Genomic DNA, 144,179 nt, shown 5'->3' with positions numbered 1-144,179 from the left:
TTGTCCTGGGCAAGAGTTATGCCACGTACACACGACCGGACTTTTCGACAGCAAAGGTCAGACGGAACAAATCCGTCGGACAATTCGATCGTTTGTGGGCTCCATCGCACCTTTGCTGTCCAAAAATCTGACGGACTTTAGAAATAGAACATGTTTCAAATTTTTGATATATAATCATATATTTTTTATATACACACACACAATGTCCTCAGGCCGTTTGTGTTGATTGTGCAAAGTGGGGCTCAGGCCCCTGGGCTACTAACTACCCAGTGCCCAACAAATGCAGTCTGATCAGCGCCCATCAAATGCAGCTTTACCAGTGCCCATCAAATGAAGGCTTACCAATGCCCAGCAATGCAGCCTGGTCAGTGCCCAGCAATGCAGCCTGGTCAGTGCCCAGCAATGCAGCCTGGTCAGTGCCCAGCTATGCAGCCTAGTCAGTGCCCCCAACAATGCAATCTGATCAGTGTCCCCATCAATGCAGCCTGATTAGTGTCCCCATCAATGCAGCCTGATCAGTGTCCCCAGCAATACAGCCTGCCTGATCAGTGGACATGGTACAAGAGATGGTCAGAGACTAAAGAGATACTACAGGAGATGGTCTGAGACTGCAGACATGATACAGGAGACAGTCAGAGACTGCAGACATGATGTAGAAAAAATGATCCACACTCAGGTTGTCGCTCTTAAATTCCTTAATTTTTTTGAATAGCCACAGTGAGCAAACGCAGATTAAGTCAGTTGATGCGTTTCAACCTATAAGGCCTATATAAGGCCTATAAGGCCTTAGTCATAACTGCAGACATACTACATGAGATGGTCAGAGACTGCAGACATGATACAAGAGATGGTCAGAGACTGCAGACATGATACAGGAGATAAATGCATCAATAATTAAAGTGATTTCTTAATGCGGTGTTCCGCTTAAAAAAAAAATTTAAAGTCAGCAGCTTCAAATACTGCAGCTGCTGACTTTTAATAATCGGACACTTATCTGTCCCAGGGTCCAGCGATGTGGGGGATCGAAGCCCTGCTCACCTCAGCGCCGGCATTTTAACTGTGGGTGCCTTCACAGCCGGGCACCCACTGCGCATGCGTGAGCCATGATCGGCCGCGCAATCATCTGGGACCTGTCATGTGTCCCAGATGATTGACAAGAGGGAGGGGGAGAGCTGATCTCCCTTCCTACGCTGAGGGAAGTGACGTCAGGAACCCAGGCGTCGAAGGAGGCAGACTACGAGGGACCGCCTAGCAACAGGCATTTAGAGAAGAGTAAAAAAAAAAATGTTCTCCAAACCTTTTTTTAATTTTTTTTAAGCACATTAATATATATATTTTTTTGGGGTGGAACTCCACTTTAACAAAACAAAGGATGGAGACATAGGTGGACAGGCAGGTTTGCTGTGAATATTAAAAATTAATTAAATTGTGTTTTTAGTTTGTGGTGCTCAGCTATGGTTTAATTCCGCTTTAACTTTAAAAATACCTTCTATTGCTCTCAGACCCATCCAGATCTCCAAATTCTTCTATTTTTTGGCTAGCTGCCATAACCCCGGCATCCTCTTCTCTGGCCGGTGGTCCGCTTTCCAATAAGAGTGGTCACATTTATCAGCAGTGGGAGAGGGCCCCCCCCAGGGCCGGATTAACATAGGGGCTATTGGAGCTGCAGCTCCAGGCCCCTTTCTCAAGATAGGCCCATATGCCCAAAAAAAAAAAAAAAATCAAAAAAAGATCGACTTCGAGGATTGTAGCTCGGCAATCAGGTGTCACAGAGACCCCATATTTGGGGGGTAGGTAGCTAAATACCCACTTCAACACTGGTTAAAATATGGGGCTGCTATCATCTATGGTTCCGGAGATACGGGGCTCCTTGCGCTGCCTGTCAGAAGCTACATACAGAGCGACAGTATAAATACAAGCTGGAACACTCTGCAGCAGACTGAGAGGATGAACTCACAGAGCTTATAATAATTATTTGTATATTACTTATGATAATTAAGCCCTTGCCACCCGGGCCATTCTGAGACTTCTCTCCTACATGTAAAAATCATCATTTTTTTATGCTAGAAAATTACTCAGAACCCCCAAGCATTATATATTGTTTTAGCAGACACCCTATGGAATAAAATGGTGGTCTTTGCAACTTTTTATGTTACACGATATTTGCGCAGCAATTTTTCAAACTTTTTTTTGGAAAGAAACTGTTTCATTCATAAAAAAAACACTAAAGTTAGCATGATTTTTTGTTGTGTACTAAGCGATGCTTTACATTTTTTTACAGGTTACATGTTTAGAGTTACAGAGGAGGTCTAGTGCTAGAATTATTGCTCTCGCTCTAACGATCATAGCGTATGTAACCTGTGTGTATCTGGCTCTGATACTAACCAGTGCCTACCCAGGGACTGACTAGTATCTCTCCCCAGCCTGTCCCCACACACCCACACACCCTCTCACCTGCTGACCTGTGAATGGGGCAATCACTTCCGCAGTGTTATTGTGTTCTGCCAGTGAATACAATGATTAGTGTTGCTAACTATAGCTGGCAGCACTGATTGTTTTGGGGAAAACCTGACAGGCTGGTTGTACTCAAGTCAGTTAATAGGTTGACTTGTGTAAAACCAGCTAGCCCATACATAGATCGACTATGGCTGGTCTCTGCTTAATTGGTGTAATTTCAATCCATGTATGGACCGCTTAACCACTACACAGCCCCTAAACATCCTTCCACAAACCTTTTCCTTCCCAGATTACTTCATCATCCTCTCCTATACAAGTGCCCACTGTCATACTCTCCACACTTCTCTCCTATATATAGTGCCCACTGTCATACCCTTCACACTCCTCTCCTATACATAGTGCCCACTGTCATACCTCCAACACTTCTCTCCTATACATAATGCCCGCTGTCATACCCTCCACACTCCTCTCCTGTACATACTACTCACTGTCATACCCTCCACAATCCTCTCCTATACATAGTGCCCACTGTCATACCTCCAACACTTCTCTCCTATACATAGTGCCCACTGTCATACCCTCCACACTCCTCTCCTGTACATACTACTCACTGTCATACCCTCCACACTCCTCTCCTATACATAGTGCCCAATGTCATACCCTCTACACTCCTCTGCTGTGCATACTGCCCACTGTCATACCCCTCACACTCCTCTCCTGTACATAGTGCCTTCTGCCATACCCTCCACACTCCTCTCCTGTACATAGTGCCCACTGTTAGACCCTCTACATTCCTCTCCCTCACCTGCACATACTTCCCACTTTTATACCATCCATACTCCTCCCCTATGCCTCTTACCCACAAAAACTGTTCTTTAAAATTATGCTGAATATCCTCAATGTTACCAGCTCTAGAATGGGCACACTTTTGTCAGTTCAACTAAAGGAAATATCACAGTCCTCATATTTGTTCTGCCCCATTATTAGTACTTATTTAATTTTGTAATTACTATTGTGATGTATAGAGGAACATAGGGGATGTCAGCTACTCTAAATATAGCACCTGTAGAAAAAAAGTGTCCCTGAAATTATTTTTAAAATGTTGACAACTATGCACTTAGGCACTGCCCAAGGGCCACAGGGTAAGTAGGGGCCCCATGATAGGCTCCTGTGATATTAAAGCAGTAGTAAACTTTTCTAAAATTACTACTTTTTAGAGGCCCTGGGGTAGGTTATGCCATGATGTACAAGTATGCCCAGCATATTAGCACATTAACGTACACTTAAATTGTCAGATTGAGCCCTCCAGTGCTGTGCTGTGATCAATCCGGCGGCACTTCCATCTTCACCCGGTCTTCCTTCTGGGTTCTGTGCCTTCGGTCACTTGCCTTGGCCAGGCTGTGTTGATGTCACTCCCACACATGCTCATGTGCATCCTCTTTCTCTCACCCCCCCTTTCTCTCTCATCCTCCCTTACCCCTCACACCTCTTTCACCCCCTTTCTCTCTATCTGTCTTTCTCTCGCTCTCTCATCCTCCCTCTCTCTCTTTAATTGAATTTGTTATAACAAAAAATAGTTAGCATTTTTACTTATTTATTGTTTATAAAAGGCCCCACCAAAATCCTCAGCACCAGGCCCATGATGTTCTTAATCTGGCACTGGCCCCCCCTCCCGCAGCGCTCCTTTAAGCTGCGGAGGCAATCAGATCTTTACCCTGCTGGGCAAGGAGACAAGTGAGGAGAAAATGGCCCCCACCGTTTATTTATTTTTTTATTATTTTTTTAAATGACAATTTTTTTTATTATTGTATTTTAGTGTAAATATGAGATCTGAGGTCTTTTTGACCCCAGATCTCATATTTAAGAGGTCCTGTCATGCGTTTTTCTATTACAAGGGATGTTTACGTTCCTTGTAATAGGAATAAAAGTGACACAATTTTTATCTTTTTTTTTTAAACTGTGTAAAAATGAAAGTTAATACCTACACTGGGCCCCTTATATTTTGGGAGCCATACTGCTATTGCTGTATGCCTGTACTATTACTTTTGTCATACGACCACGAAAAATAAATACCGTATATACTCGAGTATAGGCCGACCCGAATATAAGCCGAGGCCCCCAATTTACCCCCAAAAAAACTGGCAAACTTATTGACTCGTGTATAAGCCGAGGGTGAGACATGCCTGTCCATCCCTGTGTGTGTGTCCGTCCATCCCTGTGTGTCCGTCCATCCCTGTGTGTCCGTCCATCCCTGTGTGTCCGTCCATCCATCCCTGTGTGTGTGTGTGTCCATCCATCCATCCATCCCTGTGTGTGTGTGTGTCCATCCATCCATCCATCCCTGTGTGTGTGTGTGTCCATCCATCCATCCATCCCTGTGTGTGTGTGTGTCCATCCATCCATCCATCCCTGTGTGTGTGTGTGTCCATCCATCCATCCATCCCTGTGTGTGTGTGTCTCCATCCATCCATCCATCCCTGTGTGTGTGTGTCTCCATCCATCCATCCCTGTGTGTGTGTGTCTCCATCCATCCATCCATCCCTGTGTGTGTGTGTCCATGTGTGTGTGTGTGTGTGTGTGTGTGTGTGTGTGTGTGTGTCCAGCCTACCTGTGTCCCGAGCCCGTGCCTTGCCTCCGTCCCGTGCCGTGCCTTGCCTCCTTGCCTCCGTCCCGTGCCGTGCCTTGCCTCCGTCCCGTGTCGTGCCTTGCCTCCGTCCCGTGCCTTGCCAGGATCGCCGCTCTTCGTCGGCGCCTCGGCGGCCATTCTATCCTTCAAACGCCGCGCCTCCGCCTCCGCCTTCGCCTGTGATAGGCGGAACACTGAATTTCCCAGCAGCCTGTGTTCCGCCTATCACGGACATCGTCTCATCCTCGTCCGTAGTACGAGGATGAGACGATGTCCGTGATAGGCGGAACACAGGCTGCTGGGAAATTCAGTGTTCCGCCTATCACAGGCGAAGGCGGAGGCGGAGGCGCGGCGTTTGAAGGATAGAATGTCCGCTGTCTGTCTGCTCGACACGCTGATCGAGCAGGCAGACAGCGATGACTCGAGTATAAGCCGAGGGGGGCACTTTCAGCCTCAAAAAAGAGGCTGAAAATCTCGGCTTATACTCGAGTATATACGGTAAACTGTTATTTGGAAAAAAAAATGAAAGTTAAAATAAATAAGAATTTTTCTTTTTTAACCACTTGCTTACTGGGCACTTAAACCCCCCTCAGTCCCAGACCAATTTTCAGCTTTCAGCGCTGATGCACTTTGAATGACAATTGCGTGGCCATACAACACTGTACCCAAATGAAATTTTTTATCATTTTTTTCCCACAAATAGAGCTTTCTTTTGGTGGTATTTAATTACAGCTGGGAGTTTTATTTTTTGCTAAACATAAAAAAAAAAAAAAAAAAAAATCATGTTAATAGTTTGTTATAAAATTTTGCAAACAGGTCATTTTTCTCCTTCATTGAAATGCGCTGATGAGGCAGCACTGGTGGGCACTGATGGGCGGCACTGGTGGGCACTAATAGGCACAGTTAAGGCGACACTAATAGGCACAGATAAGGTGGCACCGATAGGCACAGATAAGGCAGTACTGATGGGCACAGATAAGGCGACACTGATGGGCACGGATGGGTGGCACGGATGGGTGGCACGGATGGGTGGCACGGATGGGTGGCACTAAGGGGCACTGATAGGTACCACTGATAGATGGGACTGATGGGCACTGATAGGTGGCTCTGATAGGTGGCTCTGCTAAGCACTGATGGGCGGCACTGATGGGCACTGGTAGATGACACTGATGGGCACGGATATGTGGCACTGAGGTGCAGCAATGTTGTTGAGGCAGATTGTGGGCACTGATAGGTGGCACTGTGGGTACTGATGTATGGCACTGTGGGTACTGATGTATGGCACTGCGGGCACTGATTATGGCACTGTGGGCACTGATGTATGGCACTGTTGGGTGGCATTATGGGCACTGATGGGGGGCACTGCTGGGTGGCACTTTATTAAGGCTCTGGGGGTTACTGGCAGGGGGCAGGTGGGTCCTGATACACTGGCTGTGATCGGGACTGATGTCCCGATCACGGCCGCCGGTGATCGGCTTTTTTTTATAGATAGCCGATTACCGACTCTGTTTTGGCACATGATCAGCTGTCATTGGCTGACAGCTGATCACGTGGTAAGGGGTCGGGATCGACCCCTTGCTCGGATCGGTGATCAGGCGAGTCTCATTGACTCGTCGATCACAGAGCGCGCCGCACGCGCCCCTCAGGGGGCGCAGGCCGCTCGTGCACGGGACGATATCAATAGACGTAGTCCCGGCAAAGGAGGTCCGCGCTGTAGCCGTCATTCGGCTATAACGTGGATCTCAAGAGGTTAAATGCGTGCCGTCCCACAGAGCTCACGTGCAGAAGTGAACGCATACGTGAGTAGTGCCTGCATATGAAAACAGTGTTCGAACCACACATGTGAAGCATCGCCGTGATCGGTAGAGCAAGAGCAATAATTCTACCCCTAGACCTCCTCTGTAACTTAAAACTTGCAACCTGTAGAATTTTTTAAACATCGCCTATGGAGATTTTAAGGGTAAAAGCTTGTCTCCATTGCACGAGTGGGCGCAATTTTGAAGCGTAACATGTTGGGTATCAATTTACTCGGCGTAACATTATCTTTCACAATATAAAAAAAAATTGGGCTAACTGTTGTCTTATTTTCTAATTCAAAAAAGTGTACTTGTAAGACCACCGCGCAAATACGATGTGACAGAAAGTATTGCAACGACTGCCATTTTATTTTAAGGCGTTAGGAAAAAACTGTATAATGTGGGGGGGTTCTAAGTAATTTTCTAGCAAAAAAAACTGTTTTTAACTTGTAAACAACACATCTCAAAAAGAGGCTCGGTCCTTAAGTGGTTAAGTAGTAAATGAGTTTGGATTATTTTTGAAAAATAAAGATATTGTTTAGTGTCGCTTTAACTATTATTTGTTGCCAGTTGAAAGCAATGTTCTTTCTGGTCCATTACCTAATGACATTCCACTGTATGGTGAGCTGGAAGGACAAGTAGAACTGATATTTTCAGCTGGAGCCACTAGATGGCGTCTTTGGTTGTTTTTCTTCTTATTACTGCAAAGATTGTTCTCCTGTGTTTTTTTCAAGTGCTTTAAAAGTAAACCTAAAACAATAACACAATTCAAAATAATGACTTGCATAAACCAAACTGATAGTGTAGACTTAGCAACATAGAATAAATTCTCTGTACCATATGGGAGTTCTTAAAATGAATCAGGATGGTTCAGTGATTTAGTTAGTAAAATTAAAGGAAAAGTCCAGGGATAAAGTTACTATTTAAAATGTGCTGGATTACAAGGGGTAAATCCAACAAGGTGTTTGGCCTTTCACAAGGGGAAGATTCGGTTCCGATCAGCAGGCGATCAGCTCACGAGTCCCCCTCTGATCAGAGCAGGCTGATGATAGGTCCGTGTTCGCTCAGTGGACACAGAAAAAACTTGCTGTGCCCGCTGAGCCCGCTGAGCCCGCTGTGTTCAATGGGTGCCCGGGTGTAAATGGGCTGTCTGTCCACGCATAAATACCCTTCGCTCCGCGGAGTCCTCCTCTGTTTTTTTATAGCGGACTTGAGAGCACCCAGAGGTAGTTGCATGTAAAAAGACACAAGTCTCTTTACACCTGCCGGTCCATAGGGATGAATGAACCCTCTGATCACACACACCTGAAACACCGATAGGTGGACCTGCTTGGTAAAAAAGTGTGAAAGGGGCCTAAGAGGGCTTTCACACCTAGCCGCCCTGGGCGTCGGGGGTAAAGCGGTGCTATTTTTAGCGCTGTTTTACCATCATTTAGCGGCGCTATTAAAACCAACCCACTAGAGGCCAAAAAGGGGTCAATCCACCTACAAAACGCCTCCGAAGCGGCATTTTGCTGGCGGTATCGCAGCGCTGCCCCATTGATTTCAATGGGAAGCAGCAGTGGAGGAGCGGTGAGTTCACTGCTCCTTCACCGGTCAAAAGACTGCTGGCAGGACTTTTCCTGACGCCCTGCCAGTGCACCGCTTCAGAGTGAAAGCCTTTGGGTTTTTACACTGGAGTGAATGGAGCTGTTTTTTTCAGGCGCTATTTTTAGCACTGTAGCGCCTGAAAAACGCTGGCAGTGTGAAAGGGGTCTAAAGGGGCCTTAGTATGCTTCTTTTGCCAATTGTCAAAAGGAGCATACTAATGGTAAGATTTTAGGTCAACACACACGGTATGATTGTTGGCAGGGGATTGTCTGTTGACAGAGTGTTATCCTAAAATCTGACTGTTGGTACGCTCCTTTTGACAATTGTTGTCCAACTTTCAGCCAACAAATGTTGCATGGCAGGCTAGTAAATTTTCAGCGGACATCGGTTTGACGTCAGATTTTTGTATGCTCAGTACACAAATCCGTTACACAAAAGTTGAAAGTACAAACGTGCATGCTCAGAATCAATGCTCACCAAACACAAAATGAGCAGAAGGGGCTGAAAGGGTGGCTCAAAAGGTGGCGCTTAAGAGCTGAAATTCCTCGTAGTGCGTCACTACGTTCATGTTTGTGGCACGACAATTGTGTACCGTTAGTATGCAAGACAAGATCCTGGCACACGCCCTTTTGACAAAAATCCGGCACTCGGTTGGTCAACATTCGTACCGTATGTACAAGGCTTAAGGCCGCATACACATTATTAGATTTTCTGCAGATTTTTGTCTTCAGATTTACCAAAATCATGCAGTGCAAGGCCCTGCCTAATTGCATACAAATTGAAACTCTTAAGGTTTGAACTCATATTATATGGTTTTGGTGATTTTCAGGCTAGCAAATTTTCGGTGGACAACTGTCAGATTTTCGTATCATCTGTACACAAGTCTGTCAAATAAAAGCATGCTCAGAATCAATGCTCACCAAACACAACAGTAGCAGAAGGTGCCCAAAAGGTGGCGCTCAAGAGCTGAAATTCCATGTTGTACATCACTATGTTCGCGTTTGTTGGCTGACAATTGTGTGCCATTAGTATGCAAGACAAGGTCCAGGCACACACCCTTTTGGCAAAAGTCTGACGCTCTGTTGGCCAACAATCTGATCATGTGTACCAGGCTTAAGGCCTGATTCACGCCTATGCATTTTTAACGCTTTATTCATTTTACAGATTTGCACTACAGTCCATTAAACATGGTTCCCTATGGAACACACTGTGTAGTGTAAATCTGCAAAATGCACTAAAAATGCATAGGTGTGAATCAGGCCTTCCAGTCAGCAATATTTCAGAGAAATTGTCAGTTTTCACCTGCAACCATCATTACCTCAGGGAGAGGATGGCAGCCATCTATAACAATCAAAAAAGTTGTCAGTTTCACTTCAGGCCACTATTACCTTAGAGAGGAGAGTAGCAGTATTTAACCACTTCAGCCCAGGAAGATTTTCCCCCTTAATGACCAAGCCATTTTGTGCGATACGGCTCTGTGTTGCTTTAACTGACAATTGCACTGTCACGCGACATTGTTCCCAAACAAAAATGACGTCCTTTTTTTCCCATAAATAGAGCTTTCTTTTGGTGGTATTTGATCACCTCTGTGATTTTTATTTTGTGCGCTATAAAACAAACAAAAAACAACAATTTTGAAACAAAAACTATATTTTTTACTTTTTGCTATAATAAATATCCCCAAAAAAAAACGTCTTCATCGGTTTAGGCCAATATGTATTCTTCTACATATTTTTGGTAAAAAAAATCGCAGTCAGCGTATGTTGATTGTTTTTTGCAAAAGTAATAGCGTCTACAAAATAGGGGATAGATTTATGGCATTTTTATTCTACTTTTTTTTTTTTAAATGGTGGTGATCAGCAATTTTTAGCAGGACTGTGACATTGTGGCGGACAGATTGGACACTTTTTTGGGACCAGTGACCTTCATACAGCGATCAGTGCTATAAAAAGGCACTGATTACAATATAAATTACACTGGCAGGGAAAGGGTTAACACTAGGGGGCGATCAAGGACTTAACTGTGTTCCCTGGGAGGTGTCTCTAACTGTGGGGGGAGGAGACTGACTGGGAGTACAGAGAGATCGATGTTTCTGAGCACTGGGAACAGACGAACACTCTGTACTTCCTCGTCAGAACGGGGATCTGTTTGTTTACATTGTCAGATCCCCGTTCTGGCTCTCTGTGGAGCGATCGTGGGTGGCCAGCGGACGTCTCGGCCACCGGCCACGCGCACAAGCTTCCCCACCATGCAGAGGCACACCTGCTATATCTGTTAAAGGGACTGACATACAGCTACAGGGGATTTGAGGGAATGAGCTGACTTGCCACAGTATAATAACGGTGGCTGGTAGGCAAGCGGTTAACAGCCAGCAATATTTCAGAGAAACTGTTCGTTTTCACCTGCAGCCACCATTACCTCTGGAAGAAGGCGGACGTCATCTTTAATAATCAAAAAGTCTGTCAGTTTCACTTCCAGCCGCCATCATCTCAGAGTGAGGGCAGTATCCATCTTTAACAGTCAGGATTATTTCAGAGAAACTATCAGTTTTCACCTACAGCCACCATTGCCTCAGGGAGAGGATGGTAGTCACCTTTAACAATCAACAAAGCTGTCAGTTTCACTTAATGCCACCATTACCTCAGAAAAACAGAAAAGAACTTCAGCCAGCTTGAATAGTCAGCAACAACCCCAGGGTGAATTATCAGCTTTACTCGCAGATACTATTACAATGCGGTGTGGCAGTGATCATTTTTTGAAGGGAGTTAGATACAGTAGTACCTGTATATATGTATATGTATGTGTGTGTGTGTGTGTGTGTGTGTAATTTAAGACTCCAGACAATTATTGTGACTTCTCAGTGTGTCAAGGCAAATCTTGCCAAACATCACTTACAGCCTATACATCTTAGTACAGACCTGGTAGTCCCTCATCATATCTCATACATCAGGGCAGTCTATCTGGAGTTCACGCTATAAAGCTGAAAAGGGTCCCTCAGCCATTAAGACCAGCAAACAAGGATTGGTGAGAGATGGTTGTCATACCCATTTTACGCATATTACAGAAACAAGCAGATATTGCTATATCACATGTCCTCAGACATCCAATAGAAATAGAATTCTTTCTACTCTCGCCTCCCCATGGAGCTTGTTTCAAATTATCTATACCTATCAGTGTTTCGGTTTCTTTTCTAAAGTATCACCTTACAAACACCTTTATGCCGCGTACACACGTAGCAGACTATCCAGCGGACTTAGTCTGGCGGACTGTCCGCCGGACTTTCCGAATGAGTTACCTGCCCGTACTAAATCCGCCTTACTTTTGAAATGAACGGACTCGCCCACACACACAGAGGAAAGTCCGCTCATTTTGAGCATGGCTCCAGGTAGCTGGGACCAGCGAAGTAAGCATCGCTGGCCCCGTCACCTGGTATGGACTTAAAGGGGAATCCCTACGCACAAAAATCCCTCAACATGGGGGGTGCCTTGGGGATGGGGGGGGGCGCGCGCGGAAGAAGACCCCCAGAGCTGTGCAATAAACTATTTTAACCCTTGTGTGTTGTTGTTTTTTTTTACTTTTTTTCACAGGTGAATGGGTAGGGGTACATTGTACCCCATACTCATTCACATAGGGTGGGGGGTCGGGATCCGGGGCCCCCTTATTAAAGGGGGCTCACGGATTCCGGTAAGCCCCCCGCCCGCAGACCCCGACAACCAACGGCCAGGGTTGTCAGGAAGAGGCCCTTGTCCTCATCAACATGGGGACAAGGTGCTTTGGGGTGGGGGGGCCCACGCGGCCCCCCTTCCCCAAGGCACCCCCATGTTGAGGGCACGCAGCCTGGTACGGCTCAGGAGGGGGGGGGGGGGCGCTCGCTCGTCCCCACCCCCTTTCCTGGCCGGCCGGGTAGCGTGCTCGGATAAGGATCTGATATGGACCTGGGGGACCCCCACGCCAATTTTTCAGCGTGGGGATTCCCCTTTAAGTCCATACCAGATGACGGGGCCAGCGACGCCTCCTTCGCTGACCCCGGCTACCTGGAGCCGCGCTCAAAATGAGCTGACTTTTCTCTCTTTTTTTTGCACTTTTTTCACACGTTGTTATCGCACGTTCTCTGCATGCAAAAATGTGCAGCAAAATGCACATTAGCTTCCCATGTTTGAAGTGCCATTAAAGCTGTAGTAAACTTCTAAATAAAATTAAAAATGTTCTTCCTGCAAGGTAATATCATAATGAGCTAGTATGCATCGCTTACTAGCCCATTATGAAAGTGTAAACCTGTAAACAAAGCCCTCCAGCGGCACGCTGTCACGGCTGACAGGACACATGTGCCAGTGACGTCACCGGCTGCCAGGCAAGCAAATATCACATGGTCCTGAAACACGCAGGTGTGAACGGAGCCTTCGGCCCAAAAAGGGGAAGCTCTGCTTGTCTGCCTCCTCCCCCCCTTCGGTGACACATTTGGCACCTTGTGGGGGGGAGGGGGGAGCGGGTACCTGGTTTTGACAGATACCCGCTCCCACTTCCTGCTGGCTTCGCTGTGACAAACTCATCCGGAGGTTCGGCCCGCGCCGCAGCCAGCCCATTGAGAAAGCGCCACGCGATTTGTGCATGCGCTTCACAGCTAGTTTCCCTTACCCAAGATGGCGGTGCCAGCACCCCAGAGCTGAGAATTGGCTTGAGTGAGGACACTGCACAATCCCTGGACAGATAAGTGTCCTAATATTAAAAGTCAGCAGCTACAGTATTTGTTCTGTCCAAAATGGGAAGCTTCACTTTGCCACTGCAAAGTCATCTGAAAGTTTGGCTACACTCCTCCTTCCCTCCTGTTGGACCATTTACAAAGCACAACCCGCTTCACGCAGTATGGAATTGGCTGTGAAGCTGCAAGTCTTCACTGCCAGTTTCCCTTACCTGAAATGGTGGTAGGAGCACCTGAGAGGCGACTGAAAAATTGGTTCGGGGAGGACACCGCTGGATTCGGGGACAGGTAAGTGTCCTTATATTAAAAGTCAGCAGCTACAGTATTTGTAGCTGTTGACTTTTTATTTTTTTCTGACAGAGCCTGGAGTACTGCTTTAAACTCTTCTATACTGTTATAATATGCAATATATATATATATATATATATATATATATATATATATATATATGTATATATCTATATATCATTTTCTGTGTAATTAGTATATAATATAATATGATCTAAATATAGATATGATTACTATAATTGTGCATTGTGCTTCATAATACTCTTCAAGTTGTAAAATCCACCAACTCCTGCTTCCTTTGAATAAACTTTTATTTAAAAGAACATATACACATACCAGGAGTGGGGTTCGAACCCACGCGGACATATGTCCATTGGATCTTAAGTCCAACGCCTTAACCACTCGGCCATCCTGGTGAGTGTATACGCTGCAGCACCCCACGGCTTGTATCGAGTATACAAAACGGTATATTGTATCAGACTATCATTTATTTGGATTGTTTGCTCTCTTTTATTCGAATAGATTGCCAGTACTGTAATATAAATACAATAAAAGATATCCAGGAAGTAGGCGGCTGCTAGTAAACACATTCCTGCCTGTAATAGGGAGAGCTGACTTTGTGTCGTCGGTGTGAGACTCCGCCTAGCATGATGTCATGAATTCGCTGGTCGCTCCATGCAGTGCTCATTGTACTCAGTGAAATAGTTCCTGTATAACGTATATTATAGGGAGGTCACACACAGGTGAGGAGAGTGCGGAGGAGTTCCCATATGTGTGTATGTGCTGGGAGTAGAGACGAGTTATAGCTGATCCTCCTCCTCCTCCTCGGTATTGTAGGCTCTCTGAAGGTGACCTCCACACATTGCAGGGAATTCCACTACACATGATTAGGACAATTTTTAATAATTACATTTGAATTATTTTTCACTGTCATTTTAAATCTGCATTTTTTTTGCTAGAAAAATACTTGGAAACCCCCAGACAGCTCCATAGTTTCTTGAAAGCAGATTTCCTATAAAATAAAATGGTGGCTGCTGCAATTTTTGTTTATCAAATGCAGATTTTCAGGGCAACAAACAAGCTCAAAAATAATTTGGGTAAATAGATACCAAACATGCCAATACTCAAAATGCTGTGCTTCGTGTGTGTGTGTGTATGCTTCCGTGTGTGTGTATGCTTTAGTGTGTGTGTGCTTCTGTGTGTGTGTGCTTCCGAGTGTCTGTTTCCGTGTGTGTGGTTCTGTGAGTGTGTGCATGCGTGCTTCGGTGTGTGTGCTTCCGTGCGTGTGTTTGCTTCTGTGTGTGTTCTTCTGTATGTGTGCTTCCGAGTGTGTGCACTTCCGTGTGTGTGCTTCTGTGTGTGTGTGTTTGCTTCCGAGTGTGTGCTTCGGTGTGTGTGCTTCCATGTGTGTGTATGCGTGCTTTGGTGTGTGTGCTTCCGTGCGTGTGTTTGCTTCCGTGTTTGTTCTTCTGTATGTGTGCTTCCGAGTGTGTGCTTCCGTGTGTGTGTGCTTCTGAGTGTGTGCTTCGGTGTGTGTGCTTCCGAGTGTGTGTTTCCATGTGTGTGCTTCCGTGTGTGCATGCATGCTTCGGTGTGTGTGCTTCCAAGTGTGTGCTTCCGATGCGTGTGTTTGCTTCAGTGTGTGTTCTTCTGCATGTGTGCTTCCGTGTGTGTGTGTGCTTCAGTGTGTTTGCTTCCGAGTGTGTGCTTCGGTGTGTGTGCTTCCATGTGTGTGCTTCCATGTGTGTGTATGCGTGCTTCAGTGTGTGTGTGCTTCCGAGTGTGTGTTTGCTTCTGTGTGTGTTTGCTTCCGTGTGTGTGCTTCTGTGTGTGTGCTTCTGAGTGTGTGCTTCAGAATGTGTGCTTCCGTGTGTGTGCTTCTGAGTGTGAGATTCGGTGTGTGTGTATGCTTCCGTGTGTGTGTATACTTCAGTGTGTGTGTGTGTTTCGGTGTGTGTGCTTCAGTGTGTGTGCTTCGGTGTGTGTGCGCTTCCATGTGTGTTCTTCCGTGTATCTGCTTCCGTGTGTGTGCTTCCAAGTGTGTGCTTCCGTGTGTGCTTCCGTGTGTGTGTGCTTCCATGTGTGTGCTTCCGAGTGTGTGCTTTTGTGTGTTTGCTTCCGGGTGTGTTCTTCTGTATGTGTGCTTCCAAGTGTGTGCTTTGGTGTGTGTGTGTTTCCATGTGTGTGCTTTGGTGTGAGTGCATTCGAGGGTGTGCTTCTTAGTGTGCGATTCGGTTTGTGTGCTTCCGAGTGTGTGCTTCGGTGTGTGTGCTTCTGAGTGTGTGCTTCGGTGTGTATGCTTCTATGTGTGTGTTTCCGTGTGTGTGCTTTTGTGTGTTTGCTTCCATGTGTGTTCTTCTGTATGTGTGCTTCCAAGTGTGTGCTTTGGTGTGTGTGTTTTCGTGTGTGTGTGTTTCCGTGTGTGTGCTTCGGTGTGAGTGCATTCGAGTGTGTGCTTCTGAGTGTGCGATTCGGTTTGTGTGCTTTGGTGTGTGTGCTTTGGTGTGTGTGCTTTGGTGTCTGTGCTTCGGTGTGTGTGCTTCTGAGTGTGTGCTTCGGTGTGTGTGCTTCTATGTGTGTGCTTCCAAGTGTGTGCTTCCCAGTGTGTGCCTCCGAGTGTGTGCTTCCGAGTTTGTGCTTCCGAGTGTGTGCTTCCAAGTGTGTGCTTCCGTGTGTGTGTATACGTCAGTGTGTGTTCTTCTGTATGTGTGCTTCCGAGTGTGTGCTTCAGTGTGTGTGCTTCCATGTGCGTGCTTTGGTGTGAGTGCTTTCGAGTGTGTGCTTCTGAGTGTGTGCTTTGGTTTGTGTGCTGTCAAGTGTGTGCTTCGGTGTGTGTGCTTCCAAGTGTGTGCTTTGGTGTGTGCGCTTCCGTGCGTGTGTTTGCTTCCGTGTGTGTTCTTCTGTATGTGTGCTTCTGAGTGTGTGCACTTCCGTGTGTGTGCTTCCGTGCGTGTGTGCTTCAGTGTGTTTGCTTCCGAGTGTGTGCTTCGGTGTGTGTGCTTCGGTGTGTGTGCTTCCGTGTGTGTGTATGCGTGCTTAGGTGTGTGTGCTTCCTAGTGTGTGTTTGCTTTTGTGTGTGTTTGCTTCCGTGTGTGCTTCTGTGTGTGTGCTTCTGAGTATGTGCTTCTGTGTGTGTGCTTCTGAGTGTGAGCTTCGGTGTGTGTGTGTATGCTTCAGTGTGTGTGTATACTTCAGTGTGTGTGTGTATGTGTGTGTGTGCTTCTGTGTGTGTGCTTCCGTGTGTGTGTGCTTCCGTGTGTGTGTACTTTCATGTGTGTGCTTCCATGTGTGTGCTTCCGTGTATCTGCTTCGGTGTGTGTGTGCTTCGGTGTGTGTGCTTCCGTGTGTTTGCTTCCGTGTGTGTGTGTGCTTCTGTGTGTGTGCTTCCGAGTGTGTGGTTTTGTGTGTTTGCTTCCGTGTGTGCTCTTCTGTGTGTGTGCTTTGGTGTGTGTTTCCATGTGTGTGTGTTTCCGTGTGTGTGCTTCGGTGTGAGTGCATTCGAGTGTGTGCTTCGGTGTGTGCGATTCGGTGTGTGTGCTTCGGTGTGTGTGCTTCTGAGTGTGTGCTTCTGAGTGTGTGCTTCCCTGTGTGTGCTTCTGAGTGTGTGCTTCTGAGTGTGTGCTTCCCTGTGTGTGCTTCTGAGTTTGTGCTTTGGTGTGTGTGCTTGCTAATGTGTGCTTCCGTGTGTGTGCTTCCGAGTGTGAGCTTCCGTGTGTGAACTTCCGAGTGTGTGCTTCCAGGTGTGTGCTTTGGTGTGTGTGCTTCCGAGTGTGTTCTTCAGTGTGTGTGCTTCCGAGTGTGAGCTTCGGTGTGTGTGATTCCGAGTGTGTTCTTTGGTGTGTGTGCTTCCGAGTGTGTTATTTGGTGTGTGTGCTTCCGAGTGTGAGCTTCGGTGTGTGTGCTTCCGAGTGTGTTCTTTGGTGTGTGAGCTTCCAAGTGTGTGCTTCCAAGTGTGTGCTTCTGAGTGTGTGCTTCCCTGTGTGTGCTTCTGAGTTTGTGCTTTGGTGTGTGTGCTTGCTAATGTGTGCTTCCGTGTGTGTGCTTCCGAGTGTGAGCTTCAGTGTGTGTACTTCCGTGTGTGAACTTCCGAGTGTGTGCTTCCAGGTGTGTGCTTTGGTGTGTGTGCTTTCGAGTGTGTTCTTCGGTGTGTGTGCTTCCGAGTGTGTTCTTCAGTGTGTGTGCTTCCGAGTGTGAGCTTCGGTGTGTGTGATTCCGAGTGTGAGCTTCGGTGTGTGTGTGTGCTTCCGAGTGTGTGCTTTGGTGTGTGTGCTTCCAAGTGTGAGCTTCGGTGTGTGTGCTTCCGAGTGTGAGCTTCGGTGTGTGTGCTTCCGAGTGTGAGCTTCGGTGTGTGTGCTTCCGAGTGTGTGTGGGCTCTCATGCGGCACAGATGTGAACCTAACCTTAAAGAATGAACTGTGGCTGAATGTAAAAACTGATACCAAGCTCATGGTTGCAGCCATTGGTTTGTTTTAACCATTTGAAGTCCAGGGTCTTTTAAAACAGCCGAATGGTAAAATCATCTAATAGGCACCCTTTCCTATACACATCTGTATTTAGTCTATATGGCAATGAACATGAAATTAGCACTGAAAAAAAATGAATGATCTATAGTGAACTCCTCATTGTGATATCTACTATAGTACAACTCCTCTAGGCAAGGTGTGTACTAAATCTGGCCATATCATGAATAAACTTTGTCAGGTTCCGGATAAACCAGCTTCAATTTGCTTCATGATTGGCCCTGAGGGCACCACCCTACCTGACAACCTTCAGGCAGGAGCCAGGCAGAAAATTGTTGGCCAAACAGCATCTGCATCCAAAGAGATATAACGGATGTTTTAGTATTTGGTACCGGTCACAAAATCATGTACCTGTAGGAAACAGGTACTGTACAATACCTTTTCGCATAGTGAGGGTCATGATTGAAACCAGAGTGTCCATACTGAGCAATCAATCCTTAGTGTATGCTCAGCTCCTTGGCTGCAACATGTCCCTGATTGTTAGGACACTGTCAGCTGCACAGCATCATTGGTTGCTAAGATTCTGTTGGCTGTGCAGCTGACATAGTCATAGCGGCCAATGACGCACCCCCAGCCCCAGGAGATTCCCACCATTGATCACATATGGCCATTGCCATATTTAGATAATGACAGAAGCCAGCATACCTGGCCTCTTTGTTTACATTCAGCTATCACCGGGGAATCATCGGCTGAATGGGGCCAGGGACGGGGCATGGGTTGTTGGTGTCCTAACAATCCTCTAGTCCTAAGCAGGAAGCACTTATTATAACTTCCCAGCACATATACCCCCCACTCTGAGCAGTGCCATCTATCTGTATGCCAGAGAAATGCCAGAGTTGGTCTTACTTTCCTGCAAGTTTCCTAATCTGCAAACTGGTGGTAATTCTCTTTGAATTTGTTGCAGCCATAGTGCACCCTTCCTGCTCAGAGCACTTTTTGCGATTTGGCACTGCATCGCTTTAACTGACAATTGCGCGGTCGTGCGACGTGGCTCCCAAACAAAATTGGCGTCCTTTTTTTCCACAAATAGAGCTTTCTTTTGGTTGTATTTGATCACCCCTGCGGTTTTTATTTTTTGCGCTATAAACAAAAAATTTGCGACAATTTTGAGAAAAAAACGCATTATTTTTAACTTTTTGCTATAATAAATATCCTCCAAAAATATATAAAAAATATTTTTCCCAGTTTAGGCCGATACGTATTCTTTTACATATTTTTGGTAAAAAAAAATCGCAATAAGCGTTTATTGATTGGTTTGCGCAAAAGTTATAACGTCTACAAAATAGGGGATAGTTTTATGGCATTTTTCTAAATGTTTTTATTTTTTGCTAGTAGTGGTGGCGATCAGAGATTTTTATCGTGACTGCGACATTATGGCGGACACATCGGACAATTTTGACAATTTTTGAGACCATTGGCATTAATACAGTAAACAATACTTTAAAATTGCATTGATTACTGTAAAAATGTCACTGGTAGTGAAAGGGTCAACCACTAGGGGGCGGGGAGGGGTTAAGTGCGTCCTAAGGTAGTGTTTTTAACTGACTGGGGGATGGGCTTGTATGACGTGGACATTGATCGCTGCTCCCGATGACATGGAGCAGACGATCAGTGTCCTGTCATTAGGTAGAACGGGGAGATGTTGTTTACATCGGCATCTCCCCATTCTTGAGCTCCGTGACACGATTGCAGGGTCCCGCGGGCACGGTGCTCGTGGCAGGCGCGCGCACGGCGGGAATTTCAAAGTAACGTACGGGTTCTTTACTTTGCCCAGCCGTGCCCTTTTGCCGACGTATATATGCCGACATTGGTCGGCAAGTGGTTAAAGTGTGGTAATGTTATGCCCTTAGCTCAGGAATGTAAATCATTTGTAGCTCGGGAATGTAAATTATTTGTAACAATGCGCTAGAGGGAGATAGTTCTGTAAACAAAGGCACACTACGTATATTGTCATAGTTTCACAAATTTCTGTGCAATTTCATTTACAGAACAGTCTCCCTCGGGTGCAGTGTTAGCCTGTGAAAAATTGCTGTGTGAATGTCTCTCAAGCATGCACCCAGCTGTTGAAAATAATCCATGTAATTTGTGTAAATATGCTTACGTCCTGTGATTATCAACTCCATCTACTGGCCATAATGTGATATTCACCTGGGGTAAGTCAGAAAAAGTCAGAAAAATAGAGCAGGCATAAATTATGAACACAGAAGAGTAGAACCGTGAGAAAAGAGATGGATGAGCCATGAGGGTGTAAACTGGGGCTGGTGTGTTCAATCTGAAGAAAGACTTTTACAGATAGTAACTATAGGCACATAACAAACTGTAGCATGTTCACACTGTTCACAAAGTTGCAATATACACTTAAAAGAGAAGTTCGGGAATAAAAAAAAAAACACCTGCACTCACCTGCTGCATCTGTCCCCAGCCGCTTCTATGACTGAGAACTGAGCGATCAAAGACTGCTGATCACTTCAGGTTTTTGATGGCTCAGTTCTAAAAACTGAAGCGCTCAGGAGGAGAACATGTACTAACAATCCAATGTTAGTACAGCGATCTTTCTCGCTGATCTATTGTGTTTTGACAGGGGAACTGGCCCCCTGCTAGAACACACCAGTCAGCCATTGGCTGAGAGCGCTGATTGGATGCCAATCTGCAAACTTTTTTCGGTCATGCCCCTTCGACAGAAGCTGGGCGTTCAGCTGGCTTCTTTCGGACCGGCTGCCGTATACTCAGGCTGGATGAGAGATGTTTTTTTTTTTCAAACCAGCCGATACCGCCCAATATTCGATCTGTGTGTCTTCAGTTAGCAGATTGTCAGTTACTGGCTCTCTGCTATACCCTTCCAGTGCTCACTGGACTGCTGAGCTGTGGAGGGGGCGGGAGCGGCTGGCTCAGTCACCCAGAGGCTCACTGAGAGGCTGAGCCAGCTGCTGGTACAGGCATTAGGATGGAACTCAACTGTAAAGTTCTGATCTTTCCTGAGCCTGGGCCGGTTGAGTGATGTTAGCTGACAGCAGACTTTAGCAGGAGTTCAGAACGAACTGCACTCCTGTAATCCCTAGGAGGAGTATAGCCAAAAAACCTTTGGCCATACTTCTCCTTTAAGCTGGTCATAGATGGATCGAAATGTGTCCAGTTTAGTGGGGACCAAACAAATTTTGATCCATGTATGGGCAGGCTGGTTGCACTATAGAGAGAAAATCTCCCGCTTTCAGAATACAAAAGCTCCATGGGAGGGAATCTAGCAATTTTCTTTCCTGCAACCCATGGTTGCAGGAAAGAAAATAGCTTAATGTATGGCCCGATTTAGTAAGGCATAGTTTTGCAGGAGTATATAACTCAGTAATGGCACAGTATTGTAGAGTGGCATTGTTCCAGGTCTACCCTATTTACCAGAGAACAGCTTCTGCTGGAGGGGTGGTGAACTGAAGTATAAAATAGCAGCTCTCTATGTTGCTGAAGAGATTTCCCAATTTGCTGCTCTGGGTAATGGAACGTCTGTGGAGAACAAATGGTGTCCTTGTATTGCCCCTGCTTGACCAGGAACCTCTACCTGCACCGTTACTCCCTAACAAGTTGAGTTTCTGTCCCTCACCTGACCACTCGCTCCAGGCAGCCCAATTTATAGAGTGCTACCAAGATGGCTGCCAGGGGTCATCAGAAGTTACAACCTCTGTAACAAATATAGGATCTCTCAAGGAACAATCTTCCTCTAAGGATCCCACTTCATTGGTAAAGTGCCGCCTACTGAATTAAGGCCAAGTTGCACCTGCCTTCAAGGATGTGAAGCTTAACCACTTAAAACTGGGCACTTTCACCCCCTTCCTGCCCAGGCCAATTTTCAGCTTTCAGTGCTGTCACACTTTGAGTGACAATTGCGCAGTCATGCAACACTATGCGGATATGACATTTTTATCATTTTTTTAGACAGATAGAGCTTTCTGTTGTTTGTATTTAATCCCCACTGCGTTTTTATTTTTTCTAAACAGAAAAAAAAAGACAGGATTTTATTTTTTTAGTTTCTGTTATAATATTTTGCAAATGAGTAATATTTCTTCTTCACTGATGTGCGCCGATTAGGATGCATTGATGGGTACTGATGAGGCTGTACTGATGAGGTTGCATTGATGAGGCTGTACTGATGAGGTTGCACTGATGGATACTGATAAGCTGCACTGATGGGCACTGATAGGCAGCACTGATAGGTGGCACTAATGGGCATTGATAGGTGGCACTGATAGGCAGCACTAATAATCAGGACACTGAAGATCAGTGCCCGGATTATCAGTGTAAACTGTATACATAACAGTGTAACCTTGCTGGTTATCAGCACTCCTTTCCTTACACAGACACAGCACGTGGGGAAAGGACTGCAGATAACTAGCAAGTCTGTTTACATGTGATCAGCTGTGATTGGACACAGCTGATCACATGGTAAAGAACTACTGTGATTGGCCCTTTACCCTGATCTGTGATCACCTGTGTCCAAAGGAAACATCACTCACAGAGCACACCTGATGCGCACCACAGTTGGCGAGCAGGGGGTGGGGTTCTGGGAGGGTGCCCATAGACGCTGTAGCTGTCTTTTGGCTATAGCGTGGTACTGAAGTGGTTAAAGTGATACTAATGGTACACATTTTTTTTTAATAACAGCTTGTCATATTTACCTGCTCTGTGCAATGGTTTTCCACAGAGCATTCCCGATCCTCTTCTTCTCATAGCAAGCCACTTAGGGGCACTTGTGCATGCTTGTCCTGAGCTCAGCTCCCTCTTCAACAGCAGCTGGAGCCAATGGCTCCCACTGCTGTGTCTGAGCCAATGAGGAGGGAGAGAGCCGAGAGAGCAGTGCACATTGCTGGATCCAGATCGTGCTCAGGTAAGTATAAGGGAGGCTGGGGGAGGGGACTGCACAAAAGTTTTTTGCCTTCATGCATCTTCGTGCTTTTCTCCAAAGGACAGTAAGGGCCGGTTCATACAGCGGGCGATGCGAGGCGACACGACTCGCCTCGCCTCGCTCCCACAAGTCGCCCCCGTTCTGTACAATGGAACCGTTCTGAGAGGAGCGACTCGAGTCGCTCCGACTCAGAAAAAAGGTTCCTGTACTACTTCTGGGCGACTTCAGGGGCGACTTGCATTGACTTCTATACAGAAGTCCTCTGCAAGTCGCCGCTGAGGTCGCCGCAGGTCGCGGCGAGGCAAGTCGGAGACGCCTCGCCGCGCCTGCAGTGTGAACCGGCCCTTAGGAGAAGACCAGAGAGGAAGTTGGAGCATGCTGAGGATGTAAAGCCGAATTGGTAAAGGAACTCTTCAGTGCTTATAACAAAAAATATGGAATACTCTTCTTTTTATAATATATATCACATATATCTTTCACTTTACTTTTAGGTATGTTGTAAAAGAAAGCTTAACATAATAAATCACCGGGGTACATGGGCAGGGTATACAATTTGAGCATAGTGATACGTGTCTATGTTTTTTGTGCTTTCTCTAATCTCTAAATAACTGTTCTGGTTCCAAATGCATTTCAGTTTTCATCTTGAATGGATTTTTCATGGTAAACATGGAGTTATCGTTGCATAAAAGTACACAGCATGAAGAACACCCTGCTTTATATAGAAATAAGTCGAGCTGAATTTAGGTTACGACGGTTGGAGATCATAAAGATAAAAAAAGTTTCACATGATTTAAAATTGCTGCTAAAAAGGAAAAATATCTTTGTGGTAACAAGACAATTATCTAAAATGGTAACTTTTGCACTGCATCCTTTAGATAAATGAACTGTACATGAGATATTGTGATCTTCACAGTGCAGAAACTAAATATAATGCTGCCAGAAGGAAGACAAAAAAAATTACTTTGTTTCATGTAAGAAATATTTTATTGACAATAGTAAAAAAAAAAAACATTGTGTCCTTACAGTCATATTTAAATAGGCTGAACTAAAATAGTTTTTATAGTAAAACACCTAAAGTGGAACTAAGCCTAAAATTTTATTTAATGCAAGCAATAAAAAGCATTTCTTTATTGCAAAAGAGATATGGACCCAGAAGATTGCTATTACACTGATAGTAGCAGTGACTACTACAATGATTTGCTGCTTGCTCAGGTATGAGATAGGCATACTTACATTGCTTCAAACTGGATTGGTGTATCTATGCAACAAAATTCATACCTAAACTCCAGCTTTGATTTGGACGAGAGGCGTGCAGGAAGTTAGGACATTTTTTTTTTTTAAATGTACAGAAAGTTGCTTTAGCACATATTAAAGCTACACAAAAAGTATTAATACAGCCTCTAAGGCACACTACACAAAAAGTGTTAATCTAGCCTCTAGGGCACCTTTGCCATGCTGCATATCTCAGAGACAGGAATCTACGGATTCCCGCTGCTGGGATTGGCAGGCTGATGGTGGCCTCAGCTATTTGTGCCCAGCAATCACAGCAGGTAATCGAGGCAGGACGCACACAAAGTGTATCATGCAATCCAGGATCTCTGCAAGTGAATAGCTGTGGCTGCCGACAGCCTGTCAGTTCTAGCAGCAGGAATCAGTAGTTTCCTGCCACTGGAACTTGCAGTGTGGCAAAATGCCCATGCAAATGTTACCTTACTGCTTCCATCACACTATTCATTGGCCATCACTGAACTTTCTGATTGGTTTTATTATATAGGGATGTGTTTTTTGTAATATAATTTTATATATAGGGATTGCTTAACTTAAGTCAAGCAAATGCGTGTTGGTGTTCTTGTTTAACAGGTTTGTTTTTACCAGCTTTGTAAAATGGATGTTTTGCATGCAACAAGTTAGCACAAGGATACTACACGTTTAAGGGTGTGGTGGTACTTATAGTTTGCGTTAATAATCTTGGATACATAATTATTTAGGATGCAACAAGCATAATGCTACTACTGGAAGAATAAAGTGCTAGGGTGACACATATTTGTGTATTAGTGACAATAAAAATGGATGGCTTTAGATATGTCAGATTACAAAGTACACATAATGATTGTCTCAAGCATTATGTCATCATTAAAAAAACATTTTGCATATCCATCATATACAGATGTACCTCAAAAAATTAGAATATCATCAAAAAGTTAATTTCAGTAATTCAATTCAAAAAGTGAAACTCATATATTTTATATACCGTAGATGCATTACACACAGAATGATAAATTTCAAGCAGGATTTTTAATACAGAAATGTTGGCTTACTGAAAAGTATGTCCATATACAGTACAGTATGCACTTAATACTTGGTCGGGGCTCCTGTTGCATGAGTTACGGCATCAATGCGGTCTGACGTGGAGGTGATCAGCCTGTGGCACTACTGAGGTGTCATGGAAGCCCAGGTTGCTTTGATAGTGGCCTTCAGCTTGTCTGCATTGTTGGGTCTGGTGTATCTCATCTTGCACTTGACAATACCCCACAGATTCTCTATGGGCCTTTTGGTCAGTGCAGTTTGCCGGCCAATCAAGCACAGTGATACCAGGTATTGGTACTTTTGGGAGTGTGGGCAGGTGCCATGTCCTGCTGGAAAATTAAAGCAGCATCTCCATAAAGCTGGTCAGTAGAAAGAAGTATGAAGTAGGGCTGCGCTGACTTTGGATATGATAAAACACAGTGGACCAACACCAGCAGATGACATGGCTTCCCCCCCAAACATTACACATTACCCTTTACTGTGATCCTTCTATTCTATGTATATTAAAGTGGTTGTAAAGGCACAAGGTTTTTTACCTTCATTCAGTCTATGCATGAAGGAGAAAAACCTCCCAACGCTCCCTAGCCCCCCTAATGCTTACTTGGGCCCCCTTTTTGATCCAGGGATGCTCATGAGAGCCTTGCCTCTCTGGGGACTCACGCTCCTGATTGGCTCTTGGTAGCAGAGGGAGCCATTGGCTCCTGCTGCTGTCAATCACAGCCAATGAGCTAGTCAGGAGATGGAGGGGGTGGGTCGAGCCATGGCTCCGTATGTGAATGGACACACACACACAGAGCCACGGGTTGGGAGTGTGTTGCTGTGGGGGCACCCAGCAGGAGGGAGGAGCCAGGAGCACTGGCATGGGACCTGAGAAGAGGAGGCTCTTGCACAGAGTAGGTAAGTATAACATGTTTGGTATTTAAAAAAGCAAAAAATAAACCAAAACTTTAATATCACTTAAACTGAGAAGTTAAAGTAATATTTAACTGAGAAGTTAAAGTTCAACTTACTGTATCTGCTGAGGTTTTGGTGCCGACATCACGCTCCAGCTCGATTCCGGGTGGACAGTGGCATTCAAATGTGAGTTAGTCTTGTTTTACTGTCCTTTATCTGCTATATGCATTTGGATAATGAATACTACACCATTGGAACCTTTTTTTCTTGCTCTTGGTGAGCTTCATTTATCTGCAGTTGGAGGTTTCATAAGGAGAGGTCCTTGTAGTGCCTATGCTGTTAAATTCTTTGTTGGATCAACACACTGCTTTGGGCGTTTTTGCTGTGGTATTGGCAGCTACTCACTCCCATGAGTTTGAAATTCACTTGGTGGTGGAGGATCACAGAAGCACATTTATGAAGATCTGGTGTTACTGATTGATACCTGTTCACTACTATTGGACATTATATTCAGGGCTGGATTAAGAACATTATGGACCTAGTGTTGAGGATTTTGGTGGGGCTTTTTATAAAAAATAAATAAATGAAAATGAAAACAAGTTTTTGTTATAAAAAATTAAATTAAATAGAGAGAGGGAGGATGAGAGAGAGGGAGAGAGAGAAAGGGAATGAGAGAGGGGTGAGGGCAGGGCAGGACTTAGGGTGGTGGGGGCCCTTGGGCTTGAGTCACTTTCGGGCCCTACCTTCTATACATTATCGTATTTATCGGCGTACAACACGAGCCGGCATATAACACGCACCCCAAGTTTAGGCCGCAATTTTAAGGAGAAAATTTTTTAGGAGGGAAGTTTGAGTAAAACTTACATTTAAATGCCCATCAATGCAGCTTGATCAGCATCCATCTGCAGCCTTGCCCATCCATCTGCAGCCTTGTCAGTGTCATTTGCAGCCTTGTCAGTGTAGCCTTGTCATTTACAGCCTTGCCCCAGTGTCATTTGCAGGTTGTCATTGCATTCTTGAAGTTTAATGGCGCCGCCGAGATACAGAGTCCTGTGAATCTCGGCAGCTCTTGGGTCCTCTCGGCGGCTCTCGGGTCCTCTTGGTGGCTCTCGGGTCCTCTCGCAGTCCCGAGCGGAGCTAAGAGTAGTATACTCGGCTCGGCTCACAGTCACGCCCAGTCCCTGTCCCTGTGTTATGTCCATCATAGGGCGGGACTAGGCGTGACTGTGAGCAGAGCTGAGCCGAGTGCACTCGGCTATGTATCTCGGAGGGGCCCCCTATTGGGCGGGGCCCATGGGCTTGAGCCCAGTCAAGCCCAATGGTAAGTCCTGCCCTGGGTGAGGGGTAAGGGAGGGTGGATGAGTGAGAGAGAGAGCATGAGCTTGAGCATGTGTGGGAGTGACAGCAACTCAGCCTGACCAAGGCAAGTGACCGAAGGCACAGAACCCAGAAGGAAGACCGGGTGAAGATGGAAGCACCCAGGACCTGCCAGATTGATCCCTGCACAGCACTGGAGGGCTCAGTCTGACAGTTAAGTGTACCCTAATGTGCGAATATGCTGTGCATACTAGTATATTATGGCATAACCTACCTCAGGGCCTCTAAAAAGTAGTAATATTAGCAAGTTTACTACCGATTTAATATCACAGGATCCCAGGTGCCTCTCATGGGGCCCCCTACTGACCCAGTGACCCTTGGGCAGTGCCCAAGTGCATAGTTGCCAACATTTTTGGAAATATTTTCAAGGACACTTTTTTTTACCAGTGGTATATTTAGAGTAGCTGACATCCACTATGTTCCTGTAAAGATCATAGTAGTAATCACAAAAGGAAATGAGTACTAATAATGGGCAGAACAAATATGAAGACTGAGAAGATTAGTTGAACTAACAAAAGCGTGCCCATTCTAGAGCCGCTAACATTGAGGACATACATTATCATTTTAAAGAACTGTTTTTGTGGGTAAGAGGCATAGGGGAGGAGTATGGATGATATAAAAGTGGGAAGTATGTGCAGGTGACAGAGAAGAATGTGGAGGGTATAACAGTGGTAACTATGTACAGGAGAGGAGTGTGGAGGGTAGGGCAGTGGGCACTATGTAGAGGAGTGTGGGGGGTATAACAGTGGGCAGTATGCACAACAGAGGAGTGTTGAGGATATGCCAGTGGACAGTATGCACATGAGAGGTGTGTGGAGGGTATGATGGGGGCAGTATGTACAGGAGAGGACTGTGGAAGGTAGTAAGGGGGCAGTATGTACAGGAGAGGAGTGTGGAGAGAAAAACAGTTGGTCGTATGTACAGGAGAGGAGTGTGGAGGGTATGATGGGGGCAGTATATACAGGAGAAGAATGTGGAGGATATGATAGGGGCAGTATGTACAGGAGAGGAGTGTGGAGTGTATGACAGTAGGCAGTATGTACAGGACAGGATTGTGGAGGGTATGATGGGGCAGTGTGTACAGGAGAGAACTGTGGAGGGTATCACAGCAGGCGGTATGTACAGGAGAGGAGTGTGGACGATATGATAGTGGGCAGTATGCACAGGAGACGAGTGTGGAGGGTATGACAGCTGGCACTATGTACAGTAGAGGAGTGTGGAGGGTGAGACAGTGAGCAGTGTGTACAAGAGAGGGAAGTGGAGGGTATGACAGTGGCCAGTATGTACAGTAGAGGAATGTGAAGGGTATGACAGTGAGCAGTATGTACAGGAAAAGAGTGTGGAGGATATGACAGTGGGCACTATGTACAGGAGAGAAATGTATGACAGTGGGCAGTATGTACAGGAGAGGATTGTGGGGGGGGGGGAGGGTATGACAGTGGGCACTATGTATAGGAGAGGAGTATGGAGGGTATGACAGTGAGCACTATGTACAGGAGAGGAGTGTGGAAGGTATGACAGCGGGCACGATGTACAGGTGAGGAGGATGAAAGAATCTGGGAAGGAAAATAAAGGTTTGTGGAAAGTTGTTTAGGGACTGCACACTGGTTAAGCGGGCCCATACATAAATTGAAACTAATCCAGTTAAGCAGAGACCAGCCATAGTCGATCTATGTATGGGCTAGCTGGTTGTACACAAGTCAATCTATTAATTGACTTGAGTCCAACCAGCCTGTCAGGTCTTTCCCAAAACAATCAGTGCTGCCAGCTATAGTTAGCAACACTGATAATGTATTTTGTGGGTAGAGAAGGCTCCCCAGTGGCAGAACACCATAACACTGCGGGAGTGATTCCACCATCCACAGGTCAGTAGGTGAGAGGGTGTGAGGGGACAGGTTGAGGAGAGAGGTCCGCCAGCAGTGGGATGTGAGGTGGTCATGGAGGGATATCAATCAGTGGGTGGGGGGAGTAACTGGGAGTTATATCTTTTGGAGTAGGGTCTGGGAAATGGTCACCTGTGATATAAGTTGAAGGGAGGTGGCCAACATGGGAAGTGGCTGGGGAGTGACCTGGTTGGTGGGGAGTGTGAAATGGATGATGTGTTTGAAGTTTCTTTCACATTTGCGGTAACACTTACTGCCCTCTGAAAAGTGATCTGTGGTGGATTGCTTTTCAACGAGTGGTATAGCAACAGCTGACAGGCGTTCATGAGGTGCTACTGCCGTCTCCTTTGTTTTGCTTACATTGCTGAATGGTAGTTTTACATTGTTGGACTATGCCGTTACTGTGAGCGAGTTTGGCTTGCAGTTGCAGAGCGGCTCCATTGAAATCAATAGGCAAGTTTGACAGGCGGTGCTGCCTGTCAGACTCTGCAGGCTCCAAGCTGTCCATTGAGCTCAGTGCCTCTGACAAGAAGTGAGGAGAGGCACTGTGAACTCATCCTCTCAGTCTGCTGCAAACAGAGTGTTCCAGCTTCTGTTTAAACTGGCCTATCATTTTTTGGAGGCAAATGGGCCTATCTTAAAGGTAAGGGGAATGGAGCGGCAGATTCAATAGCCCCTATGTTAATCTGGCCCTGATTATATTGGACTTTTATTATTTGGACTTTAATTATGTTTTACGTTTTTTTGTTTTATATGAAGCGCTTCACTATTACTTTGCACATTCATTCACTGAAGCACAGTTTTACTGCTTTTTGGTGTAAGTAGCCTTATTAGACACTTTTTCTCACTGAGAGGATATAATTTTTTTGTATTTTTGCATTTTTTACTGCTCCCTTTTTACTGCAGTAAAGAACTCAGTGCAATCCAAGGTTAATTTTCCTTTCTTCTAACCTCAAATCTTATTGTGCGTCTAACTCTGAGACCTTAGGGTAAACAATTTATTTTAATTGTACATTACAGGATACAGACGGCATATTCATGCCACCACCCACACCAGTGGTCACACACTTTAACGGCACTTCTGCCAAGAGCCCCTATAAAGGCACTCAGGCCCTTCCTATCACATTTTTGCCATGAGGATTTGTCTCAGGATAGTCTACGTCTGGGAGACAGGGTATGCGTGTCTGGAAGGAATACACGGTAGCCCAAACTCTACTTTACTGAGTACCCCACAGGGTAATACCCTTATTTGTAGCTATAGCACTAACCAGGTGAAAGGAAGCCAATTCAGAGTCGCAGCTGAATATTCTCTCTGATAAAGGCCCACACAATACTCCTCGGAATGACAATGTGTCCTTTGCACCAGAGCAGAGCAGTTTTAACATTGAGATCCAAGATAAATCTTAAGGTGAGATTCGCCATGAGAGTTCAAGATCTAATAATTGCTTCCCTCGAGGCAGTTTCTTTTGCCCAATATCATTCAAGAACTCTCCAACAGCATGAAAAAAGCAGGCTCTTTCCCTCGACCTAGCCATGGTTTTATTCAGCCAAACATGAACTTCCTTTTCTTAGTGGTACACCAGACCAGTTCAATCAGAAATAAATCCTTCCTTCCAATAAAAAGCCCTTACAAGAGATGCAAGCCTCTTAGGCTGCGGAGAAGTGTTCTAATGCTTGACAGTTCAGAGAACATGGCCAAGAGAGGAAAGCAAACTCCTCATCAACCTCTTGGAGCTCAGAACAGTTAAGTTGTCCCTGCAGCAGTGGAACCCCCTTTTGAAGGGACACCTAATCCGGGTGCAGTCAGACAATGTCATTACAGTGGCATATATCAACCATCAAAGGTGCACAAGGTGCCTGGCTGCCTTGAAAGAAGCAAACCAGATTCTCTCATGGACAGAAACTCACTGTTGAGCGATTTCTACAGTCCACATTACAGGAGCGGACAACTGGCAGGCGAATTATCCGAGCCACTGCCTGGACTAAGGGGAATGGTCTCTTCTTCCAGATGTGTTCAAATCTGATATGCCAGAGATGGGGGATTCAGGATGTGGACATTCTGGCTTCGCAATTAAACAACAAGCTACCTCTGTTGCCAAAATCAGAGATCCTCCAGCCCTGACCTTAAATACCCTCATTATCCTCTGGTCTCAGTTCATTTTAATTTCTGCCTTCCCTCCAGTGTGAATTTGGCCTTCCTTGCTACATAAAATAGAGAAATTACAATGGTGAATCTAATTGAACCAAACTGGTCCAGAACAACCTGGTACACAGACTTCTAGCAGATAACCCATGGCCTCCTTCCAACAAGCCAGACCTGCTAGCTCAAGGCCCGCTATTCCATCCTTCTCCACAGCCTCTGGCTTTGATGGTAGGGCCATTGAAACCCAGGGCTTAAAAGATAGGATGGTCTTGGGTTAAAACCCCTCTATTATCCAAAGCTAGTTTCAGCGTTCAATCTCAACAAGGATATTTCTAAAAATCCAAAATGTCTGGACCTAGTCAGAGCCCTTAAATAATACCTTAACAGCATTATATTAGTGTAGTTATATTCCCTGTACTGTTTGTTTGCCCTATCTTGTAATGATGGGTTCACATGTTGTGGCCTGGCTGAGATTGTAGTGTCATAGCTGATCAATTGCTTTATTTTCATTCATTAATCCTTGTACCTTGTATCCTTTAGACAAATGGATTCCTTCTTTTATGTCCTCTCAAGGGTCATCCTGCTTCAAAATCCACCACTGGATGGTGGATTAGGAACTTGATTGCAAGAGCTTATGCTCTTAAACAAAAACCTTCTCTTGTGGTGTTGCACGCCCACTCCACCATATGTGTGGGAGTTCCTTGAGCATTTTGGCAGAAAACCTATGTAGTCCAACTTTATAGGGCCACCACCTGGCTTCTGTTCTTTTGAGAAAAGTTTTACCAGGTGGACATCCAGTCTTCTGTGGATGCAGCTTTTAGCTGTAAGGTTCTTGCAGTGGCACTTTGGTCATTCGCCCCTATTGGTTTCTGGGCATGTTGGCACAGGTTTGTTCAGTTGTAACCCACCCTTCATATTCATTGCTTGGGGTCATCCCATGGTGTGTGAATACCCTACAGTACAAATAAATAAAAGCAATATTTACTTACCTGTAAATTCCATACTTTGGAGTACCATACAGGACACAGGCCACCATCTTATTTCCTTGGTTTACTCTGCAATGCTTGTTACAATATGAGGTGTAAGTATAATTAGCTGAGGCACCCTAGGTGAGGGTACTTCTCAAAAGCTTTCCAGTGTCCAGTCACTTGAAGGTATGTGCCTATAACCCATGATGCAAGCATATGTTGCCCGTGTCCTATGCTGTACTCCAAGATATAGAATTTATAGGAAAGTCAAATTCTTTTTATTACAATTACTGGAGTAACTGGTATATTTGATTTTGTACATTGTAATCATATTGCCTCTTTTCTAGAGTGAAAAACTGTGCTGTATGTAATCAATTCTCATAGCTGAGGTCCTCCATCTCCTTCTTAATTTTGTTGCCCTTCACTGAACTCAAATTCAACAATGTCTTTCCTGAGGTTTGGCGACCAAATTGAACTGCATATTCAAGATGAGGCCAAACCAGTGTTTTGTAAAGGGGTAGAATTATTGATTTATCTCATGAATACGTGCCTTTTTTAACCGCTTCAGCCCCGGCAGATTTTACCCCCTTCCTGACCAGAGCACTTTTTGCGATTTGGCACTGCGTCGCTTTAACTGACAATTGCGCGGTCGTGCGATGTTGCACCCAAACAAAATTGATGCCCTTTTTTCCCACAAATAGAGCTTTCTGCGTTTTTTTTTGCGCTATAAACAAGAAAGAGTGACAATTTTGAAAAAAACACAGTATTTTTTACTTTTTGCTATAATAAATATCCCCCAAAAATATATAAAAAAATATTTTTTTTCCTCAGTTTAGGCCGATATGTATTCTTCTACATATTTTTGGTCAAAAAAAAAATCGCAATAAGCATATATAGATTGGTTTGCACAAAAGTTATAGCATCTACAAAATAGGGGATAGTTTTATGGCATTTTTATTATGCATAGTAGTCCATTATGCTTTACCTTTGCAGAGAATGAAAGAGGAAGTAAACCCATCAGAGTTTACTTCATCTTTAACTGCAGCTTTGCAATGCATGCTATGGAATTATGACGAATATATGAATGAACATTCCGTTAAAATGTTTACTCAAGAGAGGTCACTAAATAAATGCCGATTGATGGTTACTGCACACTGAAACAGCATCATTGCTAACTGCTCACTGGTTAAGGAAGACAGATAGGTCCACACCCGCAATCTTCTAGTAATGTAGTATTTTGCACACTATAAAAGCACAAAAGAGGAAAGCAGTGTAACACTATTTTTACACATACATACATGGTATGCTTTGTCATCACCTATGTTGACAAAGCACATCCTGTATATGTGATTGTGAAATGGCTGTTAACCAATATTTTTTCTTTGTCAAGCTTTTACAGTATGTTTCAATTCAAAGATTATTCTATGTAGACACCAAGTTGCTGGATTATCTACTTTCAAGAATCACTTTCCTTTTGGCTTTAGGACAAGAAGTGAAGGAAAATCTCCGCAATGGGACATAGATGGCGCATAAAAATCTGACAGGGGTTATGACCCTCCTTTTCTCCCTCCAAAATGGGGGGGGGGGTATTGCCATTAGTTCTAAATTTAGTTCCTCCTTAACAGAGCCTACATTTAGAAAAATTGAAAGTGCTGCCAATCCTGATCCAAGAATACTAGTTGCCTGGCTGACTGGCATCAGTAATATTAGTCACTGAACTGTAACAAATTCCAAAGGTTTGCACACGTCTTCAAGGAAAATGCCTCTGAAAGTATTAAAGCTATTAGATCAGCATGACAACGAAGGAACTGGCATGTTCAGGAGGTGAGGGCAGCAATGTTAGCCTCCAATTTCTGTCAGTGCAGGTTTCCTTTAATGAGAAGGTATTTTTATGTATATCTTTAGCAACCGTTGTCTGACTTTTTCTTTAAACATCTTAAAGCTGATTTAACCCTCAGATTTAAGTTCCCTCCTCTCCTCCCCTCCATTACACACACACACAGCACAATTTTGGTTCATTTACTTTTTTTCCATGTTCCAAAGTTCTGTGTCCCCACCCATGCATGTCGCTCAGCCCCCCCGTGCCTGCTGTGCCTCCTGGGATATGCGGGTCACATAGTCCTTCATTAATTGGAGGGGGCAGACCTAGCAGCATGTCATCATGAGGCCCAGCCGCTGAATCCAGAAGAGCGGGCTGCTGTTACCACTGACAGGACTTCCATCTTCGTACCATCTTCCTTCTGGGTTCATGCACGCACCATGCCAGTTTGAATGGTTGGCCTGCAACAACGTCATTTCTGCGCATGTGCACGGGAGTCACGATTGTGGCGCAGCACTCTGAATGACTCGTATGTGCCGTCTATTCAGAGCGCAGTGCACATGCACCGATGATGTCACCGACTGCTACACATGTGAATATTTAGGAGATTTTCACTGGACCCACAGTTAAGCTTTATTATAAGCTTACCTGTAGGTACAAGTGAAAAAGCTGTTTTTACTACCAAATATGTTCATTATTGTAAAAGGTGAGCTATTAGCTTCCCTTTGAGTAATAGAATGTGTAACCTTCTAGGTCAGTAATTAAAGCTGTACTCCAGATATGAAATTTATTTGAAACTAACATTGGTCCAGTTTGGCACATGTAAGTAAAGCTCATATCTAGAGGTCAGCTTTAAACCTGAACTGCAGGCTAACTACACAGTATAAATAAATAGATACCAAATATCTTTCCTAGCAAAGGATTTTTCCTTACACCTCTGCCAGACATGACACCCAGTAGGGCGACACTACAGGCTGTTGACAGAACAATGAATGAACAGCACCACATGGATGTGGGTAACTCTAGTCTCTCCTAGTCAGTACACATGTGCATGCAAAACTATGCCGCCCCCGACCTATTCCGCCTACCCTGTGTAAAAAATATATACTTTTTTTTTTTTTTAGTCCACTCCCATCATGGGGTTATACAGCTTTAGCCCTCTTGTATCAGTGCACGGCTGCTGGCAAGAAGGGGAGGGGGCGCCAACAACAGCTGGACCATGGGAGCCTATGGATGATGTCACAACTCCCAGAATTCCCAGGCATTATTGAGTGCTAAAAGGTAGCATTAAGGCTGACCACATACTACAACCTGATTACAAAATAGATCATGCAGAGAATGTATATTTACTAGAAGAAGAAAAAGAAGTCACCATATATTAAAAACGGAACAGCACTCAGTCCCAAAAATGTCCAACAAAAACAAAAAATGCATTTGCCCATGGGACTTTAACAAGGTGGTGTTCATTAACAAGTACAAGGCTATATAAAAAGTAAAAACCGTTTCTAGGATTTAACAAAAAAGAAACAAAATACACATAACAGTTCTACATGAGTAGGAAACAGAATAAAAACAAATAATTCACCAATGTACATTCTGAATAACAGCCTAATTAATAGATCATTGTTGAATTGCTGAACCTGTAATCTCTATGCATTTCCCGGGACAAAGCCCACTTCAGCAGAAGACAGCCAAGGTTGGTTTAAGTGTACATATAGCAGTGAAATCATGAATAAAATCTGCCAGAATTGCAGAATTAAAGCCAAAAAAAGAATAAAAAAATCAAAGGCTATGTGGAACAATCTTGTTTGGATCCTAATGCTGAAGATCAATACAAAGGAGGGTTTCCCCCCTGGGAGCTGAGGGTGGGTGGGCATCAAGATTCACATGGAGAGTCCCCCACTGCAGAAATCCTGTGGTTATTATGTCTTCATAGCAAATATGGGGAAAACTACCAGCATAGAGGTGCATGCTGGATCTCCAGAGAATCAGACTGGGCTTTGTCCCACGAAATGCATAGACATTTCAGCTTCAGCAATTCAACAATGATCTATTAACCACTTGCTGACCGCCTCATGCATATATACTGCGCCAGAATGGCACGGGCAGGCAGAGTAATGCATGGCTACATTACTCCCCTCCTGTGGGCAGGGGGCACAATTGGTGCCCGAGGCGGTCTGCATTCTTCCAGGAGCGATCCATCCTGAGGGGGAGGCCACTGATTCATGGCCTCTCCCTCACGATCGCTCCTGGCAAATGAGAAGCTTCCTTTGCTTCTGTAATGTAAACAAAAGCAGAGGAAGTGATGTCATCTCTCCTCGTGCAGCCTTTTCGTTCCAGATTTTGAGGAGAGAAGACATCTACTGTGAGTCTGCATCAACACTACACTGACACTAGCACAAAGAAGGCACATAACAAACCCCCCCCCCCCCCCATCACCCCCTGTCACAGTGACACCAATAGCAGTTTTTATTTTTTACCGATTACTGCATTGGTGTCATTTGTAACTGTTATAAGTGTTAGGGCAGTTAGTGGTAGGCCCCTTTAGGTCTAAGGTGCCCCCTTAACCCCATAATAAAGGTTTAACCCCTTGATCAACCCCAGTTAATCCTTTCATCCCCTGTTGCCAGTGTCATTAATAGATCTTTTTTTTGATCGCCGTTTAAGTGTCACAGGTAGCCAGGTAGGTAATTAGGTTCATCGTAAGCTTTTTATAGTGTCAGGTTTAACCCCCTGATTGCCCCCTAGTTAACCCTTTCACCAGTGATCACCATATAAGTGTTATAGGTGACGCTGGTTATTTTTTTTTTTATACCCGCTGTTTATTACCCAATACGGGTTTAACCCCTGATCGCCCGGCCAGTGATTTCAGTTAGATTTTAGGGTCTGAGTTGCCCCAGGCAGCGTCAGATTGGTGCAAATACCGCTAACACCCACGCACGCAGCATAAACCTCCCTTAGTGGTATAGTATCTGAACGGATCAATATCTGATCTGATCAGATCTATACTAGCGTCCCCAGCAGTTTAGGGTTCCCAAAAACGCAGTGTTAGTGGGATCAGCCCAGGTACCCGCTAGCACCTGCGTTTTGCCCCTCCGCCCAGCCCAGCCAAGTGCAGTATCAATCGATTACTGTCACGTACAAAACACAACACACATAACTGCAGCATTCATAGAGTCAGGCCTGATCCCTTCGATCGCTAACAGTTTTTTTTGTAGCGTTTGAATCTCTAACAGTCAGGTGCTTTTTTTCCTGCGAGTCTCACTAGTGTACCAGTAAATTTAGAGCCCAAAATGGCAAATCGAAGGTACACTAGTGAAGAGACCTACATGTTTCTGGGCATGACGGATAGGGAAGAGGAAGTCACTCATCTGTCAGAATCAAGCTCAGAACACGATCCTGTAGACAACAGTGGCTCCATGACAGATAGCTGTGATGACGGAGTTGTGGTCCCTGCCAAGGTCAGGCGTACCAGATCCCGATCTTCTGCTGTTGAGGTGCAAGAACCGCAAGGCTCTCATATGGAGCAGAGAAGTACTAGTGCCGCTCATCCTTCTGGTGAACTGGCAAGCACCAGCAGCCTAGAAAACCCTGGTCATAGTCAAACCAACACTGCAGTAACACGTGGTGACTTGGCGAGTCCCATAAGTGCAGGTCAAGCTGGTGAGATGGCAAGCACAAGTAGTGTCCCGCTGCCACCAAGAAGACAAGAAGACAAAAACAGGCCTGTCGAGCCAATAGTGCCCTTCCTGCTACATTTGCCAATCCTAATCAGGAACCCACCACTTCTGCAGCAACCATACTTCCCCCATTCACTGGCCAACCCGGCATTTTGGTGGTTTTACGTCACTTGATTTTTATTCGCTGTTTTTCACCGAAGATCTCTATAGATCTATCGTGGACCAAAATATTTTGTATGCTGGTCAATACATCGCCGCTAATACCCAGTCCTCCCTTGCCAGGGATCGGAAACCAATTACGGTTTCTGAATTTAAGAACTTTCTGGGCCTATTCCTCGACATGGGCATAGTTAAAATGAGTATTTTGCGATCATATTGGTCCACTGACCCAATTTACCATATGCCGTGTTCTCTGCCTCCATGACCAGGGCACATTACGAGCAGATCTTGCGGTTCATGCATTTCAACAACAGTGAACTCTGTCGTCCTCGTGGAGACCCTGGATACGATCAGCTCTACAAAATTCGGCCCCTTGTAAACCACTTCAACCAACGTTTTGCAGACTTGTTTACTCTCCATCAAGTTGTCTGCGTTGATGAGTCCCCGATTAAGTTTTCTGGCCGCTTTTCTTTCAAACAATATCTTCCCAGCCAGTGTGCCAGATACGGGGTCAAGCTGTATAAGCTCTGTGAGAGGGCCACAGGCTATACATGTAATTTTATGGTTTACGAGGGAAAAGATAATCACCTAGAGCTGCCGAACTGCCCAGATTACAAAGGGAACGTTGGCAAGACTGTGTGGGACTTGCTTCCAACCTTATTCGGAAAGGGGTACCATTTGTATGTGGACAATTATTACATGAGCGTGCCACTTTTTAGTCACTTGTTTGATCACCAGATTGGAGCATGTGGCACCATGCGGCTTATAGATTCCCGTCGTAGGCTGCTTCAAGTGTAGTAATTTGCTCGCTATGAAGTGGAGGGATAAGAATGTTTTCGTCTTTCCTCTCTTCATGCAGACATGACGGTCCAAATTCCTAAGGCGACTGATGATGTGGAGAAACTCCTCTGTGTTCACGAATATAAAAATATGGGAGGGGTGGACCTCAACGACCAGTTGTTGGCACCGTACCTTGTTGCCTGTAAGACCAGAAGCTGCTACAAAAAGAGTGTCTGCTTATTTCAATTGGCTTTGGTGAATGTGCTATACAGAGCTTCAGGATGCACTGGGTCCTTCCTTAAATTCCAGGAAGAGATCATCAGAGCCCTTCTGTTTCCAGACGGTGCTCCACCTCGCCATCCCAATCCAGATACAGTAAGCCGGCTGCATGAGAGGTACGTTTGTCGTCCCGAGTACCCCTACCCAACGAGCCCCACAAAGATGTCATGTCTGCAGCAAGCACGGATATAGGCGTGACACCCGCTATTATTGTCCCTCCTGTCCTGACAATCCTGGTCTTTGCATTGGTGAATGCTTTGAACGCTACCATACACTAGTTGAGTATTAGCATAGGGTACAGCACTGCACAGACTAGGACACACTTTCAAAGGGTTTCCCAAGATGCCATTGCATTTTGAGAGACCCGAACCTGGAACCGTTATGCCGCGTACAGACGACCGGACTTTCCAGCAGACTAGGTCCGACGGGATCAGTCCATTTAAAAAAAAAAAAAAAAAAAAATCAGACAGACCTAGAAATAGATCATGTTTCAAATCTGTCCGGCAGACTCCATTCCTATCGGAAAACCGTTCATCTGTATGCTGGTCCGGCGGACCAAATACGCCGCAAAGGCAGCTCTTGGCTACTGAACTTCCTTTTTTAGTCCCATCATACGTCATTACTCTCATTACTCTCAAAATGAATGGACTTGCAAACGGACTTAGTCCGTTCATGTGTGGGCAAGTCCGTTCAAGTCCATTCATTTAGGAAGTCCATTGAAAGTCAGACCTAGTCTGCTGGAAAGTCCGGTCACGTGTACGCAGCATTACAGTTACAGCCGTTACAGTTACAAAAAAAAGTGTAAAAAAAAAAAACTAAAAAAAAATAACAAAATAAAAAAATAAAAATAAATAAAATAGTTGTTGTTTTATTGTTCTCTCTCTCTCTTGTTCTGCTCTTTTTTACTGTATCCTATTCTGCAATGTGTTATTGTTATTATGTTTTATCGTTTTTGCTTTTCAGGTATGTCTTTTTTATACTTTACCGTTTACTGTGTTTGATTGTTAACCATTTTTTCAGATTTAGTTAAAAAAATGTTTATTTCTTACTATTTTTTGTCTGTTACATATATATATATATATATATATATATATATATATATATATATATATATATGATTATCTGACTGTCTCATCTGAGAATCTCTTCTCTCATCCTACAGGTATGTGCTAACTGAACAATCTCCACCCAAAATCTGAAACACTGCTATCTGCTTTTCCTGTGTGTCTTTAAAAATGCTGGTATGTTGTTTTTGCTCAACAGTCTGTAGCCCTGTCCACATTACAATGCTTTATTATCTCCCTTGTCTTACCCAAAATTATGGCCCGTCTAACTTTAGCGCCCTCTTGCTAGTCTGTTTCTGAAGTTAGAATTTTGCCCTGTTAACCAGCCAAGCTTTATTACCTTCTGAGTGATCATTGAAATCCACCCACAGCCCACCCCTATCAGTATAAAGATAAGCTTCATTTTGGGGGAAGCTATTGCAGGGGGCACACTTGCAACTGGGGCTCTTTCTCAAAGTGGGGGGATTTCTATAAGTGGAAGCACTTCTGACTCTGCACTTCAGCTAATGCACAAAGCGAAGGTACACAAAATACTTTGAAAAACACCACAAAGACACTAGGTGACCTCATTTTACCCTTTAGCTATTTCTCCTTATAACATGCACTCTCTACCACTCCTCCTGACAGCTCTGTCCTCTATACTAAAATGATCTCAACTCCACCCCTCTTCTCCCCCCCCCCACAGTATATATATATATATATATATATATATATATATATATATATATATATAATCACCCTCACTTCTGTCCTCTCCTTATTACTGCACCCAACTCCTGCTAAATCTAAATCCACACACACTAAAAATCTCCAAGACCCTGGGGCATGTCCCTTCATATAAATCTCACTCCCATATTACCTCCCTCACCCTCCTGCTTCTCCTAACCTCTAGCGATATATCCCCAAACCCTGGGCCTCCATCATTAAACTGTACCCATCACCCTGCACCCTCTGGCAGCAGCCGCAATCAACACAATTTAGTTCCCATTTCTATTCTTCCCAAAACCAGACTGCCTTTCTCTTGTGCCCTTTGGAACTCCTGCTCTGTCTGCAACAAACTCGCCTCTCTCCATGATATCTTTATCGCCAACTCATTTAACCTACTCGCCATCACCGAAACCTGGCTCCACGAATCCGACACTGCATCTTCTGCTGCCCTATCCCATGGTGGTCTTCTTTGGACTCACTCCCCCAGATCCAATGGACGCAAGGGAGGTGTTGGAATCCTTCTAGCCCCACATAGCACCTTTCAGGTACTCCAGCCACCTCCCTCTGTAACTCTCCTCTTTCGAAGCACACTGCATTCGTCTCTTCACTCCAATTTCTCCAAGAATAGCCGTGATCTACAGGCCCCCTGGACCAGTATCAACATTTCTTGATGACTTCTCTGCCTGGTTACCCTACTTTCTTTCTTCTAAAATCCCCACAATCATTCTCGGGGACTTCAACATCCCTATTAATACTAACACTTCTGCCCTTTCCAAACTTCTCAGCCTAACCTCACTCCGAAGGCAATATCCTTGACCTCGTTTTCTCTCACCTTTGCACTTCATGCAACCTCTCCAACTATCCATTCCCTCTCTCTGATCACCACCTTATTAGTTTCACTCTCTCCCTCTCCTTCACCTCCTCTCCCTCCAACCGCATTAAAGTTACCCGCAGAAACCTACGTCATCTCAATCCTTCACTTCTCTACTCTACTCTACTCTACTCTACTCTACTGTCGACAACCTCTACGACAAAATCTTACCCCTATCCTGCACCAACCTAGCCACTTCTGTCTACAACGCTTCACTTCTAGCCTCTCTGGACTCACTGGCCCCCCTCACTACACACAAAATCAAGCCCCAACCCCTTCAACCTTGGCAAATAGATGTCACTAGAAGTCTGAAAAAACATAGTCATGCTCATGAGCGCCTGTGGCGCAAGACCAAGTCTCAGATTTCAACCAATATAAATCTGCCCTCCAAAAATACAATTCCAGCCTCCTCTCTGCCAAGCAGAACTATTTTATCACTCTTATCAGCAACCTATCATCCCGTTCCCGTCAACCCTTCTCTACTTTCAACTCTCTACTTCGGCCTCCACCTGCCAACTCACTCACTGCCCAGGAGATTGCCAATCACTTGAAACAAAAGATTGATTCAATTCGCGCGGAGATCTCTACTGTTCTGATACCCTCCATGCTTTACACATCATGCCCACAGGCACAAACATTACTTCCCTCTTTCAAACCCACCACTATAGACGAAGTTGCTAAACTACTTGGTAATGTCCACCTTACCACCTGCCCTCTGGATCCTGTTCCCTCACAAATGCTACGTTCACCCTCTGGCTCTATGCTATACTCTCTAACTCACATCTTCAATCTCTCTCTCTCTCTTCTGGCATCTTCCCCAACTCTCTAAAACATGCACTTGTCAAACCCATACTTAAAAACCCTCACTGGACCCATCCAATCCTAACAACCTACGCCCCATCTCCTTGCTCCCCTTCTTATCCAAACTCCTCGAACGTCTGGTCTACAACCGACTGAGTGTCCACCTCGCTAATAATAGCCTTCTTGATCCCCTTCAGTCTGGATTTCGTCCTCAACACTCCACAGAAACTGCTCTCCTAAAACTAACAAACTATCTACTAACGGCCAAAACCAATCGACATTATTCTGTTCTCCTCCTCCTGGACCTCTCTGCTGCCTTTGATACGGTTGACCACCCCCTCCTCCTCAAACTCCACACCTTTGGTCTCCGTGACTGTACTCTACAATGGTTCTCTTCCTACTTATCCAACCGCACCTTTAGCGTTTCTTACAACTCTACTTCCTCCTCTCCTCTTCCTTTCTCTGTTGGGGTCCCCCAAGGTTCTGTTTTTGGACCACTCCTATTTTCAATCTATACCTCCTCCCTGGGTCAACTGATAGCCTCCCATGGCTTCCAATACCACCTCTATGCTGACGACACCCAAATCTATTTCTCTACCCCTCAGCTCACTATTTTAATTTACTATCGGATATATCAGTCTGGATGTCACACCACTTCCTCAAACTCAATCTATCCAAAACCGAACTTATAATTTTTCCTCCCCCATATGCCCCTTCCCCTGATCTCGCTGTCAAAAAATCGATGGCACAACCATAAGCCCATCCCCTCATGCCAAGGTTCTAGGTGTAGTCCTGGACTCTGAACTCTCCTTCAAGCAACACATCCAATCACTGTCCAAATCCTGCCGCCTCAACCTCCGCAACATCTCCAATATACGCCCCTTTCTAACCAATGACACAACAAAGCTCTTAATTCACTCGCTGGTCATCTCCCGCCTCGACTACTGCAACTCCCTTCTCTTTGGCTTACCTCTACATAGTCTATCACCTCTTCAATCCATCATGAATGCCGCTGCCAGACTCATCCACCTTACCAATCGCTCTGTGTCTGCTACTCCTCTCCGTCAATCCCTCCACTGGCTTCCGCTCAGCCAAAGAATTAAATTCAAAATACTAACAACTACGTACAAAGCCATCCCCAACTCTGCCCCCAGCTACATCACTAGCTTAGTCTCTAAATACCAACCTACTCGTTCTCTTCGTTCCTCTCAAGACCTCCTGCTCTCTAGCTCCCTTATCACCTCCTCCCATACTCGTCTCCAGGACTTTTCCAAAGCCTCTCCAATCCTATGGAATGCCCTACCCCAATCTGTCCACCTATCTCCTACTTTATTAGCTTTTAGACGATCCCTGAAAACACTTCTCTTCAGAGAAGCCTACCCCACCCACACCTATTTGTATTTTCATTTTCTCCATCAACTTGACCCTCCCTTCTAGATTGTAAGCTCTAACGAGCAGGGCCCTCTGATCCCTCCTGTATTGATTTGTATTGTAAGTGTACTGTCTGCCCTCATTTTGTAAAGAGCTGCGCAAACTGTTGGCGCTATATAAATCCTGAATAATAATAATTTCATGACTTCCGATTTCGCCGGATGCCCGGTTGTAAACCGCACCATTGGGAAATTTGGAAAGTATTTTATCACACTGATCTTGGTATGGTCAGATGCTTTGAGGGCAGAGGAGAGATCTAGGGTCTTACAGACAATTGTTTAAAAAAAAAAAAAAAAAAGGGAGTACCTGTCACTCCCTATTTGCTATCATAGGGGATATTAACATTCCCTGAGATAACAATAAAAAATATATATAATTTATGAAAGGAACAGTTAAAATTAAAAAAAAGAAGCACCCCTGTCCCCCCCTGCTCTTGTGCAAACGCAAGCGTCAGTCGGGCGTCATATGTAAACAGCAATTGCACCATGCATGTGAGGTATCACCGCAAAGGTCAGATCGAGGGCAGTAATTTTAGCAGTACAACTCTTCTGCAAATTAAAAGTGGTAACCTGTAAAGGATTTAAAAAATGCATGTAGTTTGTGGCCGCTGCATGTTTGTGTGCAATTTTAAAGCATGTCGTGTTTGGTATCCATGTACTCAGCCTAAGATCATCTTTTTAAATCAAAAATTTGGACAATATAGTGTGTTTTAGTGCATTAAAATGTGTGTTATTTCCCCAAAAAATGCATTTGAAAAACCGCTGCGCAAGTACTGTGTGAAAAAAAAAATTAAATACCCACCATTTTAATCTGGCCTTTACTTTAAAAAAAATACAAAATAAATTATATATATATATTTATATTAGTGGTTGGGGTTCAAAGTAATTATCTTGCAAAAAATGTTTTTCATGTAAACAAAGTGTCAGAAAGGGCTTTGTCTTCAAGTGGTTAGAACAGTGGGTGATGTGTGACATAAGCTTCTAAATGTTGTGCATAAAATGGGTTGCACTGCCCTGCCATTTTAGCACCTCAAGAAATGAGATAGGCAATCATAAATTAAAAGCTATGTAAAATTTCAGAAAATGTAACCTAGGTTGTAGATGCTATAACTTTTGCGCAAAGCAATAAATATACACTTATTGACTTTTTTTTAACCAAAGACGTGGCTGAATACATTTTGGCCTAAATGTATGACTAAAGTTGAGTTTATTGGATTTTTCTTATAACAAAAAATAGAAAATATCATTTTTGCCCCCAAATATTTACGTTTATATCGCAAAAAAAAAAAAAATTGCTGAGGCAATCAAATACCATCAACAGAAAGCTCTCTTTGTGTTAACAAAAGGACGCACATTTAGTTTGGGTACAGCATTGCATGACTGCGCAGTTACCAGTTAAAGCAGCGCAGTGCCAAACTGTAAAAAGTCCTATGGTCTTTAGGCAGCCAAATAGTTCGGGGCTTAAGTGGTTAAATAAACTGGTGTACAGAATGTACATTGGTGAATAATTGGATTTTATTCTGTTTCCTACTCGTGTGGAAATGTAAATATGTGTTTTTTTTAATTTTTTCGTTAAATCTTAATAAAATTTGTACTTTATATAACCTTCTTGCACTTGTTAATCAACACCACTCTGTCAAAGTCCCATGGGCAAATTTTTTTTCGTATTGTACATTTACCAAAACTATGCAAGCCTAAACTATCTTTTCTTCTTAACAAATTAGAACATATAAGATCATTTTACACTTTTAATAATACAACATTATCACAAAGGACATAACACTAAGCCATTTACTAATGTCTTTTTCTTACATATAACATAAAAATATACTTTAAAACCATTTGCAGTTATTAATGCATGCCTGTTTATGCTAATGTTTCACTAAATACTGAAGTATACCCTAGTTTCAATTACATTTAAAATAGCTGGAACCCTTACGGCCCCTACCACCTTAGAAACATGCAGTTTTCACCTTTTCTATATCTTATGTGTTTAGAAGATGATTAACACCACATCTTCAACTACGGTAAATATTTCACACATTTGGTGACCAATGGAGATCCCCTATAAAAATATTTGGTGATTCTGTTCCATCCATTCTGTTGTTTTTAAATGAGGTCCATAAACATTTGAACATTTTTTTATTCCTTGCAAAAACCAGTCTTTTAACACTGTCATTTGGATTATTTTAGCTTAGTTACAGCAAGGAAAGCAACAACAGAAACATTGACGGCATGGATTCTTCTTTTTATATTCCACAGCTTGTTTGATCTGAGCTTTGGCAACACTAACGTAATCTTTAACATTTTCCACGTTTAACTCAATGACATTCAGAGTCTCAGCCTGCTCCTCAACCAACAAGGCCATCTGTAAGAAGAGGTCATGGACCTCTCTTATACGAGTCTCCAGCTTTAGCAATTCTTTGTGCCGGGTTTCAATTTCATTAAGGGCTGAACGAGCAACTTTAACATCAGAAAGAAGATTTTCAGAGAAGACGTCCCATTTTCCTTGTTCTATCATGTCTTCTATCTGGTTTCCAGATACATCTTTGCCCATGATTTCTAGCTGGCGTTGTATGCGGATCTTGCAGTTTTCTCTCTGAACCATTTCAGCTTCATTGTATTCAACCATGGCTTTCTGGAAGGCTCTTGTAAGAGTAATATACTGTGCTTTAGACACACGTGCAATAACAGAATTTTCCCCATGTACGGTTTGAGCATCTTCACTAAGGTTTTTGAGGCTTTGAAGCTTTCTGTGAATGCCTTCTCCTCGTAGCTTAATGTCTTTAGCAATACTGTTTGAATCTCTTTTGATACTACTAAGGCGACGCATTGAAGTGAGAAAACGCGTGGTTTGCTTCCCCAGACGTTTTACATCAACTTTTAGTAAGTGGTTCTCTGTCCGAATGACCTGTATATCATTGTAGAGGACTTCTAAAGAATGGTCTGTTTCAAACATAGCAAGTTCTTGAGAAAGATCTTCTTCACCATTTTGAACATATTGACTATGAAGTCTTGAATACTCAAGCAGCTCACTCAGACGGTCCTTCATGGTTACTACAAAAGAAGCAAAAAAAAATAAAATATAAGCAAAAAGTGTGGTAAATTGTAAATAAATGGATAGATACAGATAGTTGCCTAACAATTACAGTCAACTCAAAAACCTGCCATTGATGACTACATTGTTTTATTTTCAACAAAAACTCTTTAGTATGGTTTGATTTTGATTCTGGCATCTACCATTGTGTGAAACTGAACCAATGCCTTGGCAGGAAAACACCACACTTCAAAATGTTCTGTGTTCACCAACCACAACATAAGCCTCACACATAGATAGAGATAGAAGAGACACATACACAGAAAGAATTTTGATTGGCGATTACATTTTTCTATTCTAAAATAACGCAAAAGGCAATTACCTTACTTTTGTTATCCACAGTTTACTAAATATGCACATTAAAGTATAAATTAAGGCTTTTTTTAAAGTTTAAGCTTTTATTGCCGTTTATGCCTCCATTAGGGAGATTCACCCTCTCTATTTGTCCGGTTTACAGTAACCAATAGTGAAAGTGAAAAATACCCACATTTTGGGTTGTCACCAGACAGGTAATAGAGGGAACATTTTCCATTAGACCCCTTTCACACCACACCGCCCATAGCGTGGGCGGTAAAACGCTGCTATTTTTAGCGGCCTTTTTACCGCCGGATTTGCGGCGCATTTCGGCCGCTAGCGGGGCGCTTTTACCCCCGCTAGCGGCCGAGAAAGGGTTAAAACCGCCGGCAATACGCCACAATAGCGTATGGGGAGCAACGGTAAAGACACCGCTCCTTCACTGCTTTAAAGAAGCTGCTGGCAGGACTTTTCCCTGACGTCCTGCCAGTGCACCGCTGTAGTGTGAAAGCCCGAGGGATTTCACACTACAGACAATGGTGCAGCTTTTGTAGGGCGGATTGCAGGCGCTATTTCTAACGCTATAGCGCCTGAAAAACGCCCTGGTGTGAAAGGGGTCTTAGGGTCACACGTTCTGGTGACAACCAGCAATTCCCTCATATAGGGGGGATTTCCACTTATTTCCAGTTTTGGTTATGTGACAGAAGTAAAAGGGAAATCTCCTCAATATTACACAGATCAAAAAGAAAAAAACTCTACTCCATCCAAAAAGAAAAAGAAAAATGCCTTTAGTTCTACTATAACCCTCTCCTGATATGTTTTATCCCTCAAACCTTCACCATTTCCTCAGACTTGTCACCGTTTCAGTTAGAATTAGGGTCAATGTATTTTAGGTAAGCAACTTTTTTTTTTCAATTTCGTATCACAAATCTTGGTGTAAAAATGGACTCCCAACTCACTTTTGAAGCCCATATAAATCACCTATGCAAGACCTCTTTCTACCCCTCCGTAACATCTCTAAACTCCGTCCCAGTCTCTCCCTCTCAGATGCCGAAAAGCTGGTTCATGCTTTTGTCTCCTCCAGACCTGACTACTGTAACACACTTCTTATTGGGATCCCTAGAAAGAGTCTGCAGAGGCTTCAGTACATCCAAAACTCTGCAGCAAGAATGCTGATGAGAGTGCGGAAACATGAGCACATTACCCCCATTCTTCACTCAATCCTGGTGGAGACAGGAAGCCAGTGAAGTGAGTACAAGGTTTCTCTCCTCATACACCAATGTATCCATGGACATGCCACCCCCCCCCCCCCCCACCTCAAAGAACTTCTCAAACCATTAAACATGTCCCCTCCATTCCATTCACTCAAACCTTCTTCATATACCCAGAACTAGACTCAGGACAATGGGAGACAGGGCCTTTTACGCAGCTGTCCCGGGTCTGTTGAATGCCCTGCCTGACACTTTGAGGGCTCCTCAATCTACTGACTGTTTTTAAAAGGTCTTAAGACATTTCTTTTTAGCAAAGCTTTTTGCCCTGTTTAGATGTTCGTTTCATTGTATAAACTGCTCATTTTTCTTTTTTCTTTTTAACCTGTAGCACTTTGAGATCTTTTGATGAAACGGGCACTATAAATAAAATGTATTATTATTATTTCTGTAGTGTCAGCAACATTTGTTGCAAATGCACAGTAGAGTTTTTGGGTCCTACTACGGATAAAAACAAAAAACTAACACATATTAGTGGCATCACTGTGATTGTCAGGAGAAAGAATTTATTTTTGGTTGTTCATTGGTGGTAGGTTATGGTAAAAGCAAGATATATACATATATACAGCTACTTTTTTGATATATACGACAGTGCTGGTGCTTGCAGGTTTGTTTAATATCCCTCTTACCAGTTGCAAATACTTACCTTTTCCCAGCTGAAATTAAGAAAACCTTTTAGGGTATAGAGGAGCATGTGACTCACCCCATTTGCTAATTACAAAGCCCTAGAATTGTAATATGTGAATGGAGAGACCCCGGGTCAGCTAGTGTAAGGTAGAAATCTGACTTTAGGTTACACATGGCTTTTTCGCCTTATTGTTCACAGCAAAACAGAGGAACAGGGGACTAAACAGAAGTAAAGTATTTGCTGGTAGGGATGGTGTGAATAAAAAGGGAACCATATGCTTTACCCAGTCTGTTGTTTTGACATATAAACCAATAAAGTTCCACGTCTACTTCCCTACCAAGATCATTTCCATCCTATTTCACTCCCTGGATTCTGTGTACTGTCTACATTCCCATGTTTAAATTTACTAACCACTAGAAGCATGACAGTGTTCACATACTGAACTATCAGCAGGATGCAACTACTTCCACCACTAATTTTAAAGCAGGAGTCATTGGGTGTATTGATATCATGTGAAAAAAAGGAACATAGAAACCATTAAAAAAAAAAATTAAGAGTGTGCCTTTGGTAAATGGATGGCTGTATGGAAGCTTTAAAACAGTTTTTTTTTCTTTATTTGAGTACTTTATTCAAGTTTTTCTTTAAATGGTTATTATTGTTAACAAGCATGTCTAAATATTTTCCCGATTGCACTACAGGAACTTAACCGGATCCCTCATTCGGATTCCTTCATATTACTACCATTTTATGAAGCTGACAGTCCCACTGAGGGAGCAATGAGAGAGCCAAATTATGGGGTGTTTGGCAAGACATCTAAAATGCACATTCATTCATGTTTAGGTGCCCGACTACTAGGCCCCTTTTCACTCGCAGTGGATTCTGCTCCAATGAGCAAGGGATCTGTGAGCAGATCTCCTGCTGGTCAGAGCCGAATGGGATGGAGGTCACATCTGTGTTCATGCAGTTTCTGGCAGACACAGGTGGTCCCCTGTCAGCTCTATGGGTGGCTGGTTGTAAATGGACTCAGCAGTCCGTTTACATCAGGCTATCTGCAGTCTGGCCCACAAAAACATAAAAGGACACAGTCCTTTTCTGTTTTTCTTTTTCAGACCTGGATGGACCCCGGAGGTAGGTGGGTGTAAATGGACACAAGTTTGTTTACATCTCCATAGGGCTCCATGAACCTTCCAAACAGACCTGCTGGAAAAAAACTGACAGGTGGACCTAAATCGGAATTCTGGCATTAAAGGGGCCTTTGTAAAGTGGTTTAATGACTTTGAGATAAAGACCGGTTTACAGGCAAACCTCATTTTTTCATGTTGGATAGAGTATAAGGAGGTTTGTAACCCCTCAAAAGATCTATATCCCATGTTTATTCTTCGAGTCTCTACAAAAGGCATTTACTATTTTTATCTGGGGAAGTCTAAAACTGGGCTCTGCAAAACAATTTTGCAGAGACACTTTCTTTGCCTCATTTCACTGCAGATTTGACCAGAGTGGTCAACTGGTTCCATGGTGGCTCTGCCAAGCAGTGCATCTTTATAGAGCAGGCCATTGCCCAATGCAATCGCAGAGCATGTCCATGGATCTAACCTGCCTTAAGAGGGGCTTAATTCTAACTCCTTTACCTTTGGATAGATACATGGACAGGTTCTACTTGTCTCTTGTGGGGCCTATGACCCCCCTTTTTCAGAACCTAAAGTTTTCACCAACTCTGTCCCACCCAACATTTCCGACCTGCCATAAGTCCAAGTCCCACCGTCTGGTTCATATTCCATGCAATGGGATAGTACCCACTCTCTCTTTCATCCCTATTGGATCTATGTCCATTTCTCATTGGTCGAAATATAGTTAGTGGTTTTCTGCTCCTTACCTTATAAGGAGCTATTGGTTTGGGACTCGACTGCTCCTTCAAAACTCTATGCCTGATCATATATGCTCAGTGATATATAGCATCCTTGTGTGCTGCACTCATTTTAATTATACAGACTGCTGGGCAACAGAACTTGGGGTTTTGATCCCACTGGAAGACTGGGATAAATCCTTCATACTTACTACTTATCCTTAGCCAGTAAGGTCCATGAGACAAGCTTCAATTTACTATCTAGGTGGTACAGGAGCCTGTCCCTTCTTCATTGTCTCTATCCATCTGTGACTGATCTTTGCTGGTGTTGTCAGCAGAGTCAGGGCACCCTGACCCATCTCTGGTGGGCTTGCTCTTGTTCATAGGTTCTAGACCTCAATCTTGAAGGTGTACGCAAAATTCACTGATGCGATTATACCAAACTCTCCCTGAATTTTACTGCTCTCTGTTATCTCTGGTACTCACAAATGTATTAAGAAAGACATATGTATTTTTTAACAGGGGCTCGGGGGATTATCCTGCACCACTGGAAATTGACACAAGCTTCAGCTATTTTGGAATAAGTTTCTCAGATGGACCATATTGAGTGTATGGAGGCTATCAATGCACATGAACTGGGCACTTATGACCAATTTAAACAAATTAGGTTCTCCTGGAAGGTCTTTAGCCTCCTAGGGATTGTAAGACCTCCTCGTAGCAAGCTGAAATGGAATCAATCGCCCTCCTTTTGTATTTTCCTCTGGGTGCCACATTATTTTTTCCCTTTGCTGCCATTTTCTCTCTCCACCCTTTTTTTCTTCCTATTACTTTTAACCCCCTCAGTCTTCTCCTCTAGATTTTTTTTTTTTATGTAGCGCTACACCATAGAAGACGCTGGTGAATGTTAGTTATCTCCCACCCTGCACAGCCGGACACATGAATTTTACATACACTCTAGAGTCAAGAAGCAGTCCTTGCAGCTTTTTTTATTAGGGGGATTTGAACTTGGATGGGGAAGGTTAATACAGATGGCCCACTTGATCAGCAGAACTCTTCAGGGACTCAACCTATATACATCTGGTATATACACACTCCTTTCTTATACCTCCAGAACGCACTTGCTTGTAGAACCACAATTCCCAGGACCAGCTAGCACTTTGGTTCTGATCCAACACTAACTCAGTCAGATCCTTGCAACTGCCCTTTGCAAGAAGGGACAGCGGGGTCGCTTTTAGTGTAGCAAAAAATCGAGAGGTCTTTGGTGCTAACTGTCCTTCTCTTGTGGCTACTGCTCCCTGTACCACCTCTTCAGGCACTGCCAACCCGCCTGGCTGCAGCTTTCTCTAGCCCTCCTGGCTACTTCTCCACAGTCCTCCCAGACTGACTCTGCATCCATCCCAGACTGCTTACACCCAGTCCCTTCAGGCATGCCTCTCAGTCCTCTGACTTTATCACACACCAGCCTACGTGGCTGCTTTTCTCCATTGAAATTTACCCGGCAGTGTCCTCTTGCTGGTCCTCTCCTTGCTCCCATGTCACCTGGTCAGGATCCCTCCGTGTGTCAATAAGAGGGGTCCCTTCGGCACCCAAGCCCGAGTTCACTCCCCAGACTGGGAAGCTCCTCTCAAAGACCACGACAGCCTAACTATTACGCCTGCCACACAACCCCCCCCCCCCCAAAAAAAGTGATAGCCACTATGTGATGCTAGCCTTATAGGGAAATAAACCTTTAGCACATTGATTCTTGGAACAGGATCATTTGCTTGTTCACATGCAAAAAACATCATCTATATACCTGTACCAACAAAACACTTTTAGAGCAGACCAATTGTATACAAATGTAACACAACAGGAAACTATGAATATATTCAGCTCGACAACCAAGGGAACAAAAAAAGTAGAAAATAGAAAGTATTGTCCTATGCACACATCTTCCATTGTCTGTTTAAATGACTGTCCTTACTGTAATACAAGCTTCAATGAAGAACATCTTCATCCTTCTTATAAATTGTGGCAGAATATATTGGCCTCTACAGTGAGAGCTTCATAAGGGAGGAACCTTTAACATGGAGGAACCTTTGCAATAACTTTCCGGTCTCAAGAAATGCCTGCTAGTTATTACAATATCTACAGTCCTCTGATTATTAGTATGATGGTCAGTGGAAAGAATGCTGCATACATTTGTGGTCAGTGGGAAAAAACCCCGTTTACAGATCGCTAAAAAGGTCTAGGGTCAGTGGGAAATTATCTGAGAGGCAGAAGCTGAATGAGACCCCAGGAACCTCTGTAGGAACCCTAGTTTAGAAAGGTTGCTGTAGAGCTTTAGCCTAATATACACAGCCTGGTTCAGACCACAACAGTTGCACCAACACACGCTGGCATATGTAATTTACAACACTGCATTTCTTTTTTAGTTACTGCAGGATTATCTTTTAATGCAATGCGCTTCATTAAGCTTCTTTTTTTTCCCCACAGCGGGAACCAAAAAAGATTTTGTTTAACCTATCGAGTGTGGCAATGAGTTGCACCGCACTACAAGCATGCTAAGCGGTGCAAAAATACAACTTTTCCCAATTTTGTTTTCTTTGCTCATTGGTGTGTCCTGAAACTTTGAAAATAATGCATATTGGCTGCACCAAAATCCATCTTCACTTCCAGTTCCTTGCTTTGTGTAATGATTCTTAGGATGGAGAATCTAGGTTTAATGATTCCTGGGATGATCAGTGTTTCGGTGACACAACAAGGATGTGACATGTATAGTAGATGGCACAAAAAGGGTTTAGAACAAACTTTTTAGTTAAATGGTATGTAAATATTCCATCAGTGAGAAACCTGCCCACTACAGTATCAGAGCAGTTAAGGATAACAAAAGTCGGAGGCTAAAAATTTACCATTATAATAGTATTATATATATATATATATATATATATATACACACATACATACACACACACACACATACATACACACACACACACACACACACACACACACTAAATATTTAAACATTAACTTACATTTAGCAAATACAAACAGCAACTGGCAGTTATTTTCAGCATGCTAAATATATTCTGCCTTTTATGCCATTGGGTCCTCCAAAACTATACTCCTAGCATGGAAGCAACCACAGTGCACAATATATACTGTAGAGTTGTGAAGTGATGCACCAGAGGAGGCAAAAATGTAATTCATACTGAACGATATTTCCAGTAAAATAAATAAAGGAAATAATGCGACACCAACCTGTACACTGCTTCTCGTCACTTGCCAATTCCTCCATTTTGCTCTCCTTCCTAAAATTACCTCCATACACCAGATTAAACAAACATTTAATGTAACATCACGCTTTTGGAGAACTGTTACAGAGAAAGGAAACTGAACTGCCCATCGATTTCTCTAAAAAAAAATAAACGCTGCTAGGCTGTGACCACACGTTAATGGGCTGGCTTATAGGGACAGCTGTATGTGTAACTTCTCAATTTAAAGAAGTTACCAAATGACTCAAGTTACCAAAATGGGAAAGAGGATGTTTAGAAAGATAAAAAATAAATAAAAAAATGACCCTTTTTTTTCCCTTTCTTCAAGATAACCGTTGAGCACAATTACATAGCAATGCAGAAGCGTTCCTGACAGTGGCACATGAAAAGCTGCAGAGCTGGCACAAGAAATGGCTTATTTTATTTGTGTAAAATAGTACAGTTGCTTGACATCAAGACTTTCTTGGCAGATAATGAGCTTCCTTTAAAATCCTTTGTTTTGCAATTTAGATACTCTAAAAAGCACATCTACATACACTATGAATTTATAGCAAAATTAAAGCAAAACTAAACCCACTGATTTAATCATTTTTCAAAACAATTGCATTCAAGGCTGGCCTCTGGTTAGGAGTACGCTAGCAACTGTGAAAGTTATGTTAGCTCTCAACTGAACTTTCTAACCTTCAAATTACCACGTGCAGCACCATGGAAACACCACATTTAAATTGAAGCCAAAATGGCATCTTTCTCTGCTGCAAATGATAGAAAGGTTTGGTTCTGCCTAAATTTTTGAAGCAGGAATAAGGGCGATGCCAATATATTTGAAGGTTTCATGCTCTCATCCATATCCTCCCTTTGCGGCTGACGAGTAATTAACCTGGAACAGACACATATATAACAACAGGTACTGGGCTACCTGATAAGCACATGATATTTCTCAGTATTGATGCAAGGCTGACGAGGACAACCCTGGATCATGTGTGTTCTCCGACAGATTTCTTTTGAAGAACATCCAAGTATAGTAATGTAGCACCCTGGTTTTTAGGCAAGGTTGCTATCAAAATGTATTTGCCAAGTGATAGTTGCCTTGGCTAATTGATAGGAGGTCAATTGATTTCACCCCAATTCTGGAATTGCTGCACTTTGCTCATCCGTCACTAGATGGCCGGGTATCTGGTGGCATTAGATAAGACAAGGGCATTGCAAGGACAGATTAGGAATGGATGGGGTGTTGTCTCAGCCAATGGGCGGGGATTTTCATGGGTCCCTTGACCTGCAGGGAGAGCCTATTTATTTGGATGGAGTCAGGTAATCGGGGTTCTGTACCACCTGGATGGCTGTCTGGGTTGACATGTGTTGTATTGCCCCGGGCTGCTAGGCCATAAGCCTTGGGCCTAGCCCGAAGGACATCTGGCTGCTAGGCTGTCTGAGGGCCTATCTAGAAGCTAGAGGGCAGCATAGGGTTGGGAATGAGCAGTCCAACCAGAAGCAACAGTTCTGCTGGCCTGAGAACCAGTGATGGTCGGAGGTAGAAGGGAAGCTGCCGCCACTAAGGGACCATCCACCTTGTTACCGGAGACCACTGAGTAACTGAAGCAAGTACCTGAGCAGTATTCTCACTAGCGGGGATTGTGAAGAATTGGAAAACTTCAGCAACAAGGTGCCAAGCCAGGGACCCAGCCAACGGAAGGGATGCTTGCTGAGCATTATTGTGCGCCAAGCCAGGGACCAAGCAGGCCGTTGTGGTGATGCTTGAGGAGTATCTGTTAGTGCCAATCAAGGGACCCAGAGACATGAGGGTGACGCTTGAAGAAGATACTGAGTGAGAAAATTGGAAGAGCTCAGAAGATCCAGTGGTGTGAAGTTCCAAATATTGTAGAAGAAGTGAAATAGTTCATTGCAACCTTTGTTAGAAATGGTTACAAGATTGTTGCCATAGAAGACAGCAGCCCTACAATGCAGACGTGGTGTCAAGCTGGATGTCTTTCCCTGCATGGCTGTCTGCCTATAGATGTCTGAGTCTTCCAATTAACATTTCACCTACTGAAGGGTGTCCTGGCCCAAACCCTCTCTCTCTCCAGATGTGTTTAAGAGAAAATAAATCTCTTTGCATTCAAAAAGTGGCCTCAAGAGCCCCAGGAATTTTCTACAGACATATAGGAGATGCCGTTAACATAGGGTTGCCACCTTTTCTTCAAACCAAACCCAAACACTTTAGTGGCATACAGCATTTATTCTTTTGTAGTATACACTTTGCATATATTTTGGGAATAAATGAAATTAAGTGCCAGTAGTATGGTTTCTGGACTGGGGAGCAAAATGGGAGGCAGACACTTTGGTGGTAGGTACTGGAAATGTCTATACCTTATCAGCAAGTATGATCTCTAAATAATGTGTCCGGGTTTCAGGCAGGCTGAAACCCAGACACATGATTCAGAACCTGAACTGCCAGGGTGAATCCTGGACAATCCTGGCACTCCTACGCTAACAGTTTATTCCTAAAAATGTGAAGAATCCAGGGCATCCTGATCTTGCCTTTACCTAATAATAAACTATTGACATGGAACAAGAAGAAAGGACGATAGTTTAGGTTTTTTGTACATCAGTGGATGTATGCTTGTTCCAGTTCAGGTCTGTGACTCACTAAATAATAAAGCAGTATAAGAATGGCAACACTGAACCCTACATCTTTTAACCACTTCAGCCCTGAAAGATTTGGCTGCTCAATGACCAGGCCTCTGCGTCACTTTAACTGACGATTGCATGGTCATGCGATGCTGTACCCAAACAAAATTGACGTCTTTTTTCCCCACAAATAGAGCTTTCTTTTGGTGGCATTTGATCACCTCTGCAGTTTTCATTTTTTGCGATACAGACAAAGGAAGAGTGACAATTTTGAAAAATAAATAAATAAATCGCAATAAGCGTATATTAATTGGTTTACGCAAAATTCATAGTGTCTACAAAATAGGGTATAGCTTTATGACAGCATTTTTATTGTTATTTTTTAACTAGTAATGGCGGTGATCTGCGATTTTTTTGGACACTTTTGAGACCATTGACAATTATACATTGCTAAAATAAATGCACTGATTACTGTATAAATGTCACTGGCAGGGAAGGGGGTTAACGCTAGGGAGCGATCAAGGGGTTAACTGTGTTCCCTAGGTGTGTTCTAACTGTAGGGGGGGATGGGACTGACTAGGGGAGGAGAGAGAGAGAGAGATCATATATTTAGTATGAACACACAATCTCTCTCCTCTCCCCTGAGAGAACCTAAGATTTGTTTGTTTGCACACACAGATCTGGTTCTCACTCTGTCTTGAGTGATATCGCGGGTGCCCCGTGGTCATCATGCCCTCTGGGCACTTGCATCGGGTCCAGGCACACGCTGTGGGTGTGCGCACGCCTCCTACAGTGTCTTAAGGGGCCGATGTACAGTTATGGCGGTTCGCCCAGTGGAGCCAACCTGCTGCAGTATAACTGCGGCAGCCAGTCGGGAACTGGTTAAAAACATGTCAACAATGGCAATTCTCATGTGTGTCCAAGTATCTTGGACAGAATTTTTGGATTTCTTTAGAGAGCAAGTCGGCCAAGTGGTTCTGGGAATTTGCCCCCCTTGAGTGGTTTTCCCTGGGAAACATTTGACCTTCATTCCATTTACATTTACCCTCTGTGATTTACATGTCTACCCTCAGTGATACATAAAATCTACATATGCACATGTATGTGTATATTATATATATATATATATATATATATATATATATATATACACACATACATATACATACATACATATATATATATATATATATATATATATATATTTATTACACACACATACATTTTTCTATTTCAGAAAATAGGTGCAGGAACTCAACCACGACCCCCCAAAATTCCTCTCCCACCCACACACACACCCTCCAAACCACATCAAAGAAAGGGTCTTAAGGTGGTCATGCATGGGTTGAAAAGAATTTTCTTTGAATTTTGTGCGGTCATCGAATCTGAGTGATCGAACATGTTGGACATTTTTTTAGAAAGTTAAAAAATATCTTATCAATGATGGGAGAATCATGCCAGAAATATAATCGAAAAAGATATGTGCATGAGTTGGGACAGAAATGAAAACTCCCAGACACAAATTTTCTTTCTTTCTGTCTAGCGGAATTGAAGGCCTGTTTGGTTGAACTTTGAAATCAATGGCGGCACCATTAGATCACAAAATGCACAATATCACAATATTTCTGATTTTTGAAAGAAGAATTGTTCAGGATTCAACTCATGTATGGATGGCTTCAAAGGGACATTAAATACCAGGAGTACACTACATAAAGCGTGCAAAGTTCAGGGGTGTACTACACACAGAGTGCAAAGTTCAGCCATTCTTTGCACAGCTGCTTACCTCTGCAGTCCCTATCCACATCTCATTTTCACCCCTATTCAGCTCTAATTTCTGCATGCAACCCTCCCCCATTCCAATGCCCTCATCTTCTCCCTCCCCGCCACCATCTTCCACATCTTACTTATGTTGCTGTATTAAGCTGAAGCACTCAGTTGGCTCTAGTACCTCTCACATACTGTAGGTGGATCTGCCTCTCTCACTTCCATGGAGATCATCCAGTGGGGGGGGGGGGGGGGGGGGGTTGATCAGGATCTGCACTGCACCTCGGGCACCTGCATCTTCCTTGTCCCAATTCTGCACTCAATGGGAGCCATTGAGAGACAAGCTGTTACTTGTAAACACAGTAGCTGGAAGTTCCAGCTGAAAAAAAAGTGTGTATATATATATATATATATATATATATATATATATATATATATATATATATATATATATATATATATATATATATATATATATATACATACATACATGCATACATACACCGTGCCTTGCGAAAGTATTCGGCCCCCTTGAACTTTTCAACCTTTTGCCACATTTCAGGCTTCAAACATAAAGATATAACATTTTTATTTTTTGTGAAGAATCACCAACAAGTGGGACACAATTGTGAAGTGGAACGAAATCTATTGGATTTTTGAAACTTTTTTAACTAATAAAAAAAATGAAAAAAGTGGGGCATGCAAAATTATTCGGCCCCCTTGTGTTAATACTTTGTAGAGCCACCTTTTGCTGCGATTACAGCTGCAAGTCGCTTGGTGTATGTCTCTATCAGTTTTGCACATCGAGAGACTGAAATTCTTGCCCATTCTTCCTTGCAAAACAGCTTGAGCTCAGTGAGGTTGGATGGAGAGCGTTTGTGAACAGCAGTTTTCAGCTCTTTCCACAGATTCTCGATTGGATTCAGGTCTGGACTTTGACTTGGCCATTCTAACACCTGGATACGTTTATTTGTGAACCATTCCTTTGTAGATTTTGCTGTATAATTGGGATCATTGTCTTGTTGGAAGATAAATCTCTGTCCCAGTTTCAGGTCTTTTGCAGACTCCAACAGGTTTTCATCCAGAATGGTCCTGTATTTGGCTGCATTCATCTTCCCCTCAATTTTAACCATCTTCCCTGTCCCTGCTGAAGAAAAGCAGGCCCAAACTATGATGCTGCCACCACCATGTTTGACAGTGGGGATAGTGTGTTGAGGGTGATGAGCTGTGTTGCTTTTACGCCAAACATATCGTTTTGCATTGTGGGCAAAAATTTCGATTTTGGTTTCATCTGACCAGAGCACCTTCTTCCACATGTTTGGTGTGTCTCCCAGGTGGCTTGTGTCAAATTTTAGACGAGACTTTTTATGGATATCTTTGAGAAATGGCTTTCTTCTTGCTACTCTTCCATAAAGGCCAGATTTGTGCAGTGTACGACTGATTGTTGTCCTATGGACAGACTCTCCCACCTCAGCTGTAGTTCTCTGCAGTTCATCCAGAGTGATCATGGGCCTCTTGGCTGCATCTCTGATCAGTCTTCTCCTTGTCTGAGCTGAAAGTTTAGAGGGATGGCCAGGTCTTGGTAGATTTGCAGTGGTCTGATACTCCTTCCATTTCAAAATGATTCCTTGCACAGTGCTCCTTGGGATGTTTAAAGCTTGGGAAATCTTTTTGTATCCAAATCTGGCTTTAAACTTCTCCACAACAGTATTACGGACCTGCCTGGTGTGTTCCTTGGTCTTCATGATGCTCTCTGTGCTTTCAGCAGAACCCTGAGACTATCACAGCGCAGGTGCATTTATACAGAGACTTGATTACACACAGGTGGATTCTATTTATCACCATCAGTCATTTAGGACAACATTGGATCATTCAGAGATCCTCGCTGAACTTCTGGAGTGAGTTTGCTGCACTGAAAGTAAAGGGGCCGAATAATTTTGCACGCACCACTTTTCAGTTTTTTATTTGCTAAAAAAGTTTAAAATATCCAATAGATTTCGTTCCACTTCACAATTGTGACCCACTGGTTGGTGATTCTTCACAAAAATTTTTTTTTATATCTTTATGTTTGAAGCCTGAAATATGGCAAAAGGTTGAAAAGTTCAAGGGGGCCGAATACTTTCGCAAGGCACTGTATCTCTATCTATCTATCTATATATATATATATATATATATATATATACATACATACATACATACACACACACACACACACACACACACACACACACACACACACACACACCCCGTGCCTTGAAGAAGTATTTATACCCCTTTAAATTTTCCACATTTTGACATGTTACAACCATAAACTTACATGTAATTTATTGGGATTTTATGTGATAGACCAAAGTGGCACATAATTGTGAAGTAGAAGGAAAATGATAAAATGATGGAATGGATAAATGGAGTCCACCTGTGTGTAATTTAATCTCAGTATAAATACAGCTGTTCTGTGGAGCTCTCAGAGGTTCTTTAGAGAACCTTAGTGAAAAAAAAAAAAAAAAAAAAAAAAAACACCAGGAAGACCAAGGAACACACCAGACAGGTCAGGGATAAAGTTATAGAGAATTTTAAAGCTGGGTTAGGTTATAAAAAAAATATCCCAAGCTTTGAACATCTCACAGAGCACTGTTCAAGCCACCATTTGAAAATGGAAAGCGTATGGCACAACTGCAAACCTATGAAGACAAGGCCGTCCACCTAAACTGAAAGTCCGGGGCGGGACAGTTTGCAGGAAGCCAAGTGGGGGAAACCATAAATATGTGGAAGAAGGTGCTCTGGTCAGATGAGACCAAAATTTAACTTTTTGGCCTAAAAGCAAAACGCTATGTGTGGCGGAAAACTAACACTGCATATCACCCTGAACACACCATGCTGGTCAGAGCTGATGGGAAGATGGATGGAGCCAAATACAGGGCAATCTTAGAAGAAACTTGTTAGAGTGTGCAAAAGACTTGAGACTGGGGTGGAGGTTCACCTTTCAGCAGGACAACTACCCTAAACATACAGCCAGAGCTACAATGGAATAGTGTACATCAAGGCATATTAATGTGTTAGAATGGCCAAGTCAAAGTCTAGACCTAAATCCAATGGAGAATCTGTGGCAAGACTTGAAAATTGCTGTTCACAGATGCTCTCCATCTAATTTGACAGAGCTTGAGCTATTTTGCAAAGAATTGGCAAAAATGTCACTCTCTAGATGTGCAAAGCTGGTAGAGACATCCCCAAGAAGACTTGCAGCTGTAATTGCAGTGAAAGGTGATTCTACAAAGTATTTACTCAGGGGGCTCCATACAAAATGCATGCCACACTATTCTCATATTTATTTGTATATAAAAAAAAAAAAAAATAATTGGAAAATCAATTATTCTTTTCCTTCTACATCACAATTATGTGCCACTTTGTGTTGGTCTATCACATCTGTGTATAGAGTTCATGAACTTGGAAGTTTTCATGTTTTATTGTCCTGAAATCTATACAAGTCATCTATAAGCCTAGTTTTCCACCATGGCAGATGGAGTTGTAATTTATCACTGATACACGAATGCAGCAGTTACTGCACTCGTAGTCCATTGTCTTTTTTTTCCAGCTCAGTAACTGAAAGTCTATACATCGGACAGAGATGGAGGAAGAGTGTGCAGGACCTATGCATTGATCACAGTTGCAATGGTTTGCAGGCTCAGTTGCAATTAACCACTTAAGCTCCGGACCATTTTGCAGCAAAAAGGACCAGGCCCCTTTTTGCGATTCGGCACTGCAACGCTTTAACTGACAATTGCGCAGTAATGCGACGTGGCACCCAAACAAAATTGGTGTCCTTCTTTCCCCCACAAACAGAGCTTTCTTTTGGTGGCGTTTGATCACCTTTTTATTTTTTGCGCTATAAACAAAAATAGAGCGACAATTTTGAAAAAAAAAAAAACGCAATATTTTTAACTTTTTGCTAAAATAAATATCCCCAAAAAATATATAAAAAAACGTTTTTTTCCTCAGTTTAGGCCGATACGTATTCTTCTACATATTTTTGGTAAAAAAATAAAATAAATAAATAAAAATTGCAATAAGCGTTTATTGATTGGTTTGTGCAAAAATTATAGCATCTACAAAATAGGGGATAGTTTTATGGCATTTTTATTAATAATTTTTTTTTTTTTACTAGTAATGCTATTTTTATTGTGACTGCTACATTACATCGGACATGTTGGACAATTTTGACACATTTTTTAGGACCATTGGCATTAACACAGGGATCAGTGCAATTAAAAATGCTGATTACTGTAAACTGGCACTGGCAGGGAAGGGGTTAACCACTAGGGGGCAGTATAGGGGTTAAGTGTGACCTAATTTGAGTTTCTTACTGTAGGGAGGAGTGGCTTGGCATGTGACATCACTGATCGTTGTTCCTTTATGACAGGGAACAGACGATCAGTGACAAGCTCACTAGGAAGCACAAGGAGAGGTATGTTTACACTTACCTCTCCCTGTTCTTCAGCTCTGTGACCCGATCGCGGGACACCGGCAGCGATCGGGTATGCGGGTCCCGCGGCCACGGTCACGGAGCTCAGGACCGGGTCGCGAGTGCAGTGCGCGACCCACGGCTGAGCTCTTAAAGGGCAACGTACCTGTACGTGCTTGTGCCCAGCAGTGCCATTCTGCTGAAGTATATCGGCGTGAGGCGGTCCTGAAGTGGTTAATACAATTTTTTTTTCTTTGCTGCAAATATTTGTGCATTTTTTTTTTTTTTGTTTTGCAAAAGGTGGACTTCACTTTTTAGATAACTATATAGGACCGAGATTTTATTGAAAAACTTTTAGCATGCCACTAGGCAAAATGCAGTATTTCTTTTTTTTTTTTTTTTTTTTTCTGAAGTTGCATCAGTTTATAGCACGCCATAATCTCTCGTCAACAAATTTGTGGCAAGTTTTACGCCCTTGTGATTTTTGGTGCCCTTCTTCTCATCGCCACTATTTTGCCTGTTGGCAGTGCTACTTTGACATCACATGCGATCCTTTTTCCTTTTTTCTTTTTTAACATCTTCCTTTATTTTATTTTTATTTATTTTATAAGAATTTCGAAAAAGTAGGAATATTACAAAAATATGCTTCCTATTCCATAAACTTATATCTTCCCGTCCCCTCCCCCTCAGATCTCCCTCCCCAACCCCCCCCTCTCTCTCTCCGTCTCTCTCTCCCGCCCTCCCCCTCCTCTCTCCTCGGGACCACTCATTCTGGGACATTCCCTTGTTTCTTAAACTCCAACCATTTTCCCCATTTGCTATGATAAATTTCCACTTGATCTCCTCTTTTAAGTATTGATTCCTCCATTGATCTTAACCACTCTACTTTAGCTAACCATTCCCTCATGGATGGGGGTTCAACAGAGCCCCATCTCTTTGGGATCAGGCTTTTTGCAGCAATCAATAAGTGAGGTATCAATGAATTTTTATATTCCCCTATTGTTTTATCTGTGTCATGAAATAGACATGTCCAAGGATCCTTCTTTACCTGTTCCCCTGTTATCTGGAAGATGTTTCCTATTATTTTCTCCCAATAAGGGCCAATCTTACCACACTCCCACCAGATATGTGCAAAAGTTCCCACCTTATCACAACCCCTCCAGCATAGTGCTGATATGTCCGGCCTTCTCTTATGCGCTCTTTGTGGGACAATATACCATCTTGCCATTAATTTAAATGACATTTCCGCTGACATATTGTCCTTAGATATTGTACCTGCTATTCTTAAAATCTTCTTTCTACGTTCCTTATCTCCCAGAGTACCCAACTCTTCTTCCCATTTTTTCAAAAACAGTGGTTCTCCTGGTTCCTTTTCCTCCTCCAGAATTTTATAGATTTTGGACAAACTTTTTTTTTTACAGCTCGGGTCTGAAAGCATTCTCTCCATAGGTCTAAGATCTCCTTCCCCGCGAAGTGGTCGGGGTAGCGCCTGAACAAAATGTTTAATTTGTGCATATCTCCAGCTATCTAATTTCCTACATCCCCATTTTTGTCTTATTTCTCCTAAAGTACAAACTCTGTCCCCATTCATCACATCTTTCAAAAAAATATCACCCCTTTTTGCCCATCTTGTGAAATAAACATATTCTTCCTTCCCTGGTTTAAAAAAACTTGTGTCTAATAAAGAAATTAAAGGTGAATTGTGCTGCCAGTGATTTAATTCGCCCACTTTATCCCATATTCTAAACAGATTAGTAATTAGTGGGTTAGTGCTTCTCCCCAAGTCACGGTAGTCCCGAGGTATCCAGATCCTTTTTCCTAGATTAACTCCACTTTGTGTTTTCTCTATATTTACCCACCCTTTATCGCCTTTATCATACACCCAATCCACCACCCGTGAAATTACTGCTGCCTGATAATATCTTCTAAAGTTCGGGGCGGCTAATCCCCCTTCTACTTTCCCCCTTTCCAGAGTCGCATATGAGATTCTAGGATTCCTACGTCCCCATATATGTTTTAAAATTAGGGTTTGGAGTTTCCTAAAGAACTCCTGCGGAACTTTTATTGGGATCATTTGGAACACATATATTAGTTTTGGTAAAATAAACATTTTCAACGCGTTTACTCTTCCTATTAGCGACAGGGGTTTATATCTCATGCGTTTAATACATTCTTTCACCCTATTTAATATATCTGTATAATTAGCTGCGTATGCGGATGACAATGTGGGTGTGATTTTTACTCCCAGGTACCTCAAATCTTCCCTACACCAGATGAAGGGGAAGAACCTCTGGAGTTCCTCTTGTTCTTTTTTTGGTACCGTTATGTTCAGAATCTCAGTTTTTGACATATTAATCTTGAAATTTGTCAGCTTCCCATATCTATGGATCTCCCTGATTATATTTGGCAAAGTCACCCTGAGATCCGAAACATAAAATAATATGTCATCCGCATACGCAGAGATCTTATACTCTTCTCCGCCCATTCTCACCCCCCTTATGTCTCCATTCTTCCTGATTGAAGCCAACAAGGGTTCCAAGGCGAGTATAAACAGCATTGGAGACAGGGGGCATCCCTGTCTAGTTCCATTGTATAGCTTCACTACCGGGGAGAGGTTACCGTTAATTTTAATTTTTGCCGACGGGCGGGAATAAAATGCTTTTATCCATCGTAATATTTTTTCTTTTAACCCCAAATATCTTAAAGTCTCAAACATGAAGCCCCAGTCTACCCTGTCGAATGCTTTTTCAGCATCCACCGATAACAGGGCGACTGGGGGTCCACTGCTCTCCACCCCATGAATCAACATTAGGGTTTTAAGACAATTATCCCTCCCCTCCCTGCCCGTAACAAACCCCGTTTGGTCCCTATGGACCCATTGGGGGAGCAACGGTTTCAATCTCTCTGCTATCACTTTTGAGAATATCTTCACATCCGTGTTCAGAAGAGAGATTGGTCTATAACTCCCAGGGGTTGTTGGCTCCTTCCCCTCCTTTAATATCAAAGTTATGTAAGCCAGCAATGCCTCTTCCCTCAGATCTTCCCCTTCTGCAACTGCATTCATATACTCACATAATTTGGGGGCCAATATCTTTTCAAACTTTTTGTAATATAAAATTGGAAACCCATCCGGGCCTGGACTTTTCCCTATTGCCATCCCTCTTATTGCCCTCGCCACCTCGTCTACCGTGACCGGGGTCTCCAACATTTCCAGCTCTTCCTCCGGGACTTTAGGAAAATCTATCCCTTTTAAATACTCAATAGTATCCTCCTTATCTCTGTTTTTCTCCATTCCCTGTCCTACCTTATATAACAGACTATAATATTTATGGAAGACCGTCGCTATTTCAGGAGTGGAGTGCTTCATTTCCCCCTTTTCATTTTTAATTTTGGGTATGAAAGACAAATTCCTTCTCTCCCGCACTACTCTCGCTAACCATTTCCCAGGTTTGTTCCCCTCCTGGTATCTTATGCTCTCTGCCCAGTGGTTAACTCGCACCCTTTCCTCCTCCATAAGTTCTTCTAATTGTAGCTTCTTATCTTTTAGCTCTACTTTCTCTGGGATCCCCTTTGATCTAGTTTGTTGCTCCAGTTCCCAAATCTCCTTATTTAGATCTTGTAACCTTTTCCCTATTTCCTTTTTTTTCCCTGTCCCAATGCTTATTAGGATTCCTCGTATATATGCTTTGTGGGTCTCCCATATCGTACTCCTCGTAACCCCAGGGGAATCATTTCTTATAAAAAACTCTTCTAGTTCTATTTCAATTCTGCTTCTAGTTTCTGGGTCCTGGATCAAAGCTTCATTTAATCTCCATGTCTCTCTTTTAGCCTGATCTATTACTAGCTCCAGCTGCACCATGACTGGAGCATGGTCAGATAAGGAGATAGATTTTATTACTGTATCTTTGAGAGCTGGGAGCATTTGATGTTCAATCAGAACATAATCAATTCGGGTGAATGTCCCATGCACCGAAGAGTAGAAAGTATAGTCTCTACTGTTCGGATGTTTAATCCTCCAAGCGTCAACCAACTGAAATTCTAAGAGCAGGGCCTTTATTTTTTTATATCTAAGCTCCGGCCAACGCGGGGACCCGGCTGAGGAGTCCACCCGAGGGTCGATGCCCATATTCAGATCTCCCGCTACTATCAGTTTACCTTTTTTAAACTCCGCTAATAGTTCCAAAACCTTCCTTAAAAATTTATCTGGGTCCCTGTTTGGGGAGTATATATTCGCAAAGGTGTATATTCCATCCGATAGTTTCCCTCTTATAAACAAGAATCTCCCTTCTGGGTCGGCCATCTGTTTCTCGACTTCAAACCTCACACTTCTCTCAAAGCCTATTGCTACCCCCCTGGCGTTACATGTTGTAGAGTCACCGTAGAACCATGTTGGAAACCCCCGGGACGTCAGTCTCCCTGTAGCCTCGTGTGATAAATGTGTTTCCTGCAAGCAGACCACTTTCGCTCCATACAATTCCAACTCCCTATTAACTCTGAACTTTTTGTTGGGGAGTACTTATACCCCTTACATTATATGTTATCAATTTCAGTCTTGTCATATCTCACTGATCCCCTCCCCCTCCCCTCCTCCCCCGGCCCCCCGGGAGGGAGACATCCCCCCCCCACCGGAGGTCGACGCGGGGGAAGAGAGAAGGGGGGGGCGAGAGAGCAGGAGAGAGAGCACCTAAACCCTGTTTGAGAGAGAGATTACCCCCTAACCCACCCCCCCTCCACCCCCCTCCCATCCCCCCTCCCCCCTTCCCCCTCCTCCATTTGGAGGAGTGAACAATTTCCACATTTGTTCCTCGCTTAGGTGTCCCGGTGACCCACAGGTCACCTTTTGCCCACCTAGCATTCTTTGGGAGGACCGCCTCATTCACGGCCTGTCCACGTGCCCCCACCTCCCCCCCTCACCCGCCAATGATGGTAATTATACCCCCTCCCTCCCCCCCCCGTCCTGGACCCGAGACCATTGCACCACCCTACTAATTCCTTCGTTCCCCAACACCTCCTCCCATCCTGGTAGTGCTGGTGGGGGGATTTCTAACTTATTACAAAAGTCCGTTAAATCCTCTGGGAACCTTAGTACTGCGGAGCGGCCATCTCTCCTTCCCCTAAGGCATGCTGGGAACCCCCATTGATAGGGGACATTTAGTGACCTCATCAGATCTGTCAGAGGTTTAAGGAGCCTTCTTCTCCTCAATGTTTCCCCTGCTAGGTCCGAGAATATCTGTATCTCCGCCTCCTGAAACAAAATTTTATCCAACCTTCGGATATTCTCCAACACTAACGCTTTATCCTCGTAAAAATGGAATCTAATTATTACGTCTCTTGGTTTTTCTGTGGCTTGGGCGCGGTATCCCGTGACTCGATGTACTCTGTCTATTTTTAATTTGTCCTTCTCCGCCCTGCCTAGAATGGGATTGAACAAATCCTGCATCACCCTAGGGAGCTCTTCATTTTTAAATTTTTCTTCTAGGCCTTTTATCCTTAAATTTTTCCTTCTTCCGCGATTTTCTTGGTCCTCGATTTTATATAGGATCGATCTGTTTGTTTTTTGGGCTAATTTCACTTGTTCTTTTAGATCCCTCATATTTTGTTCATATCCATTCATTCTTTCCTCCAACTCTTCCACCCTTCCTAGCACTCGGCCAATATCTGTCTTAATCCCGGCTATATCAGATTTAAGTGATGTTTCAACCTTGGTCAATGCCTCTGTAAATACCTCTCTCAGCATGCTCAGGCTCACTTGTGGGTCTGCCAGCACTAGGGCTCCTTCTAATTCGGGTTGGATTTCAGGTTGAATTTCGGGTAGGGGGGTAGCCTCTCCTTTTCTCCCCAGTTCTTCCCTTTTTTTGCCTTTATCTTCCTCTCGGGAGCTTACCCCCCCCGTCCTGGTACGAGTTGGGCCTACGTCCTTAGGTTTTCCTGCTCCCCGCACTTCTCCCGTGTCTATAGTTTTACTCCTGCCTGCACCTGATTTTCTTGATGTCTTCTGGCTAGGGGTTTCCTGGCTGCTTTCCAACACACTTGTCTCCCCCACTAAGTATCGTTGTATCCCCCCCGGGCTAACAGGTCCCGTACCCCCCCTTTTATTCATCTTCCCCGGCATTCTCCTTTGTTGCAGGTTAACACCCAGATCCAGGCCCTGTCCCTTTCCCTATGACTCTTATGGGGTCCGGGTTGCTCAGATCACTTTCTGGGAGCGGGGTACCTCACTCCCTTGTATCTGTATGCCTGCAGGCAACTACAAGACAAAATTGCTGTCAGGGAGTGCTGGGTGCACAATGGGCGAAGGACCGACATTTGTGAAATGAGCCCCCAACCCGACCGCTATTTTATGCCTCTAAATTTTATGCATCTAAAATTGTAAAAAAGAAAAAGAAAAAAAAACTCTGCATAGCATTACTGATTATCAATCCTTCAAATGTCCATCTGTTCACCTCTCATCATTCCTCCCCCTGCAGGGTTTATATCCAGCTAATCAAGCAGTGTTGATAACAATCTGATAGTTCCAGAGAAGGAGTCACATTAAGAGCAGTTGTTAGCGTGCTTATGTATATATCCGCCTTACCACTTTCCAAGAGAAGTTATTACAATAACAGCTTCTAGTCAATGATAATGACAAGATATGCAGCCGACCATCACCCCTCCTTTCATTCACACAGATTGCTCAGCTATCATTGCTCCTCCACTCTATCGCTGATTATCTCATTCATAGCCTTGCCGGCCTGTGCAGGGGTGGAAAGGTCCGTGTCCGGCTAATCAGGTGATATTGGTAGTACACTGATAGACAGGTAGTAGACGTCAGATTAGCAGCAATCGTTAACCCGCTTATACATGTATGTACCTTACCGCTTTCAAAGAGAGGTCTTTAGAATGATAACTTCTGATCACTGATAATGACCAAATCTCCAGCGGGCCATCTCCCCTCCACTCATCCATACGGTTGCTCACCTCTCACTGCTCCTCCACTCTGTCAATGACCCTCTAATTCTTTGCCTTACCGACCTATGTAGGGTAGGGAAGGTCCGTGCCGTCAAGCCTGCTCCGCTGAAAGGAGGGGGGGGCGTAAGGCTTCCTACAGAGCCACCTTCCCACCGCTGTGTCTCCGCTTCACAGGAAGCATTCTCCGCTCGTTCTCTCTCCTGGCTTGATCCGGGGCGTCCGCTCGCCTCGTGGAAGCGAACAGCTGACGGCGGGTGGGCGGGGCGGGTGGATCAGGAGGCATAGGCGGGTGCGGCGGGGGGAAAGGACGCGAGCCGACGGCCGCTACGTGTCCACGGCTCCTCCCATCCCTTTTGCAGGAAGCATTAGTCTTGATACTGTGTCAAAATGCAGTATTTCTAATATTATGTAAATGTATAAAGTCATTTCTTGTTAAAAAAAATGAAACAAAAAAAACAAACACACACCACGTATAAAGTCTGGATATTTTGAAGATTTCCTTTTGTATTCATTTTTATGATATTTGAGGCAGAGGTATGTTCAATAGGATAGTTCATCTAGTCTATAAAAGGGTTAATTTGTACTACCTTGGAGAGGAGGAATGAATGAATGTTAATTGAATATAAAGAGGTGTTGGAGGATGGCTTCCTATCCCTCCGACGATGGTCAATTAACATTCAAAACGCTTTGGATAGCGGGACCAAAACCCCATTGGGGAAAGGGACCATTGGAGCCCATTGTCAAGTGCCAGTCTCAAACAGATGTTACCAGTGGTAAGTTTGCCCCTTTCAGTGCAGCTCTACTATATTTTATGCTTGTGAAAATGTAATTTTTAAGTTAATAAAGGCCATTTTTGGTGTTTTTACTGCAAAAGAAGCATTCCTTGTTTTATTTTGACAGATGGAGAGAATGAAGGTGGCTAAAGTAAAGCAGTTTGTTGACCTTGTGGCGACCATTGGCTGCACTGGAGAAAGACCGACAGCGAAGCTCAGTCCGTAGGACAGCAGAGTCAAGAAGGGTGAGGCTTGGGATGTATGTGAGCTTGGACTGTAGGAAACACAGATGACTCACACTTGATGCATATTGTGTGATGAAATAGGTATATATGTAGCCCTTTTACACAGGGAGTGTGTTTGACTATTTATTTTGATAAGACAGGCAAAGCGAAGAATGTGTAGTGATTAGCCTGGACACTCAGGAAGGAGAATCTGGATTTTAATATCAACCAATGGTGACCCGTCCATAGGGGGCTCACGGGCACTGCCACCCAGTATTCACAATTTTTATTTTTAAAAAGGCCACTTACCCACTGAGCACTTAAACCCCCTTCCTAACCAGACCAATTTTCAGTTTTTGGTGCTCTCACATTTTGAATGCCAGACATCAGTCATACAACACTGTACCTATATGAAAATTTTGTCCTTTTTTTCCATACAAATAGAGCTCTCTTGGTGGTATTTAATCACCGCTGGATTATTTTTTTGCAAATTAGTCGTCATTTTTCTTCATAAATTTTGGCAAAAATTTATACTTCTACATATCTTTGGTAAAAATAACCCAAATTGGTGTATACTATTTGGCGATTGTGAAAGTTATAGAGTCCACAAGCTACGGTGCCAATCTCAAAATTAAATCACACCTGATGTACTGATGGCCTATCTCAGTTCTTGATACTCTAACAAGCCAGTAAAGTACAAGTACCCCCCAAATGACCCTTTTTGGAAGGTAGACATTCCAAGGTATTTAGTAAAGAGGCATGGTGAGTTTTTTGAAGTTGTAATTTTTAACCACAATTCTTTGCAAAATCAAGATTTTTTTTTTCCACACAATTGTTATATTAGCAGGTTATTTCTCACACACAGCATAAGCATAGCACAAATTATACCCCAAAACATTCTGCTACTCCTCCCGAGTAGGACAATACTACATGTGTGAGACTTTTCCACAGCCTGGCCACATACAGAGGCCCAACATGCAGGGAGCACCATTAGGTGTTCTAGGGGCATAAATGTCAAATCTAATTTGACTATCTATTACACTTTTGTGAGGCTCTGTAGTGGCATGGATGAGCATGAATGGGAATAGATGAGTCATTGATGGGGGTGGCCGAGCATGAATGAGTATGGCGAGTACAGTCAGGTATGGCTGAGTATGGTTGAGCATGGATGGATGGATGAGTATTGCCAAGTATGGTTTGATGGATGAGTATTGCTGAGTATGGATGGATGGATGGATGGGTATTGCTGAGTATTGCTGATGATGGATGGATGGATGGATGGATGGCTGGATGAGGCAGGATATCAGCACTGTGGGCACTACAGATCCTGCCCCCAGTGCTGCAGTATCCGATGTCTGGACATGACGCCAATTTGTTTACAAGTGATCGCTCCATCATTTGATGGAGCGATCGCATGGTAAAATGGCTGCTGTCAGTGGCCATTTACCATGATCCATGATGCGCTGGGTCCTGTGAACTCTGTGGTCATGGATGTTCCCGTGTGTGTGCACCCAAGGGATTCTGGTAGGACATCAATGTACGCCCTCCCAGAGCTATTGAGCCAAGCTGTAGCCATCATTCAGCTATAGCACAGTCGGCAAGTGGTTAAAAAAAATAAAAAATATAGGAAAAAAAAAATGTTCTTTAAGTGCACTGTGTTCGGACGCCGGACACAGTGCACTATGGGAAGCACCAGGTCAATGCAATCACAAGATTGCAGATGAGGCACTTAATTTGCAGGCTTTTGAACTGCTTTGTGGTGCAATCCAAAGCACGAGCATGCTTCGGCGGGAGCTTTGTTGTTTAACTTAAGAGGTTACTTCTGATTTCCCTGTTCCAGAGGGAAACCGGAAGTGAAATTGGCAGCTCCATGGAACGCATGGCCAAAGCTGAGCTGCCTGTAAGGCAAGTGGGGCTGCATATGATGGGACTCAGCGAGGCTGCATATGATGGGACTCAGCGAGGCTGCATATGATGGGACTCAGCGAGGCTGCATATGATGGGACTCAGCGAGGCTGCATATGATGGGACTCAGCGAGGCTGCATATGATGAGGCACAGGGAGGCTGCGTTTGATAGGGCGCAGGGAGGCTGCGTTTGATAGGGCGCAGGGAGGCTGCGTTTGATAGGGCGCAGGGAGGCTGCGTTTGATAGGGCGCAGGGAGGCTGCGTTTGATGGTACAATGAGCTGCAATTGAAGGAGTTTTTTTTCCAAATTTTTCAGTTTGTTTACGCCCCCCCCCAAAATGTCAAGCTCCAGCCGCCACTGATATCAACGGAAACACAACACTGAAGGTGTGGAATTTCAGCTGGACTCTGCAGGTGTGTATGGAGATAAAATGAGCGCTGTCATACTAAAGACTAAAAGAACACTCTAAGCAGCTCTGCAAAAAGGCAATTGAAAGTCAGTACATGGATTCAAGAAAATGCCTCAAAGTTAAAATCAATCACTGAGAAATGGAAAGAACAAAGCTCCGTTGTAAGTCTGCCAAGAAAAGGATATCCACCAAAACTGAATAACTGTGCAAGAAGATGAGTAGTGAAAAATGCCACCAAGAACCTTATGAGTACTCTGAAGTGGGGGGCTAGCCTCAATGGTTAAGATTGGTGAGACTATGCATAAACCTCTTGATTATGACAGGTGAAACAGCCATATTTATAGGAGAGTGTGAGAAAAAGCCATTGTTAGCAAAATTTACATGACACTTTGTAGTTTGCCATAAAGCGCATGGGTGTATCTGAAGAAAGAAGTTTATATGGCAAGTAGAAATCAAAATGTAGCATTTTGGCCATCACACTAAACTCTTGGCCTAAACCAAACACTTATCCTCATCATAAATGCTCCATCCTTCCTGTGAAGTAGGGTGCAGGCAGCATTGATATATAGGGATGCTTTTCTGTGAAAGGCCTTGAAAGGCTTGTGGGATAGAGGGTAGAATGAATAAAATAGAAGGAAAAAATCCTGAGGAAAAGCCTAAAGCAGTATTCAAGAAACACAAACCTAGGAAGAAGTCTCGTCTTTCATCAAGATAATATCACCATAAAGCCAAAATTCAACATGAATACGGTAGCTTAAAAACAATTCTAATTTCTTGGTATGGCCAAGTCAGAGTCCAATAGTGAATTTTTGGTTATACTTTAAAAAGGGCTGCTCACCAACGACACTAAACACTAACAGAGCTGGAGCAGGTAGAGACAAAATGTGCAGTGCCCTGATGTGCAAAGTTGATATAAACCAACCAATCTACACAGACTCAATTTGGTTAGTGTGAGCTGAAGCAATCAGCAACAGCTGGGGTTGATTGCTACCAACTGCTTAATGTGTCGGAACCTGTCTCAGGGAGGACATTAGCCACTTTGCATCCAGGCCAATTCTGACACTTCGCTCCTAGATGTAAAAATCATAATATTTTGCTATAAAATTACATAGAACCCCCAAACATTATATATGTTTTTTTTAGCACATACCCTAGAGAATGCAATGGCGGTCATTACAAATTTTTATCTCGCATGGTATTTGCGCAGTATTTTTTTTCAACTCTTTATTTTTTATTTTTTTTTCATACTTTAAAAAAGAAACAAAAAACAGTAAAGTTAGCCTTTTTTTTGCATAATGTGAAAAGATGAAGTTACACTGAGTAAATAGATATCTAACACGTCACGCTTAAAAATTGCACATGCTTGTGGAATGGCGCCAAACTTCGGTACTTAAAAATCCCATAGGCGACGCTTTAAATTTTTTTATTGGTTACATTTTTTGAGTTACAGAGGAGGTCTAGGGTTAGAATTATTACTCTCGTTATAATGTTGCGGCGATAGCTCACATGTGTGGTTTTAACACAGTTTTCATATGTGGCAGGACTTGCATATGCATTCGCTTTTGCGTGCGAGCACATGGGGACAGGGGCCGTTTATTTTTTTTAAGTGTCTAATTAAAATGAACAAAAAAAAAAAAAATGTAAATAAATAAATTTTAATCACTTTTATTCCTATTACAAGGAATGTAAACATCCCTTGTAATAGGAATATGACATGACAGGACCTCTTTACAATGAGATATGGGGTCAATAAGACCCCACATTTCACTTGGCTGAGAAGCCAAAAGAAACAACATAAAAAAATAAAAAATAAAAAAAACAATCCTGGTTTCCCAGCCAAGGCAGAGCCGGTTTTTTGAATGCAGAGGCTGGGTGTGACATCGTAACATCACGCTCGGCCTCTGACGATCATAGAGACTCCGGCGACCATCTGGTCCACCGGAAATCTCTATGGTGGACAACCGAGGCCGGCGGATCCTCTGTCCGACCGCTGCGGTGGTCAGTAAAAGCACCGGAGGGTAATGAGAGGGGGGGCGTCTGTAGTCTCTGGCATCATTCAGATATACCACCGCAAAGTCGAGGCTATATATATATATATATTATATATATATATATATATATATATATATATATATATATATATACACACATACACACACATATACATATATACACACACACACACACATTATATACGGTATATATTAATAAAGAAGAAATCTGACAACTATGACAGGTCCCTGGAAATACTTGACTCATTTCTTTTTCCCATTTCTGCATGAATAAGCACTAAACATATTAATGAAAAAGGTATGCAAAACAAACCCAGTAGCGATTTAGAACTGGGAAATGACTAGAATTGGAAGCGCATTTGTGCAATAATTTTCCAGTTTCGCATCTTTTTGAAACATTGTGCCAAGCTAACGGCTAAAAGCACAGTTAAAATAGATAGTTGACATCAAACATTCTGTACGAAAAATAGGTGACCTGACCAGTATGGACATTTGCGTGTGTGCATTATGCTGCCCCTACCTCTGTACATAGACTTGCCCCAGCATGCAGGATTTTGTTTTAAAAAGTCAACAGCTAGAGTTTTTGGTAGCTGCTGACTTATTTTTTCCACAGGTGACCAGAACTCCTCCTTAGGGAGTGTTGGGGAAGAGGTGCAAGAGAAACCCCCTCATCTATTCAATATACATATTTACTATAGATCTTAAAATAACGTCCAAAAGGTTTATTCGAAAATATTTTATTTAAAACCTTTATCCGGCATGTGAGGACATGCCTGACCAAGGGGTCCTGCCTGGCCCAGAAACATTGTACTCCTTCGTGATGTGATCACTTTTAAATACAACTTTTGGATGTTATTTGAAGATCCATGGTGTGCTGGCAAATATGTACATTGATCTGTGATGTTTCCAATCTCCTGTTGGCTGTTGCTGCAGTGCAGCACCTTCTATTCTTCAACCCATTCCAGGAATGCATGCAATAAGAATAGCGACAATTATTCCCTCATCTAAGCAGTCTCTGCTAGGTACATCATACAGTCAGGGACAGCAGTGTGGAACATAATGTATTTCCTCAGTTAACCACGGACATCCCTCACATGGACCACCGAGGCTGGGGAATTCTCTCCTGTGAAACACCATTTATTCCTTCTATTGACTACCCATTAGAGCTGCACGATTCTGGGAAAAATGAGAATCACAATTTTTTTTGCTTAGAGAATAAAGATCACGATTCTCTCACGATTTGCAAAAATTTTATTTTAAAGATTAACAACCTCTGAACAAACAAGATGACAATAACATAAGCCATAATACTCTTCGCTTCAGTCAAATTGAAAGAAATGTAAGAACAATATAATGTGAAATAAAGAAATTACCATTACATACAAAAAAAATTTCAGGTATTATACCAGAGAAACCAATTTAAAGATTCTTAGCTAGAAACAAAAGCCTATCAACATTTTGTTGTTTCAGTGCAGAACAGCAACAAGAGACAATGTTGCCCCCTTGCTAAAAACCCTTTCAGAAGGGGAACTGGTTGCAGGAATACAAAAAGGTATTTTCTGGCCAATGCAGACAATCTTGGATACTGCTTCTTGCGAGTCTTCCACCAGACTAATGTCAGTGTTGCTTAAGAACAGGTAAGTCTTTAGCTCCAAGTCCAAGATGATGGATTGTTGTTGCTGTGTGTGAGGCTGGATCTGGTGGTGGCCCTTAATTTATTTGTGCTGCTTTAAAAAAGCTACCCAAGGTCTTTCGAGTCTTCTTTGCGGGACTGCTACTAGTAGTAGCTGTTTTAGGGAGACTTTCCTTAACGGCTAGCTTTGACATTTCATCTTTTTGTCTGCTCCAGACAGCAGTTTGGTTATCCTCATTGATGCAAGTCATCTTAAACCTGGGATCAAGGGTTGCAGCTATGTCGAGGAGGTCTTGTGTTCTTTGATCATTATATTTTTTCTCCAGATACCCCATGATCTTTGATTTCATTGTGTGAATAAGATCAGAGTCCTCTTCCTTAACAGCCAAAACAGAAAACTGAAATAGGTGGAGAGCAGGTTTCACAGAAGAGACACCGACATACTGCTCTCCTGAAAGAGCATCTGTGAAGTCTGCCAGTGGGGTGAAAGTCTTGTCCACAGCCTCCAGGACCTCTAGGTCTTGCCATGTTGGCAAGAGGTGTCTAGCCTTGTGGTCAGAAGAGAGGACATGGGTGATGGCAGCTTGCTGCTCAAGTATCATTCTCCCCATAGCCTGCCTAGATCCCCACCTTGTCGCACACTCTGTCTTGAGCTTGTTGTCTGGTAAACAGAGTTGTTTTTGTGCCACAGAAAGCTCCCTCTTCCTCCTCCAACTGTAACTGAAACACACGACAAGCTTTTTGCACAAACCCATAGCACACTCAATTCTTGGGTCTTTTATTGCATTCTCTATTATGAGATGAAGCCTATGGCCAAAGCACTGCAGTCGTGTCCAGTGATTTATGGATATGGCCTTTACCATGTTGGTTCCATTGACTGTAGTTATGTACACAAGATTTTCCTCCTCCAATTTCCAATTTATGAGAGCATCCTTTAATCCTTGCGCCAAAGCTTCACCAGTTTGGTCCTCAGGGAAAAACCGACTTTACATCTCAAAATTATCAGTAATTAAATGGATCGTTAAGCTCATGTATGGTTCCATTGCTCTGCTGGACCATAAATCTGAAGTTTCTGCAAAATTAAGTACATTGCACAATTCTCTTGTAACGGTTTCATGACATTTGTTGTACAGAGCAGAGATTCCAACGTGTGAAAAATAATTACGAGAGGGCACGCAATAGCGCTTATCAAGAGTGCAAATGAGTTTTTTAAATCCATCTTTCAACAGTGGTCATGGGAGCCATATCTTTAGCCAGGTGAAATGTGATTGCGTCCGTTATTTATTTGTACCTGGGAGAGGTTGTTGGGTACGGTGTTGCGTTGAATATTGTTGCTTTAATTGACATTTGTTTGTCTGGTTGCAGGTACTTTGTAATTGATCGCTGATTTTTTTTTTCTATATCGCATCATACAGTTGTACATGGTTACGTTTCAGGTGATTAAACAGATTGGTGGTGTTAGCCTTTGGTGCAGAAACAATGGCTAAACATTGCTTACAGAATATGGTTTTCTATTATCTGATTTGAAACCGAAATAAGCCCACACTTTGGAATAAGATCCTTTTTTTGGTACAAAAACAAGGCCTTTGTTTTTATCAGACTGACTTGCGCATTGCTCTGCCTCACATTATTCTACTCTTCTAGCTCTCTCTCTTAGTATTCAGCTGGGTGCGGTGGACACATGTACCTAAAAAGAAAAAACTAGAGCGCACACTGTCATCCGCCTTCGTGTAAAAACACTTGCAGCTAATGCACTGTCATTTAAAAGGCAATAAAACAAACAGTGTGTTTTTAGAAGTCACTCAAACCTGGCGGCGTGATTTTTTTTGCAGAAAAACATTTTCATGAATAAAAAAAAATAAAAAACAGTAAAGTTAGCCCATTTTTTTATGATGTTACGCCGTTGCAGAGTAAATAGATACCCCACACTTTAATATTGCGGCACTCGTGGTATGGCGCTAAACTTCGGTACTTCAAAACCTCCATAGGCAACGCTGTGACAGATTACATTTTGTTTTACAGGTTAGCGGTTTAGAGTTACAGAGGATGTCTAGTACTAGGGGAGGGGGGAGGGGAGAGGGAAAGAATTCTAAAAAAAGTAAAGCTGCTCATGTTTCCTCAGTGCTGCAGCATGCAGCTGCAGTCACGCTTGTCCCCGGGACTTCTGTGAAGAAGATTACTTGCCTGACCATGACCAACCACATACTTCTGCTGAGTAACATCAGCACGCTGGCTCCGGCAGCTTCCCCTCCGCTCTGAAACAGGGAAACATGCCGGGGACAACATCGATCAGTGACGCGCGCTTTTCAGCTCACAACAGTTTGACAGTCAGAATCGCACAAATCCAGAGTTGCGATTGTGGCAGGCGGAGAATCAAGTTAATGATGCTCCGCAATTAATCGTGCAGCACTACTACCCGCATGATAATCCTTTATCCTATGAACCACCAACAGTTGGCTGTTTTTCTGACCACTGACACTAGGGTATCTCTTTTAGCCACTGGCCAATGTAAGGTGTACCATGCTACATATTTCATATTTTGCTGGGCTAGTTTCTTTCCCTCTGTCAACCTCCATCCCGAAGGCAACCCCCCCCCTTCTCCAGGGCCCCCTCCCAGGCTACACACATCAGCATCCCATTTTCCACCCGACTCCCCTACTGGCCAGGCTGGACAATATTTATGGGATGGTTCAGGCCCCTTGCCAGGCTTCCTGCCTGGTGATTGGCAAGATTACCATAAATATTCAGATTAGCACCTTCTGGCCTCCGCCCACTAACTTCTAGAAACTTCTCCAAGCTTCTAGAACCAGGGGGAGGTACCAGAAGCCTGACCTGTAGAGCCTTCCAGTCTGAACTAAAGTAAACCATCTGCCTCACACCCAAGCTTCTAACAAGCCTCCATCTACTGTACATTACACAACCATTTACACAAGAGGGTGCTACACTCCTTACCACTGCACTCTGTAGGTTACATACTCATGACCACTGAACTCTGTTGTACGTTACATACTTCAGACTCCTGCTACACACAATGACCTTGTTCAGATGGGCTTCAACTTGCATAACAGCAGTGTGTACAGCAAGCTGCAAGAAGGTTTGTTGAAGTCTTTAAAAGAATGCATAAGTCCCAGTTTGGGAATGCTAAACATGGATTTTAATGGGACTTTCAAGTAAAAAAAAAAAAAAAAAAAAAGCTACTGGCAGGCTTTCAACAACATTCACATACTGCTGAAATTTACTGAAGCCTGCCAGCAGCCATGAAACAAAGCATCACAGCCATAGCATGTGTACACTCCTGTCCACTGCCTTTGTAGTTTAAGGGGGAGTGTATGGGGGGGGACATAGCTAAATTGTATTTTTACTGCCCCCCTGCAAGTTTAAATGAACCCTGAAGGCTTCAGCCAAGCTTGGTGAAAGCTCTGCAAAGTCTTAGCATTTTGATGGTATTATGTAGGCAAATAGTAGGCCGGATTTCTATAGTTTATGCCCGAGTGTTCTAGTAAAGTCAGAACTTCAAAATAACAATGCAGACTTTTTTCAAGGAGTTCTAAAATACTCAGGCTTTCTTTAAAACGTTAGCTTGTTAGGAAGTTATACCACATAATCAGTTTAGTCCCAGTAGGATTCCTTGTATTTAAATGGCTAGGCAGATACAGTTCAGGCAATGTATGGTCACATGTACATATAGGGCCAATTCACACCTATAGGTTTTGATGCATGTACAAACGTTGCATTATTTTAAATGGTGCAAGTTCACATTAATGTGATTTGTTGATCTGTGTTGTCCATTTTGCGATGTGTCAATGTACATTATACGACCTAGAAACAACAATAGCAGTGTGTAAAAAGCATGACTGTTAACCCTCTTATCGCTTTCAGCCAAGTTAGCTGCCATCTTGGCCTCTGTCTGATCTTCAACTACCATGTTTCTGCAAATCAGTTAAGACACCGGCCAGTTGATTGTTTTACAGCTTGGTTGAGAGCACAACCAGTGTGACAGCAACATTCCCAGCAGGTGTCTCTCCCAAAGTTTTGAAAATGGGGTAATTTTATTTGCCAGCAAAGTCATCCAATTAAAACTATACAAAATTAAAGTCAGTGTAGGATAGGTCAGTTAAGTCACATATCCCCCACCAATTAATGTACTAGAACAGCAGTGTACCCCTATAAATGAGGGCTACTGGTAATGGACCATCGATAGTTGCCAGAAAGAAATTGAAGATGACAGCTCCCCCTTTTTTCTTCCCTGCAAAGAGCTATTAGAACCAATGGCTTCTGACTGGTCATCTGGCAACGTGAAGTCTCTTCTATGGTAACTTCTTGAAAGAGCCAGAACCGAGGATGTGGATTGGTTGAGAAATTGCCTTTTCTTACCTTCCAGAATAGCAGTACCAGAGATCGCGGACGTCAGCACCATGGATGGTGTCTCTACGGTTCCGGGCTTTGAACAGTCCCTTCCTGAAAATTAACAGAGGGCAGAGATAGCCAAGGAGTCTGAATCAGCTGACCCAGTATCAGTGAATAGGGAGCCGAATGTCTCTATGGGCAGGACAAATAACGGAAGTCTCGGGAAGAAGAGGCATGTACAGAGACAAAGCTATAGTCTGCCTCCGAATAGAGCTGTGTCACAACGATCAGCTGGGCTGGCCTCTTCGAGGTAAGCGAGTTCCAACCAGCTCAGATGCAGTGTGTCTAGAAGAGTTAAGAGCGTTCGACTGCCAGCTTGTGATGCACTTGGCAGAGCCTCTATTATAGAATTCTAGCTGGTATTACAGTTCCTGCAAATTCAACTACAAAACTAAAAAAACTTCAACTACAAAAGTGAAATTGGCAATAATGGTCCAGCAGCAGTGGTATGGTCTGCTAAAGATGCTCCACAGCAAACTCTGAATCTACCCAATACTATCGATATTGTTATCGATACTGATGTGTATCAAAGATTAGAAGAACCTGCAGAGTTATTCAATTTCAGGCAGGCCAGAATTGTATGGGGAAGAAGTCATGCCTTGTATATTATCACTTTTTTTTTTTTTTAATCCATTTCATAAATTAAAGGGAGAAGAAAAGAACTGAAGATGACAGAAGAAAGCCAATTACTAAATCTATTTTTAATTGGCTTCAAGCTTTCTCTATTTTTTTTCTAGCGTTCTTTGCAAGAAACTTCCGAATAAAAGTCTTGGACTTTTCCAACATATGATATTATTCTGGAGGTTTATCGTAGCTTAGGGGGATTTTCATGGATTAATTATGATGAGGCATTCAGACATAAATTAAGTGTTCACCCTTCGTTACAATGGGTTGTAAAGGATGTAGGGCTATGGTTGAATTTATTCCTCCCGCCTAGACCTATTCAGCCTCGTCAGATGATTAGTTCTTATATTGCTTACTCTAACGCGCCTTATGAAAAAGGGTTTGTTTTGCCAGTGATAGCCAGTGTAAATGGCTCCATTCATGTAGGTACAAACACTAATGTGTATTTTGCTCAGAAGCACATCCGGTAGTAAAATGCTTTCATAAATTATCGTCACATTCTCAACAGCAACCTAGAGAACCTTCAGGTAAAAGCCAAATCACCAATGAACATGGAAAACTTGTTACCATGGCTCACAATTTACGCAGATCGGCAGAAATCAATGCTTTTAATTGAAGGTATCTCGCAAGGTTTTAAGATTCCTAAGTTCAATGGATTTGGTTTTAAGGTAGTGCATAATTTGCCTTCAGTGGCCAACCTAGCTTCTATTGTTGATAAATTGCTCAAAGAAATTGATGAAGGCAGAATGGCGTGCCCTTGTGAGCATCCTCCTGATAATTTCTCCTTTAGGGATCATCATCAAGAAAGAGCCCCAGGCATACAGACTGATCCATCATTTGTCTTATCTGTATGGTGCTTCTTTAAATGATCACATTGACTCAACATTGTCTTCAGTAACATATGCATCTTTTGATTCTGCAATAGTAAAACTTTGATCTATAGGAAAAAGGAGCATTATTAGCTAAAGCTTATTTTCAAAGGAAAAACTATTATATTGATAAAGGTTTGCTCTTTAGCTTGTTTTTATTTCGAGCCATTTTCGACTTTAGAATAGGTACGGTAGTTAAAACAGAATCCAATTCATATTTAATAATACATTATTTAGACAACTTTTTAGTTATGGGTGGCAAGGATTCTGACAAATTCATTTATTAAATACCTTTTTTGCCATTTGTAAAATATTTTTAGGATTTTTTACTACACGCATTTATTCTATTATTTTTGGGTTAAAGAATCCTTTATCTCATGTTAGATTTTCGGCCAAAATTAAAGAAGATGTTAATCTGGCTAAACTTTCAAAAAAATTTTAATAGCAAGACCATGTGGCAATTTTATTTTTCAATAAGCTTTTTCTCTTTTTACTGATGCAGCAGGATCGTTAGGTTTTTCTGCCATTTGGAGGACACACTAGTGTGCTTCCCATTGGCCTTTCAAATGAATTGTGCAAGGATTTTGCAAAAATATTGTATTGTTGGAATTATTCCTAATCATTAAGGCAGTAGAATTCCTTTCAAGACAAGTGATTACTTGTCAGTACTGACAATAAAGGAGTAGTTTATGCAATAAATTGCCTTTCCTCCAAATCACCACCGGTGAATAAAATATTGAGGTATTTGGCTTTTAAGTGTCTTTCATTGAATATATGGATTAAAGCAAGATTTATTCCAGGTAGAGAGAATAGTTTAGCAGACTCACTTTCTCGATTCCAGATGGATTGTTTTCATCATCTAATGCCAGAAGAAGTTTTACAAGGAGTTCCATGCCCCCGTCACCTATGAGAGCCGATATAGTATTTGACTATATCCAACATTTGTTAGCTAAATCTATGTGGTCGAGTTATATTACATATTGGAAGTTATGGATTTCATTTTCAAATAATAATATTGTTATTTTTTCTTTTGAAGAGGGTACTATTGTTTCTTGGTCATTTGATAGACAAAAAATATTATTGGTCTCATGTCAAAATGTTGGCTGGAATTTCATTTTTTTCTAAAACCACATTGTTCAAGTTTCTTTTCAGTCAAGCAAGCGTTAAAAGGTTATAAGAAATCTACGCAGAGAGACAAACGCTCTCCTAACACTGTAGATCTGTTAAGCAATTTGTGTTCCGTTTTCGTGAAGGTTTGCTTTTCTGAATATGAGGATCTTCTTTTTAAATCTGTCTTTTCTTTTCTTTGGAGCTTTTCATATATCAGAGGTTGTCTCTGCTGCAAAACATAAGCCCTTGACGATTAAATTTCAGAATGTAATTTCCAAGGATAGACAATTGAGGATTTTTCTTCCAAGCAGGAAGATAGATAAGTATGGCAAAGGACAATGGATGTATTTGAATCAGTGTCCTTCGCATAATATTTGTCCAATATGGCTTTTGAAATAGTATTTATTGGTACGACTACATTTTAAATGACAAAATGTATTTGTTCATAGCAATGGTTTTCCATTGACAAGGTACCAATTTAACAGTGTTTTTCAAAAATGTATGGACTCTCCGCTCCATATGATGTGTCATTGACGAAACGCATTGGGAAGTACTATACAGCTTCATTGCATAACTTTCGGTTTGGAGCCATGGAGCGCAGAACCCGCCAGTTCAGTTTTTAAACACAGTTTTCGCTTTTAATGATTTCTATTAAAAGGTGAGTACCCATCAGTATTATTACATTTTTGGATATTTGTACGGTATCACACTATGGAGTCTCTTTCCTCTTGGAGAACACAGGACAGGAAGTTTCCTCCCACTCCACAGGCTACACAGTGGCTCATACTGTAAAGATGAAATACCCCCTTGTGAGGTGAATAAATAGCCGTGAGTACATTTCTCATTGGGCACCGTATTCCCAAGAAGCACAGAACAATTTGAATGAGCACATTGTCATTTTATTGGACTTATTTATACACCAGGGTGTAAGGACGGTATATGCATATTTCTGAACCTAGTTTCACAGCAACAATATACACCAGTCATATATGTTGGATTTTTTTTTGCACAGAAATTTCACTTTTAATTGCAGGTTTTGCACAGGATTGTGTTTATTTTATTTTCATTTGGACTTAACAATATGTATTATATATAACCGGTTAGGAAGTTTACACAGTAGCATTTTGTGTGGATTTTTGTGAATATACAAATATTTATTTTCTGCACGTTTATTGTCACTTTTTGCACTAAATGCACCCGTGACACACACCCCTCAAGTATTTAGAGTCTGTAGGTCACCTCTAAAGACCAGCGCCATACCTATCCCCTCTTTTTCACATCTCTGCATTTATGTCACAAACAATTAACATCACATTCTTTCGGTAAAATAAAAGTAAGAAAATATGTTGCGCTACCAACCCTACTCTATTAAATACAAAATAATAAATAAATAGAAAAAATTAATATAGTGCAAATACTGCAACAAAATGCAGAACAATAAAGTGCTAAAAATATTAACCTCACTTACAAGGTATACTGTGCAATATATCCAAACCATGCAAATAGATATAATACAAGATGATATGCATAAATGAAATTATCAATATTCATATAAGTGCATAAATAAAAGAAAAGTCCATAGGTGATAAGTTGTAATAAATTAAAATAACTTGATAACCAATGCTGTGCCAAATGCAATGGTAAATGGTGACCATAAAGCAAAGTCCATGCAGTGAAAAAGTAATAGTAACTTCCAATGAGTGACAGTCCACCAAAACTTCAGTGCTCAACTTGTGCACCACCAGTTTCCCCCAGCCTCTCACCTCAAACATATAGCATTACAGCGCTATACATAAAAAGATGTCACTTCACCACTTCTCCTTATACATCCAGCCTTACATCTATAGCGCTGTACATGTATAGATGACACTTCTACTGTTTCTCCTCATGCGTCCAGTCAGTAAAATAAATGGTTCATAGAAGATGGAAGAAAGACAGAGGGGGCTCCCATGTGAAGTATGTAAACAAATGAGTTTATTAAAACAATATCCACACTTACATATAAGCAGATGAAATCACGAATCCGTAACCACACAGACTTCCGGTCTCGGCCGCGACCGGAAGTGACACGCGTAACACCTAGCTCCTCCTGATGCGTTGCGTCACAACCTCGTGACTTTATCAAAGGGTCACTCATTGGAAGTTACTGTTACTTTTTCACTGCATGGACTTTGCTTTATGGTCACCATTTACCATTGCATTTGGCTCAGCATTGGTTATCAAGTTATTTTAATTTATTACAACTTATCACCTATGGACTTTTCTTTTATTTATGCACTTATATGAATATTGATAATTTCATTTATGCATATCATCTTGTATTATATCTATTTGCATGGTTTGGATATATTGCACAGTATACCTTGTAAGTGAGGTTAATATTTTTAGCACTTTATTGTTCTGCATTTTGTTGCAGTATTTGCACTATATTATTTTTTTCTATTTATTTATTATTTTGTATTTAATAGAGTAGGGTTGGTAGCGCCACATATTTTTTTACTTTTATTTTATCTTAATTGGTGCAGAGATCACTATTTATGTTGGCAGCTTCCACATCATTAGATAGTTAGTAGGATTATTGGTTGGGTGGAGCGCATTAGCACTTTGTTTTTATGTGATTAACATTCTTTCGGTGCAGCCATGGAAGCTGCAAAAATTGCTTTTCTTGCAGAATTTAATAAAAAATTTGGTAGATGGGGATCTGATCTATAAAAGCTATATATCCGTCCTAACTCTTGTTTGACTTTATTACAGATCAGCAAACTATGGTGTGGATTCTCAGACACTCCTTTGTTTATTGGGCTCAGAAGAGAGCATCGGCACAATCTCATTCTTCTAATTTAAGTCTTGATTCTTCTTCTTTTAAAAACTGTACTGGAGTAGCTGGAGAGGAATGAGGTGGGATGACTTACAATTTGAGTTTTGCAGATTTGATTGTTCCCGAGTACCTGTCACGGTCCATCAGGGTACCCGAGTACCTGTCACGGTCCATCAGAGTACCCAAGTACCTGTCACAGTTCATCTGAGTACCTGTCACGGTTCATCCGAGTACCCGAGTACCTGTCACAGCCCATGAAAGTGCCCGAGTACCTGTCACGGTTCATCCGAGTACCTGTCACAGCCCATCCGAGTACCCGAGTACCTGTCACAGCCCATCCGAGTACCCGAGTACCTGTCACAGCCCATCCGAGTACCCGAGTACCTGTCACAGCCCATCCGAGTACCCGAGTACCTGTCACAGCCCATCTGAGTACCCAAGTACCTGTCACAGTTCATCTGAGTACCAGAGTACCTGTCACAGTTCATCTGAGTACCCGAGTACCTGTCACAGTTCATCTTAGTACCAGAGTACCTGTCACAGTCCATATGAGTACCTGTCACCGCCCTTCAGAGTACCCAAATACCAGTCACCAAGCCATCAGAGTACCTGTCACCAGGCCATTAGAGTACCCGAGTACCTGTCAACAGGCCATCAAAGTACCAGAGTACCTATTTGCAGCCCATGTCTCATAGAATATACGTTGGAGTGTTTGCTTTCCAAAATGGGGTAATTTTGTGGGTAATTGCCCTGTCCTGGTGGTCCAGGACCTTCAAACGTTTGATAGGTAGGAATGAAATGAGATGTGTCATTTATGCTCCTAGAATGGCTGAACGTACTACTTCAATGTTCGGCCTCTCTATGTGGCCAGGCTGTGTAAAAGTCCTACACATGTGGTATCGCCATACTCGGGAGGAGTAGCGGAATGTATTTTGGGGTGTAATTTTTGCTATATACATGCTATGTGTTAGAAATATCTTATAAATTGACAATTTTGTGTAAAAAAAATAAAAAATAAATGCGTTTTAATTTTTTTCCACATAAAATTTCTGGAAAAAAATTAACCATTCAAAAGACTCATTATGCCTCACAGATTATACGTTGGGGTGTTTGCTTTCCTAAATGGGGTCATTTTAGGGAAAATTCCATTGTCCTGGTACTCCAGGGCCTTCAAAAGTGTAATAGGTGGTTGAGAAATGAGATGCGTCATTTTTGCTCATAGAACGTCTGAAGGTACTACATCAATGTTGGTGCTCTGTATGCGGCCAGGCTGTGTAAAAGTCTCACACATGTGGTATGTCCATACTGGGGAAGAGTAGCAGAATGTATTTTAGGGTGTAATTTGTTGTATGCATATGCTGTGTGTGAAAAATAACCTGATAATATGACAATTTTGTAAAAAAAAAAATAATAAAAAATAAAAATCTTCATTTTGCAAAGAATTGTGGGAAAAAATGACAACTTAAAAAAACTCACCATGCTACTTACTTAATACCTTGGAATGTCTACTTTGTAAAAAGGGGTCATTTGGGGGGTATTTGTACTTTCCTGACTTGTTAGTGTCTCAAGAAATGAGGTACACCTGATGTACTGAAGGCCTGATCAGAAGTGATTTTCAGTGATTGGCACCATAGTTTGTAGACTCTATAACTTTCACAAAGACCAAATAATATATACTAATGTGGGTTATTTTTACCAAAGATATGTAGCAGTATAAATTTTGGCCAAAATTTATGAAGAAAAATTACTAATTAGCAAAAATTTATGACAGAAACAAAGAAAAAGGCATTTTTTTTCCCACAAAATTTACGTTTTATTTTATTTATAGCACAAAAAATAAAAAACCCACTAGTGATTAAATACCACTAAAAGAAAGCTCTATTTGTGTGGAAAAAAGGACGCAAGTTTCATATGGATACAGTGTTGGATGACTGAGTAATTGTCATTCAAACTGTGAGAGCGATGAAAGCCGAAAATTGGTCTGGTCAGGAAGGGGGTGTAACTGCACTGTATTGAGGTGGTTAATATAGAGAGGAGCAGTTTGCTACTGTTCACAGTACATAATTGGATTGCACTGGCTCATATCATATCTGTTTATTTTTCAATAAAGTAGAGAAGACTTTAAAGCAATTTCTCAGCGAAATGTGCTGCTTTTACAGTCCTCAAGGGTCACAGTTTCAGAACCAGGTCTTAGGAATGAAAACTATAAAAATGATTTTGAAAGGGCAAAATGACAGCCCTCCGAATTCTCTTCCCCAACCCACCTATAGTCACTTTCCCCACTGCTCCATTAAAGTCAGGAGAGCAAACCGTATATAAACTCCACATCATGTGGTGTCAGAGCTTACACAGGGTTGACTACGTCTCTGCACGTGACTGTCAGGTTCAGGCCTTGTGAATGGTCACTCATGCCAAAGAGGCTTATCCCAGAAGGGAACATGATCCCACATACCTGGAAGGACAGTATATTCCTGAGGGCTGTAACAAACAAGAATTAATGGAGGAGTGCTGTGAAAGGGAGTATGCTGCAGGTGGGTTGTGTGGGAGCTTTTGAGAGACTGCTACTTTGCTCTTTAATCAGGTATATGATGAGCAAATTGAAAACTTTGACAGCCTCTTGCTGAATATAAAAAGCACTCTAGCAGAATACACTACACTCACAATTTGATATAACTTACAATGTGACCTGCAAGGTCTTCTGTGTTCTGACAACATCCCCTGACTCTCCAACATACAACAACGCTTCCATGGACCTACTAAAAAGTATACTTTTTAATATCTTTCTGCCGTTGAAAGAAGCAGGTACTATTTATTTTATTTATTTTTTTATTTGACCAGTTGTGAACATTGAGCTTGCTACACAAACCCTAAAAACCATGAAGGTACACAGGTTGTGTATAATACACCCTGTCCTGCCTCACCCTCCTCGCCCCTAAATCTCGTGCAGCTCTGCATAGAAACCAATTAGCTTTCAGATCTTTTGTCAAAGCTTAAGTTAGAAGCCGATTGGCTACGATGCACAGCTGCACCAGGTTTTGTACTCTCCAGTTTTAGTAAATACTCCTGTAGCACCCTTTAGCATGTGCTACATGTAGTGTTAGAGTTTAGAGAAGATATATTTAGTTTATGGAATGGAATCTGGGTCAGGGTTCAGTGACTCAGGGCTGGATGACTCATCCTGACAGCTCCTGTGGCGCCTCCCCCTGTTTCTGGGACATTGGAGAATCTTCTAGAGCTAGTGGGTGGAGGTTAGGAGGGGCTGCGTTGAATATTGATGAGGCCTCAGCCGATCCCCAGTAGTGGGCTGGCAGGGGGCAGTGCTTACATTATAAATAGACATGGGCTATGCCAGCAGGGCAGTTAGGTGAAAGATGGAGATACAGTGCTTAGGAGGCTGTTGGTGGCCCTCAGGGGTGCCCCCTAGTCTGGGGGGGGTCAAGCCTTGGATTAGGGCTTGGGTGCTAGAAGGATCCTGCCATAACACACAGGAGGAAGCCCTTCCTGGAGGCACGGCAGAAAGAGGACACCATGAGTAGATCAGCACTGCTGGGTACTAACATGTAGCCAGTCTCCCTGAAGACAACGCTGTGCTTAAGTCTTCATCCTTCCCTGGGAGATCTCCTAAGAGTCAGCGGGGTTGGGTGGTGAGAGTCAGTCTGGAGGACTAGTGGTGGATAAGTTAGCCTGGAGGGCTAGTGAAAGGGGCAGCTGCAGCCAGGTGAGTTGGCAGTGCCTGAAGAGATGGTGCTAGGATCAGTAGTCACAGAAGAGAAGTGCAAGCTGTTCACTGTAATCTTTCCTACACCACAAGGGGCTACGACTTCCTGCCTGTAAAGGGCCATTGCTAAATCTGACTGAGAGACAATCAGAGATTCAGCTGGAGCCCGCAAGCAAGTGTGTGCAGCAGGAGAGTAAAAAGAGACTGTATATACAGTAGACTATATGTAGGAAGATGTCCCTGATGTTGTTGCCAGAGTTTTGCTGAAGTCAAGTGGGCATCCCATAACCTCCCATCCATATCCAAGTTATTAACCCTCAATAAAACAAAAACAAAGTCACGGACTGTTCTCCGGCTCTCGAGTGCCTGTGAAAATGTGATGTGCCTAGCAGTGAGATTGATACAAAGTAAAACACTATTACAGTGTTCCAAATACTTTATTTATTCCGTTTCATTCATCTGCAGATCAAATAGACAAGCTTTGACCTGCATATGTCAGTTAAAGCAACTTGAAAAGTTTAATTAAACTATTCTTATTTACCCCCGATTAATGTTTAATGTACTGTAATCAGTCCCCAATTAACTCCTTCTTGTCCCTAGTTATTTTATCATTTTTTTTTATTAATAAAAAATAAATAAAAATAAAACCCAAACAAAAACATTAATTTAATTTGTAAATAACTGGGCAATGTTTTGTACTAGAATGGAATAAAATATACTTTTTATCTGCAGTAACATACAATTTGTTTTCAACCAACCCAGTATAAAAAATAAATAAAAAAAAAAGGAAGTAACTTTTTTTGTCTGTGGATTGCATACAAAAAAATAAAATAAAAAAACAAACAAACAAACAAACAATGGTAGGTCCATACAGATTTGGACCAACTCTGGAAAAGCATTCTTTGGATGGATGAAACTAAGTTTACGGTAATCTGTACCAGAATGACGATGGAAGAAAAAACAACTGCGGAGAAGGCTTGGAACAGCTCATGATCCAAAGCACACAACGTCATCTGTAAAACATGGTGGAAGCAGTGTGATGGCATGGGCATGCATGTCTTCCAGTGGCACTGGGTCACTTGGTGTTTATTGAGGTGACAGAAGACAGAAGCAGCCAGACAAATTCTGCAGTGTTTAGAGATATACTCTCAGCCCAAATTCACTCAAATGCAGGAAAATTAATTTGACGGCGCTCCACAGTACAGATGGACAATGATCAAAAGAACACTGCAAAAAGCAATCCAGGAGCTATTGAAGGGAAAGAAGTGGAATATTCTGCAATGGCCAAGTCAATCACCTGCAGACAACTGCAGTTAGAGTCTGGCAAAGCATCAGAAAGGAGGAAATACAGTTTTTGGTAATGTCCATGGGTTCCAGACTTTAGGCGACAGGAAAAAATTCTCAACAAAATATTAACATTTTATTTGTGATTATATTAATTTGTCCAATAACATTTGAGCCCCTGAATATGGGGACTGTATTAAAAAAAAAATATATATATATATATATATATATATATATATATATATATATATATATATATATATATATATATATATATATATATATATATATATATATATATATATATATATATATATATATATATATATATATATATATATATAATCTTGCTATGAATTAAAGATGAAAGTCTGCACTTCAAATTCATTTGGATAGAGGAATTAAAAAAAGTGGGAAGTGAAATAGTGAAAGTGAAAATTGTTTCTAGGTTTACCAATTGAAATCGCTCTCCAAGTTTTCTTTCTAGGTCAATTCTAAAGTGCAGCAAAAACACTATGGGGTTTCTCAACATCAGTGGCTTCACAAAATCAAAAGAGGAAGCAGGCAATCGTGGATGGCAACACAGTCTGCTAAACAGGCATCCAAGATAAAGGTGCACCCCATTTCAGACAAGCCCGCAAATAGGATATTGACCACGGCGGGATGACCTAGGATTTAACTCACTTCAAAAGAAAGGGAACTACAGACATGAACCGCCTGCTATCCACTACCGTACAGCGCTCTCAAACTAGCACGTACCAGCTGGCTATGCATGGTGTTCCCCACGGCCAGGGGAGGGAATAGACTGATTCCGCTCACTGCTCAGGTATGTTAATAACTGTTACTAGGACAACATGTCTTCAGGTACCGCCCTCTAGTCCACTTTGACTTTTATTATATATATATATATATACATATATACATATATATACATATACATACATACATACATACATACATACATACATACATACACACATACATACATACATACACATGCCCTCCCACTCCTCCTCACCGCAAACCAATGCTAGCACACAAACCAGGAGCTGGAGGCTTGTAACAAAATATATCTACAAAGTGGAGGGGGCTGTTTAGCAACAGTTTAGAAACGAATATATATATATATATATATATATATATATAGATCATTACAACTTAAACAATCATTAAAAATATATGTGAATGATTTTAATACCACAAAGAGTACTCTGTACAAATATATTATATAATATATGCATCAATAGGGCCTCTTGATTAAAATGAAAATCTATACACACTACGAACGGAATGGTCATACATAATACAACATTGCATAACTTCTATATGTACATTGTATAAAATTCATTATAATCACATTATAGTTAATTGGCCACTCCACACGAATCAATTTAAAAGAATTTCACATATTACCTTATATATAGGGCTCCACAGAATAAATTTATATATAAAAAGAAGATGTTAATTAAATGTGTAATTAATTATATAGCAGGGTCTTGTCAAGAACCCAGACCCCACAATCCATGGTGCATGTAAATTATATATATCTATATATCTATATCTATATCTATCTATCTATCTCCATCCCCAAAACCAAATTATAATAAAAATAAAAAATACATTTATGAATGAATTTAAATTTAATATAGAAGAAAATAAGAATAGAATAGTATAGTATAATAAATGACAACATTAAAAAATATTATTTAACCACTTCCCGACCAGCGCACGACGATGTACGTCGACAGAATGGCACGGGCAGGCATATTGGCGTACATGTACGTCCAATATTCGTTGCCGCCGTGCCATCGGGAGCGCGCCGCCGGCGGCGCGCTCCCGCGCTGGTCGGGACCCCCGTGAGTCCGGTCGCGGGACCCGCGGACTTGATCGCCGCGGGCATCCCCGCGATCGTCTCACGGAGCGGCCGAATGGAGGAAATGCTGTATAAACAACATTTTCCCATTCTGCCTAGCAACTAGTGACGCTGATCTCTGCTCCATGTGATTGGAGCAGAGATCAGTGTACACTAAATGAAAGCCCAACCCCCCCACAGTTAGTAACACACCCCTAGGAACACTTAACCCCTACACTGCCACCCACAGGTTAACCCTTTCACTGCCAGTGTCATTTACACAGGAATCACTTCATTTATATAGCAGTGATTACTGTATAAATGACAATGGTCCCAAAAATGTGTCAAAAATGTCCGATGGGTCCCCGACAATGTCGCAGTCACAATAAAAATCACAGATCGCCGCCATTACTAGTAAAAAAAAAAATAATAAAAAATTATTAATAAAAATGCTATAAAACTATCCCTATTTTGTAAACGCTATAACTTTTGCGCAAACCAATCAATAATCGCTTATTGCGATTTTTTTTACCAAAAATATGTAGAAGAATACGTATCGGCCTAAATTGAGGGAAAAAAATGTTTTTTTATATATTTTTGGGGGATATTTATTATAACAAAAAGTAAAAAATAATGCGTTTTTTTCAAAATTGTCGCTCTATTTTTGTTTATAGCGCAAAAAATAAAAACCGCAGGGGTGATCAAATACCACCAAAAGAAAGCTCTATTTGTGGGAAAAAAAGGACGTCAATTTTGTTTGGGAGCCACGTCGCACGACCGCGCAATTGTCAGTTAAAGCGACGCAGTGCCGAATCGCAAAAAGTGGTCTGGTCTTTGACCAGCAAATTGGTCCGGTCTGAAAGTGGTTAAAATAGCAGATTTTATATCATATGAGGGTACTTACTTCATAGTTTCATAGTTAGTAAGGTTGAATAAAGACACCAGTCCATCCAGTTCAACCTGAGTGAGTGTCTACAATTGTCCCTATCCCTGTACATTGCACACTCACATCGGTCCCTACCCTCAAGGAGCCCACAATCCAAGGTCCCCATTCATATACTAGGGCCAATTTTGGACAGAAGCCAGATAACCTACCTGCATGTCTTTGGATTTGGATTTCTTAATTTAACCCTTCTGGCGCCATACTATTTAAGGTAAAAATCCAGAAGGATTCACGTTTGCACAATCGGTCAAAACGTTTGCCTTCTGGAATAGATATAGATTCTATGCCAAATAATTCTAACCCTATAGTGCTACCATCGTGTTTGTGCTTAAAATGACGTGGCACACTATGCTTCTCAATTTTCTTTTCTATAAACCTCCAGTATTCACCAAAACGGGTCCTCAAAGCTCACACTGTTCTGCCTACATATTGGTTCCCACATGGGCACCTCAAACCGTAAACAACAAACTGCGTATTGCAGCATATAAACGGTTTAATATGGAACATGCAAACATCTTTACAATTAAATGACTTTTGCCCGTGAGAGATACATTTTCATGCTTTGCATTTTTTACTTTTACATCTGTAGCTTCCTGTGATGTTAAAAAAAATTGGCGAATGTTTTGTATTTTTGAATTTTGTTTATTTTTAAGACGGCTATGAGCAATTAGGCTTTTTTAATTTTTCGCACATCTAAACACAACCCGAGGTTTATTGGGGAGAATTTTCCCAAGTGTTTTGTCCTGCCCCAAGATTGGCCAATGTTTATGAACTGCTTTTTTGATAACCCAATGCTGGTCATTAAAAGTTGTAATGAAGAGGATGTCATGTTGGTCCTTTGTTAGAATAGTCTTATTCTTATTTTGAATTCCCTGTCTGTAGCAATCTCTTGCCTTCTTGATATGGTTCTCTTCATATCCCTTTTCCAAGAACTTTTTTCATAGTATACCAGCCTGATCATCATAGTCATTGATGTTACTGCAGTTACTACGCAGCCTGCAAAACTGACCATGAGGTATGTTTTCTTTCCATTTAGGATGGTGGCAACTCTTCTGATGTAAGTAAGAGTTGCCAGCGGTTTCCTTAAAATGGGTTTTAGATGTAATATTACCATCTATATCACTACTAAGTTCGAGATCCAAGAACACCAGAGCATTGGCATCCACTACATGGGTGAAGTGGATACCAAAGCTGTTATCATTGCAATATGAGACAAAATCATCAACAGTATCAAGTGTCCCATCCCAGATGATTAGTATATCATCGATATACCTCCCGTAGTACACTAGGTGTTTAGCAAATGGATTGTGTTGCCAAATGCAAAATTTTTCCCAGTATCCCATGAATAGATTCGCATAGCATGGTGCAAAATGTGCACCCATTGCTGTGCCAGCCACCTGCCTATAGAACTTATCCTGAAAGCAAAAACAATTCCTCTCCAGAGTGCACTGGCAGATGAATTTAGACTGATTTGGATTCATGTATTCTGCCTCTGCCTAAAAAAAATATTTAACCGCCCTTAGTCCACCTTAATGGGGGATTGACGTATAGAGTGAACGCACGTCCAGGGATAACCAAAAAGGTATCCCGACTCCCACTTATATTGCTGTAAGGTGTCTAGCACATGCGCAGAATCTTTTATATATGCAGGGAAAGAGGTCACAAGAGGTTGGAGGAAAGCGGCCACATATTGAGAGACTCAACTAGTAATGCCATCTATGCTGGCCGCAATTGGTCTACCAGGTGGACATAGTGGGTCCTTATGGACCTTCGGCGTGTGGTAGAAATATGGCGTCTTAAAATAATTTGCTAGGAAGAACTGTTTTTCCGATTTCTGTATTAATCCCTGCACAAAGGCTTGATTCATCAATTCTATTAGCTCCACTTTGTATTCTGGTAAAGGATCCTTTTTAAGCATTTCGTAGGTGGCCTTGTCAGATAGGAGTCTATGTACGTCCTTCAAATATTCTAACCTATCCTGGATGACAATGCCACCCCCTTTATCCACCGTACAAACTACCAGGTCATTATTATCCTTAAGTGCAGATAGGGCATCCTTATTTGCGGTCTAGAGGGCGGTACCTGAAGAAGGAGGTCACGCCTCCGAAACATGTCATCCTAGTAACGGTTATTAACATACCTGAGAAGTGAGCACAATCACAGTGTATTCCCTCCCCTGGCTGTGGGGAACACCATGCATAGCCGGCTGGACCATGCTAGTTTGAGAGCGGTGTGCAGTAGTGGATAGCAGGCGGTTCTTGCCTGCAGTTGCCTTTTTTACCTCGCTGCAAGTCCCTGCAAGATCTTACAGACAAGGAGAGGAGGCTTACGTGGAATGATTCATGCTGTTTACACATCAGTAATCTGTGAGTGCAAGTGTTGCCTTTTTAGCAATTGAATCTTTTTAATAAACGTTTATACACCAGGGCTGGCGTGCGCTCTCTCTCACTCTACACTTTTTACTTAAAAAATGACCTTTCATATCTGCAGCACTGTAATTTTCTATAAAATGCAATGCAAAATGGCTACTTAAAGGCGTTCTGTACACAGATGGTATATGGAACGTCCCCCAGATATGTAAATTCCTGTTTGTAGGATCAGTTTACTGATATTTCCAGAAGTCTGCACTAAGACACAAGAAAAAAAAAAAAAAAAAAAAAAAAAAAAAACACCCCACGCAAAACACAGGAAAACACGCCACAAAAAGGCATCAACCACACACACACACACACACACACACACACACACACACACACACATGAACCTAGCCTAAAGAATTAGCACTAGAAGGTTTCTTACTCAAACATGTCTTGGAAGTTTGAATATGATCAGTGATACAGCTAGCAGAAAAACAAACACACACACACACACACACACACACACACACACACACCTTTAAATATTACAGGCTTCAGGAAGAAGATCTACCCATCCTACGTGTCAGGATAAATATGTCCTCTTTCCATAAAATACATGGAGCTTGTGCAAATGGTCAACTGTTTGCAGTTAAGTGCATTTTCCCTAATGTCTGTAACCATAGAATATTTAGGCCAAATTTACAGTAGTTTCAAAAGCAGGCAATTCCTGTGTGTTTGTTGAAGCTCCACAAAATGCCAGTCAAAATGATGCGCATTGCAGGGCCCAGGGTCATTCAGATGGTTGCATTATGCCAGTCATATGATAACGCTATACTGCGCTGGGACAGTATGTAAAAAAAAAATAAAAAATAATAACACTATTTTTTTGGAAAATGAAGAGAAAAAAAAAAGACCAAAAAACAAAACAAAAAAACACAACAACTTCTAAAAAACATGCCTTGCCTTTTACTAAATACCTCAGATGGCCTACTTTCCAAAAGGGTAATTTGGGCCTCAAGAAATTAGATGGGCAGTAAGTACATCAGGATTAATCAATTTTTATAAAATCCACACACATACATAATAACCCTTACAGGAATAGATTTCCTCTTACTTCCTGTTGTCTTATTCTGTTTGTAAGTCGGATATTTGCAACTAGCGGACCGTGTGTGTGTGTGTGTGTGTGTGTGTGTGTGTGTGTGTGTGTGTGTGTGTGTGTGTGTGTGTGTATGTGTGTGTATATAATATATATAAAATATACACATACACACACACACACACACACACACACACACACACACACACACACACACACATATACACACACACACGGTCCGCTAGTTGCAAACATCCAACTTACAGACAGAATAAGACAACAGGAAGTAAAAGGAAATCTACTCCTGTAGGGGTTATTATGGGAATAATAATATTATGGGCATGCCATCAATTACAAGAGCTTTGCCACGACCATGACTTCCATGTGCATGTACGGGAGTGAAGGCATTGCAGCTCAGCCATTCAAATGGCTGGAGCCTGTGAACCCAGAAGAAAGATGGAATCCGGGTGAAGATGTGATCCCTGTAAGCAATGACAGTGCTCCGCTGGAGGGTTAAGTTTCTTAGGAAAGTATGTCATAATGGCCTAATATGCGCTGCATAGTAGCACATTAGGACATGAGCTTTTAGGGGGGCGAGTTTGTTTGTTAAAACTGTACAGTGTAATATAATTCCAAACATACTGAAAAATAGATTGTGGGCTTACCTCTTTGACTGTAAGCTCTAACGAGCAGGGCTCTTTGATTTCTACTGTATTAAGCTGTATTGTAAATGTACTGTTTGTCCTTATGTTGTAAAGCACTATGTAAACGGTCAGCGCTTTATAAATCTTGTATAATAATAATAATAATAATAATAATAATAATAATAATAAATGCACTAAACCTCCTCTTTTGCTACCTGCATTGCCAGTCTCCACAATAGTAAAGACATACCTCCCAACTTTTGAACTTCAGAACGAGGGACACTTGAATGTGCGTGGTAAAATGAAAAAAAAAAAAAAAAAAAAGGAACACAAAAACACTGCTTCCTTGTAATTATAAAATATGCTTTGATGGCTGTGCCACAAGCTGGAGTCTTACAGACACAAACCCCAGCACGATTATTAAAAAAAATAAAAAATAAAATAATGAATAAAAAGCTTCCATTACAAATGGTTTTGCACAAACTGTGGAAGAGTGCATTACGCTAAGTGTGGAAGTATTCAGGAGTGCGTTGTGTACAGAGTGCAAGGTTCAGGAGTGCCCTGCGGACAGAGTGCAAGGTTCAGGAGTGCGTTGCGGACAGAGTGCAAGGTTCAGGAGTGCGCTGCGGACAGAGTGCAAGGTTCAGGAGTGCGTTGCGGACAGAGTGCAAGGTTCAGCAGTTTGTTAAACTGCAAAGACATCAATGCATTAAAAACATAGCAAACTTATGTTCCAAGATCTTGTTTACCAGAATACAGGAACCAAGGCAAAAATGCAAGCATCAGATAGATAATGAATAAGTGCAGCTGAGCAGGACATGCAGCAGTATGAAAATCCATCCAGCACAGCCAGAGGTAGGTGGGCAAGCCAGCGGGGGTACAGCCACAATGAGAGCGAGTGCAGCTGTCAAATTCAATCTCGGATGTTGGCTAGTGTGATATGCTTTTCAGGGGCTCCACCCCCTTTGTCAGGCAACCCGTGCATAAAGAAACAGCCAACATTACTGGCCAGAGAAGAAGGTGGCAGGGGGCAGGACCAATTGTAACTACTACACTAAACCCACAGCAATGTATAATAAACCTGAATTATACACCGCTGTGTGTGCACATGGTATAGTTCAAATTGGTTCTGCCCCCTTCTTCCCTGGCCAGGAATGTATAAACAGCAGCTGTTTGTCTATGCACGGGGTGCCTGATGAAGGGGCAGAGCCCCTGGAAAGCATGTTGGCCCTGCCCATCCCTGACATCAGAGGTTGGATTTGACAGCTGCACTCACTCTCAGACTCATTGCGGCCATACCCCCCTGGCTTGTCTGACAATCCCTGGCTGTACTGGATGTATGTTCACACTGCTGCATGTCCTGCTAGGCTGTTAGCATATAATGGAGTAATGCGGTACAAAGCCCCTGTACACCAGGACCATGCGACTGTTGGGAGGTATGGAAAGAGAACCCGCCAACTGAAGATTTTTCAGAATCCAACCCTTTCAGGTTTGTCAATTCCTTGGTCCCTTGCTGCAGACTGATTTTTCCCACCAGTCCCCTGCTATGTGTTGTGGCATTTCCGGACTGCCCCGACATCACTACAGTACACAGTAATAGTTCAAACCACTAAGGGCATCAAACAAGGGGACCAGAAATCCTACACTCCTACAATGCCCAAATTTTGTAGGATCTTGAGTCGGTGGCTTCCCTTCCATAGAGCAGGCAGCAGGAGGTGATCATTCAAAACATTTTCTTTGCAGAGTCCATAATGTGAAAGCCATATATTAGCAACAGAATTGCTTCAAAGCATGAGAAACAAGGTTTGAAAAAGACATTAAAACCTTAAAGTGATTGTAAAACAAACCAAACAATTTACTTTAAATTAAATGCAAAAAAAATATATAAAATAACACCCCCCCCCCCCTTTTTTTTTTTTTTTTTTTTTTTTAATAAGTGATCACATTCCCTTTGTTCTCAGCTGCATAAGAGATGGGGGAGGAGTAGCAGCAGCAGTACACTGAGCTTCCCAGTAAATGGCTTTACAGCAGGCGAGTGTCAGGACAAGTCTGATCATTGGAGGAGGAGAGTAGTGATGGCCGAACAGTTCGCCCGGCGGGCGTTTCGCGGCGAATTTCGGCTGTTCACGGTCCGCCCGATCGGCAGACTATTGCCGCCGTTCGCCCGGTGGACTTCCATGTTTTTACTGTGTAAAAGAACTTTGACCTGATGACACATCCATCATGGGGTACAGGACAGCCAATTGAGACATTACAGCACATGGACACTTGGACATTCCCCCTAACTTATAAATACACCCGATCCGGCGGCCATTTTACATTCTCTCTTCTATCACTATAGGGAGAGGTTGCTGTGTGGAGCAGGGAGAGATTGCAGTGACCCAAATCGCTAGCTATTTGGTACACAAAAGTTCTTTTCAGGACTGGTATAGGTGTTAGGTGTATATAGGTTTGCTGTGCTACTGATTGTTGCAGCAGCCTGAGTGTCTTTTGTCAGTTTAGAGAAAGCGACAGGACGGTGTGTCTGCTGTAGGGACAGTCAGTTTATTCATCATCATTAGCTGTTAGTACTGTTACTATCAGGTCCACAAAAGTGCTATTCCAGTTATTGTTCCAGTAGCCTCTGTTTTGTCAGTTTATATAGGGACAGGCAGGAAGCAGTGTGTGAGGCAGTGAGGGTCAGTTTAATCAGTAGCTGTTACTATTAGTTCCACAAAGGTTCTTTTCAGGACTGGTATGGTAATAGGCTTGTACACGTATAATATTCTTTCTTCCAAATATAGAAAGAATATTATACTTGACTGCTGCCCTTCTGCTGCAGTCTGCTAATCACTCACACACAACCTAATTGTTCCACAAAGTTCCTTATAAGGACTGGTAATAACCTGGTTTAGGGTGCTATAGTACATAGGGTTGAGTGAGGTACAGTCTGCCATTCTATAAGGACTGGTATCGGTCCACAATACATAGGGTTGAGGTGCACTACTGCTGACCACTGCCCTATACTGCAGCAGTCCTTCATCGGTATAGGGACTGAGAGTTTTGTCACAGGGTCATTTAAAAAATGACAGGCAGAGGAAGAGGCAGGCCCTTCCGCAGGGGTGGTAGGGGTAGGGCAGGAGCAACAGGCTTAAGCCAAAGTGGGAAGTTGCAGAAGGTGCGTTCAATTACTTTAAAGGACGCACCAGACTTGGTTGAGTGGCTCGCTCAGCCTTACTCTTCTGTACCCTCCTCATCCTCTCGATCTGCATCCTCTTCTTCTCTCTCTGCTATGTGCACCCCCAAAGACACTACCACCAACAACACCACCACCACATACCTTCCGCTTGAGTCACAGGAATTATTTTCCAATCCATATCAAGAAGACATTTGATGCGCAGCCACTCTTGGTATTGGATCAGGAAGAGGAGGCAGCAACTACCGCTACTCAGCAGTCTGACAACAGTACCCAGATCAGCCCAAGGAGGAGGTTGGTCCCGGTGTTGCTGCCTACTCCAAGATCTCTACTTATAGCGGTGGGGAAGGTGACGTTGATGATGACGTGTCTAGTGATGTCACGTGGGTGCCCACAGGAGAGGAAGAAGAGGGGAGTTCAAAGGGAGATATGGACCAGCAGATAGGGAGGAGAAGCAGGAATAACTTACATTGTACAGGAGGGACAAAGCAGACTGCAAATGTATCAGGAGTGAGTCATCGACCATGTACGGTCACATCTGGTGCTCCCAGGACACCGGCACATGGCTCCGCAGTGTGGGCTTTTTTTAACGTGTCCACTGCTGACAATAGCGTTGCCATCTGCAATCTTTGCAGTCAACGCATTAGTCGCGGTAAGCCCAACACTCACCTAGGGACGACCGCCTTAAGAAGGCACATGAGCAGCCATCACCGAGCCGAGTGGGAGCAACGGAACACACAAAGCCACACTGCAGGCTCTCACCGTCCAGCCTCGTCTTCTACTTCTCCTTCTTCTCTCTCCTCACAATCGTCCTCCACTCCACCTTCCATCACGCCAAGCTCACGTTTTTCTGCAAAAAGGCAGGCTTCCGTGGGCCTAATTTTCGAGCGTAAAAAAATGACGACGCCAGATAACCCTCTTGCCCAACGGTTGACGGCTGGCTTGTCAGAACTCATAGCCCGCCAACTACTGCCATATAAACTGGTGGACTCGGATGCCTTGCGCAAATTTGTGGCCATTGGAACACCACAATGGAAGGTCCCAGGAAGAAAGTATTTCTCAGAGAAGGGCATCCCAGAGCTATATGGCCATGTTCAGCGGCAAGTGAATGTATCTCTGGCACACAGTATCGTGCCAAGATACATCTGACCACAGACACGTGGTCTAGCAAACACGGGCAGGGAAGGTATATCACTTTTACTGCCCACTGGGTGAACCTTCTGACGGCCGTCAAGCATGTAACCCGTGTAGATTTGGTTTTACCGCCACGGATTGCATGCAGGCCTGACTCTTCTTCTTCTCCTCCTCCTCCTCCTACTCCATCCTCCTCCCTCTCCTCCTCAGCTGACTCCTCCTTTTCCGCTGCTAGCGTCTCTTCCGCTGCGCCGCCCAAGCTCCCCAGAACCTATTCGACATGCCAGGTGAGACGTTGCAATGCCGTGCTGCGTCTGTTGTGCCTGGAAGCCAAGAGCCACACTGGCCCGGCACTCCTTTCAGCTTTGCGTTCACAGGCAGATCAGTGTCTAACACCGCTCAATTTGACAGTTGGTAAAGTGGTGTGTGACAACGGTGCCAATCTGCTTAGCGCATTGAAACAGGGCAAAATCACGCACGTGCTATGCATGGCACACGTCTTAAACTTGGTCGTGCAGCGATTCGTTATCAAATACCCTGGGGTCCAGGACATCTTGCGGCAGGCAAGGAAAATCTCGGCCCATTTCAGAAGATCTTACACGGCCATGGCTCGCCTTGCTGACATTCAGCGGCGACACAATCTGCCGGTCAGACGTCTTATTTGCGATTGCCCGACGCGATGGAACTCAACCTTCTATATGCTTGATAGGCTGCTCCAGCAGAAACGTTAATTTAATGTCTACCTGTATGAACTCTGCGGCAGAACCGGTTCTGGGGAGCTGGTTTTTTTTTCACCGCGTCAGTGGCTGCTCATGCGTGACGCATGCAGACTTCTGCGCCCATTTGTGGAGATCACCAAACTGGTCAGTCGCAGCCATGGCGCCATCAGTGACATGGTACCTTATGCCTTCTTTATGGAGCGTGCATTGCGTCGCGTCATTGATCAAGCTGTGGAGGAGCAGGAGCGGGAAGATGAGGTAGTCGCAATGCTGGATGAATTCCCGGGGGGGCTACTCTATCTAAGACAAGTCAACAACAGGAGTCTGAAGAGGAGTCAGAGGAGGATGGTGCCGGGGCGGATGAGGAGGAGCAAGAAGAGCATGCTTTAAACCTTTCTGGGATCCCTGTTGTGCATGGATGGGGAGAGGAGAATGAAGAGGACGACATTATCCTGGATGATGAGCAGGAGCCATGGCCACCACACCGCTTCCACTTTAGTGCAAATGGGGGCCTTCATGCTCTAGTGTTTTAATAGGGACCCCCGTATAAAAAGCATAAGGGTCAAGGACCAGTACTGGGTGGCAACGTACTTAGACCCCGGTACAAACACAAAATGGCAGAAATGTTACCGCCGTCACAGAGGGCTGTCAGAATGCAGCACTTCCAGGCCTTGCTTCGAGAAATGCTGCATTCTGCTTTTGCGTGCGCTGGCAGAGGAGCAATTCCCACTCCCAGAGAAGGAGTTGCGGGTACCAATCCAACAGCGCCTGTAAGAAGAGGCCGGTTTGAAGATGTGTTGGTGACTTCGGATATGAGGTCATTCTTTCAGCCGACCCATCGACAGGTGTCATCCGGATCCAGCATCAGGGAACACCTAGACCGTCAGGTGTCCGACTACATCGGGTTAACGGCCGATGTGGACGCTCTGAGGAGTGATGAACCCCTGGACTACTGGGTGGGCAGGCTTGACCTCTGGCCAGAGCTTGCCCAATTTGCAATCGAACTGTTGGCTTGCCCCTCATCCAGTGTCCTGTCCGAAAGGACGTTCAGCGCAGCAGGGGGGGATCGTGACCGATAAGCGTACTCGCCTAGCTCACGACAGTGTTAACTACCTCACATTTCTAAAAATGAATGAGGCATGGATCTCGGAGGAATTCAACACATGTGACCAGTAGACCATGTATATGTCTATAAACAATTTTTTTAAATCGAGCACAGAGACCTTCTTTCTTCATTTGGCTCACTTCCTTGTCCAAAAAAGCACACCGTACTATATGCCCGTACCCTCCTCTTTGAAGAGGTTGAGCGGTGTCATATTTCTACTGGGGCTACTTATTATGAGGGGCTCCCACCATCCCTGTGCTGTGCTGACATCCTCCTGGGGCTGTACCTCTGCTGTGCATATTTTGAGGTGCTCCCACCATTCCTGTGCTATGCTCATTATGATGGGCTCCCACCATCCCTGTGCTATGCTGACATCCTCCTGGGGCTGCTTATTATGAGGGGCTCCCACCATCCCTGTGCTATGCTGACATCCTCCTGGGGCTGCTTATTATGAGGGGCTCCCACCATCCCTGTGCTATGCTCATTATGAGGGGCTCCCACCATCCCTGTGCTATGCTGACTTCCTCCTGGGGCTGCTTACGGTGCAGGTGTCAGTGCTGTATATCATGGTGCTGGTGTCAGTGCTTTATGTCACGCTGCTGATGTCAGTGCTCTCTATCACAGTGCTGCTGTCAGTGCTGTATATCACGGTGCTGGTGTGAGTGCTTTATGTCACGGTGCTGATGTCAGTGCTCTCTATCACGGTGCTGCTGTCAGATGACTATCACGGTGCAGGTGTCATTGCTGTATGTCACGCTGCTGGTGATCATCTCCTGCACCCTCTTCTTTGCCTACCCTGGTCCCTGACCTTCCCTCTCCTCCATTGCCTTCATGCGCTCCACAGTCCCGAATTGTCACAACAATTTCCCATATAAAAAAAAAAAAGAATGCTTGTAGTTGTCGATCCCAGATTCACCTCAAACATGTGTTATGTCATTGGCCATGTGGTGGGACTATGTTTGCACAGCTATTAATTATTTTGTGGCTGCAAATTTGACCTGTAGGTATGCGAAGTTCGCCTCCCATTGAAGTCAATGGGGCCCGCCGCGAACGTTCTGGTTTGCGAACTATCGGCCGCGTTCGCGGTCCGCGGAACGTCCCGTCGGAATTTAGTTCATCAGTAGAGGAGAGCACACCTAGTTCCCAGCATAGCTAGAGAACTGACCATGATGTGGTCTGTTTTTAACAGGAATGACAGGAAAGTAAGGGGACTGGCAGGAGCACCAGGGATTGCACGTAAAGGAAGCAATAGAAAGAAAACAGGAGACTCTCATACAAGTATATGGTACAGCAGGCACATATCACAAATATGAAGAAGTGTTGGGGTAACAAACACTTACATAAAGATAAAATGGCTTGCACCAATCAGACCTCTGCTTGCAAAACAGATTTCTTTTAAAGTCTGCACAACACTGAAGTTTTACAATGGCAGAGGTTTGTTTCTTCACTGAAACGCCTTTTAAAACAAACAAATTAGCACATGCACCACAAATATTAAAAATTTAGGTCATCAACCGGTTTTCTAACATAATTAGATGCAAAAATTATTAGGCTCTGTTATCTGTGTACACATTCCTGTAGCGCATAAAAGCTATATTTCCCAACTATACCTCTTTTGAGATCAATCCCCCCTTAACCCTTATGCAGCCTCAGCTGTCCCTGGTAGGATATGTACATTTCTTTATGAAATGTACTACCAAAAGGGTTATGCTGCATTCAACTTTTTTTTATCCAATCTCTATGTTGCAAAGTCCTAGGCCTCCTTCAGTATAATGAGAACCTCCAGGGCCAAGAGCTGCTGACATCCTTCTGTGTAGAGTCGGTTACAAGGCATAGTGGGTGTAATGCAAGATAGATTAATGGGCGCCAGACACTTCTTGAATGCAAAGAGATTTTATTTCTCTTGAACAGAACAGTGGGGGAGAGGGTTTAGGGCCAGGACACCCTTAGATAGTTGCAATGTTAATTAATTGGCAGACTCAGACTTCTACAGGTAGACAGCCATGCAGGGGGAAGGCCTCCAGCAAAATACCAAATCTGTAGGAGCACTGTCTCCTATGGCAACAGTCTTAGAACAGTTCTTAACACAAATTGTAACAAACTCCTTTATATATATACAGTTACTTCTGCTGGGTCTCTAGCTTGGCACTCCAGATACTTCTCAAGCTTCACCCCCACTGGCCTGCTCGGTCCCTGGATTGGCACACAAGGCTGCTCTGCAAGCACCACCTCCGCTGACTGGGTCCCTGACTTGACACCTGCTGAAGTTTCTCAAATTCTTCACAGTCCCTGGTTGGTGAGAATACTGCTCCGGTACTTGCTTCAGCTACTCACTGTAGTCCCTGGTAATAAGGTGGTTGGTCTCTTAATGGCGACAGCTTCCCCTCTACCTCTGACCACATCAGGTTCTCCGGCTGGAAGAATAGGTCACTTCTGTTTGGACTGCAAGCTGCAATCCAAAACCTACACTGCTCTCTTGCTTCAGGATAGGCCCTCAGACAGCCTAGCAGCCAAAAGTGCCCAGGATAGGCCAAAACTCCGGCCTAGCAGCACGGGCAGTACAACAGATGTCCACCCAGCCAGCCATCCAGGTGGCACAGAACCCCGATCACCCGATGTTACCCAAATAAATAGGCTCTCCCAGCAGGCCATGGGACCCATGTGTGTGGATTAAATGGATGGTGCGGATCAGTACATATGTTAGTATCTCATTAAGACCGTGTCTTAAATTTTAATTGTTTGTATTGGAGGAGTTAATTATATTGAATTTTTGTACTATTTATCTGTGGTGTGAGAGCTATCAATAAAAATTGTTATATCTGGTATACCCTCCTTGAAGAATATCTTTTTGGAAATTTCCAGTCCTTTTTTAATAAATGCCCTTGTCTTGTCTAATGTCACCAGATACCCGGCCATCTAGCAACAGAAGAGGGGACGTGTCACCCAGACAGCTGTCCGGATCTTCAATCCACTAATCCTGCGGTGCTGGGCTATCATATGCTGCCAGATCAGCTCAATTTTGGCCCCTGGCATTGCCTGCCCATGCCCGGCTACAAACAAGGGGGAGCAGCGTGCTGACAGAGCCACAAAAGGACGGGGACCACACAACACAGCAAGGGAAAGGCTGCGGCCGTCCCGCTCACCATGTCATCCCAGGGAGAGGAGGTGAGTCACAAGGCTGCTGCTCCTCAGGCCCCCCCAGAGCACACTGCACTCTTGGAAGCCATTAATGGATAAAAAACAGCCCTAACTGAGAAGATGGACAATGTATATATAGAACTGGGTCTGATCAGGATAGACATTGATGCTTTCAGGGGCAGGGTGACAGAGGTAGAGCAGCGTCCGTCTGCAGCTGAAGATGTGCAGAGGGAGCACACAACTGACCTTCACTCATTTAAAAACCAGAGTCAAACACCTAGAGTCGCGTGTCGAAGATGCTGAGAATCGCAACAATCTGCGCATCATAGGGCTGCCTGAGGGAGCAGAGGGCAATGACACCACCCTGTTCACAGAGCAGCTGCTGCGCTCTCTTCTGCCCCGTGCATCCTTTTCCCAACATTTTGTGGTGGAGTGTGCCCGCAGGATCCCCACAGTCAGAGGTCCACAGGTGCTAAAGCTGCTAAACTTTCGGGACGGTGACCTTATCCTGAGAGAAGCAAGAAGTGTGGGGGACCTCAAGTATGAGAACGCTAAGCTCCTTATATTTCCAGACTACTCCATTGAAACACAGGGTCAGAGGAAGACATTCGGCCATGTGCACCCACCTTCGCACCAAAAATTTGAAGCACAGCATGCTATTTTTCACCAAACTCCGGGTCCAGGATGGAGAACGAATTTGATTCGATTCTTCACATTGCCAGAAGAAGAGTCTTCCTGGCTTGACACGATCCGTGTGGGATAAAGCAAGTATACACGCTACAGTTTCGTGTTCCAATTTATTTTTTCATACTGATCACTTAACTGTGGCTCTCTGGCTTTCTTTGATGATGTACTCTACTTGCCCTTCTGACACTAAGAATACAGTGGAAAAGGTGGGCCCTTCTGCCTTAACTGTTATTCCTCTTTGGGGGTCAAGGAGTCAAACAACCCAGCACCTCCCTGTTGATAGGGGTCCTGGATGACATGCTCACCTAAACTCCCCTTCCTCCTCTCCCCATTTGCCTTTCACTGTCCCAGCCAGAAGCCCACGCATTTCTCAGGAACACCTGACTGCCTACACCAAGTTTAGTACCCCCAGCTTGATGGGAGACCGGCACCATACTTATCTGGATGACCCTAGCTGTTATGGGTTAGCAGACATATGTACAGTAAGCCTCTTGCACACGTTACCTCCAAAGCAACAGAAGAGAGAAGTGCAGCAATTCCAGACAGGGTGAACTCAATTGATCCCTAACAATTAGCCACGGTAACTACACCTAACAGGTACATTTAGGAGCAACCCTTCACAATAGCATGTGTGGTTTAGCCAATCATTTTCTCCATATTGGATCTTTATAGTCTGTGCAATAAGGGCCATGGCAGGGACATGTCATCTGCCCACAGTCCGAGCTAAAAGGTGTCCTTCATTTCAGAAAGTCAGGAGGTATGCTAGAGTGCGTGTTTATTTTTTGGTGCACCAAGGTACCATTTATTCTTAATGGCACCCAAATGCACCTTGCCGATGCACAAACATTGTAACACACTACAACACAAGGTAACCATGCCTTGTGATGTACTGTTGTATGCAAAAAAAGGTACATGCTGCTTCATTTGTGCGATTCTGTGCGTTCGGGCAGCCCATTCAAATAATTGGGCTGCTCTAATAAAACACGTTAAAACATGCGCAAAAAACAAACAAAAACATAACATGTGTGAAACGCCACAGGTGTAAACCTAACCTCCACAATGGTAGAACCACTGCAAATGTCTAAATTCAACTAATAAGCAAAAATCCTTAAAGTATGGTTGAACCTGCTGCTACATTTTTACTTATTACTATAGTTATGGGGCTTTTACAGTATCAGCCAGGAAGCTTACATCATTTTCTCACAGATTAGAAGAGTGCTTCCTGTGTCAGTTAACAGCTGTGACTTGCAGGCAGAGGAAACACAGATGAAATGCTTTCATCTCTTACAGGAAACTGTTAAGATTATGGTGAGCATCATTTTTTGCAAGCCTGTAACTAAATATTTGAATTCTGTTTTTTCAATATTTTTTTGTCTTGGCATTTTCAGATTTTTAATATGAATTACAATTTAAAGTGGAATTGAAAGCGATTGTAAAGTCTCGTGTTTTTTTTTTCCTATAAAAATAACAAACATGTTATACTTACCTGTTCTGTGCAAATCCACTGCAACAGAACAGCCTGGATCCACCTCTTCTTGAGTCCCTCTTCTGTGATCCTGGCCCCTCCCTTCTGTTGAGTGCCCTCACAGCAAGCTGCTTGCTGTGGGGGCAGCTAAACTGAGTCACAGCTCGCTTTATTCAGACACGGAGCTCCAACCCGGCCCCCTCTCCCTTGATTGGCTAGCTGACTTTGACAGCAGCGGCAGCCAGTGGCTGCTGTGTCTCAGCCAATCAGGAGAGAGAATCTTGGATGTCTGAGACATCGCTGGACAGAGAAGGACCTCAGATAAGTGTTTGGGGGGGGGGCTGCACTTTTTATCTGAATGCATTAAGATAAAAAATACCCTCTGCCTTTACAACCACTTTAAGGCCTATGACAGAACTTGTCCAATGATCCTCTAAGTGCCGGTCTTCAGACCTCTTTATTGGTCGAAAGGGATAGACTTAACTCCTGCACATTCGCAGTATGCCATCACCCCAGCCCTCAGAGACCGGTGCTGTAAGCCGAGTTGTGCAGCTCAGTTTATAGCTCCAGAAAAGATGGCGAGCAGGCAAGTAGGTATATTTTATTGCAGAAGAGCCAGTGCTTGCCTCTTCTGCCATAAAAGCCTGTGGGGAGGTGCAGTGTGGTTCAGTGGCAGTAAACACTCAAGAGTCCAGTTGCAGAGAACTTGTATTAAATGAAAAATCCAGTAATTCACAACAACACGGCAGGAAGGCACCCAATCAGGAACAATATAGAACAGCAGTGTGTAGCGGAGTCTCAGATGTGCCGACCGCGTTTGTCTTGCGGGGCTAAATGTGGCATGGCCGGACCGTACCCGAATGGGAAGGTTACCAGCAGGCCCGGACTGGTACAAAAAATAAAAATAAAAAAATAGGCCTGGGTATTTTAAACTGGGCAGCCCATTAGCCTGCGTTAGGGCAGAGATGGGGGGGGGGGGGGGGCGAGTATTTGCGGGGGTGGTTGGAGACAAGATATTACATCCCAAGAGACATCCCCAGTCTAGCCCCTTTCCCAGATGCTACAGAGCAGGACTTTGGCTGCCACGCACTGGATCATCTTTGATGTGCTTCCATGAAAATGCATGTTTTATAGAATCCAGTCGTAACACACTTCAATGGTAAAACTCACTGCACAGATGAAACTGGTCCTAAAAGGATACAGCTACGTTGAGGCTGGGTTCACTTATGTGGGAATTGGATGCAGAGAAATCTGCATCCAATTCGCATGACATGCGACGCGAGTGTGCCTGGTTAGCAATAGAGCCGGTTCACACAAATCCAGGGCAGCTGCGGTCTGCATTCCAAAAAGGGTCTTGTGCTTGTTTGGGTCCGGTCCAGGCACAAATTTGGACCTGAATCGCACCTGAACCGGTGAACAGGGACGCACCAGACCCCATGCTGGGAACCGCAGCTACTATTATTTAATTAATTTTACTCATCATCATGTTAGTACTTATACTACTATTTAAAAATGATGCAACCAATTCCATCATCGGTCGCATTGATCAGGATGTACAGGGGTTAACGCCTAAGTGGTCCAACCTGTTGGGAAATGTCTGATTGTGTACACACAAAGCCTGTCAGGTGTTCCGGCTCAGGGGGAAAAAAAAAAAAAAGAAGAAAAAAAATCTCACCGAAACTGAAATTTGCTGTGATCTCTCTTCACCTGTCCCCTTTCTGTGTTGGGCTCCCTATGACAGCCCATATAACCTAGCAACAAAGTTTGCATGCCGCAGTTATGACCACAGGTGAACTTCAGTCATATTTCACAACCGGGGGATAACCAGAGAGGTTGTCTGAATTTTTTGCTACGTTTGCTGTTGTGGAAGTAAAAAAAGCTATACATAAAAAAGCCTAACAAAACAGGTCCTGTACATAACACGTTAGTAAAAGCAGTGAAGCCTTTAACGCCCATTCACACCTGAGAAATTTAAAGCACATTCCCAAAAAAGCTTTAATGCTCGACACCAGATTTCTATGTCACTTTATTGTGCCCATTCAAATCTGAGCAATTTGTCATCGTTCAATGCTGCAAAAAAAGTACAGGAGCTTCTTTGGGGGATGATTGCATGTTTTTGGCCCCAATAGACTATAGATGCATAGATAAAGTTTTTAACATTTGCTTTTTATGCAGTTACATGGCGAGCAACTGTCTCCCCAGTGGCTAAAAAGCCTTAAAATGCCTGTGCAAAAAAAAAAAAAAAAAAAAAAGACCTTAAAAACGTGGAAACAAGTTTGTTAGGCCACTTTCACACTGGGGCGTTGCAGGCGCTGGCGGTAAAGTGGTGCTATATTTAGCGGCACTTTACCGTAGTTTTAGCGGCTCTATGCAGCAGTTTTAACCCCTGCTAGCATTCGAAAAAGTGTTAAAACCACCCGCAAAGCGCAGCTGCAGTGGCGTTTTGCGGCGCTGCCCCATTGTTTTCAATGGGAAGGGGCACTTTAGGAGTGGTGAATACACCGCTCCAAAGATGCGGCTTGCAGGACTTTTTTGACCGCCCTGCAAGCGCATCGCTCCAGGGTGAAAGCCCTCTGTGTTTTCTCACTGGAGACACAGCAGCGGCTGTTTCAGGGCACTTTGCAAGTGCTATTTTTAGCACTTTAGCGCCTGCAAAGCGCCTCAGTGTGAAAGCAGCTTAAAACTTTGCATTTTTTTGCATCCTCTGGGACTGTGACATCACCCGGTGACCCCGCCCATTGTCCCTATATACGTTTCCGCACAATGCATCCCTGTCATTATAGCCAGAGACAGCGTCAGGTCAACATCTCAAGGAAGAAGAAGAGGAGGAAGAAGAAGAGAAGAAGAACCGAGAAGGCGGCGGCGACAACAGAAGACTGGGCCACCGCTAGTAAAAGAGCTGGAAGAAGGAGAGGAGGCCCGGCAAGAAGAACCAAAGAGGGGGACAAGCCTCCTGAAGTCGGAAGAAGACCCCCGGATGGCGGCAGCGAAGAAGAAAGCCGGGCTCCTCCACTAGTAAAAGAGCTAGCAGAAGACAGAGGAGGAGCCCGGTGAGAAGACCCCCCCAAGACGGAAGAAGACCCCCGGAGCTGTGCAATAAATTTTAAAACCTTGTGTTGCGTTTTATTTATAGTTTTTTCACCAGGTCAATGGGTAGGGGTACATTGTACCCCATAAGCATTCACATAGGGTGGGGGGCCGGTATCTGGGGGCCCCCTTATTAAAGGGGGCTCCGGATTCTGATAAGCCCAGCACAGACCCCGACAACCAACGGCCAGGGTGGTTGGGAAGAGACCCTTGTCCTCATCAACATGGGGACAAGGTGCTTTGGGGTGGGGGGGCCGCAGGGCCCCCCTTCCCCAAAGCACCCCCCATGTTAAGGGCACGCAGCCTGGGAGGCTCTCGCTCGTCCCCACCCCCTTTCCTGACCGGCCGGGTTGCGTGCTCGGATAAGGGTCTTATATGGACCTGGGGGGGGGGGACCCCCACACCTTTTTTTGGAGTAGGGCTTCCCCTTTAAGTCCATACCAGGTGACGGGGGCCAGCGACGTGTCAATCTTGCCAAAGACGGCGACATTGACTTCCTTCGCTAGTCCCGGCTACCTGGAGAAACGTTCAAAATTAACGGACTTTCCTCCGTGTGTGGGCGTTCATTTCAAAAGTACGGCGGACTCCCGCCATAGTCCGATGCACCTAATCCACCGGAAAAATCCAGTTGTGCGTGGGCAGGTCCGCTCATTCGGAAAGTCCGGCGAACTTTCCGGCGGTTTGTCCACCAAACTAAGTCCGCTGGATAGTCTGATGGTGTGTATGTGGCATAAGTCTCATAGGAGGTTATTTTTAATGTAGATTATCTTCTTGGACTTGCCTTTTTATTTATTTAATTCCTTCTCAATTTAAGTTGTGAATTCATCTGGATGCAACCATTTAGTTAACTTGATGTTCAGTTCATGCCAACAGTTTGAACCCATAGGGATAGGCAGTAATATATATATATATATATATATATATATATATATATATTTTACACACATATACACACACACACACACACACACATATACACACACACACACACACAACAACCTTTATAACTTTTTGTAACTATTCTTACTATTATTGACTAAAGTATATAACAGTTTGTATTGTTACTTAGTATATTCAATAAAAAAAAAAATTGTTGAAAAACAAAAAATAAAATTATAGATCAAAGGTTATACTTACCTGCTCTGTGTGAATGTTTTGCACAGAGTGACCCTAAACCACCACTTCTGGGGTTCTCCACCTGCAATCTTGGCTCCTCTTTTTCTCCATGTGCCACTAGGAAGCTGCTTTCTATGGTGGCACAGACACACATGCAGGCTTGCTCCCAAGTCGGGGCTGTGTGCATCCATAGCCGCACACAGCGCAGCTCTGCCCCGCCCCCCCCCGCCACTCTTGGCTTATAGGATTGGATTGACAGAAGCAAGAGCCAATGGTTCCCACTACTGTCTCGTACCCTGCTGCAGATGGCCAGAGCACTGAATCGATACAAGGCTTTAGGGAGGGGGTGGGGGACAAATTCGTGGAAGGCTTTTTAACTTCATGCAAGTAGAGCATTAGGGCAGAAAAAATTTGGCTATAGAACCACTGGTAAACTTGAACATTTTTCTTTTGGAGTGGGGCTGAGTCCGCACAGATCCTCCGTTCTGCTAGACTGCAGCCTATTCTTCACCATGCTCCAGTGATCGGAGGACAATGCATAGGACAAAATGATGGAGGGACAGTCCACCTCCAGAACATGGGGGGGGGGGGGGGGGGCTCTGTCTGCCTTGGCAAGATGAAGGATCAAGTAGAAAAAGTATGTTTTGTTAAGAATAAATTAGCAGTTAACCCTTGCAGTGCAGGTGCAGCTCCACTGCAAGGGAGAATTTTCACATTTCCCAAAGTTGGGCTTTAAAAAAAAAAAGTGTGGGTTGAAGAAGAAGAAAAAAAAAAAAAATGTAATATCATACTCACCTACGTGGATGTATCATGGGTCCCATGCTGCATCTGTCCCCACCTGTCCCTAAAGTCAAGAACCGAGTGATTAAATTCCGCTGATCACTCAGTTCTCAATCTTCAGTGAGCTGGTGACTATCTGCTTTACCTTCCATCTCTCTCACGGGAGCGCCGGGCTATGGAGGTGGCAGGAGCAGATGGTTCAAGCTCTCAGCAGCATGCTGAAAAGCCAAATCAGCTGCATTTCAGACATCTGGGTTGATCTCAAGATTAAAGTCTGGATCCCTACAGAGCCTGGACCGGCTGAGTGACGTCAGCCGATTTTAGCCCGCTGTCAAGTGACTATGGGTCACAGGAGTGTAGAACTAAGTGTTCAGTACTCCTGTGACCCACAGGAGAAGTAGAGCCAAAAGAGCTTTGGCCCTATTTCTCCTTTAGGCATGGTTCACACCTAAGACATATCTGTCTCACAGCAGGGGTCCGGTGCGTGCTTGCTCACCGTTTCAAGTCCGATCTTAGCCCGAATTCACACCTGAACTAGACCAAAAGACACAGCCTTTTTCTGCAAAATGCACTGGACCTGTTGCGGAGATGTGTGAACCAGCTCCATGGAGAGTCGGTCAAAATCTCCTGCTATTGCAAATTGGATGCGATGATCTTGCATCCAATTCGCAATGGTGTGAACCCAGCCTTCAAAGGAGGCTTATCAAGAAAGTGGAAAAGTCTTTCAATGGGAGAAACTGCATCATTGGTAGGATTCTACAGATCCTGTTTCACATGCTCCCCAAGCACCCCGACAGGCTGAGAGAAGATTTAGGACTTATGCCGGTACACACGATTAGAAAATCGGAAAAAATAAATTAAAAAAATAATACAGATTTGGGCGCAATCGTACGATAATCTGATCGTTAGTACAGAGCTTAATCAGGACAATTCATCTGATATTATTTGATTGGACATGCACGAAAAAAAAAATTGGACGATGCCAGATCGTACGATTTCGTTTAATCAGTACAGCCGCCATTCCAAAATGCAATACAAATGCATTACAACACGACATCACTTCCGAATTTTTATTCTGTGGTATGCAAATTTTCATGACTTTCGTAAACTCAGATTTGATCTGTGATTAGCAGGCAAAATAAAACAAAAACATTTTTTTTTTAAAACACGGGGCGAGCATTCATCCGATAATCTCATTGTGTACTGGGCATTATTCATACTTGTGTGGCGTTTTCTGTACTAGAAAACACAGGTATCCACAAGGGCAAAAGAAAACAATTGTTTTCTATGTACCCTGTCCCCACTTCAATGTAGCCTTTGGATGAGCTTTGGTGTGGTGCAGAAATCTGTGTGATGCACCAGCAATCTTTCCCAACAGCACAATTCAGCCACAGCTCAGTTTCGATCTGCATTTCTATGCACCACAGCCAACCACTGCACATAGAAATGCATGAAATGTCACACTGTGACATTTCAGTAAAGGAAAAACATTTTTTAAATTAAAAACCAAAACAGAGCTCTATTCTTACAAGAGCATAGCACCACCAAACAAAACTGTTTTACCATGAATGAGGTCTGACCATAGTCATGCTTCAAAGAGAAAACCCCTCCAAGCTTGGCATAACTTTCCAGAAAAAGTTTTTACGTTTCTTTCCGAAAGAATACAGGTCCCGTGTTATGCTAGGATTACACTTGCATGCCTGCATTTTTCATTCACTCCCATTAAAGTTTATGAACCCCCCCCCCCCCCCCCCAAAAAAAATAAAAAAAATAATATAAAACACCTGATCTTTATTCACAGGTACAAAAGAGCTCTATAGAAAATAATGGTAATCCTCGAGGATTACCATTATTGTACATAAAAATGCACAAGTGAATGGAGTCTTAGAAAGAAAACAAATGTACTATCATGTGACAGTCGGTTTTTTCTCTGGATCAAAAGTGAACCAATGTTGGCCATGCACTAAGCCAATACAGTCTGGTTCCTGAATAACCTGACAAATATCAGTAGGTAGCCCTGCTCTGTTTGACAAAAGTCAAACAGCGGCTACATCCAATCAGATGCAGCCCCCATCCAAATACCTTTGACAGCTGCCACTGCAAAAGCCAAGCTGTGCTGTCCATTTGTTAGAAAGAGGTTTTAACTTGTTGATCTGGTCACCCCTTTGAAAAGTGATCCAAACGTGGATCACTTTTCATAGGTGTTAAACAGTTCCATTGGTGTTTGACTGTTTTAACCTGACGAAGCCCACTCCACTGTGCCACAACTGCATGTAATGCAGGGAAGTTGCGGCACAGCCCCATGGACTTGAATGGATTGCAGATGGAGGACTAATTCTCGCTTTGCGGCGCTGGCATGCGTACAACCCCATCCAGCTGCTTTTGTATGGGGGTGGTAAAAATGTGCCTCAGCCACCTACTTTTACAACCCCCCCAGCCGCAAGTGCCAACGAGCTCTACAGTGTATTGCCAGCATAAGTTGTGATTTAAGGGACACCTGTGTGCAAAGTAACTTCAATCTGAATAACAAAAAAGGAAACTGAAAGTTAAAGTATATGCTAAAATGTCTTGAGATAACAATGTATCCTACGTTTGTATAGGAATATAAAAATAATCAGAACAGGATTTGAAACTTAACCTTTCAAGCTATCGTTTTGAATGTAGGTCAGTCAACGATAAAAATTAAGCAGTCATGCCATGTACGCATACACATCAGACAATAGAAACTTGCAGCAAAGGATCACTTACTCTCAAATCTGGACTGAAGTAGTTACCTAAAAATCCTTCCCAGGTGTACTAAGAACAGGCAAAGCACATCAGACTCTTCGCAAAGACCATTTCCAAACCATGGCCAGGACCCAGCACATGCAACAGAGCAAGCGTGTGTGATTGTTCCCCTTTTCACAAATATGCGTCTTCCTCTTTTCAATGGCTGTAATAGAGATCTGTCTGAGAACACAGGTGGGTGGGGGCCAAGTGTCACAAGAGGAAGCAATGTGCGAGATGTGCTTCACTGTCTGAGTGGAGGTGTTACCATTTATACATACCACAACTTACTTCTCACACCAGTCACTTACCCAGTGTGTGCAAATGCATACATTTCCCTTATTAGTTCCTTTAGAATTAAGCTAAAAAATTTAATAAAAAAATAAGGATTTTCGTCACAGGAAAGACCCTGTTGGTCTTTTCTATCAAAAACCTTTCTCTCTGCTTGTCTGTATTTATGTACACTGCATGCGCAGCTCAGCATACGTTTATGGCACCGCTCTGTACCATGATGATGTGACTCCTGAGTGCATGCATGAGATTGTAGAGTGTGGCCAAAAAGGGGCTGGATGGAAGACTGAAGATCCAGTGAAAGCTGAGAGTGCCGATTAGGGATGAGCTCTGGTGTTCTGTCAAAAACGGTCCCTCGATTGGATAGCACACTGCGTAGGCACAGCGCTTGCATAGTACGGGGGACAAGGAAACTCCAAAAGTCTCCGAAGATGAATGACGCCTGCGCACTGAGTCCAGGTTGAAACCCCACCATCCAAGTGGACATGCGGTAGCAGTTAGTAAGATGGCCCCTGGCAGGCTCGCTTCACTCGCAATGCTTCGGGCACGGCCTTACTTCGCTCGGCTATTTTTTATTCTAACTCTATGTCCGCTTGGATGGTGGGGCTTGAACCTGGACTCAGTGCGCAGGCGCCATTCATCTTCAGAGACTCTCGGGCGTCTACTTGTCTTCTGTATTGCACAAGCGCAGTACAGGGCGGACACTATCTGATGGGGGACAGTATTCGACAACACTGGCGTGTTCGCATACTCCATGTGCAGAGCCCACCAGGAAGTCGGCACATCGCTGCTCTAATCACAGGCAGCGAGACATTGGCCGATCTCTGCAGCTGTGTATCGGGCAATGTCTCACTGCCTGTGATTAGCGCAGCGCCGACTTCCTGTCGGGCTCTGCATGTGGAGTATGCAAACACGTTGGAGCTCATCCTTACTGTTGACCTTTAATAGAAGGACACTTACCGGTCCAAAGATCCAGCGATTTCCTCACCCGAGCTGATTTTTCATTCGGCTTTGGGTCCAGGCACCGGAACCTTGGGTAAGGGAAACCGACAGTGAAGTATTCCTACTGTACATGCATGAGCCGCGCTGCACTGTGTGAATGGTCCTGCTGTCTTCTGGAACCTGTAATGTGTCCCAGAAGGCTGCGGGGGGGGGGGGGGAATCGCGAACTTCTGCTCAGATTGCCGCGGTGATCTGACCAGATTGAAGGCTACCTGTCAAAACCAGCAATATCTCTCTCTCCCCCGCCCCAAAAAAAAAGTGCCTAATGTAGCAGTGGAGGGGGTATGCAAACAAGTGGAACTTCCCCTTTTGGGTGAAGTTTTGCTTTAAAGTAAAAAAGTTATCCCATGATCAGCTAGAGATGAAGGTCCTGTTTGACTGCATTTGAGGCCTTTTTTGCACTTGGTTGTTTTTTTTTTTTTTTTGTAATTACTTTATACAATACAAAGAATAAAAAAGGAAAAAAAAAAAAAAAAAGATTAGCTAGAGTAATTAAGTTCAAAGGACACTGGAACTCCTTACTAGTTCAAAGATCACTGGAACTAATTTCTACTTGTGAGCTTATAACGTTCTGTGTTTTCTTCCACTGCAAACAGTTACCAGTCAGCATGGTTCCCTACTATCTCTGTAGACTACAAAACACTCCCCCCTCCATGGGTTATGGAGAGAGGTAGGCGTTATATAGTCCTAACACACTTCCTCCTAAGGGGACCACCCTGATCATCCTAAATATAGTACAGTGATCACCCTAGGACAGCAAGTGTGTTACCGGCAGGATTACCAGCAGGGCTGGGACAAGGGGTGGGCTGCCCTGGGCACATTGGTTTTCTGTATGGATGGGGCGCCAGGGAGCTCATTCTGATACAAGGAATTTTGACAAGCAGATGACTGCTCGGGGTAGCATACCCTAAGCTCACACATAATGAAGGGGGGCAAAGTTTAGCTTCTTTGCCCTCGGCACTGGATGACCCTTTTCCAGCACTAAATACCGGGTTAAAATAGAGGAAAAAAGTGAAAAAAACAAAACAAAAAAAAGCAATGCAGCCACCACATCTAAGGACAGGTAAAGTAATACATTAATTTTTTGTTCAGATACCCTTTAATTTCCCATAGCTTCTTTCAGAGTTTTTAAGATATTCTGTGAACCCACATACACGCCCAAACTCATTCTCCTTTATTTATATGAACAAGTAACTGCAGGCGCAGTTGACTAGGAGTGTATTATAACCAGCTGAACATATGGGTGTTGGCTGCTTGCACATCAGGTGAATAAAAGGAGCTTTATTAGTTAACATATTCAAAGGGTTAAAGATGAACTCTAAGCAGATAAAAAATAAAAATAAAATAAAAACAAAGGATGAAAAAGAAAAAAACCAACACTGTGAACCTGTTGAATCCCCTGCACACATACCAGTAAAGTGAAGAGGAGCACTTGTGACCAAACCAATCCTCATAAGGAAATGCATAGACAATCAGAGAGATGACCCCATCAGCCTGTTGTTTCTCCTTCACTGTTCAACCACAGGAGGCATGGAAGCCTTTCCAGCTGTTCTGAATAAAGCCCAGCTCTGGGCACAACAACCTTCCTACACCACACAAAGATTAATTGCTCATTAAGTCTAGAACAGGCTGTATTACTTACCTTCTTGCTTCAGCAGACTCCATCAATCTGTGCAAACGGTCCACTGCAGCCTCCTCTATAAGCAGCCACAGTCACACTTCTGCCTCCACCATGTACAATACAAGATTAATAGGACTTCATTTTATGTGATGACCCTGGGGGACCACCACAGACCCGAAAATTTGGGGGGGAGAACAGCACCAGAGCCTGATGGAGAAAGGAGTTAGGTAAGTAATACAGCCTCTGTTGCGAACCCCCCTAGGCTCAAAAAGCATTTAAGCCTAGCAGTGTAGAGGGACCCCACTTCAAGGGGATTTTTTTGTGTGCCATAGTTAACCAGTTAGCACAATTGTTTTCTATGTGCTCTGTTCACAAAAAAATGCTGCCTTCAGGTGGATTGCAGACATGTAGTATTTTTCCACAATACTATAGCTCCCAACTGTCCCTGAATTTGAAGCAATGTCCATCTGTCCCTATTTCCTCCTCATTTGTTCCTCATTTTGGTCTGATCTATATAGTTGTATAAAAAATGCACTTTTTATCTTTCAAAAAGTGTTTCCCAGTGCTAAACATTTTATGACAATTCTAAATGGTTGCATTGTAAACTTTAAAAGCCAATATAAAGGAATAGTAGTGGTAAAAAAAAAAAAAAGCCCTTGTGGATTTAGTTACATTTTTTTATTTATTTTTTGGTTAATTCTTCTTTAACCACTAGAGAGCTGCGCTATAGCCGAATGACGGCTACAGCGCGGACCTGCTTTGCCGGGACGACACGAGCGGCCTGCGCGCCCCCTGAGGGGCGCACGCTCTGTAAACGGCGAGTCTATGAGACTCGCCTGATCACGGATCGGAGCAAGGGGTCAATCCCAACCCCTTACCACGTGATCAGCTGTCAGCCAATGACAGCTAATCATGTGACACAACATAGCCAGTAATCAGCTATTTTTCCTCCTCGCGCTGACAGCGCGAGGAGAGAAAAAAAAAAAGCCGATCACTGGCGGCCGTGATCGGGACGTCAGTCCCGATCACGGCCAGATCATCAGGGCCCACCTGACCCCTGCCAGTACCACCCAGATATAAAAAAAGTGCCACCTATCAGTGCCCACAATCTGCCTCCACAACAGTGCTGCACCTCAGTGCCACATATCCATGCCCATCAGTGTCATCTACCAGTGCCCAGCAGTGCCACCTATCAGAGCCACCTATCAGAGCCACCTATCAGAGCCACCTATCAGAGCCACCTATCAGTCCCACCTATCAGTGCCATCTTATCTGTGCCCATCTTTGCCCATCAGTACTGCCTTATCTGTGCCTATTAGTATCGCCTTAACTGTGCCTATCAGTGCCGCCTCATCAGCACATTTCAGTGAAGGAGAAAAATTACCTGTTTGCAAAGTTTTATAACAAACTATTAACCATGATTTTTATTTTTTATTTTTTTTGCATTTTTTTTTGTTTGTTTAGCAAAAAATAAAACTCCCAGCTGTAATTAAATAGCACCAAAAGAAAGCTCTATTTGTGGTAAAAAAAAAATGATAAAAATTTCATTTGGGTACAGTGTTGTATGGCCACGCAATTGTCATTCAAAGTGCATCAGTGCTGAAAGCTGAAAATTGGTCTGGGCAGGAGGGGAGTTTAAGTGCCCAGTAAGCAAGTGGTTAAAAGGGTGTGACAGGGGGCGTGTCCTATGCCTACATAGGTTTGGTAGTAGGTGTCCCTCATTCGCAGCTCAAAATGTTGGGAGGTATGCAATACATCAGAGCTCACCTGAAGTTCCCATCTGTTTTTGCACTACAGCACATAGAAAAAAAAAATGAAATATCACGTTCACATTTTATTAATAAAGTTACAAAAAGAAAGCTAAAGATGTGTAGTGGCTTGTTTTTCAACTTTACAAGGCACTGCAAAACACAGCAGACACTAGCCTGCAACAACTGATCGTTTTAAAGTGGGAGTAAACTTCCATCTCTGACTTGTACCTATAGGTAAGCCTATAATAAGGCTTACCTATAGGTACTGTAAATATCTCTTAAATGTGCGCTGTTTAGGAGATATTTACTGTATATGTAGCTGATGACGTCACCCACGCAATTGGACTCTGAAGGAACAGCCACTCAGGCCAGTGCCGTAAACGGCGGCTCCCCTGCACACGTGCGGGAGTGACATTATCGTGGCTCCAGCCAGTCAAACAGCAGGAGTCTGCGGATCCGGAAGGAAGAACGGGTGAAGTTCAAAGTGGACTCCAGTGGTGACAGCGCATCGCTGGACAGCTTCGCTTTCAGGTAAGATTCACATAATGTGCTAGCATGCAATGCATTATGACACATTATGACATTACCTGTCAGGCCAGAAGAATAAATCACCAAGCGGTTTACTACCGCTTTAACGTTCGGCAAGTGGGAATAGGCTCTTACTGATGTAGAGAATAGTCAGATGACCAGGCTGGCTATGCCGTGTGGCAGGGTGTCAAATCTCAGTAAGGCTCGGTTCACACAGGGGCGACTTGTCCAGGCGACTTCGCCGCCTGACAAGTCGCCCCCGTTCTGTACTACGGAACCGTTCTAATAGGAGCGACTCGAGTCGCTCCGACTTAGAAAAAAGGTTCCTGTACTACTTTGGCGGCGACTTCGGGCGACTTGCATTGACTTCTATACAGAAGTCGTTTTGCAAGTCGCCTCTGAGGTCGCGGCAGGTCGCGGCGCTGCAAGTCGTGCCGCGTCCTGTGTGAACCGAGCCTAATGGATGAACAGAGATATACATCTTTTGGCAGGTAAAAACATTCTTGCGTACATATTTTATGTCTTATGTATAAACCCCTGCACTAAGTGGAAAAATATGTGTTTAACCACTTTCAGACCGGACCATTTTGCTGGTCAATGACCAGAGGTCTTTTTACAATTTGGCACTGCGCTGCTTTAACTGGTAATTGCGCGGTCATGCAATGTTGTACCCAAACAAAATTTAGAGCTTTCTTTTAAAGGTATTTGACTGACTCTGCGATTTTTATTTTTTGCGATATAAACGTAAAAAGACCGCAAATTTTGAAAAAAAAATGATATTTTCTACTTTTTGTTATTAGAAAAATCCAATAAACTCAATTTTAGTCATACATTTAGGCCAAAATGTATTCAGCCACATGTCTTTGGTAAAAAAAAAGTCAATAACTGTATATTTATTGGTTTGCGCAAAAGTTGTCACATCTACAAACTAAGGAACGTTTTCTGGAATTTACGCAGCTTTTAGTTTACGACTGCCTATCTCATTTCTTGAGGTGCTAAAATGGCAGGGCAGTACAAAACCCCCCCAAATGACCCCATTTTGGAAAGTAGACCCCCTAAGGAAATTGATAAGAGGCATGTTGAGCCCATTGAATATTTTATTTTTTTGCCTCAGGCGATTGAATAATGACAAAAAAAATAATTTATTTTTTTTTTTACACAAAGTTGTCACTAAATGATATATTGCTCACACATGCTATGGGCATATGTGAAATGACACCCCAAAATAAATTCTGCTGCTTCTCCTGAGTACTGGGATACCACATATGTGGGACTTTTTGTGAGCCTAGCCGCGTACGGGGCCCCGAAAACCAAGCACCGCCTTCAGGCTTTCTAAGGGCGTTACAGTTTTGAAGGCCATAAAATGCCAAGATGGCACAAACCCCCCCCAAATGACCCCATTTTGGAAAGTAGACACCCCTAAATTTAGGGGTACACTAGTGAGACTAGGTAATAAATGGCAGGTGCCCTGAAACTATAAAAAAATAACTAACCAACCAGCGTCACCTGTAACAGTTATATGGTGATCACTGGTGAAAGGGTTAACTAGGGGGCAATCAGGGGGCTTTATGCGGTAGTATATGGGGGTCCCTGGCGCTATAAAAAGCTGTGGCGAACCTAAATACCTACCTGCCTAACTAGCGTCACCTGTGACACTAATACAGCGATCAGAAAAACGATTGCTTATTAGGCTGGGTTCACACTGGAGCGATGCGGGAACGCCACGAATCCGCGGCGGGTTCCCGCATCGCATGCCTCCCGGCAGCAGTTCACACTGCCCTATACGAACTGCTGGGAGTGTCAGTGAAATGTTAATGACACCCCCAGATCAGTTCGCATATCGCAGTGCGATCTGCAAACTCGGATCGCATGGTGTGAACACCCATGCGATCCGATTCTGCTGCGGACCAAAAAAAGGGCCCCGTGCGAATTTGCGGCGGGTGCGGCGCGAATTCAGCCATACTATCTGTATGGCTGAACTCGAATCGCACAGAGATCGGATGTGATTTGCACTGAAGTGCGGTGCGAATCACATCCGTTCTCATAAACCACTGCAATGTGAACCCAGCCTTAGTGACACTGGCGACGGGGTGATCACGGGGTTAAACCTTTATTGGGGGGGTTAGGGGGGTACATTAGAACTAAAGGGGGCTAACCCTAACTGCCCTAACAGTTATTACAGTCACAAATGACACCAATGCAAAAAAAATAAAATAAAAATAAAATGCAATTGGTGTCACTGTGACTCGGGGGGGCAGGGGTAATTGGGGGGGGTGATCGGGGGGTGAAGGGGGGGTGTGAGTGTGCCTGGCATGTTCTACTGTGTAGTGTCGTGTTGGTGCAACTCACCGATCCTCTCTCCTCGGTGCCGGAACGAAAAATACCGACACGGAGGAGAGATTACATCACTTCCTCTGCCTGTGTTTACATTACAGGAGAGGAAGTGATGTCACGAAGCATTTCCATTCGTCGGGAGCGATCACGAGGGGGTGGCCATGAATGAATGGCCGCCCCCTCATCCCGGATCGCTCCTGAACGAATACCGACCGCCGCAGGCACCGGGGGGGGCCCGATCGGGCCCCCCACCCGCGGGAAGGCAGGGACGTACAGGTACGCCCATATGCCTGCCCGTGCCATTCTGTCGACGTACATCGTCGTGCGGCGGTCGGCAAGTGGTTAAACGAATTGAAAATAAAATGACAAGAATAAATTAACCCTTTCCCGCCGAGCGTACGCAGATCTGCGTACTCGGCTTCCGGGGGGTATACCGGGATGATGCCCGCACCTGCAGGCATCATCTCGGTACCGTTTTCTTCAGCAGGCGATTGGCTTTCCAGCCATAACAACCGATGCGGTAAAAGCCGCTCGGCTGTTATGCCGGAGGAGCGGGAGGGGGCGTCCCTCCCGCCGCTGTTACCGGTGCTCCCGTCCGATCGGGAGTAGTGATGGACGAACTTCCGACGGGACGTTTCGCGAACGCGAAACGCGAACGGGCACAAACGTTCGCGAAAACGACCGTTCGCCGCGGGCTCCATTGACTTCAATGGGAGGCGAATTTCGCAAACCTTTAGGTCGAATTTGCGGCCACGGGGTAATTATTAGGGGGTAGCACGTAGTCCCACCACCTGGACAATAGCATAATACATGTATGAGGTGAATTTGGGATCGATAACTACAAGCATTTTTTTTTTATTTGGGAAATTGTTCTGACAATTCAGGACTATGGAGCTAATGAAGGCAATGGAGGAGAGGGAAGGTCAGGGACCAGGGTAGGCAAACAAGAGGGTGCAGGAGATACAGAGCACTGACAGCAGCACCGTAATACAGAGCACTGACATCAGCACCGTGACATACAGCGCTGACAGCAGCTCCGTGACATACAGCGCTGACAGCAGCTCCGTGACATACAGCGCTGACAGCAGCTCCGTGACATACAGCGCTGACAGCAGCTCCGTGACATACAGCGCTGACAGCAGCTCCGTGACATACAGCGCTGACAGCAGCACCGTGACATACAGCGCTGACAGCAGCTCCGTGACATACAGCGCTGACAGCAGCTCCGTGACATACAGCGCTGACAGCAGCTCCGTGACATACAGCACTGACAGCAGCTCCGTGACATACAGCACTGACAGCAGCTCCGTGACATACAGCGCTGACAGCAGCACCGTGACATACAGCGCTGACAGCAGCTCCGTGACATACAGCGCTGACAGCAGCTCCGTGACATACAGCGCTGACAGCAGCTCCGTGACATACAGCACTGACAGCAGCTCCGTGACATACAGCGCTGACAGCAGCTCCGTGACATACAGCGCTGACAGCAGCACCGTGACATACAGCGCTGACAGCAGCTCCGTGACATACAGCGCTGACAGCAGCTCCGTGACATACAGCGCTGACAGCAGCTCCGTGACATACAGCGCTGACAGCAGCTCCGTGACATACAGCGCTGACAGCAGCTCCGTGACATACAGCGCTGACAGCAGCTCCGTGACATACAGCGCTGACAGCAGCTCCGTGACATACAGCGCTGACAGCAGCACCGTAAGCAGCCCCAGGAGGAAGTCAGCACAGCACAGGGATGGTGTGATCCCCTCATAATAAGAACCCCCAGGAGGAAGTCAGCACAGCACAGGGATGGTGGGAGCCCCTCATAATAAGAACACCCAGGAGGAAGTCAGCACAGCACAGGGATGGTGGGAACCCCTCATAATAAGCAGCCCCAGTAGAAATATGACACCGCTCAACCTCTTCAAAGAGGAGGGTAGGGGCATATAGTACGGTGTGCTTTTTTGGGTCAGGGAAGTGAGCCAAATGAATTAAGAAGGTCTGTGTGCTTGATTCCAAAAATTGTTTATAGACATATACATGGTCTACTGATCACATGTGTTGAATTCCTCCGAGATCCATGCCTCATTCATTTTTAGAAATGTGAGGTAGTTAACACTGTGGTGAGCTAGGCGAGTACGCTTATCGGTCACAATCCCCCCTGCTGCGCTGAACGTCCTTTCGGACAGGACACTGGATGAGGGGCAAGCCAACAGTTCGATTGCAAATTGGGCAAGCTCTGGCCAGAGGTCAAGCCTGCCCACCCAGTAGTCTAGGGGTTCATCACTCCTCAGAGCGTCCACATCGGCCGTTAACCCAATGTAGTCGGACACCTGACGGTCTAGGCGTTCCCTGATGCTGGATCCGGATGACACCTGTCGATGGGTCGGCTGAAAGAATGACCTCATATCCGAAGTCACCAACACATCTTCAAACCGGCCTCTTCTTGCAGGCGCTGTTGGATTGGTACCCGCAAATCCTTCTCTGGGAGTGGGAATTGCTCCTCTGCCAGCGCACGCAAAAGCAGAATGCAGCATTTCTCGAAGCAAGGCCTGGAAGTGCTGCATTCTGACAGCCCTCTGCGACGGCGGTAACATTTCCGCCATTTTGTGTTTGTACCGGGGGTCTAAGTACGTTGCCACCCAGTACTGGTCCTTGACCCTCATGCTTTTTATACGGGGGTCCCTATTAAAACACTGGAGCATGAAGGCCCCCATTTGCACTAAAGTGGAAGCGGTGTGGTGGCCTGGCTCCTGCTCATCATCCAGGATAATGTCGTCCTCTTCATTCTCCTCTCCCCATCCTCGCACAACAGGGATCCCAGAAAGGTTTAAAGCATGCTCTTCTTGCTCCTGCTCATCCGCCCCGGCACCATCCTCCTCTGACTCCTCATCAGACTCCTGTTGTTGACTTGTCTCAGATAGAGTAGCCCCCCCTGGGAATTCATCCAGCATTGCGACTTCCTCATCTTCCCGCTCCTGCTCCTCCACAGCCTGATCAATGACACGACGCAATGCACGCTCCAGAAAGAAGGCATAAGGTACCATGTCACTGATGGCGCCATGGCTGCGACTGACCAGTTTGGTGATCTCCTCAAATGGCCGCAGAAGTCTGCATGTGTCGCGCATGAGCAGCCACTGGCGCGGTGAAAAAAAACCCAGCTCCCCAGAACCGTTTCTTTCGCAGAGTTCATACAGGTAGACGTTAACTGCACGTTTCTGCTGGAGCAGCCTATCAAGCATATAGAAGGTTGAGTTCCATCGCGTCGGGCAATCGCAAATAAGACGTCTGACCGGCAGATGGTGTCGCCGCTGAATGTCAGCAAGGCGAGCCATGGCCGTGTAAGATCTTCTGAAATGGGCCGAGATTTTCCTTGCCTGCCGCAAGATGTCCTGGACCCCAGGGTATTTGACAAGGAATCGCTGCACGACCAAGTTTAAGACGTGTGCCATGCACGGCACGTGCGTGATTTTGCCCTGTTTCAATGCGCTAAGCAGATTGGCACCGTTGTCACACACCACTTTACCAACTGTCAAATTGAGCGGTGTTAGCCACTCATCTGCCTGTGAACGCAAAGCTGAAAGGAGTGCCGGGCCAGTGTGGCTCTTTGCTTCCAGGCACAACAGACGCAGCACGGCATGGCAACGTCTCACCTGGCATGTGGAATAGGTTCTGGGGAGCTTGGGCGGTGCAGTGGAAGAGACGCTAGCAGCGGAAAAGGAGGAGGCAGCTGAGGAGGAGAGGGAGGAGGATGGAGTAGGAGGAGGAGAAGAAGAGTCAGGCCTGCATGCAATCCGTGGCGGTAAAACCAAATCTACACGGGTGCCACGGGTTACATGCTTGACGGCCGTCAGAAGGTTCACCCAGTGGGCAGTAAAACTGATATACCTTCCCTGCCCGTGTTTGCTAGACCACGTGTCTGTGGTCAGATGTATCTTGGCACCGACACTGTGTGCCAGAGATACATTCACTTGCCGCTGAACATGGCCATATAGCTCTGGGATGCCCTTCTCTGAGAAATACTTCCTTCCTGGGACCTTCCATTGTGGTGTTCCAATGGCCACAAATTTGCGAAAGGCCTCCGAGTCCACCAGTTTATATGGCAGTAGTTGGCGGGCTATGAGTTCTGACAAGCCAGCCGCCAACCGTTGGGCAAGAGGGTTATCCGGCGTCATCATTTTTTTACGCTCAAACATTAGGCCCACGGAAGCCTGCCTTTTTGCAGAAAAATGTGAGCTTGGCGTGATGGAAGGTGGAGTGGAGGACAATTGTGAGGAGAGAGGAGAAGGAGAAGTAGAAGACGAGGCTGGACGGTGAGAGCCTGCAGTGTGGCTTTGTGTGTTCCGTTGCTCCCACTGGGCTCGGTGATGGCTGCTCATGTGCCTTCTTAAGGCGGTCGTCCCTAGGTGAGTATTGGGCTTACCGCGACTAACGCGTTGACTGCAAAGATTGCAGATGGCAACGCTATTGTCAGCAGCGGACACGTTAAAAAAAGCCCACACTGCGGAGCCATGTGCCGGTGTCCTGGGAGCGCCAGATGTGACCGTACATGGTCGATGACTCGCTCCTGATACATTTGCAGTCTGCTTTGTCCCTGCTGTGCAATGTAAGTCATTGCTGCTTCTCCTCCCTATCTGCTGGTCCATATCTCCCTCTGAACTCCCCTCCTCTTCCTCTCTTGTGGGCACCCACGTGACATCACTAGACACGTCATCATCAACGTCACCTTCCCCACCGCTATAAGTAGAGATCTCGGAGTAGGCAGCAACACCGGGGACCAACCTCCTCCTTGGGCTGATCTGGGTACTGGCGTCAGACTGCTGAGTAGCGCTTGTTGCTACCTCCTCTTCCTGATCCAATACCAAGAGTGGCTGCGCATCAGAAATGTCCTCTTGATATGGATCGGAAAATAATTCCAGTGACTCAAGCGGAAGGTATGTGGTGGTGGTGGTGGTGGTCGTGTTGTTGGTGGTAGTGTCTTTGGGGGTGCACATAGCAGAGAGTGAAGAAGAGGGTGCAGATCGAGAGGATGAGGAGGGTGCAGAAGAGTAAGGCTGAGCGAGCCACTCAACCAAGTCTGGTGCATCCTTTAAAGTAATTGAACGCACCTTCTGCAACTTCCCACTTTGGCTCAAGCCTGTTGCTCCTGCCCTACCCCTACCACCCCTGCGGAAGGGCCTGCCTCTTCCTCTGCATGTCATTTTTTAAATGACCCTGTGACAAAACTCTTAGTCCCTATACCGCTGAAGGACTGCTGCAGTATAGGTGAGCGGTCAGCAGTGGTGCACGTCAACCCTATCTATTGTGGACCTATAGCGGTCCTTACAGAACAGCAGACTGTACCGCACTCAAGCCTATGTACCGTAGCACCCTATACCAAGTTACCAGTCCTTATAAGAACTTTTGTGGACCAAGCAGGTTGTGTATTAGTGTTTAGCAGACTGTACGTCAGTCCCTATACCGCTGAAGGACTGCTGCAGTATAGGGCAGCGGTCAGCAGTGGTGCACGTCAACCCTATCTATTGTGGACCGATAGCGGTCCTTACAGAACAGCAGACTGTACCGCACTCAAGCCTATGTACCGTAGCACCCTATACCAAGTTACCAGTCCTTATAAGAACTTTTGTGGAACAAGCAGGTTGTGTGTTAGTGATTAGCAGACTGTACGTCAGTCCCTATACCAATGAAGGACTGCTGCAGTATAGGGCAGCGGTCAGCAGTAGTGCACGGCAACCCTATGTATTGTGGACCGATAGCGGTCCTTACAGAACAGCAGACTGTAACGCACTCAGGCCTATGTACCGTAGCACCCTATACCAAGTTACCAGTCCTTATAAGAACTTTTGTGGACCAAGCAGGTTGTGTGTTAGTGATTAGCAGACTGTACGTCAGTCCCTATACCAATGAAGGACTGCTGCAGTATAGGGCAGCGGTCAGCAGTAGTGCACGGCAACCCTATGTATTGTGGACCGATAGCGGTCCTTACAGAACAGCAGACTGTAACGCACTCAGGCCTATGTACCGTAGCACCCTATACCAAGTTACCAGTCCTTATAAGAACTTTTGTGGACCAAGCAGGTTGTGTGTTAGTGATTAGCAGACTGTACGTCAGTCCCTATACCAATGAAGGACTGCTGCAGTATAGGGCAGCGGTCAGCAGTAGTGCACGGCAACCCTATGTATTGTGGACCGATAGCGGTCCTTACAGAACAGCAGACTGTAACGCACTCAGGCCTATGTACCGTAGCACCCTATACCAAGTTACCAGTCCTTATAAGAACTTTTGTGGACCAAGCAGGTTGTGTGTTAGTGATTAGCAGACTGTACGTCAGTCCCTATACCAATGAAGGACTGCTGCAGTATAGGGCAGCGGTCAGCAGTAGTGCACGGCAACCCTATGTATTGTGGACCGATAGCGGTCCTTACAGAACAGCAGACTGTACTGCACTCAGGCCTATGTACCGTAGCACCCTATACCAAGTTACCAGTCCTTATAAAAACTTTTGTGGACCAAGCAGGTTGTGTGTTAGTGATTAGCAGACTGTACGTCAGTCCCTATACCAATGAAGGACTGCTGCAGTATAGGGCAGCGGTCAGCAGTAGTGCACGGCAACCCTATGTATTGTGGACCGATAGCGGTCCTTACAGAACAGCAGACTGTACTGCACTCAGGCCTATGTACCGTAGCACCCTATACCAAGTTACCAGTCCTTATAAGAACTTTTGTGGACCAAGCAGGTTGTGTGTTAGTGATTAGCAGACTGTACGTCAGTCCCTATACCAATGAAGGACTGCTGCAGTATAGGGCAGCGGTCAGCAGTAGTGCACGTCAACCCTATGTATTGTGGACCGATAGCGGTCCTTACAGAACAGCAGACTGTACTGCACTCAGGCCTATGTACCGTAGCACCCTATACCAAGTTACCAGTCCTTATAAGAACTTTTGTGGACCAAGCAGGTTGTGTGTTAGTGATTAGCAGACTGTACGTCAGTCCCTATACCAATGAAGGACTGCTGCAGTATAGGGCAGCGGTCAGCAGTAGTGCACGTCAACCCTATGTATTGTGGACCGATAGCGGTCCTTACAGAACAGCAGACTGTACTGCACTCAGGCCTATGTACCGTAGCACCCTATACCAAGTTACCAGTCCTTATAAGAACTTTTGTGGACCAAGCAGGTTGTGTGTTAGTGTTTAGCAGACTGTGCGTCAGTCCCTATACCGCTGAAGGACTGCTGCAGTATAGGGCAGCGGTCAGCAGTAGTGCACGGCAACCCTATGTATTGTGGACCGATAGCGGTCCTTACAGAACAGCAGACTGTACTGCACTCAGGCCTATGTACCGTAGCACCCTATACCAAGTTACCAGTCCTTATAAGAACTTTTGTGGACCAAGCAGGTTGTGTGTTAGTGTTTAGCAGACTGTGCGTCAGTCCCTATACCGCTGAAGGACTGCTGCAGTATAGGGCAGCGGTCAGCAGTAGTGCACGTCAACCCTATGTATTGTGGACCGATAGCGGTCCTTACAGAACAGCAGACTGTAACGCACTCAGGCCTATGTACCGTAGCACCCTATACCAAGTTACCAGTCCTTATAAGAACTTTTGTGGACCAAGCAGGTTGTGTATTAGTGTTTAGCAGACTGTGCGTCAGTCCCTATACCGCTGAAGGACTGCTGCAGTATAGGGCAGCGGTCAGCAGTAGTGCACGGCAACCCTATCTATTGTGGACCGATAGCGGTCCTTACAGAACAGCAGACTGTACCGCACCCAAGCCTATGTACCGTAGCACCCTAGACAGACCAAGTTACCAGTCCTTATAAGAACTTTTGTGGAACAAGTGAGTTGTGAATGATTAGCAGACTGCAGCAGAAGGGCAGCAGTCAAGTATAATATTCTTTCTATATTTGGAAGAAAGAATATTATACGTGTACAAGCCTATTACCGTACCACTGATACCAGTCCTGAAAAGAACCTTTGTGGAACTAATAGTAACAGCAAGTCTTTAAAATTATCCTCACTGCCTGACACACTGCTTCCTGCCTGTCCCTATACAAATTGGCAAAAAAGAGTAGGCTGGAACGATTAGCTGGAACAGCTCTTTTGTGGACCTGATAGTAACAGCTAATGATGATGATGATGATGATGATGAAGAAAGACTAATCTGGCTGAGCTGTCCCTAAAATAGCAGCATACAGCGCTCTGTCCCTTTATCTAAACTGACAAAAGAAACTCAGGCTGCTGACCTAACACCTATACCAGTCCTGAAAAGAACTTTTGTGTACCAAATAGCTAGCGTTTTCTCTGTCCCTACTCCACACAGGATCCTTTCCCTACAGTGACAGAAGAAAGAATGTAAAATGGCCACCGGATCGGGTGTATTTATAGGTTAGGGGGAATGTCCAAGTGTCCATGAGCTGTCATGTCTCAATTGGTTGTCCTGTAACACATGATAAACGTGTCACGAAAGGTTAAAGTTCTTGTATACATTAAACACGTAAGTCCGCCGGGGCGAACGACGGAAAAAGGCGTTCGAACCCGCGGACGGCGAAAGTCGGAAATTCGCCGCGAAACGACCGCCGGGCGAACCGTTCGGCCATCACTAATCGGGAGCACCGATTCAAGTTGCGCTGCCTCCGGCCACTGGGGAGGAACTGGAACAAAGCCGTAATCAGCTTTGTTCCAGTCTCCTCATAGTAAACACGGAAGCGACGTCATGACGTCACTTCCCATTTACTCGGCTGCCAATGGCGCCGGTTTAAAAAAAAATATACGGTATTCAGAATCGCCGTTTTCGGCGATCTGAATACATTGAAGTGTAAAGGAGGGGTGGGGGGTCTTTTAGACCCCCGATCCCTCCATAAAGAGTACCTGTCACCACCTGTTACTGTCACAAGGGATGTTTACATTCCTTGTGACAGCAATAAAAGTGATCAAAAGTTTTTTTTTTTTAAAACAATTTAGTCATTTTAAAATAAATAAAATAAAAAAAGCTCGCGAAGCAAAGAAAACGCATACGGAAGTCGCGCCCGTGTATGTAAACGGTGTTCAAATCACACATGTGAGGTATCGCCGCGATCGTCAGAGCGAGAGCAATAATTCTAGCAATAGACCTCCTCTGTATCGCTAACCTGGTAACCGTAAACATTTTTTAAAGCGTCGCCTATTGAGATTTTTAGGTACCGTACTTTGTCGTCAATCCACAATTGCGTGCGATTATAAAGTGTGACATGTTTGGTATCTATTTACTCGGCGTAACATTATCTTTCACATTGTGCAAAAAAATTGGGCTAATTTTACTGTTTTCTTTTTTTAATTCATGAAAGTGTCCCTTTTCCCAAAAAGTTGCGTTTAAAACACCGCTGCGCAAATACCTTGTGACATAAAATATTGCAACAATCGCCGTTTTATTCTCTAGAGTCTCTGCTAAAAAAATATATATAATGTTTGGGGGTTCCAAGTAATTTTCTAGCAAAAAATATGGATTTTAACTTGTAAACACCAAATGCCGAAAATAGGCTTAGTCATGAAAGGGTTAAACAAAATACATAAGAAAGCTGCAATACATATTTCATGTTTATTTTGCTGTTTGCCTGGAGTTCAGCTTCAAGGGATTCTAAAACCCCAAATTTCCCCTGTTTGTTTTTTTACAAAAGGTAAATATACTGTATTTTACTATACACTCCAAAGAGATGCATTACTTTAACCACTTAACAACCGGCTCATAGCCGAATGATGGCTACAGGGCGGTTGCTTAACTCTGGGATGACGTACATTGAAGTCCTCACAGAATCCCGCCCCCTGGGGCGTGCACTCGAGCACATCCGTGACCGCCGGTCCACAGGATCATGGTAAATGGCCGCTCATAGCGACGGAGAGATCACTTGTAAACATGACGCCGGTTCCTCCCTCCCCTCTCTGTACCGATTGGTACAGTGGAGGGGAGAGATTGGTGTCAGCATCCCTGTGGGCTGGATCTGTGGTGCCCACAGCGCTGCTCACCAACAATTAACCCTGAAATGCCCTGTCAATACTCTGCAATACCCAGCAATGCACTGCCAATACTCTGCAATGTACTGCCAATACTCTGCAATACCCAGCAATGCACTGCCAATACTCTGCAATACCCAGCCATACCCTGCTATACTCGAAGATACCCGGCCATGCTCGGCCTCTGCACGTGGCCAGGCTGTGGAAGTCTCACACATGTGGCATCACCGTATTCAGGAGGAGTATAAATGGACAACCACTTTAACCACTTCCCGCCCGCTGGCCGTCATATGACACCCTTGAGTTTGTGGGGGGATATCTGAATGATGCCTGCAGCTACAGGCATCATTCAGATATCATCTTTTTCAGCCGGCGATTCCCTACACCATAAGAATGATAATAGCGGCTGCTCCACTGCTTGATCATTTTTACGGGAGGTGAGATGGGACACCCCCCCCCCCCCCTACCGCCGCCCTCCGGTGCTTCTACTGGATGTTTACATTCCTTGTAATAGGAATAAATGTGACCAAAAAATCATTTTGGGGGGGAAAAAATGTCAAAATAAAGTAAAATAAACAATAAATTTTTTTTTTTTTTTTAAAGAACCCCTGTCCCCGTGTGCTCGCATGCAGAACGAACGCATACTTAAGTCCCGTCCACATATGAAAACGGTGTTCAAAGCACACACGTGAGGTATCGCTGCGATCGGTAGAGCGAGAACAATAATTTTGGCCCTAGACCTCGATCAAAACATGTAGCCAGTAAAAAAATTTCAAGCGTCGCCTATGGGGATTTTTAAGTAGCGAAGTTTGGCGCCATTCCACGAGTGTGTGCAATTTTGAAGGGTGACATGTTGGGTATCTATTTACTCGGCATAACTTCATCTTTCACGCATTCTAAAAATTGCTGCACAAATACCGTGCGAGATAACAAGTTGCAACGACTGCCATTGTATTCTTTAGGGTCTTTGCTAAAAAAACATATATAATGTTTTGGGGTTCTATGTAATTTTCTAGCAAATAAATGATGATTTTTACATGGCCTGGGTGCTCCAGAAAGCCTGATGGTGCTCCCTGCATGTTGGGCCTCTGTATGTGGCCTCGCTGTGTAAAAATCTCACATATGTGGTATCGCCATACTCGGTAGTAATAGCAGAATGTGTTTTGGGGTGTAATTTGTGGTATGCATATGCTGTGTGTGAGAAATAACCTGATATGACAATTTTGTGGAAAAAAATAAAAAGGGGAAAAAAAAAGGAAAAAAAATCTTGATTTTTGCTAAGAATTGTGGGAAAAAATTACAACTTCAAAAAACTCACCATGCCTCTTTCTAAATACCTTGGAATGTCTTCTTTCCAAAAAGGGGTCATTTGGGAGGTATTTGTACTTTTCTGGCATGTTAGGGTCTCAAGAAATGAGATGGGCCGTCAGTACTTCAGGTGTGATCAATTTTCAGATATTGGCACCATAGCTTGTGGACTCTATATATCTTTCATGAAGACCAAATAATATCCACCAATTTGTACTTATTTTTACCAAAGATATGTAGTAGTATAAATTTTGGCCAAAATTTATGAAGAAAAATTACTAATTTGCTAAATTTTATAACAGATTTATAGCACAAAAAATAAAAAACCCAGGGCAGTGGTGATTAAATACCACCAAAAGAAAGCTCTAGTTGTGTGGGAAAAAAAAAAAGGATAGAAATTTCATATAGGTACAGTGTTGCATGACTGAGTAATTTGTCATTCAAAATGTGAGAGCTGAAAATAGGTCTGGTTATTAAGGGGGTTTAAGTGCCCAGTGGTCAAGTGGTTAAGGGAATTGCTTAGATTTTCTATTAACCTTGTTAGCTAAAACCATCTTCTATTGACTAATTTACAGTCTGCTCTGCCTTCCTCCCACCAGTTTCTGTTTTGACACTTCACAGTTGTATGGGGAACTACAGACAGTGGAAACTCCCATGATGAGCATAACGGTGTACAATGCTGAATCACTGGACGGTAAAGCAACATTGTTATAATCATGATTAATAGTCAGTTCAAAGAATAACTACTATTGAAGAATGCTACATCCATACAGTATGTAACCCTAATCACTAAAATCACATTTTATCCTTATGTTAACATACCTCCTAACTTTTTGAGATGGGAATAAGGGACACCTATAAGCAAAAGTATGTAGGCGTAGGGCACCCCCCCCCCCCCCTGCCATGCCCCTTAAAGAAGAATTGTACCAAAAAAAAAAGGATTACCGTAGTTAAACCCACAAGTGTTTTTTTTTGTTTTTCCCCCCACTGCTATTACTTTAAATTGGCTAATGGAATTCACAAATGCAGCAATTTTGAAATTGAATGAAAGTTTTAGCACTTTTTGAAAACTAAAAAGTGCATTTTATATACAACTATATAGATCAGACCAAAATGAGGGACAAATGAGGCGGAAAGAGGGACAGAGGGACTTTTTCCAACAGTTCCTCGAAATCGGGGACAGTTGGGAGCTGTGTTAATGTAATTTTAATAGTGATTTTTCAATCCGTTTAAACCTGCAGCTTTACTTAAAATAATCCCTTGTGATCCTGCCATGAAAGTCCATGGTATGGGACTTCCAGTAATAGGGTGACAGCACTACGTCCCCCAGTTGTGCTCCTGCATTGTTATCCTGTTTCCCAGGCCTTCACTGGAGACTACAAGTGGCTGTTTTAACAAATTTTACATGGGTTTGCTACAGTGTTGTCACCATTAGGAAACCTGCTTGTAGATGCAGCACATGCATGTTGCCAGGAAGTGACTGCAGGAAATCAGCAGCATTGAGATGCAACAAAGAATGAAAAAAATGTGCAAATACATATTTTCATTAACCACTTGAGCTCCCCCTTCATCTTCCAGGACAGCTACTTGGAGAGATGTTTGTGTAAGGAAAGGCTTGCTGGGAGAAGTGGTTCCTCATCAGTCCATGCGCGGGTGTGCGTGTGGGTGCGCGTGCGTGCGCGGTTACCAGCGCCAGGCGGGCTATTTAAACCTTGTCCTCCCCTCAACTCTTGCTGCTTGATCTACAGAATTCCCGTGATTGCCTTCTGTCCTGATCTGATTGTGTGTGTTTGACCCGGCTTGACCTGTGACCTTCCCTGCTCTCTGCCTGCCTCTGAACTCCGGCTTGTCTACGACTCATCCTCTGGTCCATCCGTGATTATCTTCTACTTACCCCGGCTTGCTCCACGACCCTGTCTCTGCCTCCTACATCTGTTCCTGTAACGATCATCTGGTTTGACCCAGCTTGCATGACTTCCCTGTGTGCCTGCTCCTGAGGGTCTCATCGCTCCTGTGTGCCTTACTACCTGCTGGCTCCTACTGCCCAGCACTGCTGGTCCAGTTGCAAGCTTCCTGTGTGCCCTGCTGCCTGCTGGTTCCTGTCTCCTGCCGCCAAGGCCTGCTGATCTTGATACAGCTTCCTGAGAGCCGCCTGATCGATCCTTCGGCTGTTGATCCTGCCAGGCACTCGTGCTACCTTCGACTCAGGCGCCTCTTGTCTCCTCTATCAGGGGCCACGAGTCTGGGATGCAAGAGAGGTCTCCTGCAATTCGGACTCCCCATTAGGTGCGTGACAGATTGGCTCCGCCTTCTCTAGGAAACACAAATCCGACATCATTTAAAAAGCCCCCCCCTCCTCTGACCCGCAGTTGTTTTGTGTTTCCAGACCCTCCAGGAGTACACACAACATTCCGTTTGTTATTTGCTTTTTGGTCTTGAAGCTGTGGTTATTGGACCCCTTTAGGTTTGCAGGCTAATTGTGGCTTTGTTTGCAAAACGTTATCTACCTAAAGAGCACCCCTTTGTTTTATGTGTACTTGCCATGCTGTGATTTTAAGGCAACTTTCCCTTTTTTCCCGCCTTGGGTGTACCAAGATGGCACCCCATGACATACTTCCCGTGGCATGTTAACATGGAGCCAAAACTGGAGGTGAGGTGGCGTGCTTCTGAATGCCAAGTTACTTGTTCCCAGCAGGCTAAAGCAGCAATGAGACTGGGTTTTTGCTGTTTACATCAGTGGCAGCTAAACTTTTGGTGGCTGTGATCTCCTCTGTGTGGCACTGTTCACTTGACAAAGATTTATTTCAGCCCTGCAGACGTGGGTTTCCTGATACCTATGGATTGTGAGGATACCCCTGCAGATGGAGCACGTGCTCAGACTGATCCAGCAGCTGCATCCACTTCCCACACTACCCCCTAAGAAATGTGAGCATAAGGGTGGTGCAGGTGGAAAGGATCCTGCCATGTGTGCATTTACTTTGTGTTTTGCTTTCAGGTTGATAAACCATTTAAGAAAAAGTTTGGAAATTGTAGGACTAGGCTGCCTGAGTGTTAGAAACTGTTAGGTCACAGGCTGTCTCTGACCTGGGGCCAATGCTCTGCCTTGGAAAGCCTGGGATGCCTCAACTTTCTCTCTGGGTCCAGCTCTGGTTTCCACATGCGTGGCTAGGAACCTGGATGTTTGGGTTCAGAGGCTGGATGATTTGCTTTCCTCTGACACTCCAGTACAGGAGGTTAGATTCCCTCCCCTTGTGGCCACAGCAGAAGCAGTTAAATTAGTGTCCAGAACCTCGGCACTTATTAGATCCACTAGGTGAGCTGAAATTCTGGGAGGGGGACTTTACTTCTAATCCTGCATACACACGATCGGACTATTTGGTGGACCAGAGTCCGCCGGACGATCCACCTGTGTGTGCTCCGACTGACTTTTTCTTTCCAAAAGTCCGACGGACTTAGACAGAAATTTTGACTCAAAATTGTTCGCCGGACTTTTGAAATGAACAGACTTGCCCACACACGGAGTAAAGTCCGTTCATTTTAAACGTGGCTCCAGGTAGATGGGACAAGCGAAGGAAGTCAATGTCGCTGCCTCCATCGGTGAGATTGACACCTCGCTGGCCCCGTCACCTGGTATGGATTTAAAGGGGAACTCCTATGCCGAAAAAACGGTGTGGGGGTCCCCCCAAAGTCCATAGCAGACTCTTATCCGAGCAAGCAGATCGGCCAGTCAGGAAAGGGGTGGGGACGAGCGAGCGCCCCCCCCCCCTCCTGAGCCATACCAGGCCACATGCCCTCAACATGGGGGGGTACTTTGGGGAAGAGGGGCCCTGTGGCCCCCCCACCCCAAAGCACCTTGTCCCCATGTTGCTGAGGACAAGGGCCTCTTCCCGACAACCCTGGCAATTGGTTGTCGGGGTCTGCGGGTGGGGGGCTTATCGGAATCAGGGAGCCCCATTTAATAAGGGGGCCCCCAGATACCGGCCCTCCACCCTATGTGAATGAGAATGGGGTACGATGTACCTCTACCCATTCACCTGGTGAAAAGTGTAAATAAAAAAACACAAGTTTTTAAAATAATTTATTAGCCAGCTCTGGGGGTCTTCTTGCCGGACTCCTCCGCTATCTTCTGCTCTTTTTCTTGCTCTATTACTAGCGGGGGAGCCTGACTTTTTTCTTCGTCGCTGCCGTCCGGGGGTCTTCTTCGACTTCGGGGGCTTTCCCACTCTTCGGTTCTTCTTGCCGAGCCTCCGCTATCTTCTTATAGCGCTTTTACTAGTGTTGGCCCGGTCTTCTGCAGCCGCTGCCGCCTTCTTCTCTTCTTCTTCCTTCTGATGTTGACACGATGCTCTCTGGCCGCAATGGCAGGGCCGCGTTGTGCAGCGACTTGTATAGGGACAAGGGGTGGGGGTCACCGGGTGATGTCACATGGCGACTCTGCCCCTTACGACATCATAGGCCCAGCATCCTCCGGGATTGTGATATACGGGGTGGGGCTTACCAGAGCTCCCTTTGGCTCCTTTTGAGTGAGGTGTCTTTAAAGTTATAACTATGAAGATTGCTGTCCTTTTAGCCATCACCACGGGTAGAAGGATGTCTGACTTAGAATCGCTCTCTTGTAAGGACCCCTTTTTGAGAATTTTGGGGGGTCAGCCTGCCAGTGCTCAGACCATATGCTGCACACTGCATCAAATCGGTCTGCATGGCTGTTGTGCCAGAAGGAAGCCTCTTCTGAAGATGATGCACAAGAAAGCCTGCAAACAGTTTTCTGAAGACAAACAGACTAAGAACATGGATTACTGGAACCATGTCCTGTGGTCTGATGAGAGCAAGATAAACTTATTTGATTCAGATGATGTCAAGTGTATGTGGCGGCCAGGTGAGGAGTACAAAAACAGGTGTGTCTTGCCCTATAGTCAAGCATGGTGGTGGACGTGTCATGGTCTGGGGCTGCATGAGTGCTGCCGGCACTAGGGAACACACTGGGTTACTGGGTCTTGAGGATGGACCACTGGCCAGAACTTGCTCAATATGCAATTGAGCTACTGGCCTATCCTGCATCCAGCATGCTTTCTGAATGCACATTCAGTGCTGCTGGAGGTTTGTAATTGATCAAAGAGTGCGCCTGTCCACAGACTCTGTTGATAGGCCCACATTCATAAAAATGAATCAGTCTTGGACTAGCAGCTATCAAGCATCTGATGCTGATGTAACTGATTGAATTTTCTATGGATATGGGATCCCTTGAAGACTGCCTATGCTGACTATCCCATTCCTCCTCAACCTTGATGATGCTAGCTTCCAACAATATTTTTGGTTTAGGGCGCCACCACCACCACCACTCAAGGCCCAATTTTTCTGCTACTGTTTAACAGGGGCGTGTAATTACAATTTTTGCTCTAATATTTCACAGCAGGGCCCATTCCTGCACCCAACAAGAGTATCTGTGGGAGTATCTGTGAGGGGTTACAGTGTTGTGTCACTACCACCACCACCCAAGGCCAAATCTTTCTACTCCTGTTTAAAAGGGGCATGTAATAAAAAAAATTGGTATAATATTTCAACGCAGGGCCTTTTCCTGCGCCTAACAAGAGTAATTGTGAGGTGTTACATTGTGCTAGTGCCACCAAAACCAAAGGACCAATTTTTCTGATCCTGTTTAAAAGGGCCATGTAATCACAATTTTTGATATAATATTTCACAGCAGGGCCGTTCCTGCCCCAACAAGAGTAACTGTGAGGGGTTAAAGTGTACTAATACCACCAACACCTAAGGCCCAGTTTTTCTGCAGAGTATATAGGGCAGACTGTATAGAGTATATAGTGCCTGGGGGGGCCCCCCACACCATTTTTTTTTAAACATGTTGGTGCAGGGTTCCCCTTAACCACTTACCCACTGAGCACTTAAACCTCCTTCCTGACCAGACCATTTTTCAGCTTTGGGTGCTCTCACACTTTGACAATTACTCAGTCATGCAACACTGTACCCATATGAAATGTTTGTCCTTGGTTTTCTTTTGGTGGTATTTATTCACCGATGGGTTTTTTATTTTTTACGCTATAAATCAAAAAAGACTAAAAATTCGGTAAAAAAAATAATAAATTCTTTGTTTCGGTTAAAATTTATTGCAGAGTATTGCACAGTACTGCAGAGTATTGTCACTGAGCAGCACTGTGGGCACTACACATCCAGCCCACAGCGCTGCTACAATCTCTTCCACCCTCTCCCCTCGCACTGTACTGATCGTCATGACATGACGCCGGTTTGTTTACAAGTGATCGCTCTGTAATTTGATGGAGCAAATGCGGATGTTTGTGGGAGCGCGCCCCAAGGGTAGCACGAGAGCAAGATTTTGGGAGGACATCCATGGACGCCGTCCCAGAAAAACACGACTGTGATGTAGCCGTCTTTGGGCTATGGCCTGGTCGCAAGTGGTTAATATCCATACCAGACCTGAAGGGCCCGGTATGGATTTTGGGGGAGACATCCACGCCATTTACTTGGGGGGTATTTTTGGTATTTCTATCTATATTGCCGAGATCCGACAATACATTACAGCCGCGAGCAGTTTCAAATAAATTTTTTTTTCCTTTTTAGAAATGTAATTTTGCTTTGGTACTGTTATAAACATGGGAAAGATGCGCTACTTTATAGGCATACTAAGGAAACGCCCCCCCACCAGGCACGATATATAAAGGAATACTTATTTTTTATTGTTTCACATTAAGCATTATTAACCACTTCAGCCCCGAAAGGATTTGCCCCCTTCCTAACCAGGCCATTTTTTGCGAGACGGCACTGCGTCGCTTTAACTGACAATTCCGCGGTCGCGCAACGTTGTACCCAAACAAAATTGATGTCCTTTTTTTCCCCACAAATAGAGCTTTCATCCAGTCTTCATCAGTTTAGGCCGATATGTATTCTACATATTTTTGGTAAAAAAAAACGCAATGAGTGTATATTGATTGGTTTGCGCAAAAGTTATACAAAATAGGTGATAGATTTATAGTATCTTTTTATTTTTTACTATAACACTAGGGGGCGATCAAGGCGTTAACTGCATTCCCTAGGTGTGTTCTGACTAGGGGAGGAGACTGATCAGTGTTCCTACTTAGTAGGAGCACACAATATGTCTCCTCTCCCCTGAGAGAACCAGGTTCTCCATAAACGCAGGGCCCAGCGGTCATCGAGCCCACCGGACTCGTGCATCAGCTCTGGGGACACGCTGCGGGCACGTGTGCACGCCTCCTGCGGCGCTGTGAGAGCGCCTTTAAAGAGCCGACGTACAGCTACGAC

At 44.0% G+C, this 144,179-nt stretch overlaps 1 protein-coding gene, 1 long non-coding RNA gene and 1 other non-coding gene across 7 annotated transcripts; 1 reads left to right on the top strand and 2 right to left on the bottom strand.

The window, feature by feature from the left end:
- Nucleotides 1–13,789: 13,789 nt before the first annotated feature.
- On the bottom strand, nucleotides 13,790–13,872 carry TRNAL-UAA (transfer RNA leucine (anticodon UAA)). Its single transcript has one exon. It is a non-coding gene; the product is annotated as a tRNA-Leu (tRNA).
- Nucleotides 13,873–26,199: 12,327 nt separating this feature from the next.
- Nucleotides 26,200–71,275, top strand: LOC143987575 (uncharacterized). The gene is made up of 3 exons (XR_013276664.1): nucleotides 26,200–26,254; nucleotides 40,319–40,397; nucleotides 71,114–71,275. It is a non-coding gene; the product is annotated as an uncharacterized LOC143987575 (long non-coding RNA).
- Nucleotides 45,766–121,020, bottom strand: STX11 (syntaxin 11). Of its 5 annotated transcripts, none has more exons than XM_077486402.1 (2): nucleotides 121,002–121,020; nucleotides 45,766–47,087 (listed from the first exon to the last, which is right to left on the bottom strand). In XM_077486402.1, exon 2 carries the CDS (start codon nucleotides 47,080–47,082, stop codon nucleotides 46,225–46,227), a length of 858 nt encoding a protein of 285 aa, XP_077342528.1. In that variant the 5' UTR covers nucleotides 47,083–47,087; nucleotides 121,002–121,020; the 3' UTR covers nucleotides 45,766–46,224. The 5 variants fall into 5 exon arrangements, with proteins under 5 accessions (XP_077342528.1, XP_077342524.1, XP_077342526.1 ...); XM_077486398.1 differs by lacking the exon at nucleotides 121,002–121,020 and adding an exon at nucleotides 120,771–120,792; XM_077486400.1 differs by lacking the exon at nucleotides 121,002–121,020 and adding an exon at nucleotides 118,049–118,269.
- Nucleotides 121,021–144,179: the final 23,159 nt, after the last annotated feature.

Source organism: Lithobates pipiens, unplaced genomic scaffold (assembly GCF_037356315.1).
Source record: "Lithobates pipiens isolate NorthernLeopardFrog02 unplaced genomic scaffold, aLitPip1_a1.2 Scaffold_18, whole genome shotgun sequence".
NCBI lineage: Eukaryota > Metazoa > Chordata > Amphibia > Anura > Ranidae > Lithobates > Lithobates pipiens.
This window is presented reverse-complemented; position numbering and strand designations above follow the sequence as displayed.

Excerpts from the sequence above, each read along its gene's own strand:
- STX11 (XM_077486399.1), bottom strand. The coding sequence starts at position 54,440 with ATGGAGGAATTGGCAAGTGACGAGAAGCAGTGTACAG. Across the intron at positions 47,088-54,403 it reads TGACGAGAAGCAGTGTACAG|TAACCATGAAGGACCGTCTG; the intron begins GTTGGTGTCGCA and ends CTTCTTTTGTAG.